Here is a 144179-nt window from a genome sequence, read left to right as displayed (position 1 = left end):
TACGTATTCTATAAATCGCGGGCATCGTTCTCCACATTTGTTATTTGTCGATTCAAAATTATTTCCCCAGCGATACTGTAAATTTTCTTTCGATTTTTTTTTTGTTTTTTTTTTTTTTTATTATTTACCTAGGAAAAGAGAAAAAAAGAAACTGACCTATTATCGTCACGCTCGACGTGGTTTTACGAGCGTTTTGCCGAGCATCGTTTATTTTTAACGACGTCACCGAAGACATTTACGCAAAAATTCAAAATAGGTGAGCGAGAATTTATAAATGTCTCAAAACTTCTTACATGTTCTGTGAGAAAACGCCACTTCAAAAACGGAACAAAGCTACGCGGATATTCGTCACCTTGATCTTTTATCGAAGAGAAAACAATGTGGATCAGTGTTTTAAAAGCCCTATCATATATATATATATATATATACATCGATACGACCGCGAAGAAACACTACTTCCTCATGTAATTAAAATAGAATGATGCCAGAATACATATTACATAATTTCCTGACGAAAGAATCATATATTTACGTTCGCAGTGAAATGAATTTCGAGAGAATGATAAATTCATAGGCGAACAAAGCTTATAAATTCATGGCAAAAATGACGAAGAATTGATGGAACACTTTCTTACTGTAATACAATTTCCAAATACTAATATTTGTTCCAAGGAAAACGTCGAACGTATTAACTCCAATGATTAATTTCATTACGTACTTCGCAAAATGATCTTAACTTGTATATACCTATATATATATATGTATATATAGATATATATATACGTTTATGTTCGTTCGTTTTACTATCACGATTTAGTCCTTTTAATGAAATTAAAATTAATAAATCAATATTGTACAAATTCATTTGCGAAATGCGATAATAATGGACGCGGTCTTTCTCATCGATCTTTTTTCTACATTACATTCTCTTTTTTCTATCTTTATTTCTAAAAACGTGTTACTATTAACGAGCGTCGACATTCACCTAATTAATATATGTCAAAGGTCACACGTGTGGTTCTTTCACTTATATATATACACATATATATATAATACACGTGAGAACCGTTGCACACACAAATGGAGAGAAAAAAACGTTTATAGCGACCGAGACAAATAAATAAGTCGCGATTAAAAAGTTGCCAAATTGTGTGTACGTATAATCCTAAAAGAGCGTGATCTATTTCATCGAAGGAAGCGCGAGGCTCTGCTGGATGGAAAGTTCGTTCGTTGGTACGAGACCTGTGGATTCGCCGGAAACTCCGATGAGCCTGGCTACGGATACCGAGTGTTGCGTCGGGTGCAACGCTACCGGTACAGAATCGTGCAGTTGCATGGACTCCGCGACTTCTGGTCTTTATCTAGACGTGACACCACCACTCGATGATGCACAACCACTAATGCACGGAAGTGTCCGCGGCAGTCTCTGTCCGTCGCCTTCTTCATCATCCGCCAATTATAATCATCCTCAGATATATCAACAACGGCAACAACACCAGCACCAACAACAACAGCAACAACGACATCACCGTGGTGAGTTGTTGCTCGCCTAGCGGAAAACCAAAACCAAAACCAAAACAAAAATAATTAAAAAACAAAAAACCAGAGCAGAAAAATGTCGCCAAAGCCGCCAAAAAAAAAACCTTTAACGAAATGGAAATGATCTTCTTCGATTATTATTAATCGCGATTTATATACCTCGATTTCGGAAACTAGAAATGCCAACTTCGTAACTTCTTCAATATTCATTCGTATCAAATTCATTTTTTTAGGCAAGCGATTTTCCTTTCTCTCTCCCTCTCTTTCTATTTGTCTCTTTCTCTCTCTCTCTCTCTTTCAATCTTAAAATATTTTCTAATTTTGAACGCGAAAATTCCTGCATATATATGTAGTATATATGTATATATATATATACACATATATATACATATACAATTACTCGCACACATACAATACATGCGCCCTATATATCGAACAATCGTTCGATCCTCGCATTTCGCACATTTTTTAAAATACGCCTTATATCGTAATAAGGTTACGCTAATGTTAGTAACCTATTAATGATTTCGACATCGGAGAACCCGTGGACGCTAACAATAAGTATTGATATTTTTGTTTTATGTATAATATGATGTTAGCTATTTTCTTTATTAAATTATTCTTTTTCTAATTTTTATTTTCCTTTATTATCTGTTTTCTTTTTTCTTTTCTCTCTATTTAGTATCATTATCTGATAGTAGAGATTAGAAGTAGCAGGTAAACAGAATGGAGGATAATGCCCCCCAATTATAGTGCAATTTTTTACACACTTTAAACAACAGATTAAACTTTTTTTGGATTCTTTGTTTTTTTAATTAATAGCTATCCATGTTTACGATCGGAATTCAATTGTAAAATTTGTTTTTGGTGGTATCACGACTTTCATAAATTTATATTTACAATTTAGATCGCTAAATTATCAAGCTACCCGGTATATCCTATGTCCAGTAAACGATCGCGATCATGCACGCAATTCGCGTGTGAACTACGTACCTGGATGTGCCTATTTTGCTCTCGTTTCTTCATGAACGCCAATCAATCTCTTTGTATGTACAGCGTTTGCAACTATTTTTGCTTTAGCAACGCTGATCGCTTCTCATTTATATTCGTTTATTAGAAGAATAATTATTGGAAATAATCAATACCATTTGGAAGATACAAGAAAGCGATAAGGCTATTTAAAAAAAAAAAAATTTAAAAAGAAAAAATTAAAAAATAATTCTATTCTTCTGCTTGAACGTACGTACAAAATATAATTATCATACGTGCCTATGAAGAAATCAATATAAATATATACAAATATAATACTATATTAATGCGCGAGGAATAATTTTTTATCTAGTTGTTATTATTATTATTATTATTATTATTATTATTATTATTATTATTATTATTATTATTCTTATTATTATTATTATTATTGTTATAAGCGTCGAAAGTAATGTGCATGCCTACAAATGTGTGAGAAAGCATCAATGCTTTTCCGAGTATGTACATAAATAGTTTTTTCATGAAATTAGGCTAACTTTGTTACATCTATATATGCTATTTTCGTTACATTAGATTATAGTATTATCGATTATAATAATTATGGAACGATCCATGACATATCGCCAATTTACGTCATTTTTTCACGAACTGAAACGAACAGCCAACTATTAGTAATAATAATATTAATATATCTTGTTTTAGATAAATTTATAGTTATTGAATGTATATACATACATAGATATGTATATGCATATATATATATATTATATGTGTGTATATCTGATTAGTACAATTACTATAGACAGACTATTAATGGTGCATTCACGCAGTGCTTTCATTGACAGTTTAAAATAAATTTCGTTTAATGGATCGACGAAATATTTTACATTATTAGATCGTCTAGTACAATCAGTTTACATATCGTCCTTCCAATTTTCATTTTAATTTTTTCTTCGCGTTATATAATCGACGGGTGCTTCACAATCCCTTTATGTCGCTCTGTAAAATATATATATATATATACATACATATCGTTTAAAATAGAGTCGCGAAAGGGATATAACTAAATTATTATAGTTCTTTATTTCTATAAATGATCACATTTGTATTTGTCGTCAATCGTTAAAGAATGATCTTTTTAAAAATCATGACAATACGTTCTCTCTTCAAACGAGCGAGAAATCTTCCGATCTCTACGTCCGAGCGATCGCAATTAAATTGTGCGATTAAAATTATGCAAATGCACTTATCCTAATATAAAATTTAATTCTTTGTTTATACTACGCGCCGATAAAAAAGGATTTTGGATTTTTTTTTTCTTTTTCTATTTTACACTTACTTTTTTTTCTACTTTTTTTTTATAATAATATTTACAGGCTATATAAATTTAACGAAAAGATTCGTCTTTTGTATATCGTACGAAGCCGTTTCATTTTGTAAATTAGATTTTTTCATGTGTTCACGCAAGATAATACAGTATTTGTTAGAGAAAAGGACTCCTCCTTCCTTTGTCGCACGAATTTTATGATATATTAATATAAAGCTACACGAAAGGTCTAGTTTTTCTTTATTAATTACCACATTCTGCTCTCTTTATAATTATAACTACGAACATATTAAGAAAAAAAAAGAGGAAAAAAGAAAAAAAGAAAAAAAACAACAAAACAGAAGAAAAAGAAGATTCTATTAAACCATAAAAGAACCTTATAGTACTCGTAGTTAAACTGCTTCTCTTAGGTGCATACGTATATCCACTATAAAGTTGATTACGTTTTTGTGCTGTATAAGTATCTCGCTGCATCAGTATTGCATATATACATACTGTAATTAAATTTTGTTTATGCGTACTTGATAAATTTACTGCGTGAATATGCATATATATATATATATATATATATACAGTATGCATACATGTAATGTATGCGTGAAAACGTACACATTAGTGGATAAAATGTGTGTACATATATCACATGTATTAATCATTATTTGTACGCTATAGCTGCAGCGACGTTATTGTTATATTGTTGTTGTGTTGTTATCTTTCTTCTTATTCTTAATTATTATTATCACTGATCATTGTATTATTGTTTAATATCGCTATTATTATTATGATTATTATTATGATTATTATCATTATTATTATTATTATTATTATCATTATTATTATTATTATTATTATTATCATTATTATTATTATTATCATATTATTATTATTATTATTATTATTATTACCATCGTCAGTCGTAGTTAAAAAAAGTAGTAATACTATTACCAGGATTGCTATTATCACCATTACTCTTGCAAACAAACAAAAATGCACATTCGCGACATACAATCAGTTCTCTCGGGTAACGATTTGCCTAAAATTTAGGAAGGTATACTTCCTATTATAGAGTAATGATCGCAATACTATGATCGCTCGCCGTAGAATGTATGTACATACATCGTGTTCAAAAGCACGTCGTGGGCCGCATTAATTTTGCTCTATAAGTATCGTACTCTACTCTCTTTGTGTTCGTTAATACATATATATATATTATATGTATACGTATATAACGAATATATATATATATATATAAAAACAAAAAACCGTTCACGTATGAGTGCTTCCAGCAGTTACTCTTCAAAGATAATTCTTGTACTTATATTTTTTGTTCTTATTTATCTGTAGAAAGTATATTTATCCTTTTTAACAATAAATTATTCTTTTCACCCTTTGCGTTAGGCCCCTTTTTTCCTTTTTTCATCCCTCTTCAATCAATCCGACCATTTTCTCAGCATTCTTCGGATGCTCTTGTATAATCTTTTATCCAATAATCTTCCAAATTCTTAAATTAGTTTAAAATTTTTTTTTCGGGGAGGGACTATTTTTTGCTTTTATTATTATTATTATTATTATTATTATTATTACTATTATTATTGTTGTTGTTGTTGTTGTTGTTATTATTATTTATAATCCGTCCATGTTATATTTCCACGGTAAGTGACGAATTTTGTGTTATAATTGGCTTGTTATCATTTTTCGCTATATGCTTTCGTTTCAGATATTCAGAAATCATGTTTGTTCTTTTTCTTAATAATTTCTCTTTCTTTCTTTCTCTCTTTCTCTCTTTCTCTGTCTTGCTTTCGTTTTTATTTTAACATCAAAAAAGATATAATGTGCTCGCTCGTTCTTATACGAATAAATTTTAAGTGTACGAGAAGAAAAAGAAAAATAATACGACACAAAAGTTAAGAAACAAAAAGAAAAATTATTGATTACGTGAAACGAAATAGAATTTTTCTCTCTCTCTCCCTCTTTTTGACGAGCAATCGTAGTACAACGATTCCTTTGCACATCGATCACATTTCGGTCTAGCTCTAGGTCAAGACTAGTAGACGACAGCGTGGCTCCCAAACGGAATCACGGTCAGAAGTATATTTACGTGTATATATCTATCACTGGCCTTAGTTCGCAATCTACGATAAAATACTTCAACAGTATTATAATAGCCAACCCATAAATGCTCAATGACACGAAGAAGACTGGTTGTCCCATATTCATTAACCGTAAGGTGATATAATTATTTTTTTCTTTTTTATATAACGTTCATCTAGTAAACCCGCATTGACGATAATTAAAGAACTTCAATAGTTTCCTTTCGTAACTTTACCAGCCACTAGAATTTTATATATATATAAAAAGAAGAAGAAAAGAAAATTGGCAGCAGCTACAGCTAAATTGCAGATGTCTGTAATTGCTTCTTTTACCGTATATCTTTCGTGTGATCTTCATAAAAGCGACCCATATCCGTAGCATGCCACACAACTGGCGCACTTCCCTATGTAAATTCCTATATTTACTACGTAAAACTTTTCTCTCGTGCAAATCGATTTCATATAAAAATTTCATTCGCACGCGTTGAGAACGCGTGTCCAACAGTTGCAACGATTCCATACCGACCTTGTCAATATCGATTTTTTTTTAAAACTCTACACTGTTGCAGGGGTCCATTAGGACCACTTATACATTGTGCAAGCAATAAGACCCAATACTCAACCGTTTTCAAGAAAACAAAGGAAGAAGTTTCGGTCTTTGTTAAGCTCAGGACTTTTCAGCCCACCGTCGCGTGTTAGGCTCAAAACTTTTCAATCCACCCTATTGCGTGTTGGATTCAAAACTTTTCAGCCCCTCTCGTATTAGGTTCAATACTTTTCAATCCACTCTCGGTGTTAAACTAAAAACTTTTCATCCCACCGTCGCGTGTTAGGCTGACAATTTTTTAATTCATCCTCCTTTATTATTATACTAGTATATAATAATGAACGTAAAACTTTTCCCTTAGTTTTCTTAGAAACGATTGAGTATTGAGTCTCATTGCTTGAACTATGTATGTATGGTTCTAATGGAGCTCTACAACAGTGTAGAGTTTTTAAGAAGTCAGTGTTTTGAAGGTCTAATGGAACCCTTGTTAATATCGCTTTTTTATAATTATTTAAATAATAAATCAAGTTTTTTCTAAATTCGTATTTATGCGCATGCCGCTTCTGATCGTGTTCTTCTTCTTCTTCTTCTTCTTGTTTCTTTACTTTTATATAATAATAATAATCGGTATTAATTATACAGCTCGCTTGGATTAATAAACGCGATAATTCCGTAATAACGATCTAGCATATCATTCATAGTATACAAAAATGATTAAATAACGAGTTAAATAGCATTATGGGAATAGAAAGTGAGATATAACAGATAAAAATATTCGCTTCTTCTAAGAGAGTGACCTTGTGCCTGTCTCTATTTTTTTTTTCTTTTCTTTCAATAAAATCGATTAGATTCGGGACAGGGTGACATGGTCGAGATGACGATGACATCGGCTGTACCGCGAAACAAACCAAGCCCCGGGTCAACGACTCTAGAGGATGTCCTTGATTCCCTTCTGGGTCTGCCACCTGCGTCGCGTACACCTAGTCCTGGACCAGGTCCTGTAGTTAGCTCTACGACTTCGGCGTCCATGCGTCATCGATCAAACATTGGTCAGACTAATGCTAAAGCCGGGAAAAGCTGCAGCGACCTACGTCAAGACCTCCAAGGTAGGAGGACTATGTAAGTTTACGTTTTGACGCACAACAAATTTCTCAACAAAATTTCTATTGAGATCTAATACCGTGTATGTATATCTGTACATACGCAGGTTGTATCACTTGACGTAATCATCAAAATATACATATGTAGAACTCCTTTATCAAAAAGATACACGATCAAACGATTACTTCTAAATGACGAATCTTTATAATACGAACCGAAGTAATGCTTAACGCTTTAATACGATAATGGTGCAAGATGGAGCCAACGCAATTTAATACGAAAGCGAATTTACAAGAGAATCAACACGAACGATCGAAACGGGCACTTTTTAAATGTCCGAAGATATAATAAAAAGAGAGGAGATGTTTCAAAAAAAAAATAATCAAAAAATAATAATAATTAAAGTACAATTATATAAATATCTTATTAACGATACAAAGTGCGCAGTGGCAATCACTACGAAGTTCGAAGTAGAAACCAATGTGTATAAATCTTCGATGAATATCAAAAGAGAAAAGATTTCTGGGATCGAGTATCAACGGGACAATCGTTTATCATCACGTCACGACGGACTGGAGTATCCTCTATCTGTAAAAGATTATTTTATTAAAGCATTATGGATTAAAATTGTATTTTTAAATGAAAGATGTGTGTGTGTGTTTCGATCGAACGGAAAACAAAGTGATATATATAGATATATTAAACGTTCAAATACCTGTATATGTATAATTGTTACAATTATAAGCTTGATTTAGTAATAGCGTAGGGAGTATTGATAATTTTACAAAATCGATTTACCTAATGAACATAATAATTTATGTAGTTAATTCAATTGATAGAATAAATAAATATTTATGAATGCACGAATTACATTGAGATAGCTATTAACGGTAAATAATTTATTATGCATGATTAAAACCAACGTTTTAATTTGAATTATTACACCATAACCTGTTAGAAAGAAGTATGTTTGCAACAGTATACAGTTCCTTGTAGAAGTAAAGTCTGTTGGAATCACAAGGACACCACCAATTACGCATCTTCCTTGTGTTAATTGTTCCTGTTTATTACCTATCTCATCCTAAAAATCAGTGAGAAATATGTTCTTAGGTAAAAATAATAGAATTTTATTAGAAAACAGACACAAATAAAGTGTCCTTCCTTCTCCGCAGCTTATTGTTATCCCATCTTGCCTTTTATCGCTTAAATTCAAAGTTATATCTTACTCTGACGATGTCGAAAATTAATGAAATGTCGCAGAGTCCGTTAGAAGCACGCTCGAGCTACAGGAATCGTACGAGGATCAACGTGGCTCGTGTGACGCAGTAAAGCTGACAAGACGAAAGAGCGATGGGAGCGACCTGATATCTTCAAAAACTGCATCAGCTTCCTTGCAGTCAAAATCTGCTGGTCAGCAGCGTCGACGACGGGTCTCCTTCGATAATGCTCAACAAGAGAGAAATGGTCTGACAACGAATGCCACAGACAAGATAGTGCACTGTCGAAATAACAAATGCACTAATTCTGCCACTTTACTCGAAGCAAGAAAATCCTACAAGAGCTGCCACAACTGCACCTGCTTGTACTGCTCAAGAGAATGTAGAAGGGCTCATTGGCAACGACATAGAAGAATCTGTTTGCATTCTCGTGCTGGTAGTCTCTGCAAAGAAGTATTATCATCAGCAAAGGAGGATCCAAGAACTTTAAGGCACATCTCCGCCTTGGCTAAACGCGGTTATGCTTCCCATGGACGTGGCGCAGTAAAATGTTTCTTTTCGAGTCCAGAAGCGGCAGAGAGATTCGTTGGAAATGGTTTTCCAGAGCTTGGCGAGCCTACTTACATCAGATGGTCAGATCTCTTGCCTGGTGAAATGGGTGCAGAGCTCTATGCCGAAGTAATGAGGCTTTGTAAATCCTACAACCCGGACACCAGATTGGTTCTTTATGTTGCCATTTGCGTTGTTAGCGAGGTACCAACAAGCGGTGCTGTTAAATGGGAACGGCAATTAGTATCACGGTGCGCCAAACTTCGTTTGGATTCAGCTTTTAGACAGCCAAATTTCTCTACATCACCACAAGGTAAGCAACAAACAACATCACCATGCAACATCACCAGGGAAATGGACTCGCCGGAAACGCTTGTTCTCACATCATTGCCAACTAGCACCAGCGTTGGTCAGAATGCATCTAGAAGAGCAAGAGAAATTGGCTTCACAAATATTCAGAGACAATTAAAACTTCGTGGCGTTTCCCTTAAGAGGCACTTCCCTCAAGTATATAGGAAACTTTGCTCATATGTCGATGGTTCTGTTGATAAATTCGCACCTGTAACAATTTATCCAAGAGATCAAACTTCGGGTAAAAGCTTTATGTGTATCATTATGCTTGATGCAGAGCCAGAACGACTTCGGCTACTTCCAACTGACTCTTCCAGAGTGAAAACTGTTGACATTAGCGTAGAACAAGAATAAAATCTAAAATATGAAAAAAATTAGATTGCAACCTTTCGAATCTCTTTAATTTTTCAAGATTTATCGTCCATGGGATAGAATAATGCTGTATACTCATAATGATGAGCGATTTTGCAGAAAAAATGATACATTTTGTTGGAGATAAAGAATATATTGGCTATCAGTATATAGCTAATCGAATATATACTTATCCGTGTTATTCGATGATTGCTGATATATACTAGATTGCTAAATTTCATATTACAAGTATGCAGTATATAGAAACTGTGATTTTACACGTTTGAAAGTTCTTACTATTTTGTCAATCACTATGAATGCATGTCGTCAAGAACATTAAGCATTAAAGGATAATTTTGTCTCATGAAAGTAGATGTGAGAAAGTAATTAAATATACTTGAGTGAAATATATAATTAAAAGTAATAGTTATACAAAATGTTTTATTTAATAAATAATATACACAATAGAGAATACATTTCTTTACAAATAATTATCTGTGATAGCTGACTGATTCCTGATTCCCTTCTTTATTTCTGTATGTTATTATTATTATTATTATTATTATTAATATTATTATTATTATTATTATTATTATTAATATTAATATTATTATTATTATTATTATTACTATTATTGAACAAGTCTTCCATAAACTTTATATTTTCAAATGCAGTAGAGTAGCAATTAATCTACTAACTACAAAAATACCACATATATAAATCTAACTGTTAAAATGCTATTACAGCTAATTCACACAAAGAAGTATTCTCTTAATCTAAAAATGATTTATATTATTGTGTGTATGTTAATATCTAAATCTTAATTTTTATTTATGTTTGTTATATTAACATATTAAGAACATGTTTTATATATCCCAATAGACTTACTGACGATATGTACTCAGATTGGCCAACAAACTGATAATAATTTTAACTAATAATGTTAATGAAAAAAGTAAAAAAACTTTATTTAAATTTATTACAAATGTTTTTTTATATAATATATAGTGAACCAAAGATATATGTTTAAATTATAATTAAGTTAACTCCTGTAATGAAAATTATCAGTAACTTACACATTCTTAACAACCACAGTCTTTATTAGAAAATATTTAATACTCCTTTTTAATATTAAAATTAACATTAATAATAAATAATAATAAATTTAATTTGAGATCATATTAGATCTCATATCTCCATATTAACTTACTGAAATATTTGATAAAGTATTAAATACAGTACAAAGGTACCAGTATTCTAAACATTACTACTCGTGTTTATTCCATAATATAATTTCATGGCGCAAAAATAAATTGTCATTTTACCTTTCTTTCAAAACAAATTTAAGAAAGAAGTAATATAAACTCGCATTTCTTTATTGAGAAAATATTATTAATAATTTTATCTGTATATTACATTAAATCATGCACGTCTAATATAAAATTTATCAAGTCACACTTCAAACGCATACTCATAATCAGCCGAATATTTAAAACTGCTAATAAATAGTAGTAAGAATATAAATTTTTATTCTAACCTCAAATTTTAAATCGACTTGTAATAATTCGTATTATAATAGCTATTAATTCGTCAACTTATATATTGCTGATACACGTATAAATATTTAGGAGCATAGAAACGTGTAATCGCAACCAAATGTGATGGAAGTAAAAAGTGGGCAAATAATAGTACGATGAGGTTAGTAAAGTAATGTCGACATATGGCCAAATTATAATTAATTAATAAATGACCAATCATAAATTAATGAACTTTTGTTTTCCCGAAATCGTCAATTTTTTGTATTTCTTTACATCGAAGTATGCTGTGACACTTTATTTGTTTGATTGAGATTGAGCGCATCAAGTGCTCAATACCGTAAAATTAGGGACCCAAAAGGGTACCATACTCTTCCCGAATCTAGGATTATAAAAACATATAAATATTGTAATATGGGAGTAGCTATCCATATTTGTTCATTATAATCAAACTACTTATATTTAGAAGAATATTGTAAGAGAATCAAATAATAAAATACAAGTTATTAATGTAAGATGATTTGTTAAAGTTTTAGAATTTTGTAATAAGTATATCCGGACAATTATTCCAATATAATCAAGAAAATTTAAATGAGAAATATAAGTAAATTTATAGAAACGAACATTCAGATTTATTCATTATTTATAATTAATTGCAGTTATTATTCTTAAATTAAGACCAATAAAATGCTCCTTAATAATTACTTATGTTAGATATTTCCTTAGATGCTAATACAATGAAAGACAAATCCAAACGCATCGATTAAAAAAATTTATGATAAATTTAACATACCATGAACCGAATTAGTGTTGCTATATTGCACTGCATATATTAGTAGAGACACATAAGCAATAAACATAAAATTAAGTATTAAAAAATGTTAATTTTGACTAATCTAATTTGAACTAATTCTAAATTTCGTCACATAAAAACAATTCCTTAAACTCTTTTTAAAAAATTTTAGATTTTATATATTGGTATTACATTTGAATTTTGACCAATCAATTTTGAATGTTTATTTCGTGTTTGGCCAATGATGTATCAGTAATAAGTACTCGTCGGGTTCTTCTTCTTCTATACACATTACTGTTCTGTGTAGTAAAACGCCGGGCAAATTAACTGTTGGTATAGGGAAATGAAAGAAACCGTTAAAAGACTTGAATATTTGTAATTCGTTGAATATACTTTAATTAAAGAATTACCAAGATAAATTTGTGATGGGTAATTATACGAGTAGATTTTTTTCACATGGTAGTGTAGAAGAACATAATGAAGAAATAACTGAAACTATAGAACAATCAAATTTGGGAAAAGAATGTAATAATTCAAGTACACATCAACAATTGTTGACAGATCCAAGATCACTTACTACTGAAATATGTAGAACGCCAATAAAGGTAAGATTCTATAAAATTCATACAATAAATTTTTATAATTATATATATAATTTATATAATTGAATTTATTTTAAAATATACAATAGAAATGAATTATCTTATATTTGCTCTCACCTATTAATAATGTTTCATTTTCGTATAAATATTTTGCTTTGTTTTAATATAAATGATAAGAAGAATAAATATGTAAGAAAAATAATAAAATAAAAATCAATAGATTAATCATGCATCATCTAATAATACAAGAATGGCAGTTGATGTATTGTCAAAAAATATCCTGAAGAAACCGTATTTAGAAACTAATTTTGATTCAACGATGTCACCTTCGACATTAAATAAATATCTCGATCCAAGATCACCAAATGTTGATCAGCCCAGAACACCAATTTCGGTAAGTTATTTAAATTTTAGCTACTATCATTATAATACATTTTAAACATTTATTGATCTGAATGAATATCTCATAATCATATATATAACAAAATATATTAAATTTATTATTATTTAGATTGATAACTTTACATCTTGCAAAAGACAAACTGTTGTGAAAGAAAATAATAAAGAAATATTACCATTTCTTAACTTTAAACATATTGAGAGTTTAAAATATGATCCAAGATCTCCATCTACAGATTTTGATAGAACACCAATTACTGTACAAAGAACAACTAAATATTTACAAACAGAATCTGAAGAAAATGCAGGCTCGTATAGTGAAACAAATGATCATCTAAGATACATGTATTGCGAAACAACATCGTCTGATACACCTGAAATATTAGCAGTAGTGGATGAAACATGCGAAGCAATTAAATCTTTGCAATTTAATAATTCTGATAGCATAAGTGAAACAAAATTACATGTAAGTGATAATACTAATCATATGAGTAACGAAAACGTCAATAATGATAGTACTTATAGTATGAAAAACTTACAAAATAGAGATCTTGCTAGTATAAATACGATTAAAATATGGAGAGACTCAGAGTTATCTGAAAATTTAGAGCAGTCTGAGATTAATGAATATAGTGATCAAGAAAATGATGAAGAAAAATTTTCATATCCATCTAATGAAGAAATTGAAGTTATATTTGATGATGATGATGTAATAAAAAGAAATAAATCAATACCTGAACAACTTACAATTAAAACTGAAGATGAAAATAAAGATGTACAAGATACATTGGATAATAAAAAACAAGTAAAAACAAATAAAAAAACTTCTATACTATATAATACAAATATAAATAAAATTTCAAAGGTATTATATTATATGCAAAAAATATAAATAATATACTTCGTATGGTAATAACATTCATTTAATTTTGTTCTTGTTTCTTTTGTTGTTTTTAGAAACGAACACCTCTTGGGAATAGGTGTAATAATGCTCAATTAGATACAGTATTGACTAATTCCTCTCAAAATATGTTACAAAAAAAAAATAGCAATAATTTGATACAATATGAAAATACACTAAATCATAAGAAATCTTATGATAAGTCAAAACATAATGGGATTAAATGGGATGTTAATTCTACAGTTATTATTTAAATACTTATTTATAAATATAAAATAAACTGTAATCAATATCGATCAATGAAATTGTCAAACCTTTTGTACTATTAGCAAATGAATATATTTATTTATCATATTATTGTTTTCTTTAAATTAGGACAAGTGATTCTTATCACTATGCTTTTGTAAAGCCGATCGTATTTGAAATTTAACTGTTTGTATTGAATTTTGAAGATCTTGACTTGGTTTTACTAACTGTTTAATACTGAAAAATTAATATTTATTAATATTACTAATATATTGTAAACAATATAAATTTGTAAATAAATTTCTATCTGTATTCGTATGAATATAAATTATGCTCAACAAATACACTACCTTGAATTTTTTAAAATAATTCTTTTTTTAATCGCATCATTATCCGGTACTTTTTTAATAACAATAGTATTTCTGTCAGTCTTATTTGTGTTATTAGATACGTTTTTATCTTTAATATTAGATTTTAAAATAGTGCTAGTATCTATAATTGATGGCCTAATTATTTTAACCTTGAAATTATCTCTAATAGATCGTCCTTTGTAATTTTTTATTTTTTTACGTTTATCATAATTTTTTATTCCTGTTAATGAATGTTCTGCACCACTTATATTTCCAGTATCTACTATTTCAGACTGAACTGGTAGTACAGTTGTTGAAGTTGACGCTTCAGTATTATGTATATTTCTCCTTTCTGTTACTGCATTAGATTCATAGTTTAATTGTTGATCATTATAATAAAACGGTTCATTGTAATTAGCTTGATAATTAGTTTGCTTAAAATCGTTCATAGGAAAAGACAGTGAAGTTACTGTTTGTTGTCTTTGTGATAATTCCCTAACATTATAAATAAAAGCATTTTTATAAAACATTGATTAATGATAAATAAGTTGACATTGGTAACTCTTTCACACATACCTATTATGTGTAAAATCTTGTTTATTACGTTTTAATCGTACGGACACATCTTTATAACGTTGCATAAGCTTTGCTCTTGTCTCTGTTATAGATTCCAATTCAGGAGCATAAAAAACATGTAGAATTCCACCGTAAAAATTCTTGCCATCGAGGAAGTGCTTTGCTATTCTGCGTAGTATATTGTAAATGATGTTGAAAATTTTGTTATTATGCTATGCATAGAAAACAATTAAATTATTTAAATTAAACATAATAAGAGATTTTTTAAATATAAACCTTGCACTTCGTATATCTTGGTAATGTATATGATATGCTTCTGTAAATTCTTCTGAAGGATAATTAGAAACTACATGAACTTTTTTTACAGCTCCATAAGGAAAGACAAGCTTTTTTATTTCTTGTCTTAACTGCAATTGTGGTACATCACAAATCATCAAATGTTGAGATTCATCATTAATTGTATATATCTGTTGAGTGGAGGTGATGTGTTAGAGAAAATATATGCAAAATGGAAAACAGTTATTATAATATACATATACATGGACTGTTTATGATGAAAGTGATCCATTTTTGAAAAAGATTGAGAAAACATAATTTTTATTAATTATAAATAAAACATTATGTTTTCGTACAAAATATACAGTTAACATAACCTAAAAAATCACACACAAAAATTATATTGTAAAAGGATACATATTGACGAAGCTACCTTAACAGCAGTCAACTTTTTCCCTTGTCGATAAGGTGGTCGTGTTTGACATAATTTTTCTTGTACATGATGAGAGAGTTGTGTTATAGCAGGTTCGTTTGACACAATTTTGTTTTTGTCGGCCATATTGTACTTCTAATAGTAAAACCAATATTATGCTTCGTACATATATGCATAAATAGTCAAATAATTAAAATGCTTCAAATATTATTTATGTACGCAATAATAAGTTATAATATATTATAATTATTTGTAAATATTGTTCATTTAAAATGTCTTTGTATTAATTGTTATTATTATTGAGTATTAACAACAAAGTAATAAAACTGTGATGTTTTTTATTAGCTTAATAAAAAAATTCCCTAGATTATACGCGGTAATAATAATCTAGGAATAATCTTGTCATGTGTACAATGATTTATACAGCTGGATAAGACTGAATATATATATGTATGATCAGTCCATGACGATCATGGTGTATACGAATGGTACCCACAAATCGTGTGATATTTGTTAAAATGAAAGTTTACCCGCGTCGAATATCGCGGTACGCGCAGTAGATTAATTTATAACATTTTCTTTATGATATTATCTTAACATTATATTAAAAACAAATCGTTACATGGCGAATTTGTTTTTTTAAATAGTATAAACGAAGACTATAACTGAAGAGCTCTTTAATGCCAGTGGGCTTGAGAACGAACTGAAAGTAAATACACACTCTCTTGACATGTCACTTTTATATTATAAATTTTCATTTTGTCAAACACATTTGTTTGTTTGCTATTCTCTTTAATTTTTGTAATCATTTTATATTGTATACAAAACAATACAATTACACTCAAAGAGGTGATGTACCAATTTGGTTTTTAATTGATGCAGATAACTAAAGTTAACATCTAATGATAATTTTATTACTTGTCTCTTATCTATAAAAATGATTTTGTATTTCTTCAAAATTTCACAGATTTGTACAACTGCATAACATTCAACCACTTAAGTTGTAGATGTTTTGCTCATAACTATTTTTTTATACAAACTTATATTTACCTGATAATCATAAATGTATTAAGTAAGTGTATAATATATTTTTTCGATATTATCTTAATTTACTCTACTAGTTTCAAAATTATTATATGCTTATTATTATTTATTTCTTAATTATATGTCTTGTACAAAAATAGTTATAGAATATCAAATAAATAAAATGTGATAAAATAGAATTAGGTAGTAATTTTTCTTTTCTAATATAATATTTACTTTTAGGGAAAAGTAGTACAGTAGAAGCAGAGCTGCTGCAGGTACTTTCGATACTTGTGGTGGTCGGTGAATGGTGTTGCAGATAGACTCGGTGTGGGGCTGGGCGTCACCCCCACTGCGCCTCCAGCTAGCTGGAGGGACCAGGGGTGCCTCAGGGAGACCAGGGGCAAGTGTCCCATCCTCACAAAGGATGGGTGACATGGTTGTAGAACGTGCTACCTCTCCAGCACGTTTAAGTCATACATCGGAAAAGCATCCTCGTGCTATGCTTACTGAACTCAATGTTCTTCGTCGTCATAGAGAATTATGTGACGTTGTTCTTAACATTGGTTCTAGAAAGATATTTGCACATAGAGTCATTCTTTCTGCTTGCAGTCCTTATTTCAGGTAATTATTCTTCTTATTCCAAATATTGAAAGCAAATAATACAAAATATACAACACATATGTTAAATTTGTTTGTATATTATTATAGAGCTATGTTTACCGGAGAGTTAGCAGAATCTCGTCAAACTGAAGTTACAATACGTGACATAGATGAATTGGCAATGGAATTACTCATTGAATTTTGCTACACTTCACACATCATTGTCGAGGAAGCAAATGTCCAAACTCTCCTTCCAGCAGCGTGCCTTCTTCAGCTAGCAGAAATTCAAGATATATGCTGTGAATTTTTAAAACGACAATTGGACCCATCGAATTGTTTGGGTATAAGAGCTTTCGCAGATACTCATTCATGTCGAGAACTTTTACGTATTGCTGATAAATTTACTCAACATAATTTTCAAGAGGTAATTTGTAACTAAGTTTAGCAAAGTAATAAATATTTCTTCATCTATTAATTTCAATTTGTTTAAATATTTCAATAGTATAATATTTTTCCTGTTCTTGTGTAGGTAATGGAAAGTGAAGAATTTCTGTTATTACCTGTTGGACAATTAGTAGATATTATATCATCGGATGAATTAAATGTACGAACGGAAGAACAAGTTTTCAGTGCTGTAATGAATTGGGTTAAATATAATGTAACAGAAAGAAGACAACACTTAGCACAAGTTTTACAACATGTGCGACTGCCACTTTTAAGTCCAAAATTTTTAGTAGGCACTGTAGGATCAGATTTATTAGTTCGTTCAGATGATGCATGTAGAGATTTAGTTGACGAAGCAAAAAATTACTTATTATTACCACAAGAAAGACCATTAATGCAAGGACCCAGAACACGTCCTAGAAAACCTACGAGAAGAGGTGAGGTATTATTTGCTGTTGGTGGTTGGTGTTCTGGTGATGCTATTGCAAGTGTAGAAAGATTTGACCCTAATACTGGAGATTGGAAAATGGTTGCACCAATGAGTAAACGAAGATGTGGTGTAGGAGTAGCAGTTTTAAATGAATTACTATATGCTGTTGGCGGACATGATGGACAAAGTTATTTAAATAGTATAGAGAGGTACGATCCCCAAACAAATCAATGGTCGTGTGATGTTGCACCTACAACATCTTGTAGAACGAGTGTAGGTGTTGCAGTTTTGGATGGTTATCTTTATGCAGTAGGTGGTCAAGATGGAGTACAATGTCTTAATCACGTTGAAAGGTAGATTACTTTTATATTTTATTTACAATATCACACAGTGCACAAATATACTGTTATTATTTATTATTTATAATTCATTAGATGATTTATTTAAATTTAAAAATTATTTTAGGTATGATCCTAAAGAAAACAAATGGTCAAAAGTATCACCAATGACTACAAGAAGATTAGGAGTAGCTGTTGCTGTACTTGGTGGTTATTTATATGCTATCGGCGGGTCCGATGGACAATCGCCTTTGAATACTGTAGAAAGATATGATCCTAGACACAATAAATGGTCTCAAGTATCTCCAATGTCCACTAGACGTAAACATTTAGGCTGTGCAGTATTTAATAATTTAATTTATGCTGTGGGAGGACGCGATGATTGTATGGAGTTATCTAGCGCAGAAAGATACAATCCTCACACAAATTCATGGAGCCCTATAGTAGCCATGACTTCGAGAAGAAGTGGAGTAAGTATATTTATCCATTTATTTTTGAAATGTATTTTATCTTAATGCTTTAAGATACCTTTACATTATTGTTTTAATTAATTTTATTTACTCACGTTTTGAAATAGGTTGGGTTAGCAGTAGTGAATGGTCAATTGTATGCAGTAGGTGGATTTGATGGAACAGCATATCTAAAAACGATTGAAGTATACGATCCAGAACAAAATCAGTGGAAACTATGTGGTTGTATGAATTATAGACGACTTGGTGGAGGTGTGGGAGTTATGCGAGCTCCACAAACTGAAAACTATATTTGGTAGCTCAGGCTACCCTCTTCAGCCCAAATGGCTGAAACGCCAGTGACTCCTCTTACGCCGGTAACTCCTGTTACACCTGTAACTCCCCCTGCTCCAATATCGGTTCCTATTGTTATAACTAATTCTAGAAAACGGTACCGTCGTTCAATGAGCATTATATGAAAAAAACATTTGCATTTTACAAAGAGATTTTGCCTTTCTGCCGATGAAGTCTATCTCTTAAAAAAATATTTTGTATAAATATTTTGAATCATAATTTATATCAGGGACCGAAACTGATATTGAAAATATTAGTATGGAATCAATCTATACGTCTATTTGCATCGAAAAATCATTTTGTATGATACTAAAGTGTATCATATTGTTATAATATTGAGTCCACTTATAGAAATTAAAGATGCCTCAATAATACCAACATTAACATATGATGTAGCAAGATTTGTAATTATATAATAGATTAATTGAGAATCGGTTCCTGATTGAGAAAATTATTTTATTACTTATTCTAATTTAATTAATAATATATATAATATTATTATATATGGATTTACTCTGAAAGGTTATCGAGATTTTTTGGGAAAAATATTTTTAAAATTTTAAATCAAACTATTTAGGAAGAAAAAATGCAAAATCATTGAAATATTGTTTTGTACTTCTAATTAATTGGTATTAATGTATTTCTTATATGAAGACTTATATTTGATTCTCTTATTTCTGCAATATAATCCAGTATTGCTGTCATGCCAGTCCTTTGTAATAGCAACAACTGTGTATATACTGGATAATGCCAATAATTTGTGCATATTATAACAAATTTGATTATTTGAAGAAATATTTAATAGATATTTTGCTTTTTAGTAGTTATTTTAAGAAACTACCAAAGTAAATGTATATTTTTATGTTCTTTTTTTTTGTATCTATGAGACTGATTGATCAATTTATGTAAATGTCAAGTTGTTAAATTGATTTTTTGTCATAGTTATATCACTCATCATTTTGTGATAAAAATGCTTAATCATTGGATGTTTACTTGAAATTTATTCACAACATGTAACTACATCATCATAAATAATATATACAATTATCTTTATATTTTATTATACAATTTTAATTTTATTTTTTGTGTAATTTTCAGTTATACGTAATGTGTATAGATTCATCATTTTTTATTTTTATGTTAAATTTAAAGTATCAGCTTTTAACACACAATGCCTAATACTGATTCTTTAATTTAATTAATTTAAGATATTAAGTGAAGAAAATATTTTTTATTTAAATATTAAAATTTGTATTATTTATAATCAATTACTGCCTTTTTCTTAATTGATTGAATGCTATATTATTTTATAAGTTTTCATATAAAATTTATTTGTATTTTGACATGTAATAAAACATAGATTCCAGTTTTAGAGATAAGCGCTAAATTATTGATGTGCATTAATTTCATTCTATAAAAAATACTCAAGTTTTTATTATGCATAAAAGAAGATATATTTAAACAATGGTAAAAACATGCACAATTTAATTGAATTATATAAAGCTTCAAGCATTTATTAATAGATTAGTAAATTAATCAAACACATTTATCTTTCTTTAGATGAATTCTATTTTTGTTAGAGTATAAATTTATTTATTAATTATTTTTTTGGTATCTATAGATATGTACGCAATGGAACTAAAATAATACATTTTATAATAAGCAATACATATTGAAGTGTGCATAACATCTTTTATGTTATTAAAGTTACAAAATGCAAATTAATAGTTATCAAACTATCAGTCTCATTACACAAAAATTATCAGAAGTAGAGGATTTTCTTAGGAGCATATTATTGTTTTATTTTAAGTAGATAATATATCACACTACACTTTAAAAACATGTATGAATTTCAGGTGTATATAATAACAAAAACACCAAAATATAAGATCATAGAGCAACACCATTTTCAAAATGTGAACATTTACATAGCTATATTGATGGAATTCTTTTATCAATTTTCATAAAATTACAGAAAAGGCACTATATAAAATTCTTTTATTCTAAATGCATAGAAAAGTACTATTGATGTACAAAATGGTGATAGGGATCATTAAGAAACAATTTCATATTGTAACTTATGTGATAATAATCTAATAAGAAACAGCAAATTTGGCTGAATATAAGCAATATTTTACTAATCATGACAAACGTTAATTGTTAATTTATTTATTTGAGTAAACAAATTTATAAAAAGAATTCGACTATTATATAAATAAATAATTAAATAAATAATCATATGAAGGTATCCCCAAATTTTCTCTTGTTCTGTTACATATATGAGATTGTTGTGAAAAGCAGAATGCATGTCTAATATAAAAGCATTAAAATAATATAATGTAGCATTTTCTGATAAACCTATTGATATACATATTATTACATTATTCTCCGTTAATTTCTTTTTATATAATATTCTCTATGAATACATGAAAATCTGCCAGTCATAGCATATTTTTTAATTAGTTTGTAAATCAAAAAAATAAATTAATTATATAGAATGTAAGTTGTATTCGCACAAGCATTGTTTGCTATCGTGCCAGATCAAGAACACACCAATACAATTCTGTTAACAGATTTATATATTTCAAATGGTACAAATTACTATAAAATAATAAAATTATAGCTATATATATATATAGCAAAATGCTGTGTTTCTCCAAATTATAAACTGAGAAATATATATATTGTATGATTATCTGCAAAAGGTATATCTAGTATAGTATACTTTTATTTGAAATGGAAAATGAATATAATTATAAATCAATATAATATTTCATGTTGATTTATATCCATTAATTATTATTAATCATTCATTAATTTGTAAAATTATTTTATGATACAAATTTATTTCTTCGATCATTCCATTAATATATATTTATGTTAAAAATTATATCTTACATATAGTTTGCAAAATAATGTTCACTAAGCAAGACTGGCCTAGGTTTAAGATTTTAAAAATATTAACGTACATAAAACAAACATATTTCCATTAGAAACTTTTATAGTAATTACATGCATCAATTTGTTTATAGAAAAATTTAGAATTAACATTTATTGAAAGATGGTTTCATGAATAAATATGAGAATATGAGAATGTTAAAGGAATGTCGACTCTTTATTTCGATCATTTGAATTTTTAATATCCTATTTTTTTCTATTACTATATATATTTATAAAAACAGTGTATTGTTAGTTTTAATTTATAATTAAATTAATATTTCATAAATATATATATATATGTCATTAAATTAATGCTATTACTAAAGTATTTTTTTTATATAAATAATTATATAAAATATCAATTTATTTTTTAATATTCAATATATACATATTATATTCAACGTTCTGAGATAGATTACTTTTTAAATCTTTCTTTAATATATATTTATAAATATATATCTTTTAAATTAAATGCATAAAGAAAATAAATGTTAATGGTTTTTATTTACACAATACAATTGCATATAATATAATATAATAAATTTGTACATTACTATTATAATCAACAATAGTAAAGAATTATAATACATATAAAAATTCTAATAACGATATAATAAAATACATATAAATATAAATCATTCCAATGAGAATGCAGGGAATGTCATCGAATCATTTAATCAAACTATATTAACAAAATACATTTCTTAGAAGTATAAAAAACTAAAGATGGAGAACTGCACAGTAAAATAAGTCTATAGTGTAAGCAGCGCCATTTATACAAAATTTTTTTCAAATATTTATTTTATTTTATTGGTTATTCTTATTGTTTTCACTTTATATTAGTGAATATAATTTTCAGAATTCACTCAAATGATTGAAAAAATTGTTAATATTTTGTTTTATGCAACTGTGACACAATATTTTTATTATGACAAAATAATCATATAAAACAGTAATATTATTTTAACACGTTTATAATTATATTTACTGCTGTTTGAAAACTTGTTTGCAATTCGGTTTCATTAACTAGATTATTTATTTACTCGTATTTTCCTCATTGGTAGAAAATTTTACATTTCTAAGCCAATAGGTACATTTTGAAAAGTACACTATGTCATAAAGAACTTACTTTGTGGACTTTGAAAACATCATAAACGAGGATAGGCTGAAGCGCCTTCTCAAACTACAAATAAATTTTTTGAAAATGAAAAGAGGTAAAAGTTATAACCAATTAAATTTCAATTTTTGTTGAAACTGAAATAATTTAAATTGTAAAATATAAGATTGACCAATAAATCCATATGGATTTTTATAAGTAAATAAATGGTAAAAACTGCATGGACTTATTGACCAACTAAATAATTATTTCCATGTTTTTATAACTTTTATTATAAACATAATAACTCAGACAATAAATAGAGATAAAAATTCTTGGACATATCTCAATTAATCTTGATTATGTAACTTTAATCAACGGTTAACTTAATCAGCAGTAGAGCCAATAGTAGAATTTATAACGTTGTGTCGTTCTTAACCTTTTTTGTGATATACCAGTAATACTTAACCTATTTTTGTGATATACCATTAATACTTAGATTACACATCTTTTACAATAATTACTATTAAAAGTGATCAAATAATTCGTACACAATCTTATTGTAGTTTCTGTTAATTTCTTAAAGTGTATTGCATATTTAAAAAGTTAAGTTTTGTTGGCTACATTGATGACAAGTTATTTGCCAATTAAAATTTATTAACATTTAATTGAAATTACTTATAAATATATTTGAAAACTGATTTAATATTTTTATTCAGTGTTTTTTGGATAGGTTATAAATATTGATTGATAATATCATTTTTAAATGTTTATTAATTGTAAAATAAAATATATAAACAATTAATATTCTTTTATTATATTCATTTATTTTCCATAAATTTATGACGCAAAAATTTAGTAATCTTAAATTGTATTTATGAATATAACGGACTACTATTAAAAGTACATTTATTATTGCTTCGTCCTTAGTTTCTACTATTGTATTGAATGTAGATGGCAAAGTTATGTCCCTCTAGAAGGTTTTCATATAATACGAATTCAAGTTAGGCATATGAGGTGCACGCAGCCATTATAGGAATCCTTTTTTCATTTTTAAACTAAGTGTCAAATATATTAATAATTTACCTAACTTGTAAACTTTTAGTTACAGTGACAGAAAACCTCGTATTATTTTAAATATAAAATAAGCTGTTGTGTGCTTTTTAAATAAAACAAAAAATTAAATTATTTCTAATTACTAGTGCAAGTTCTTTTTAATATTAAAAATAGTATAAAATAAAATAATTATGCGATTTGCATTATTTTAAACTAATACAAAATACGAGAAGATATTTTCTTTAGAAAGTTGACCAAAATCTAGATAAGACGGCTTCACCAAAAAAATCCTATAAGAAGATGGCGGAAACAGAGGAGTTAGAGGTACGTATAATATTGTTGTGAAAACTTAGTAAATAATATCTAGATGATTTATCTGCGGAAATTGAGGTTTAACAATACACTGAAATACGAGTCTGTGATTTGTATCGTTAGACTACACATGTTGCCCTCTTGTAGTTTCAATTATTACTTGATTGTATATTTTGTATACTGACACGAAATATTGTTGGCTAGAAAAAACTTCTATTTAGTCACGTGCTACATTCGTAAAAATGTTATTGCTGTGCAAACATATTTAATCAAACGTTAATGATGGAAGGTAATCAATTTTAAATAGTAAAAGTTAATATTATCGAATATATTTTTATTCATTACTGATAGCTAACCCAAAATTGTCACGTCTCAGAATGTCGTTTTATTTTGATCTATATTTAAATTTACCATAGAGACCTTACTAATCGTGTATTTACTATTTTATGGTACTTTATTTTAATACATATATATATATATATGTATATATAATATACGTATGTATATACGTATGCAAATATATATATGTATATACGTATATATATATATATATACATAGCATATATATATATACGCATACACACATCATACAATGTCCTTAGCACGTTTGATAAATATAAACTGTAATAAATGTAAATTTATTACAGTTTTTATAAAATCACAAAAATAATATATGAGATGTAATAATATATGAGTAAATATATAGATAAATAAAAGGTAAATATAAAGATGTATATTTAGTAAATATATTTATAAATATTAATTTAATGTTTTAAAAGTATGATATAATATTGTTAATAATAATCTTTTAATGTACATATTTGTTGCTTTTAAATTTCGAAGTTGTATAGTAATAGAAATAATTACCTTTTTTTGTCTAGCATTTACTTTTTTTTTCAATGAACATAATCTTATCATTTATTTTAAAATTAATAGAAATTATCCTATTAAATTGTGTAATACATCTAGCATGTTATTTTATATTCGGCATGGAAGTTTGAAGATGTAAACGCATGTACATGATTTGATTTTCATTACAGAATATGATATTAAGTTTCCGAGTATCTGAGCTTCAGATGCTTTTGGGTTTTGCTGGTAGAAATAAATCAGGAAGAAAAAACGAATTACAAGCAAGAGCATTAGAATTATTACGTCTCAGATCACATCCAATCCAGCTTAAAATACGAGAATTATACAAGACAATACAGTAAGTAAATGAAATGTTTTTCGATATTAATATTGATTTTATATTGTTTTGGTAACTTATTATTGTTATTATTATTATTATTAATATTTGAATTTATCATAATTTTTTATTTTTTTATTAATTTATCATATTTTTTATGAGAATACGTAAAACGAAACTCTCTAATTGAAAAATTAAAAATACTACTAGCATATAACCCAAATATTAAAATGTATCGTATGTTGAACTTTATTCTTTTTAATTAATTTAGCAATTCATTAATTCAGGATGTAAGATGTGTGAAATTTATTGACATTAAATTAATAATTATTTCTTTAAAATAAATCATTCAAATATAACAAATAGTGTACATGCGTTCATACATATTTAAAGTGTATAAATAATTGATAATTATTATATATTAATATATATATAGGCTGTTAAAAAAATATCTCATTGAATATTTATACACTATATAGAACATATACTGTGTAAAAAAAGTTCTACAATTAGTAAACATAGATCGTAATGTCAACCGTTTCTGAGATTTGAACATCTACATATATATATATGTGTTCATATACTTTAAAAAATATAATTATATTATTTTATATAGAGCTGATCAATTAGCAGCACATCAAATGTACGTTCAAACGGATGGAACTGGGGATACTCAAATCGATCAAAGTATGCATTCTAGAAGTTATTATACAAGGTAAATGCATTAATTGTTCTCTTCGGTAAAATATTTTCAATATTACCAATGTAATTTGCTTATATAAAATATTTGTAGACAAGCTATTGGACAACAGCAACAAGCACAAGGTGCAGTTGCTTCTGAAAAAGAACTTCCACCTGCCCATCAAGCGTCGTTACCTCAAAATCCAAGAACTAATGCAGTATATCAGTCTGCGGGTTATACAAGTGTAGCGCAACAAGTATAATATTGCTATCCATATTCCATATGGTCTATTATAATCCATATTAACAAATTTGAATTTATTATTTTAGAGAACAAATACACCATATAATCCTTACCCTCCATATACACCTAAAGTACTGCCAGTACCATTACAGATACCATCAGGACAGTACCCTGTTCATCCGGATGTGAAATTAAAAAGATTACCCTTTTTCGATTTAATGGCCGAATTATTAAAACCATCAAGTTTAATGCCACAAGGATCAGTAAGATTACAAGAAAATACATTTATGTTTCATTTAACACCTCAACAGTCGACTGACATAGCTAGTTCTCGGGATTGTCGTAATGGAAGCAAAATGGATTACATGGTACAGGTAAATTACATTATTTTAGAAATATTTATAAATTATTTATATGTCCTATTTAATTTCTTTTTATTTTATTTTGAAATATAAAATATAGGTACAGATGAGGTTTTGTTTGCAAGAAACATCATGTGAACAAGAAGATTATTTTCCACCAAATATATCTGTTAAAGTTAATGGAAAAATCTGTCAATTACCTGTAAGTAAAGCCCAAATACATGATATATTTTTATTAAACAATATAATTTATTAAAATAACAAAAGTCTTTATTAGTAAATTATAATGGTCCCTCTATTTACACGAACAATTGGTTCCATGGAAACAGCACGTTAATGGAAGCCATTTAATATAAGTATCCATTTCATATTCTCAAATATGTATTTAGCTTTTACTAAGGTAAAAAAAATAAGTTTACATAATAACGAAATAAGATACACTGAGAAATCCCTGAATTTGTTTTCTCATATAATGCATCATAATAACATTGGAGCTCTAGTAGCTCAAGTGCATTAAAGTGAATCTATGTAAATGGAGGGATTACTGTACAATGATTTTTAAAAACATATGATAACTACTAGATTCAACAGTTCATTATATTTATTTAGAATCCTATACCTACTAATAAACCTGGTGTAGAACCAAAACGACCTCCAAGGCCTGTAAATATCAGTCCTTTAGTTAAATTATCGCCTCTGGTAGGCAATCAGATTCATGTTTCTTGGTCATCAGATTATGGTAGACGATATGCAATTGCTGTATATCTTGTAAGGAAGCTTTCAAGTTCAGAGTTATTAATAAGATTAAAGAATAAAGGTGTTAGGCATTCGGATTATACTAGAGGATTAAGTAAGTAAATGTATTATGAATGTATAAATTAAAAATAAAATATTTAATCTTTTCTTTCTCATTTTAATATATTTTTTTATTATTATGTATTTTAACATTAATATTTTTTCTAATCTTTAGTAAAGGAGAAATTAAATGAAGATGCCGATAGTGAAATAGCTACTACATCACTCAGAGTATCTTTAGCATGTCCTCTGGGAAAAATGAGAATGAATACACCATGTCGTGCATTAACATGCTCACATTTACAATGTTTTGATGCTTCTTTATTTCTACAAATGAATGAAAGAAAGCCAACATGGAATTGTCCAGTATGCGATAAACCTGCATTATATGATAATCTTGTCATTGATGGATATTTTCAAGAAGTTTTACACTCTAAGAAGTTATTACCAGATGTCAATGAGATACAATTGCTTCAAGATGGTTCTTGGGAAAATTTAGTTTTAAAAAAGGAAAAAGATAGAGAGAAACCAGAAACAAAAGTAGCAGCCAATTTACAAGACCATAAAATTGATGTTGACACAGTTGATATAGGTAAGATATGATGATAAATTACATAATAAATTAGATATAAAATGTTAAATTGATATTTCGATGACATTGGGTTAGTACTTTTATACACAGCATAAAAAAAAAAATCAATTGGTTAAAAAAAAATAAGGTTGTAGGAAGTTAGAGTGTATTATGCGATATGATTTTTTCCTCTATCATTTTTTTTTATCTTTACTTAAAAAAGAGCAATAACCCGTCCCAGTTTCCAGAATCATCCTATATGAATATTTTATTTTAATTATTATCTTTATAATATATATATATATATATATTTTTTTTTTAGATGAAAGCAGTCCTGCTGTGCCGGTATTAAAGGAAAAGAAACGTACAGTTCTCATTGATTTAATATCAGATAGCGAGGATGATGACGAAGATTCTATACCAACTCAGAGTACAAAAAAGCATCATATTAGTTCGAGTCCTCAAAAAAAATCTCCAACAAATTCTATAAGCAGTACAAGTGGACCATTAAGCTATATGGTAATCGATTTAGAATGATTGTCTTTAGAAAAAAAGTAACGACAGAAAGTTAAGAAGGAATTTCTTTTTTCTGTGATCTGATTATTGTAAATTTCATACATAATGTGAAAACAAACATTCAAAAATATTATTTTGACATAATTCTAAATACAAGATGAATATTCATTTAATTTTATCATTTATTTAAGCATTCCTTTATTTTATTATCTGATGTATATTTTATTTTATAGAAGCTCATCGTCAAATAGCTTTATTATTGTGATTTCTGTATTCAATATACTTAAAAGTAAAGAATATCATTTTTCACACTGTAATAATGAAAAAAACGATATATTGTATGAAAAATAAAGTTACCTTTCTATAAGCAAAGATTTCCTTTAATGGGATGATCTCAAATCTTATTACAATAATATGTAACATGTAAACTATTTATTTACATCAAAAGCAAGAAGTGTATTAATTAATACATATACGCAAACTTGTTTTTTCATTAGTTACGTATGTAATTACACACACACACACACATACATATATATACATATGTATATATGTGTATATGTATATATATGTATGTGTATATGCGCATTCGCTTTGTATCTGTTTTTCAACTATTAATTACTAATAAAGATTTACAATTGTGTATATTTTAGTATTGCAAACCTTTTATAAATTGATTTGGTTTTATCAGAAGTAAAATTAAATTATTCAATTTAAAATATATATAAATTGATGTGTTTATCTTTAGAATAAAGATTGATTATGCAGTTAATATGTTTTCGTATTGACTCTTATGTTAATAATGAAATTGTCTCAGAATTTACTCATCGGGTGATGAACCATCTTCCTTGGGCGGATACATATAATTACGTAATGATATTCCAGAAAGTCGTTGGTCCACAGGTTCTCTTGTATCATATAAGCTAGGAGCTTGAAATATAATGCCAAGTGTACCTCCAATACATGCAAATGTAAATATCCATAAAAAGAATCTATCTAAAACCATAGCTACAAATTTCCAGTCTTCTATTACCTGTGAATATACATATGTACATTTAAAACATTTATATTATTTAGTATATAAAAAAAAATATTAGTATATAACTATACTTCATTATCTTTATCTGCATCTTTTATATGTTGTGCAATAAAACGAACTCCTTTTAATGCTGATATCACATCTGGAGACAAATGTCTGGGCATAGTATTTTCACTATCAGTAACTGTAACAATATTTCAATATTAATTATTATTAAATAGTTGATATACGATAAATAAATAAAGATTAAATAATAGAATAATCCCTGATATAAAATTAAGTCAAAAGTATACCAGATGCATGAGGTATATGTCGAGCATCGTCCTCTCTTATATTTTTGTATGTGGATGTAACATTTTCAAATCCATCTGTACCTTTCAGTTCTAAAGGATAATCACTCACGCTGTTGCAAAGTTAAATTGTATTTTACTATTTTAAAAATATTGTATTAAATATATTTTTTACATAAAAATAATATAATTTACTAATATAAACACATATACCTAGAATCAATTTCATTAGTGTATCCATTGTCGATGTATGTATCATCATATTCAGGTGTAGAATATGGTGTTCTACGCATCATTAAAATTCTTGGCATCCAATTTAAAAATACTTGTCTTACCCAAGGTGACATATTGTGTGTTGAAGGAGATCTAAAATAATTTATTCATTTATATATATATTCGACTTGTTTTAATATCATTTATTTTTCTTACCTAAAATGGACATTTAGAACACACACAGTGATCCAAATAGATAAAGTTACCAATATCATTGTAAATAATAAATATTTTCCAAGAAGTGGTATAGCCAATGATGTTGGTGGAATTATCTCAGCTAATAATAAAAAGAATACAGTCAAAGATAAAAGAATGGAAGAACATAATGAGACCTAGAAAAGTAAATATAGAACATTATAGTTTATAAGTACTATTTATATACATATATATATACTTAATAACTTTTTTATAAACTTACTTTTTCACCAGAATCACTTGGAAGATAAAAAACCAATACCGTAAGAAAAGTAATACCCACACATGGAATTATAAGATTTACAGTATAAAACAAAGTTTTCCTTCTCATTGTAATATTGAAAGTAATATCTGCGTTATTATATATATAAAATTAAAATAATAATTAAATTTATTTATATGTTATATAATATTAATTGTTTCTTTAATGAAATAGATTAAGTAGCGAAAAGACTCGTTTACCAGAATATGGTTCAGAGCAACAAGGGTAGTATTCTTCATTACGAGCTGCAGGAACTTCAAGAATATCCCATTCAACTGATAAATAAAAATCAGTCAGATCTATACCAATTTTTACCAAATTGCTACCAGATTCTTGTGCCATATGCTTTAGATCAACCTGTTTGTAAGGATCACTTTTAAGAAGAAAATAACATTTAATTCAAAGTTAATTTAAATATATTAATGTATGTAACAAGGATAAATAAAATATTTATTAAATTTTATGACCTGAATTCCATTATAAGTCCATGAACCAAATTTCATTATACAGGATTGTTCATCAAAGGGAAAATATTCAACATTAATTTCACAGGATGACTTGTAAATGGCTGGTGGTTTCCAAGACACTTCACCTGTATATTTTAGTGTAGCTTTTGTCATAAGTGTTACTTCATAATTTCCATCAGCACTGTCAAATAATAACAGTTTAAAAAATCATTTTCTTGTGTTCCATATTTTGTTCTCTATTATAAAAAAAAAATCAATATGATATTTAAACAAATATAACAATAAAAATGACAACATAGCTTAAAATTCTGAATTAATTAAATAAAAGATTATATCTTTGATATTATTTACTTATTATATAACACAATGTCTGGAAGCCATATATTTTCAGAAGGCACATATAACATTTCAACGCCACCATATTCTTCTGGATCCCACTGTAATTTGTAGTCAAACCATTTCTATTGAAAAGAAATAATATAATCAATCTCTCGTAGAATATTATAAATAATAAATTATAATTAAACTATTACTTTGAAAATATACCTTACCTGCTCTACCCAGACATTAGTTGTCATTACTTGATTTTTCAAGTTCTGTAAAATGTTAAAATAAATAGAAAATATCAGTATACTTATTTATCCTTAAATGCATTGTTTTTTTATTGCTCTCTTGTATAATTTGAATAGTAAGTTTGATATTATACCATCTCGATTAGCTGTGATAGTTTTAATCCCAGCCATACTGTCAGAGTTTCAGTATTATTAATGACTGGTCGAATAAGTCTATTATAATTAGATAATAAATCATCATAAAGTCGTTTTGTATCTGGATTTGCTTCATATGTTTTCAAAGCTGCTGCACCTATTACAAAAAACTTAATATTCTTCTGTTTCTATAAATTGTATTTAATAAATTACATTGTCGAAATGAATATAATAAAATTAATTTGCAATAAGATTCTTTTTTGAATCGAATAAATTTAGAAACTGACCATTCACAACACTGAAAATATTAAACACGATAAATGCATGTATTTGCATCTTACAAGCTTTTGGCACGTACGAGTATAAATGGGTGGGGTACTTTGTGTACACTGAATATAAAACTTATAATGTGACAGCAGTTTTAGAATATAACTTAATTTATATAAAATAGGAATAAAATTATAAAACGTGCAATATTAAAAAAAAATTAAACGTGATAAGCAGAACACGGGTATCCCGTAAACTACTGTAAATGCAGCCAAGTGCCTTTAGATCGATATCCGAAGTTAGCGCCATTACCCCTATGTGCAAAGAGAAGTCAATGATTGGCTATAACAATTTACACAACTAATTCAAATTTTGGCGCGATCATGAACTATGTATTTCTTTAGAGTAGAGGTGAAAAGTATTATACTTACAAAGTTTTGCCATATTTAACAGAACTTACATAGTAGTATATTGAAGTTTCGCTTCTATATAACTATCATATAACCTTTTTGAAACATAAACACGAAATAAAAATTTTAATGGATGTATAAACATAGTGATAGATCTTTATAAGTTAAAGTTATATAGTTTGTTAAAGTAGACATTAAAGAATATTTAGACATTGTTAACATTTAAGTATCAACTTTTCATATAATATTTAAATAAACAAAAAATAATTATTATATTTTTAATAATTTTATTTGTATAAATGGCAAACGTAACAGATTATTCTAAGAAAGAAATAGAAAATAAACATTTGGAAGCATTAGAAAGAAGAAAAAAAAATCAATTAAAACGCATTTCTGAATGTTCTGTTGCTTTTCCTGTACCTGAATCTCAACATACTCCATGTAATGCTACTAATTCTGTAGTCGCATTAAAACCAAATAATTCTCAGATTGGGCCTATACGGACATTTAAATCAATTAATAGATATGCACCTAAGATACCTGTAACACCTAAGACACCTCAAAATTTTTTTGGTACTGACTCTGTTAAAACAGCGAAATGCTATATGATTACTAATGATAGATTTGTAGTAGAAATATCATCTTATTTATCATCTGTAATTGATGTATTTAAGACAATGAATAGTAGATCATATGGTAAGTTGTATGAAATCTTTATATATACATTATATAGTATTTATATAAATTAACAATTAAAAAAAAAATAATAACAAAAAGCAATTATATTTTAGACACAAAGACAAAGACATGGAGTTTTCATCTGAAAGACTATGACAATTTAATAAGGAAGTTAATAGAATTAAAATCAAATCTTTCTATAATACAAATACCAGCATCTGTTATGCGGGTATTAATTTTATTATAAATTTATTTATTTAAAAAAAAAAATCAGATATGCGATATTAATTACTTTTATATTTATAGCTTTTCAAGAAAAATGACTGTTCATCCAATATAAAACCTTGCATTGATTTGTCATCAATAGATGAAACATTGAGAAGTACATTAATGCCTTTTCAAGAAGAAGGCATCTGGTAAATATTGTATAATATTTTTTTACAATTGTTGTTTATAACGCATTTGTATTATGATATTTCAAATATTTTTTATTTTTTAGTTATGGCATTTCAAAGAAAGGTCGTTGTATAATTGCTGATGATATGGGATTGGGAAAAACAATACAAGCATTGGGAATAGCATCTTATTTTCAAGAAAGTTGGCCTTTGTTAATTGTAGCACCATCCACTGTTAGGTAAGATTATAAAATTTAAGGTGTCTCAAAAGTCTATTTACCGAAGAGAAAAAAAAATCAAATATCAATGGTTTATTAATAGAATTACAACAAAGAGACATTCTGTATAATGATTTTAAAATAATCTTGCTAAATAAATATTATTTGTATTTACCTATAACTTTTGTAGATACCAGTGGTCTGAAGCTATTTATAATTATTTACCATCTATACCTGCACATTATATTCACCAATTTACCAATGTCAAAGATTTTAATAATGATGTCAAAATTGTTATAGTATCCTATGATTTATTGGCAAAATCAGAAGAATTATTTGAAAGGCTTGGTTTTGGATTTGTTATTTTGGTGTGTATTAGATTAAATATATTCAGTACATACAGCATCGCAAGTTATATTATGACATATTAATTGAAATACAAAAATAATATTGTAGGATGAATCACACATTATAAAAAACAATAAGACTTCTAGATTTAAGGCTGTACAAAAAGTTGTATCTATTTCACAACATATAATTTTACTTAGTGGAACGCCAGCTTTGTCTCGTCCTATAGAATTATATACTCAGATTAACCTTGTAGTACCTAACTTTATGGGGTAAGTATCAAATTCAGATGTAATATAATAATAATGATAATAAAAATAATACTTATAATAATAAACAAAAAATAATAATAATATAAAATCAGATAAGTCATATTAATACTTTTAATGTTAATATAATTTATATACAGTTATTACATAATGTTTCATTTAGATATCAAGAATATGGAATTCGATATTGTGCAGGAATTAAGAAAGTCTTTGGCTGGGATTTTACTGGATCATCTAATATGCAAGAGCTACAATTACTACTGAAGTCAACATGTATGATTAGACGATTAAAAGCTGATGTATTAAATCAATTACCATCAAAAATAAGGTGATTTGTATGCATAAGATGTATATTTATATCTATATTTATGGAAAAACTCAAAGAGATCAGTGATTTTTAGGCAGGTCATTATACTGGATCCGACCATGATAAAACAAGATACACAAAAAAAGAAAGAGTTAGACAAGTCAATTTCACGTGGCTTACAAGATCATAATGCACTTCTTCAATATTATAATCAATCAAGTTTTTTAAGACTTAGAGCTGTCCGGTAAAACATTATTTATATATATATATTATATTACTTTTGATATTTTTCATGTGTAATACCACATTATTTTTTAATATTTTTATTATAATATTTTTTCAGTGAATATATTACTCGAATATTCTCGACTAAACAAAAGTGTCTCATCTTTGCTCATCATAAACATGTCCTAGATGCAATATGTGAAGTGGCAGAATCAATGAAAATAGGGTAATTTTCAGTGATTTTAAATTATAATTATGTCTCTTTACATTTATTTATATAAATTAGGAATTATTTAATAGATTTATGAGGATCGATGGAAGTACAAATTCAAATAGAAGAACAGATGCGGTCAATAATTTTCAAAACGATAGCAATTGTTTGGCAGCTATTTTATCTATAACTGCTGCAAATGCTGGTATCACATTAACAGCTGCACGATTGGTAGTTTTTGCAGAATTATTTTGGAATCCTGGAGTATGTATTACATTTGTTATATGTATATACTTAAATCTATATGTATATATAGTTTTATCTTAACAATTTATTATTTTTATGTTTTAATAAAGAATTTAAAAAATTTAGATTTTATTTCAAGCAGAAGACAGGGTACACAGAATTGGACAAAGCGATAGTGTTATTATTCAATATTTAGTGGCGAAACAAACGGCCGATGATCATTTATGGTCATTATTAAAAAGCAAGATAAATACTCTGAACAAAGCTGGTCTTAATCAAAATAATTTAATGGACAATATGGAAGTAACAGACCAAAAAGTAGATTGTCATCAATTACAAATAGATAAATTTCTAGAAATAGATCAGAATAAATCATTAGAAATGAATAATCCTGAAAAGAAAGAAGAAACTTCTTCTATCGATGATATTAAAGAATTATTAAATTTTGATAATGAAGATCTACAGGACTGTGATTTTAACTTCTAAATAGAATATAAAATAATATTGACATTACACAATATTAGGATAGTATTTTGAATACAGTCAAAAAGTTACAATAGATAAAATCAACTTTTTATTTATGACAGATTGAAAACAGATTTATATTGGTTATTGTATTTTTATATTAACGATGCAGTATTATATTTAAATTTAATAAAGTGTGATTCAATGTTAATTTAATGTTAAGTTTTTTTGTAAGACTTATTTATATTTATATGAATTATAGTAAAATAGAAAAACAATTTACTGAGTTGATTTTTAAGTTTCTAATGGCAACAGTATGCTTATTGGTTTAATTCTATCGCATTTTTATTGTGTGCTGTTTGTCAGAATATCCGTTCGTATATGATACAAGAAAAAAGCAGATTTGTACTCTATATTATGTCCATTTGATACAAATTTTAAACAATAACATATTGGAAAAACTTGTAGATTTGTAAAAGGCGCAAGCATACTAAAATACTTAAAAATATTTAAAAAAATATTAAGTTGTAAAAACTTTTAATCATGGTACGACGAAAATCTCAGCCGAGGTTGGTCAATTTTTCTAGCAAACATAAGTAATAACATTTCTAAAGGTATTTTAACAGATAAATAAAAAGGAACATCTTTAAATGATAATTTTCTGATGAACTAGTCTCCAAGTTCGTTTTATTTTATCTTTTTCTTTTCATTTTTTTCGCTTGATTACTTTACAGTCTTAATTAGTTCTTTTTTCACTTATTAAAAAAGAAGAAACAAATAATAATGAACACATAAGAAGATGGGATTATATTTATGTAATATAAAATTGAAGTGATTAATAATAATGATAATTGATTAATTGATAAAATTTGATTCATTTATCATTGTAGATCAAATGGCCAAGTTGGTTCTTCTACACCCAGTGAAAAGTCAGCAGTAATAATACGCATCTCCTTTACCATGGTTATATTCAAATAATCTAAAAGTAAAAAAAGAATCTTAAATTGAAATTATTATTTTAATAGCGATCGAGAAGACGCGAAAATAGACCATCACGCAAGAGACGCGTATTAAGGGATATTATATATCTTAAAAAGACCACGCATCTTCTTATACCGAGAGCTTCGTTTCTTCGTTTAGTTAGAGAAGTCTTTATAGAATTATATTCCCATATATATAGGTACTTAATTTCATTCATATTTTAAATATTTTAATTTAAATTTACGAGAAACTGATCAATGATACAAGAAAAAAAAGAAAGTAACAGATAACGATGTTTTTCCTTAACATTTTCAAAGAATGCAAGTGATTGCATTAGAGGCACTACAAGAGGCGTTAGAAATGTATATGGTACAATTTTTCGAAGATTCATTGTTGCTAACCAGTCATGCGAAACGTGTTACACTTCAGTGGGAAGATATGATCATGAACCGACGATTAAGAGGTCGATCTGACATTATCAACAAATAAAAATAAAGTAAAACTTATAATTGCTTATGAATTTATGTCTAATTCATTATTTTTGCTTTACATTAATTAATATACGAGAAAAAATAATAGTCTATTTGCGGTTTAAATTTTATAAAAAAAAAAAAAAAAATAAGCGTTATATTTCTTTAATTGTTTGCTTTATCGCACAAGGGGATTAATTATTTACAATTTATTGATTATATTTACATTTACAATGTATCTTTTTTTTTTTTTTTAAATAATTCTAATCGTTAACTTTTCAAATACATGACACGAAGTGTTATCAATAAATTATAAAAACACAAAAAGATAAATTTAATGATAATAAATATTTAGGACACAATCTGCGCTAAAAATAAAAAAAAAAGTAATAATTCGAAATAAATATTTGCAATATACCCACGATTGTAATTCTACTGTACGTCAGAGATCAATTCTCACCAATAGACTTTTATAATAACGTACAAGAGGCAGAGTATATATCTTTCGTTCGTTCGCTTATCGTCGCGTATGTTGCTTTGCTAAGAAGACACTTCTTATACGTTCGAAAAATCTTTCGGTTAATCGTTCAAGGAGCTTTGATTGTGCACTCGCATGAGTTAAGTTGTCATACAAAATTATGGAGGATGAGAAGAATGTAAAATTGAATCATCGAAAAAATGCAACAATGAACGGTGGTTATTTGGAAGTTTCCGATTCTCGAGGTGAGTTTACACTTTTACACATTTTACCTTGTAGATATGAACTGTTAATTATACAATATTTATGTGAGTAAAACTATCGTATCATATATTGCTAAAGTACATCACTATAATTCTTTACATGTCGATCATTTTGAATTACCTGTAGAGTAATAAGTAAGATCTGTATTTTCTGTTTACATACTGTAGATTATTTAAATATTAAATAATAATTATTCAAGGTATCAAAATTTGACAGAAAGAATGTAATGAATATTTTACTTTAAAAATTAACGTTTTTATAGTTAACGAAGACAAAAAGAAAAAGATGATGAATGAAGCAATAGCTGCCGAAATACGAACACGAATGCAGGTAAGATATTATTAGTTGTTATTTCCTTAATGCGTGTGTAAGTTTTCAAATAAAATAATTTATTTGATTGTAATGTATTAGAGAAAATACGTGTGTATATATATTTATTAAAGTTGTTTACATTATTTTTTTTCTTTAGGAAATTTCGGAGAACATTGTTGATCATGTTAATGAACGCGTTAACGATATGGTATCAGAGGTATTCAATAAATTTGACGGATCACTACAAAATTCGAATGATTTGAATAATAAATACTACGATAAAAGGTTAGTTTGTATTGTTATTGCAAAATGTATTGTATTTTTGTATTATGTATTTAAGAATATCTAACGTATTATCACACTCGTTCAAATTCCAATTTTTATCTCGAAGTATATCGGGGAAAAAAAAATAATTGGTTCAAAATAAAAACTAAACAAACTTGAGTGCGCTTGCACTCGGATAAAATAGTCACAGTTCAATTCAGTTTACTAGTTTTATTACGTTAATACTTGATAAATTTTGAAACAAATATAGAAGATAATAGTTTATGCCATTTATATAGATATGAATGATTCCATAATCACATTATATAAATACGTTCACAGATTCAGCGTAATAAAATTAATAAATCTAATGATATGATTGAGTGTGACCCTTATCTCTCGTTTTATATCTTAAAAGGCCACTAATCTTATTCGTGCTATATGCATCTACCATTCATACGTTCGATTGTGCATACTACTACGCCATATAAAATTTTCTTACCTGTATATTATCATCATTATAGTATTATGTATATAATATAATCTTAAATTTTATATATATAATTATTTAATGATCTTTGCAACAGATGATCATTTATCAATCATTTTATTAAATTTTTATCATTCGATTTTTTATTATACTTGATGTAAAAATGAATATTTGTATTATTCCAAAGTTTCGAAAGTTCATCGATCTCATAGTCAATTTATTTCTGCGATATCTATAAATGAGCGTAAAAGAGTTCTTGATATCACATTTAATACATGTTCATGTTCTCCCCAACGATTATGTGTTTTATTAACATTATTGTATTTTATTAACCGTAACATTAGATGTAGTACCATCTGTTTCTCTTACTTCTTCTCAAAGACAGAGTTATTGTCTAGATTACGAGCCTTCTCGTCGGCTCGAAATTGATAATAGTAACACATGATCGTTGGCGTACATTAAGATTTGAGTACGGAATGATTATTCTCTTTTTCATTTTATTACGTAATTGAGACAAATGCGATGAAAATGATTCGAATTATTTTAATAGGAAACATTTTTCCACATCAAGCAGTTCAAATAAGGTCGATCTTATCACACTTTTATTTATTTATCTAAAACAACAATTGCATTTATCGTCATATACAATCTAATATGTTTACAGATTGCTCAATTTATTTATTCATAAAGTACTTTTGAAAATTATCATTTTTCATAAACGAACATATTATATTTTTGTCTAAATCAAATAAAATTTTGCTTAGTCGCACTTGTGTATTGTTAAAAAAAAAGTATAAATTCATGATGTCATCACTTCAAATATTTGGCCAACAAAATTTCGAATTTTTCAATTCAATAAAGCAATTTTTAAGATACCCTATATTCAACTTAATATATTTATATATTTTAATTTTATTTAAGCTATGTGTGTCATACTTGACGAGAAAAACATGTTCTTATTTGATCATAACAATCCTTTTTCTTGTTCGCAGAAAATTGTCTAAGGAAAGTATTTTACCGGAGAAACAATTTTTAGAAAGAAATTCATTACTTACTGATCTTTTTAATACCAATGAGCATATAAGGACATTATATAATATATTTCTAACGATTCTAATATTACTTTTTATAAATACTATTACATACGACATCGCGGATGGTGGATCGTAAGTATGATTATTTATAGATTTTATTTCATTGAATATCGAGGAAAAAATATGTGTGAGGGTTGATAAGTTTTGAGCCTAAAATAGGAACAATCATTTTTTTTGGTCACCTATTTTTTTTATTATTCGACGTAGTTTCAAAGCTATTAGAAAAGAATAGGGTCAAAATTTTTCAACTCACTCACCAGCATACAATGCGAATTTATATAAATACAAAAAAGTGACCAATATAATACGTCAATCGACTCATATATAAATTTTTTTTCTTTTTGGGGGTGGGGGTATTTTTAGAATAAATGGTGGAATTAATACCGTAATATATTCTTTTGGAAAATTATCAAGCGTCCTCTACATTTGGATTTTAATGAAATTAAGCACGTTTGGAATTTACATTCCAGTCTACATCTGGTCGCACAAACGTCTCGATTTTTTGCCTTCATGTAAAAAATATATGGTTCTTTTTTATTCTTAAAAAAAAAAAATATTTAAAAAATAAAAGCATTACTTTTCAAATGATATTTACAATTTACGATATTATTTAACGTAGCGTTTGCCTTGAAAGTATGGGACTACGGATGGCTTGCGGGATATGTGTTATATTTGATTATTTTCATCATCCTACCGACTAAAGCTGTTGTAGACGAATTGCTACCAGTCGCTTCAAGCGCTATAATACTTTTAGAACAGGTAAATTTGTTTTAGAAGTAAATATGTATATATGATCGTCTAGTTACTAAATATCTTTATGACTAGAATTACTTAAATGCAAATTTATTTAAATATATACAAGTTAAATACATATATACATGTATATGTATATAAAATTTTTAGTATGAATAAATTTAAGAGCATATATTTAAAAACGTGATTTGTGATCGATTATTTAAATATATTGATACACGACTTAAAAAAACATAGTTATTAGAATTAACTCTTTTTTTTTTTATTTTTTTTTTCGTTAAATAGGTTCGTATGCTAATGAAATCTTACGCTTTCATAAGAAGTACGGCGCCACAATTTCTTAAATACAAAGTCCATGCGGATGTTACAAAACCAAAACTACCGGATTTTTCCAAATATTTATACTTCTTATTCGCTCCAACGTTAATCTACAGAGATCATTATCCAAGGTAAGTTCAATGAATTAATCTGAGAGTTAGAATTTTTTAATTATATTTCTACATTATTCTAGGACAAGATGTATTAGATGGAAATTTGTTCTCTGGCATTATTTAGAAGTTTTATTGATTATATTTTACGTAGCCTTCATATACGAACGTTGTTTTATGCCAATGTATAAAAAACATGGAACGAAACCTATAAAAAAGGAAGAATTGTTAGCCAATATAATTAACACATCCTTGCCTGGGATTCTTTTCTTCCTTTGTGGATTTTATTGTCTTTTACATGCTTGGTTAAATGCTTGCGCTGAATTACTACGTTTTGCTGATCGAATGTTTTACAAAGTAAAGAAAAAAAGGATATTTTTGTATTGTTCCTTTTTCACCGCCTCCTTTTCTACTTTTCTTTTTTTGTATAAATATAATTCATAATCGTCAGCATTATCATATGATTTCTATGTATTTTCTTTTCAGGACTGGTGGAACTCATCTTCTTATAGCGTTTATTACAGGACCTGGAATGTGGTTGTACACGATTGGCTTTACGCTTATGTATACAAAGATGTGTTTGAGATTTTAACGAACCAAAATAGAATCATTGCAACTTCCTCCGTATTTGTTTTATCCGTATTAGTTCACGAATATATATTGTATTTTGTTTTTAAATTTTTCTGTCCAGCAATACTATTTATGTTTGGTCTTGTTGGCTTTCCTTTAACATTTATCACACGAAAAGTAGGCAATACATTTTTATGGTTTTCCCTCATCTTGGGTAATGGTATAATATGTAGTATGTATGCCGTAGAATTTTTTGGAAGAAAAAACTGTGTTTCGCATCCTGATAAATTCTTAGATTTCATTTTACCAAAAATTTTGTATTGCAATCCTAGATCTGAATGAATAATAAATAAGATAAACAATAAAAATATCGAACTTTAATAAATAGCTTGCAACAATCTGTTTTCTTGTAAAATATATGTTGTTACAGCATAGGTGTATTTTAATGGTGTTTGAAAGAACTACCAAAATTGTAAATGATGCATTTATATTGATTTATATATTTTACCAATGCCAATATAAATATAACATTAAAAACTGCCATTTTATGTAGAAACGTTTCTATCTTTTTTTTTTTTAACTCCAACATGCTTTGCTATTTGTTCACGGTGGACATTCGACGGAATGGCTTAACAGTGAGAGTGATTATAACATATTTTCTCAGCAGAAAACATTTTTAAAATAATCAAAACTTATGTTGCGAGGAGAAAAATGCGCTAAGAACCTTAGGTATGGTTTTTGTATGGTTTAAGGTCTTAGTAGCTAATAAGTAGCTAATGTAACATATCCGTCAGCAAAAGTTATGTACTAAGTTACGATTAAAAGTAAGATATTAATAAGTTGATTTTTTTTTAAATAATAATTAAAAGTGTACGACAACTGCGTGTCTGTGAGTGTGTGTGTCAAATGCGACGTGAAATCTACAATTCCATATAGAAAAGTAGAAGCTTTTTATACGTTTACAAGAAGATGATATAAAAATATTAATTATTTCCAAAATTGTTTATTCATTCATATAAATTATCGACTGAAGATCAAGAATTACCAAAGAATACAGAAGTACATAGAAGCTCACAAATCAACTTTTTGTCTAACCATATTCATCTTAGTTATTAACCTGACAACTAGTAGGCGATAGCAGGTACTTAACGCGATGACGGTACAATACTATAAAAGAATACAGTATTCTTTGATAGTATATATAGTATAGTTATATATATTATAATAGAATTTTAAATAATTATATTTAATTTTAAGTATAAAAACATGTGTGTGTGTGTGCGCCTTCAGAAATGCATTTATATATATATTTTAAAAAGTAGTCATTATTAAGAACTCAAGTAGAAGGAAATCAAAACGAGTAGACGATACATCCAACGATGATCACCTGAAACAAGAAGAAAACTATATTAATTATACAATCAAGTTAAAGAATAGCCTGACATGTAAATCGTCCCATTCGCAGATGCACTTTTCAATTGAATTCTCTATTTATTTTGATCAAATCTCTATTTACCGTTGTAATGAAATTAAATTTAAACGTGTGATTTTACGTTTACAAAAAATATATTTAAAAAAAGGAAAAGTACAAATATTAAATTACTAGAAAAAATAATATCTAATAATTATTATGATATACTTTTAAACTGCATTATATAGAAAAGAAAAATTGCAAATTTAATAAAATACGATTACAGTGAAAAATTTTAAAGACGAAACAAGAAAAGAGAAATTACTGTAATATTTATCAAACGTTATTTAGGCTTGAAAATTGAATAATACGAAAATTTTAATTTTGACTCTAACTAAACACATATGCATCTTTTCGACGATTTTGAGGGACACAAATTTGGTATCCCAAGGAGATGGAATGGTCCATCATCTCCGATTACAACTACAAATTAATGACGAGCAAGAAAATATATATATAATAAAATATAAAATATAAGACTAGAGAGAGCTATTTTCGAAGTGTTCGAACTTGCTGTTGAACCTTTGAAAATAACTCAACAGTCTCAATAGTAGTTGCCCTCTTCAGCCACATTTAAGTGGGGGCCTCTTCGGCATAATGCCTCTTCTTTCTTCATGCCCTAAACGCTTCTGTGAGGCTTTTTCTAAGTGCATTTTATAATGCATTTGCTGAACAATCGCAGCTTAAAGAAATCCACAAATCGTACAATTACATTTACTCGAATGCCTCAACAGATATTTGATCTAATCGATGAACCTATTATTAACACTTTGCATTTAAAAGATTAAATAATATCAAACAAAAGCAGAAACTTTGTCACACACCCTATGGTCTTACTTTTTTACTCGACCACTTTTATATTTATTCTACTTTGTATTTACTATACATATATAATAAATGAAATATTTCAGTAGGAATTACTAAAAAGAGCAAAACGTTAATATACTTAATATTAAGTAAGTATCCAACGTATTCAGCTATCTTCACTTTTCTTAAAAAATAAAATTTTAAGAAAACGCAAAGATTTTTGAATCGTTCGATACTGATTTATATCTCGTGGTACAGAGTATCAGCAATATATGGAAAAAATAAAAGAAATATTTAAATGATAAATGAATCTAAAGGTTGCTGAAACTTTGTATAATATCCGGAGAAAAATTTTCCACTCCTGAGTGAAAATTACAATAGCGCGACTTCTCCGGTCTCTACCTACTTACAAATTAAATAAACATTCACACCTAAGTATGCTACCTGCCTGTATATTGGCAAATATCTAAAAAGATCAAACATACGTACATACCCACCCACTCACTCCACGATTCTCTCACATACCACCAGGGTGCAAAAGCCTAAACTAGAGAGCATGCCCCGGGGCACCTCCGACACCCTAGTTCAAACGCGTGTTTTCTAAACTTATGGGAGTACGTACCAATGCTGTAATCGTCTGTCAAGGCTAATGATTATTGCAAAAATGACTAATGCAAAAATACAAGTATACACTAGTATATATTGCATACTAGTTATATACGAGTACATCATAGTTTCCACAAATAAATGCGGTAACTCTACTATTCAAAACGATTTTATTACAAGAAAAAAAGTAGAAAAATTTAATATAAATATAAAAATATAGAAACACTCGTATTTGTCACGTGATATGTAGAAGTAGTGTTCTCAGTATTGAATGATGTATTAATTAAAAAATATCGCGAAACGATGTACAAAACACTTTACCTAATACGCACACAAGTGTAAAGTACATCGTGCAATCACTAGCACAATGACAGCCGCCAATAGGGGAAAAACTTAAAACTAAACCTATACTAACCGTTTCTCACCCATACGAGTAACACCTGGGCACACGCATAGATGAGAACGCAGAAAGTACAGGGGGGAGAAACGGGAGATTAGTATATTAGAAGCTGAAAATCCTGATCTAAAAAACATGATTAACATATATATATATATGAACACATAAAAACATTTTATTTTATAACATATATCAAAACATTTTATTTCATTTAAGCGGGCTAAGACTTTACAAGTCATTTGGATTTGACTTTTTGATTATGCAAAAATTGTTAAATTTAATTTTTTAATATTTAAGAATTTTAAAAGAGAAAAATAAATATATATAAACAACCTCGGACGACTCCTTTCATTAAGTTGGCTGTTCTAATAAAAGAACTGGGCTTTGAGCCACCACTTAACTGCTAGAATCTATCCGTCGCGAATGAGTTTGTCTTCTTGCTCATTTATTTATAATATCAAAGTATCGATATATTAAAATTAATCGCGATTAGATAAACTAAGTACGAAGCAATGCATGTAAGACATTTATTACATGCTTTTCTGGACAAAAACGAGTAAATAAATGCTCGATTTCACCACAACTAACCACGAACAAAACACGTAATAAAAAAGAAAGTGCATTTATTAGATGCATTATTAATTAAATGAATTTAACCGGTGAGACAAGAAAACCTATCCTGAACTAATATAAAATATACAATACAATATACAATATAATATACAATTTTCATGATTAATTCCTAGAAAGGAATTACTCATGTGCTCGTCACTAATTTATTTAAATAATTACAACCAGTAACTCGTGCCGATTAGGACCTTTCATCCTCGACATGATTGAGCACCGGAGGGACTTTAAATTTTAACTCACGACATAAGAAGTTCTACGAAGGCTCCAAAACACTCCTACTTCGCAGCAAGTATTGTAGAATGCGAGTATCGAAGATCCATCGAAGATCCACCGAAGATCCATCGAAGATCCATCGAAGATCCATCGAAGAATTCATTCCACATCTTTGATAAGGTAGAAAGTCCGTCGTCATATCTGTAAAATAAAATAGAACAAAACGATAAGTTATCTGCAATATAATCTAAAATCATATAAAACAAAATCGAATAAAATGTAAATAAAAATAGATACTTACAATGCATTCCAATGGGATGAAATTCAATTGCACCATGGCGATGCACCTCGCGTGAATCTAAAAACGCGGTATAAACGAAAATAAGAAACTATAGATGAGTTTCTTATCGCGAAACCGAAATTTTATTATACGACGAACAACACTGATTCTAATTCGCGTTTGATTTTAATTTGTTTTACGCCCGATCACTGATTCTAAACAACTAATTCAAAGACTGCTTTGCACACAGTCAATGCAAGTAGAAAAATCTTCATTGATGCACTGATTCTAATACGCGAACAGTCTGTGCGACTGTTTTAGGATAAAAATACAACTTTACTCGAACAAACTCTAATGCAATTACTGCATTGGTCGCAGTTAATTTATTATATAAATTTCAAAAATAGTTCGCGAACGCGACGGAATTGAAAAGAAAACGAACGAACGTGCTTCTAATCCGTAATTTTAATTATATTTAACGATACAACACTCCCGTATATTGCTTCGCGCACGATAGCAATGTACGAGCACTTGCAACACTTCACAAACACAATTCACAAACACTTCCAAAACTGATATATTCCCATGATGATCTGAAACAGAAATAAAAACAAAATTATAAATATCATTGTTGTAAATAAAAAAATTATTATAATTATTGAGAAAGTGTTTAAAAACGATAACGTTATATATAATAGTTTAATACGTCACGTTCGTTAGATCTTAACTCGTTGAAGGACTGAATAGGAATGAGCACGTTACTCTTTGTCCTTGCGTCTGTCGTTCGACCGTTTTCGTTTGTTTTCGTTTTATTTCGGCTGTCTTTCTTCTCTTTTCACCTCGAGAAATTCCTGGAATATACGTACACATTCGTTATTGCCTGTAGATAGAATATTTTGTTTTCTTATTCTCTCTCTCTCTCTCTCTCTCTATCTCTCTCTCTCTCACTTTCGTTCTCACTCTTTGTATACATTTCTGTATGGTTTAAAAAAAAGAATAACGCTTACCTCGATGAATATGAAGATAAAAAAGAGTAAACACAATTGTTAGACTGAGTATATGTATTCCTGCTGGACTCTCCTAATGCTCGGTAACTAAAAAAGGAAAAAAAAAGATTACATTAGTATAATACAAAGAAAATCAAAATATGAGTGTATGTATACGAGCTACCTATACTTATGCATATATGCTTGTATGTGTGTGTTGTGACAGGAATCGAATTTAATACGAAATACGATCTTTGAATTCATAATTATGAAAAATAATTAATTAGAGCATCATTAGAGATGGTAGTAATTATCGATACCATGAAAAAAGCTGGAAATTAGAAGAAATATTGTTAAGTAACATTGGTGAGATTGGCGGGACGCCGAGATATATCGATGTTATATTCTCACATATATCTATCGAACTTTTCAATATTTCGTTTTGAAAACACTCACGTATGAAAATCTTGTATATAGCTATCGTTTGATATATAATAGGAAGGTGTAAAATACTTTTCAATTACCTGAGTTAAACGAGATGACAGGTATACAAAATGGTGGTCGTCGCTGTGACGTAGCCGCAAAGAAACGAAGCGACATCTGAGACGACATCATGGCTGCTTCAGAATTTTGCGTTTTTTCCATCTATCATAGAAAAATATCGAATAGTTAAAAATAGGATATAGGAACATAACAATTGTCGAAATATATCCTTTATTAATCCAAACAATGAAAATTGAACATTATAAGTCGATATCCATAGAAATGATGCTGTAAAACAAGATATATATATGATTGCGTAGAAAAATGCATACCAATGTATATGGAATTTTTTTCTACACAAATATTCTTTATCCTCGACATTATCGTAATCTTTCGATTATATCATTTGGAAGTCATTTGCTAGAAGAATCTATTAGTATATAGGAAGATTATTTACGTTAGAAAATACTTTTTAATTACCTGAGATTAACGGGACGACGTAGCATCCGTCCGATCTCCAGCACAGTATTAGAAGATTTGGAAAAGCACAGCATCGATTAGGCTTTCTCATCGTTTTATATATCGACTACGTACATAAAGGAAGAGTTTACAGGATTTTAAAATGAATCCTGGCAATTTTTAATGGTACTTAAACGAGCAAACACCTCAGCTTTCTTTTATCATAATGGTAAACTTTAATAATTCATATTTTCCCTTAGTTTATATTGTTTAATAATTGTTTTAATATATTGGTTGGATAATTGTTTAGAGAAACGTACTTTCTTTTTTCATTTCCATATACGTGTACGTAACGTATACATTAACAATTATTATAATGCACTAATGCACTCTCTTTATGTTACAGCAGAATTTTACCCTCGAAGTCCTCAGTGCGCAGGAGCATTAAAATAATTACATGAAATAGAAAAAAATACGAAAATCATAACGTTTTAATCTTAAATTTTATTGATTATATCGATTATTCACTTTATACACATGCGTAACGTTCGGAGAAAGTCAAATAAACAACGTTTAATAAAAGTACTTTCATAGAGGACAAGAGCTCATTTCAACGGTGGATTTCGAAGGGGACGGTACATAGATCGTATATTCCTAGCTTTTAGACAACAATAGACATTCCTATCGATTATTTAACAATTTTTTAAATATTCTGATACACTCTACTTATATTTCAGATTGTTTAAACGCATATGTACTGGTTTAAACATTACATACTTATTAATATACTTTGAATATAAAATAATTTTAATGTGATATTTTTCTGGATAAAAATTTTATTATCCAGAGTCATCATTGCACAGGGATGTTAAAACAAATGTATATTAGTTTAAACAATTACATAAAAATTGAAGGAATGTTTAAATCAGAACGTTGCCATGTGATAAAGTTTTTAGTGTATATTGTCTTTATTTTACTCGTTATTTTTTTAATATTACCAAGCAACGTATACACCTAATAGAAAAATAAATTAGATAACAATAATTATTAATTGGATTAGTAATTAGGTAATTATAATTATTAATAAAATTGATATTTAATTTATATAATAAATAAATTATGTATGTTTTTCTGTTTTGTGTGATAAGGTTTATAGTTCATATTGTCTTTATTCTTTTCGTTATTTTTTAAATATTAACAAGATACGTGTACATTAAATAGAAAAATAGAATAAATTTTTTATTTATTTAATAAATAAATTATCATATTAAGATTGACTAGAGTGGTCATGAAGAAAGGCGAGTTACGTACATGTGACAGGGCAAACTTGTGTGCGTGAAATACATCTCTATTTGTTACTCGGAATTTCTAATTGCTCATTTACAATGTTTATAATTATCAGCCAATCAGGGCTCTTTGCTGATCATTCCTCTTTCTTTTCGCGGCGTCGGTGCTGGAGATCGGACGGATGCTACGTCGTCCCGTTAATCTCAGGTAATTAAAAAGTATTTTCTAACGTAAATAATCTTCCTATATACTAATAGATTCTTCTAGCAAATGACTTCCAAATGATATAATCGAAAGATTACGATAATGTCGAGGATAAAGAATATTTGTGTAGAAAAAAATTCCATATACATTGGTATGCATTTTTCTACGCAATCATATATATATCTTGTTTTACAGCATCATTTCTATGGATATCGACTTATAATGTTCAATTTTCATTGTTTGGATTAATAAAGGATATATTTCGACAATTGTTATGTTCCTATATCCTATTTTTAACTATTCGATATTTTTCTATGATAGATGGAAAAAACGCAAAATTCTGAAGCAGCCATGATGTCGTCTCAGATGTCGCTTCGTTTCTTTGCGGTACGTCACAGCGACGACCACCATTTTGTATACCTGTCATCTCGTTTAACTCAGGTAATTGAAAAGTATTTTACACCTTCCTATTATATATCAAACGATAGCTATATACAAGATTTTCATACGTGAGTGTTTTCAAAACGAAATATTGAAAAGTTCGATAGATATATGTGAGAATATAACATCGATATATCTCGGCGTCCCGCCAATCTCACCAATGTTACTTAACAATATTTCTTCTAATTTCCAGCTTTTTTCATGGTATCGATAATTACTACCATCTCTAATGATGCTCTAATTAATTATTTTTCATAATTATGAATTCAAAGATCGTATTTCGTATTAAATTCGATTCCTGTCACAACACACACATACAAGCATATATGCATAAGTATAGGTAGCTCGTATACATACACTCATATTTTGATTTTCTTTGTATTATACTAATGTAATCTTTTTTTTTCCTTTTTTAGTTACCGAGCATTAGGAGAGTCCAGCAGGAATACATATACTCAGTCTAACAATTGTGTTTACTCTTTTTTATCTTCATATTCATCGAGGTAAGCGTTATTCTTTTTTTTAAACCATACAGAAATGTATACAAAGAGTGAGAACGAAAGTGAGAGAGAGAGAGATAGAGAGAGAGAGAGAGAGAGAGAATAAGAAAACAAAATATTCTATCTACAGGCAATAACGAATGTGTACGTATATTCCAGGAATTTCTCGAGGTGAAAAGAGAAGAAAGACAGCCGAAATAAAACGAAAACAAACGAAAACGGTCGAACGACAGACGCAAGGACAAAGAGTAACGTGCTCATTCCTATTCAGTCCTTCAACGAGTTAAGATCTAACGAACGTGACGTATTAAACTATTATATATATAACGTTATCGTTTTTAAACACTTTCTCAATAATTATAATAATTTTTTTATTTACAACAATGATATTTATAATTTTGTTTTTATTTCTGTTTCAGATCATCATGGGAATATATCAGTTTTGGAAGTGTTTGTGAATTGTGTTTGTGAAGTGTTGCAAGTGCTCGTACATTGCTATCGTGCGCGAAGCAATATACGGGAGTGTTGTATCGTTAAATATAATTAAAATTACGGATTAGAAGCACGTTCGTTCGTTTTCTTTTCAATTCCGTCGCGTTCGCGAACTATTTTTGAAATTTATAATAAATTAACTGCGACCAATGCAGTAATTGCATTAGAGTTTGTTCGAGTAAAGTTGTATTTTTATCCTAAAACAGTCGCACAGACTGTTCGCGTATTAGAATCAGTGCATCAATGAAGATTTTTCTACTTGCATTGACTGTGTGCAAAGCAGTCTTTGAATTAGTTGTTTAGAATCAGTGATCGGGCGTAAAACAAATTAAAATCAAACGCGAATTAGAATCAGTGTTGTTCGTCGTATAATAAAATTTCGGTTTCGCGATAAGAAACTCATCTATAGTTTCTTATTTTCGTTTATACCGCGTTTTTAGATTCACGCGAGGTGCATCGCCATGGTGCAATTGAATTTCATCCCATTGGAATGCATTGTAAGTATCTATTTTTATTTACATTTTATTCGATTTTTTTTATATGATTTTAGATTATATTGCAGATAACTTATCGTTTTGTTCTATTTTATTTTACAGATATGACGACGGACTTTCTACCTTATCAAAGATGTGGAATGAATTCTTCGATGGATCTTCGATGGATCTTCGATGGATCTTCGGTGGATCTTCGATGGATCTTCGATACTCGCATTCTACAATACTTGCTGCGAAGTAGGAGTGTTTTGGAGCCTTCGTAGAACTTCTTATGTCGTGAGTTAAAATTTAAAGTCCCTCCGGTGCTCAATCATGTCGAGGATGAAAGGTCCTAATCGGCACGAGTTACTGGTTGTAATTATTTAAATAAATTAGTGACGAGCACATGAGTAATTCCTTTCTAGGAATTATCATGAAAATTGTATATTATATTGTATATTGTATTGTATATTTTATATTAGTTCAGGATAGGTTTTCTTGTCTCACCGGTTAAATTCATTTAATTAATAATGCATCTAATAAATGCACTTTCTTTTTTATTACGTGTTTTGTTCGTGGTTAGTTGTGGTGAAATCGAGCATTTATTTACTCGTTTTTGTCCAGAAAAGCATGTAATAAATGTCTTACATGCATTGCTTCGTACTTAGTTTATCTAATCGCGATTAATTTTAATATATCGATACTTTGATATTATAAATAAATGAGCAAGAAGACAAACTCATTCGCGACGGATAGATTCTAGCAGTTAAGTGGTGGCTCAAAGCCCAGTTCTTTTATTAGAACAGCCAACTTAATGAAAGGAGTCGTCCGAGGTTGTTTATATATTTATTTTTCTCTTTTAAAATTCTTAAATATTAAAAAATTAAATTTAACAATTTTTGCATAATCAAAAAGTCAAATCCAAATGACTTGTAAAGTCTTAGCCCGCTTAAATGAAATAAAATGTTTTGATATATGTTATAAAATAAAATGTTTTTATGTGTTCATATATATATATATGTTAATCATGTTTTTTAGATCAGGATTTTCAGCTTCTAATATACTAATCTCCCGTTTCTCCCCCCTGTACTTTCTGCGTTCTCATCTATGCGTGTGCCCAGGTGTTACTCGTATGGGTGAGAAACGGTTAGTATAGGTTTAGTTTTAAGTTTTTCCCCTATTGGCGGCTGTCATTGTGCTAGTGATTGCACGATGTACTTTACACTTGTGTGTGCGTATTAGGTAAAGTGTTTTGTACATCGTTTCGCGATATTTTTTAATTAATACATCATTCAATACTGAGAACACTACTTCTACATATCACGTGACAAATACGAGTGTTTCTATATTTTTATATTTATATTAAATTTTTCTACTTTTTTTTTGTAATAAAATCGTTTTGAATAGTAGAGTTACCGCATTTATTTGTGGAAACTATGATATACTCGTATATAACTAGTATGCAATATATACTAGTGTATACTTGTATTTTTGCATTAGTCATTTTTGCAATAATCATTAGCCTTGACAGACGATTACAGCATTGGTACGTACTCCCATAAGTTTAGAAAACACGCGTTTGAACTAGGGTGTCGGAGGTGCCCCGGGGCATGCTCTCTAGTTTAGGCTTTTGCACCCTGGTAGTATGTGAGAGAATCGTGGAGTGAGTGGGTGGGTATGTACGTATGTTTGATCTTTTTAGATATTTGCCAATATACAGGCAGGTAGCATACTTAGGTGTGAATGTTTATTTAATTTGTAAGTAGGTAGAGACCGGAGAAGTCGCGCGATTGTAATTTCCGCTGAGGAGTGGAAAATTTCTTCTCTGAATATTATACAAAGTTTCAGCATCCTTTAGATTCTTTATCATTTAAATATTTCTTTTTATTTTCCATATATTGCTGATACTCTGTACCGCGAGATATAAATTAGTATCGAACGATTCCAAAGTCTTTGCGTTTTCTTAAAAATTAATTTTTTTAAGAAAAAGTGAAGATAGCTAAATACGTTGGATACTTACTTAATATTAAGTATATTAACGCTTTTCTCTTTTTAGTAATTCCTACTGAAAATACTTCATTTGTTATATATGTATAGTAAATACAAAGTAGAATAAATATAAAAGTGGTCGAGTAAAAAAGTAAGACCATAGGATGTGTGACAAAGTTTCTGCTTTTGTTTGATATTATTTAATCTTTTAAATGCAAAGTGTTAATTATAGGTTCATCGATTAGATGAAATATCTGTTGAGGCATTCGAGTAAATGTAATTGTACGATTTGTGGATTTCTTTAAGCTGCGATTGTTCAGCAAATGCATTATAAAATGCACTTAGAAAAAGCCTCACAGCAGCGTTTAGGGCATGAAGAAAGAAGAGGCATTATGCCGAAGAGGCCCCCACTTAAATGTGGCTGAAGAAGGCAACTACTATTGAGACTGTTGAGTTATTTTCAAAGGTTCAACAGCAAGTTCGAACACTTCGAAAATAGCTCTCTCTAGTCTTATATTTTATATTTTATTATATATATATTTTCTTGCTCGTCATTAATTTGTAGTTGTAATTGGAGATGATGGACCATTCCATCTCCTTGGGATACCAAATTTGTGTCCCTCAAAATCGTCGAAAAGATGCATATGTGTTTAGTTAGAGTCAAAAATATTAAAATTTTCGTATTATTCAATTTTCAAGCCTAAATAACGTTTGATAAATATTACAGTAATTTCTTGTTTCTTGTTTCGTCTTTAAAATTTTTCACTGTAATCGTATTTTATTAAATTTGCAATTTTTCTTTTCTATATAATGCAGTTTAAAAGTATTTCATAATAATTATTAGATATTATTTTTTCTAGTAATTTAATATTTGTACTTTTCCTTTTTTTAAATATATATTTTTTGTAAACGTAATATCACGCGTTTAAATTTAATTTCATTACAACGATAAATAGAGATTTGATCAAAATAAATAGAGAATTCAATTGAAAAGTGCATCTGAGAATGGGACGATTTATATTCTAGGCTATTCTATAACTTGATTGTATAATTAATATAGTTTTCTTCTTGTTACAGGTGATCATCGTTGGATGTATCGTCTACTCGTTTTGATTTCCTTCTACTTGAGCTCCTAAAAATTACTATTTTTTAAAATATATATATAAATGCATTTCTGAAGGCGCACACACACACATATGTTTATACACATAAAATTAAATATAGTTATTTAAAATTCTATTATAATATAACTATACTATATATATACTGTCAAAGAATATATCACATACTATCAAAGAATACTGTATTCTTTGATAGTATTGTATCATCATCGCGTTATGTACCTACTATCGCCCACCTGTGGTCAGGTTAGTAACCAAGATGAATCTGGTTAGGAAAAAAGTGGATTTGAGTACTTCTATGTACTTTTGTGGTATTACCAAAGAATACATTTTACTGACCAATAATATGTCTGATTGATAACTTTCTTTTATCAATCGGTAAGAACCTATTTTTCACTGCTGCTGACAGTTTAATGAACAATATTTAGTAGTGTGTAAATTATCATTCTTTTTTCCAAACAAAACTTTTTATAATTATAAGAATTTAATGAATGAAGAAAAAATCACTTATTATATCTCATTAGTTTGTTTTTAAAACGGAGATAAAAAAGTTTTGGCAAAAAGTAGTAGGTAGGAGGGTTAGTGGGGTAGAGTAATCTTTTTTCTTGAGAAAATGCAAGTCACTATATTGTGCGGGTAAACAAACCGGCGCCAAATTAAACGAAGGGCTACTCCCTTTGATTTTCTTTTTCCTTTCTTCAAATATTATCGAGTACTTGTTCTATTTTTTTCCCTCGTTCTATCTCTCTCTCTCTCTCTCTTTTTTTTCTATTTCTATCTTTATTTCTGTTTCACTTTCAACCACCATGATGAGGTGAAGGGTACAACCAAGAACTGAAAAGCGATGACTAAGGTTACTCTTGATTTTGGGCTCTTTGCCAAAATGAAAAGATACGCGTTAGTGTATACGTACATAGATGTCGAAAAGTAAAATTTTAAGTAAAGTAAAAAAAATGAAAAGGGTAAAAAAAAAGAAAAAATTAATAATAATTAGAGGAACGAAGGTATCAGTGATTAAAAGAGAAGAAACGAAAATTAGAACAGTTCTACCGACGAACACTAAACAGTGAATTAATCGAAGAGTTAGTTGTTTCGTTTATTAAATGCTTTATTGATTAAAAGATAAATAAAAAAAGAAGAAAAGTCGAGGAAAACGAACGATACAGTTTTTCACTTTTTCTTTAATATTTTTTTTTTTTTTTTCTATTTGTTTTCTCTTTCCTTTTGAAAAATTGTTTTGACGGTATTTTATTTTATTAATCATTTATATTCGCCAAAAAAATCGGTTAATTTATTATCCTGGAATAAGATGATAGATGTATATAAACGATAAGTGTGATGAGTATAAATGATTGCGAATAACAGATGCATATAAATTCCTAATGGAAAAGGTTTTGGCACACCACATTTCATCGACGTTCCTTCTACTTTAAGTTTCATATTTGAGTAGGCTTTTCTAAAAAGCTGTTTTCTAAAATATGAATTACGTTTTACAAATCTCTTTTCATATCCATTCGTAAGATATGAATTACATTTAACAAATTTCTTCGCTTACAGTTCTATATATATATATTTCTGCCATTTCCTCATGTAATATATATTTTCTTATTATTAGATCATTTAAAAACTTATGCACACATAAATATATAAACGTGATAGCATATTGCATACGTATGAATCATTTCTACCGAAGTTATAGTTTGATAATAAAAAAAAATTTATGTCTTCTCTTCTCGCTTTTCTGTCTTTCTCTTTTTAAAACTTCGTGAAAGTTCTTATCTTGCTGGCCAAGTCTTCTCAATTCACTATGTATGCGTGCATACATATGTTCGCGAGAGTGTACGTGTACAACAATAATACACGAGCCATACGTGACACACAAACGACAACGATCTATTCTCACGCGAAAAGGATAACGGCATAAGTTCTTTATGATTTTTAATATTTTTCACCCTAGCATAAGTCGTAGCTTTCTTAGAAACAATAAGCTTTCTCTATATTACGAGCATAACCGTATGACTTTCCTATTCATCACGATTTACTTTTTATCTCTTTTATTTTTTCTTTATTTTCTATTTTTTTCCTTTTTTACTCAATCCGATATATAAATCGTGACGTTTTTGATAAAAACGTAAAACTTTCTTTTTGTTCTTTTGCTTTCTGATCAATCTTTTTAAAATATATCTTTTAAGATTTATGTATATAAGATACACATAGATTATATTATATAATTATATGAAAAGATATATATATATATATATATATATTTTAAGATTTGTATCTTTTAATAAAGAAGATAGAAAACTACAAAGATAGAGTATAGTAGGGTAAACGGAGAAGAAAGTACGCGCAATACTATGTTTTAGAACGATAGGCATCTCCAGACTGTGTTCAATGAACTATCCTAACTCTGTTCAATCCATCGACCTTTCTAGGTAATAAACGACCGTCTAGAACGCATAAAGACTCGTTTCAACTGGTCGTAGATCTTTTTGGCACTTTACTGACAAACTATTTGACTCGTTCGAGTACTGATATTGGCCATGATCGAAACAAGATGATCGTGTTCGCTTTGAAATTTCATTTTTATTTTCTTCGATATTACTTTATCCATTATTTTTGCTCTTTTTTATTTATATATATAAGTATTATTACTTTCGTTTATTGTTAGCAATAAAAATTTACATAAATAGATCGATGAATGTAAAAAAAAAAAATATAAATAAATAATATTTATTCCAAAGATCGCTCGAAGGCTTATATCATCGTAATTCCTACTTTTTCTTTTTTTTCCCCTTTCGCTCCGATTTTTCACCAGCATCGTTTTCTACTTTACATTACTCTTCTTTATGTATCTCCTTTTTTCTGAAACGTTAAACTCGATGAAGCTCGTTTACATTCAAGGTAACTCCAGTGTGCCACTTTTTCGCGCACTTTCCGCCACTTATTCCACACTGACTTTCTTTCTTTCTTTCTTTCTTTCTTTCTTCGTATTACTCGTTTATACAATCTACTTACTTTTATTTTTCCCTTTTTCTTTCTTTCTCTTTTCTTTTTTTATATCATCGAGCGTGTCTCTTTCTCTCTTTCTCTCTCTCAAAATCTGTGATACATGTGGTTTCATTGTCTGCCGTGATTTCACAGTAGATTAAGCTTTTGTTAGATTAGAATTTAGCATACTGATCGACTCATTTTGCTTATCTTTCTCCTTTTATCTTGGAGAACATTGTATTGTCACGTCTTTATTTTTATTTCTTCTTTTTTCATTTCTGTTTCTTTTTTTTTTCTTTCGTTTTATTTAATTCCTCTCATTTAACACGCATCACTCGTTCTTATTAGTTTTCATGATTTTTTTTATTGTCATTATTTCTTCATTCAATTTTTCCTTCCATTTTTTCATACATTTTTTTTCTATTCTCTTTGGTTGACCTTTCCAAATTTTTATAATTAGTTATTGGAGTTGATAAATTTAAAATAGAATAATAGATTTTTATTTTCGCATCTTAAATGAGATACCTTAATTGACTAATTATTTTTTAATGAACTTTCATACTAGTTGGTAATAAAAATAAAGACAGTAAGAAGAACGAACGGCTAAGGGTTTAAACATTTGCTCATTTCGAAGTCTAACCTAAGTAAGGCTCCAAATATTTTTGTTTCTTTCATTTACCTTTGTTCACGGGCTTTTTTTACTTCCGTCATATTTCACGCACTAATTAAAAGATCCTGTTATCTTCTTTCTCGTTTACCTTTACGAGAATCGTATATATATAGGTAAATAGTAAGTAACCAACTTTAGTGCATTCCTTTTCGCAAGAGTGTTCAAGTTGTTTTCGTTCAAATTTTCGTCACTATCTTATTTTCTTCTCTTCCTCTCGTCGAGTTTTCTTACGTTATATCTTCTTCCGAATTGTTTACGCTTTTCTATTTTCTATACAAAGCTACTACCCCGTTTAAAACATGCACAATATAGAAATATTCTTCTTTTTACGTTTGTTTTCTTCTCTACCAGGCATTGTTCAGAAACACTCCCTCTCCTCTTTGTGAAAACATAACTCGTACGCTAATTAACGATCTCGTTATCTTTGCGGGTGATTGAGCACGCGGAAATCCTTACCATCAATTTCATATAACGCGATCTGTGCATGAGAAATATTATTTTTCCTTCCTCCCTTCCTTTCTTCCTTCCTTTCTTCCTTTCTTCCTTATTTCGTTCCTTCGTTTTCTTGGCCTTACGCATTTATAACTCTTATTGTTGTCCATCGCACGATCGGAGAAGAATAATTGCTTCGTATATATCGAAGCATCTCGAATATTTATTTCCAAGTAAACGAAATAATAAAAGGAAAAATGTTGTCATTCGAATTTCTGTAATTGACGAGAAATATAAAAAAAAAATAAAAAATAAAAAAGAAGAGAAAATAAAAGAAGAAATTAAACGAAAAAACTCGTTAATTAATTTCTGCGCTAATATATTTTATAATCACCGTTTTTTTCCAAGATTTACGTTAAATCAATCCGATAAAATTGTTCGTCTAAGGGAGTGTCGAGAAAGTTTCAAGATTTCATTTTGTTTAATTCTCTTTTTTTTTCTTCTTTCTTTTTTTTTATCTTATAAAATATTAAATATAATGCATAATAAATGATATAAACTAAAGCGACATTGTTTTGAAGGATAGCAGCACGAACGTTACTGCAGCTTTGGATCTGCAACGTTGAAGATGCGGTGCGGCCCGTTTAAATCGTGCATGCGCAATATTTTAGTGCACATGCGCAAGCTATCTGTCTTATATCTATAAGGGTAGCTACCCTTGTCGAGGTCGGACAGTTCTTGCCCGTCCAGGGTCGGCTCGTGATCGGGAACTAGTCACTGTTTTAGTTATTTGCATCAAGAGGCTGCGCACACCATAGTTTCCTTCTCTCTCTCATGTTTCCTTCGATGACGCGTCATAACACAAAGGCACGACTACCTGTCGTGATGGCGAATACGCGGGAATAATAGTTTCAAGAAATAATATCTTTTAGGAATTTATAACATTTCTTAAAAAAAAATTACAAAAAAGCATTATTTATCTATGAACGAAAGTGTCTGAAATATATAAAACTAGAAGAGAGTAATAATATCTTAACGAGTAAGAAGAATATTAAAAATACATTTCTATTTCGCTCTGCGTTCATTCGAAAAGCCTCTTTCTCGATAAAAAAATAATGATATGTATATATATATATATATGTATATGTATATATCATTATTTTTTAGTTTTCAAAGTGATCGATTAATATAACCCGCGCGTTTGTTAATAACAGATTTGAAAATTAATTTATCGTGAACATTGTGAAAGGAACATTGTTAATTAATTAGATCTACATTTGCCGATAATGAGACATGATGTGTAATTAATATATGTTTATCGATGGTACCCTCCAAGTCAAATTTAATTTTAAACTCAATCGCATCGTTTTTAGCCATTGTCAATAACGATTGTTAACATTTGAATTTATTAACTTTAATAAAACCAATAATTATTTAATATGCCGTATAGGGACACGTGTATTTGTATACTATTCGGTCGAAGACTCAATATCGATTTATATCAATCATAACATATAGATATTTATATTAAAATTGTTTGATATGTGTGTTTGTACGTATATGATGAAAAATATATACATATATACATATATATATAGTAAAGTCAGGCAGTTTCTGTTAGAGGCACATTATATTATTCTTTATAGGATTGGCTGGGTTTTTTGCACAGTAGCTATACGAAATGATCCCTTTTAAAATTAGTCTTTGGAAAAGGGAATACTAACGAATTAGCAAACCTCTCTTTCGAACGAGGATCGAGGAGATTCGTCGGAGTAAAACTTTTCTCAAGACTTCGAATATCGTAACGATCGTGTATTTACTTTAATTAACGAGCTCTAATTTATTCGCGTGTTGATTTGTAAAAATTAATGAGAATCGGTAAATTTTCCAGCTTCGATACTTGCTACTAGGTGGTACTTTCCTATGTATATATATATACGTATACTATATTTCAAGAAAACTCGTCGAGCTTAAGAAACTTAGTTTTAATGGAAAATATATATTCGAACATATCCAACGAAGCTCCTTCGCTACGCTTTCACAGTTAGCTCGTTCTTTGATCGTCGAGATATTTTCTTCGTGCATGAGAGTTAAGTTCTTTTAGAGTATAAACCGTGCTTTCTACTTTTTTCTTTACCCGAACTTCCAAAGGAAAAACTTTTTCTCAAGATTCGACGAAGATTTTTTCACGCCATCTAACGAAAGCTTGAAAGAATAAGGAGAAATAAAAAAAAAAAAAAAAAAAAAAGAAGAAGAAGAATAAAAATAAAAAATCTTAAAATCGTCACACTAGGTGACACATATCCGATATACGTATACACACACGCAATGCCGGTAATTATGACGATTGGTGAAAAAAAAAACAAATTGTAAAAATCACTTATACGATTTATTATCTACATAAAATTATATATATTATATAAAATAAAATTATGAAACGACAAAGTTGTTGAATTTTTGTTTTTTTTGTTTGTTTTTCTTTTTTTGTTCAATTCAAACCGCTATCATAATTACCGTCACAATTATTATATACCTAACACATATTATTTTCTATAAAATATATATAAATATTGATCGAAAGAGTCGGAAAAAAGGGGATATGGATTTTTCACTTTAAAAAGTGTTTCCCGAAAAATAATAATTCGACGTAGCACGAATTGGAAAATGATTAAACGCAATAACCACCCGTCGCGATTCGTTGACGCGTCCATCGCGCGAGAATGAACCTTTAATCCTGGTTACGAGTAAAGTGGGTCGAATCTTCGTTAGGGTGGAAATTAGAATGGGTTTCCGTATGCATTATCTTCGCAGATAGATCGATATCAGAATTGTTAGGTAATTACTGTAGTGCGTCCTGAGTATAATTCCAAAATCGATTACAGACGAAGATCGAGAAATGGATTTTCCGTGTTATGATTAGATCAAAGATCAATTGCTGCTGTATGTCAGAGAGATCTTTTGGATAAACTCAAATATTTCTTTGATAGTTCATTTGATTTGTATTCTCTTTTTTATCTTTCTTTCTTGAAATCCTTTTCATTATTATTGTTTTTCTTCTTCTTTTTTATTCCTTTTACTTTCTTTTTTTTTTTAATCCAATAACGAAAAGCAGAAAGAATCTCCATTCCATTTATGTATTACTTTCATTGAGATTTTTGAAAGGAATAAAACGAGAGGAGAGAGAGAGAGAGAGAGAGAGGCTTTCAGGCGAAGAGTCGAAATAGAAAATTTAATAAAATCCTGACAACTAGACAGAGAAAGAAAGAGAAAGAGAGAGAGAGGTAGATAGATAGACAGTTAGAGGGAGGGAGGGAGGGAGAGAGAGAGAGAGAGAATAATATGTGATAAAAAATAGAAAGAAAATAAATTGATTTTTCAGAATAGAATAATATGAATTGCGATAAATTTAGGATTTCTTTAAGTTTCTTCTATCGTTGAAACATATTACTTGTAGTAACAAGAGGACGATTAAAGGGTATCAAGATTTAATAGGGAGAAAGAAAAAAGGGTAATCGAGAGGCGATAAAATAAAGGAAATGGGGGTACGTGATGTGGAGCAAGCGAAGCGTCGGCTGCAAGATATTTTAAGGAAAGCTCAAAAGCTAGAAATACCAGCACAAGAGGTTATATCTACAAGGACTGCTCAGAAACTACTAGCCAGAACGAAGAATGTTGTTGCGTGGACGATCTGGATCGGTGTTTTCATTATCCTACTCAGTTTCGTCGTTTACACACGTTGGCCGACAAGACAAGAAGTTGAGACGGTCAGGACAGTACTTAGGCGAACAGTAAGTGATTAATAACAATAATAATAATAATAATGATAATGTATAAAGTATATTCAATTAACCAAGTAGTATAATATCATTAAATGTGTAACATAATCCTTTAGTAAAAAGTTTCTCCTAATTATATAAAAGTTGAAAAAGATAAGTGGTCTCTGTTGTGTCATAGATAAGGTTCCGAGTGAATAGAAGAGCTGTAAATGAGATCCAACGTAACATTTTGTTTCATTTCTATTTATTTAATTTAATTGGTGTCAATAAAATTGAGGTCATTTTATTATTTTTTTGTTTTTTTTTTATATTAAAATCGATCATCATTTTAAGTTTATTTTTATCAATGGTGATCCATAGTCATATAATATATCATTGTAAAGGGATACAATTGGAAATTAATAATTGTTTCCATTGTTTGGTATTGTTAAATGTGTTTTTTTATTCTTTTTTATTTTTGTTTTTATTTTTTCAATTAATTAAACGTAACAAAAGTAAATTCGAGCGAGATTGTATTAAAAATACGAATTAAAAAGTGTTGTGACAAAAACGAAAGCTTTTAACAATGAGGAAAGTTGCGGACGTATCTTAACTAATGAGGATAGTAATTTAAGTGCCATTATAGTAGCATTATTCCACGTAATACAACTCGAGAGGTCTGCAGAAAGAACTCGATGCTGAGATCATTTAACGATTATTCGATATTTTAACTATATATATATATATAATAAATTATTTAATTCGATACTTGCGAAAAAGTTGTAATTATTTTTCCACCGATCTAATAATATTTATAATATAATATATATATATATATCAAATACGTAAAATATACATAAATTAGAACTTCTAAGTTGTACCAAAATCATTATTATTTCAATGTTTTATTTGCATATTATTCGAAACAGGAAGAAAGAGGAATACATTAAACAGACGAGAGAATGTTTTGGTGTTGTTGGTTGTAGAATAAGCTTTTCGTATGAACTATAAAGCAACGAAATGGAGCGTCAAATCGGCCTGCTTGGCTTTCAAAACTGTTCAACCTAGACTACCGCATGCTTTGGTCAAAATGATTCGACACAGGATACTCGTAAGGATAACTTTATCGAAGCAATAAGATTTTTTTTCTAAAGCGTTTCACATATCTCGATGGGTAACGTTAGAGTAGGATTCGATATCGATCCCCAACACCCCGTGTGCTGTTCTTCCATTAAATTTTTATTTTTTATCTTTCTCTCTCTCTCTCTCTCTCTCTCTCTCCTAGTACAGTTTCCCCAAAGAAATTTTCATTCGAAAATAAAACGAACGAATTTTTTTGTCTTCTTTTGTTCACGTACATATATGCACGCATACATACATATATACGCATAAATATATATATATCTCCATACACAAAGACAATAAAGTTACCAACTGACGTCGAGTTTTTCCTTTAAATTTTTTTCCTACTCGTATCATTTTTTTAATTTTTTATTTTTAATTCTTTTTTCTCAATTTTTCTCTTAGAAATTGGTGTTTAGATATTTTCATAGAATCGCGCGCAATAACTCCTACGTACGAGTAAAAAATACTTTCTAATCTTATCGTCGTGTGATATAAAAAGAAATATTGCAAAACGTAATTATTCGTTTTGTGCGTTTATTGTTTTTATTGTTATTTTTATAAAAAAGAAATTTAGTGACAGTTTAGCTTTGTTCCCGAAGTTTGCGATAGTTAATTACAATCATTCAACCATGACAATTTACTTTCTATTCAAAAATTGCTATTTTATTTATTCAATTAATAGATAACAAAAAAGACTCTTGCTTTCGTATTATAATGAGTTAAACAGTTAAACTCTGTTACGAACTTGGAAATTTTTCCTTCCTTTATGTGTATGTATTTTTTTTTTGTTCTTCTTTTCATAATGTCGATACAAAGAAACGATAGCGAATAAAATCGAGTTCATGATATTTATTATACTATGTTGGCAACTGTAATGGCCGGCATACGAATAGAAGGAGGAATAGCGCGGCATGGAAAATTCAGATCGTAAATGGAAGTGTGCAAACAATTGTTATCGAGTAACCGTTTCCACCGACGCGACGAGTACAGTTGTTGAAGAATAAAAGCCGATCGATCTCGATGTAAACGTCGTTGCAATTCACGATTTTCCGTGGCATTGTGCGATCGTTTCTCTATAAAACGTGTCTATCGAAGAAACCGAAAGGAAAAGTGTTAAATCGATAATAAACATCTTATAATATTAATTAAAATCTATCGGGGTGGAAACAAACTCGTATAAATAGATATTCTGTTAAACATTCATAACATTAAAAAATTACCTTAACCAAAAAACGCCATACGAGATACTTCGATCGTCATATATCACAAAAATAAACATTGCTAAAACATGATTTTCGTAGAGAAAATATTCGAAATCAGGTTAATTTTTCTCTTAAGCCGCGTTATTCTATATCATATTCAACGATATAGGACAAATGATACATTTGTTTTATAATCTAATAAAAATTTGTATAAAAACGTAAATCAAATGATTAAAGTTATTTCAGTTTTCGTCGTTTAATGTAAACGCGATGATAAATATTTCAATGTTTTATTGAAAAATATTGGAATAAAATATTTTTGTAATATGTTGACGATCTCATTTTGAATAAGTTTTCTTTTACCGGAAGTTATTGAAAAATCGTTTTAATCATTATGTTAAAAATTCATGACTATATCACATTTTAAAAAGAGCAAGGATCGTATTCAAGTACTTAAGTAAGTACTTAAGTACATATTTATCTGACGTTCTCAAAGTACTCTGTCGTAGTTACGCGGAAATGGGTTCTGGCATCTTCATTTCCTGTAGCTTAGAGTTGTAACCTCAAGTTCGGCCGCGTCACCATTATGGTGTAACGGGATATAATTCCAGTATGACGTGACATGCATGTCAATGTCGTTGACAGCCAACAACGTGGTTTCTGAATTATCACCAAATCGCATAGCTCCTCGTGCATCACGTCTGTCTGTGTCGTTAAGTGTTCCATCCAGCAAGCAGATGGATAAGATTTTTCAATAAAATTTTCTTCGATCGTTTTTTTCGTTTGTGTTTACTTTGTTAAGTTACACATATATCTCGAAGAAACATTTTTCCAAACAACAATTGATTTTCATGTTATTCGAGTAGACGTATTCGCGAATTTAACTTTTGTTGGTTGGAATTCGGGTGTTTTTACGTATATATTTCTTTTGATCTTTTATAGTATCTACACGTACTCGTGATTTTAAAGGTCCATAGTTCAAACAAGAATAAATCCATCTATCTGTCGATGCGTGTCAACTTGGTATCAACGCGAACGAATCGATTTTTTTTTTCATACAAGATTTACTTTCGACGCTCCAAATAAAGAATAATCTCGACGTAAAAGTAATATCCCATCTTTTTTTTTTCTTCTCCCATACGATAGAAGTATTATGTGATTTTAATGTGCGAAACAAAATTTTGTCTTTACTTTTTCTTCATCGTTTATCTGTAACAATTTTTTATTTTCCGTTTGGTCATTTTATATTATTTTTTTTTTATTTTGTCCCCCCCCCTATTTAATTTCGCTTTTATATTGTTACGTTTACTAAATTTTTCTTTGAAAATTATTGTTTTAACAATTTAGATGTTAATGTATTAGTATACATTTATTACATGTTTAATGAGCTTAACTTGAAAGCATTTTTTATAACAAGTGAATTAAGTATGTACGAAAAAATGTACAAAAAATGTTAGTCAATGAAAATCGTATGTGTTAGTACAAAATAAAAGAAATATCCGGGTTTTTATGTTTAACAGTTAATCATTCTTTGTTTCAATTTTTAGTCAAATGTTTTTTAATATAAGGATCACTGTAATACGCGTTTAAATAAAAAATAATACGAAATACGCGTTTATATAAAAATGAAATAACTTGTAACACGAGTTAATTATAATATTATTTTAATTCGATATCTGATTACAGGTAAACTTTACATTTGAAGTTGTCGAGCGCCGTTATTAAGATCGAAAATTTTATATACTTGCGGTTATCGAAATATGTATATTAAAACGTTATTATTTTGTATTTTCGACGAGTGAAGAACATCGAAATTCTCGTGTGAGCATTAAATAATTATTATTCAATTGTTTAAATAAGATATAATATATGCCAGATATAATTAAGTAATAATTAAACAAAATGTATACCATTGTTTAAACATTACATATTTATTGATATATACTTCGAATATTAAACAATTTCGATGTTATATTTTATGGAAATATTTCAACTCAGGTCACCATTGGACAGAAACGTTAAAACCATATATTGCAGTTTAAACATTTTTAAATAAAAGTAGAGTGCATAAGAGTATTAAACGTACTTTAAAAAATTGTTAATTAATAGCACAGAATATAAGTTCGATGTACCGTCATCTTCGAAATCAAACAGTGAACTGAGTTATCGTCTTCTATGAAAATCAGTTAACATTTCTTTTAATGAATGTTGTTTATGTGACTTTCCAAATAAGGAAATTTTATTTATTACGAATATTATTATCGTTGAAGTCTTAAGAATATCATATAAACAACATTCAATAAAAGAACTTTCATAAAAGACAACGAGACAGTCTAATGGTGAATTTCGAAGAAGACAACACGTCGAACTTATATTCCGTGTTCTTTTAAACCACAATATATATTTCTTTCGATTAATTAACAATTTTTTAAGGAATGTCTAATACTTTTGTACACATTCTATTTATATTTAGGATTATTTAAACTGCAATAGATAGATTTTAACGTTCTTGTCCAGTAATTATCGGTTCAAAATTATTTATTATTCAAAGTATATTATAATAGATATGTAATGTTTAAACAAATGTATTATAAATATAACACTAAATGCAAATAATGTTTATATTCGTTTATTAATGAATAATACGGTTATGTTTATTAACTTTATAAATTTTCTCTACTTTTCGTTAATTGTTGGAATTAATTCATTTGTTACATGATTGACAATCAAACATACGCGTTCACTTTATTTTAATATTTTTTATCACAATAGAATTATTTCAAAGGATCGTTCTCTTATGCGACACTTTTGATGAAATTGTATGTTCTTTTGCAAAACTTGTCTGTTTTATGTTTGCGCGTGTTAGGAGGGCATTATTTCTACTACGACGGTACTTTAATCTACGTTCTTCAAAAGCGACTAATGAACTAGCTTTCAGCTTGCAAATACCACAAAAGGTTATGAGATAATCGCGTTAATCTCTTCAATTACTATGTCAGTTTGGTTATCAGCCTTGTATACGGTTTTAAAGAGCTATTAAATATACTTCTTATTACAATTATTTTCATTTATACAAAATCATTTTAATTTATACGATGAATTTTGTCTTCTTTCTTTGCTTTTTTGATTTATTTTTTATTTTTCAAGAATTTACTCTTATGAATTACAAAGAAAAATAAAGCCAACAAATGTACATTAGTTTTGTAAAATTGTAAAGTATAAGAAAAGACGATGTACGCTATTAATATCTGAAAATGAACATTTTTTAGTTAAACAAAAAATTCCATTTATAAAGAAGCGTGTACACATGCTTATATATATATATGTACACATGCTTATATATATATATATGTATGTGTTGGACGCTTTTAATATTTAGGTAAACCTGTGTTAAGGTACACGCGTGAAATACATGTGCTTTGCTTACATAATGAGGAATGCTTTTGACGCGAAGTTTGCATAATCAAATTTCATCAGGCTCGTATGAGAGAACATTTTTTGCATTATACGTACGCGAACGTTTTTTTGTTGTTGTTATTATTGTTGTTTTTTTTTTTCTCTCGTAGAAGTGTCTACGACACGTTATCTATTATACAAAACTAATATCTACGATTAATAGTTTGGGTCCGTTCAATTAATCATTATCGAAAATCAGAGTCTAGATACATTCGATAATTATTTTCTTCCGTCGATACGATATGGTGTACTAAAGTTTAACTGATTGTGAGTTTAGATTAATCGCTATCAGTTCATTTCTCGCGAGCAATCGAAATATAATGATTTCGGCTTGATAGAACAAATCGTTAACACGATTTCTTCCTTTGTAGTATGTACTGAAATGTATGTCGTGTGTGTTTGTGTGTGTATGTGTGGGGACAGTTTGTCGAGTGTCTGCTTCACATCTACTTCTAATAATTTTTTCCTTTTATTATTGTTCCTTTCTTTCTTTCTTTCTTCTTTTTTTCGTGTGTTATTTTTTTACTTTAATGCACTGCAGTATAGGATAAAACGCGAATTGAACGTATTGTCGAAAACGAATTACGAATAACGAATTGTCGAAAAGCCTGAAGCTAACTCGAGTGGTAGGTAACATTGGAAAGGGCTAGATTTTCATTAAAATTCGTCTGGAACTGAGTTTTTCTCCTTTTCACTATCTATCTATCTATCTATCTATTTATCTATCTATCTATCTCTTTCTCTCTCTCTTTCTCTTTTTCTCTTTAATTCTTTTCTACTCTCTCTCTTTTTTTTTTATTTACCTTCTGTTCACTTTATTTTTTTTCCCCATTCCCTTCTATTTCTGGTTAATACAAACACACGTGGTGTATACGTGGATACACCCTTGAATGATCTTTTCCCGTCCTCTTTCCGAGCCCTTTTCCTTCTTCATTATTCACTCGACGGCTTTCATTCGGCCAGTTACCACCTGTTTCACTATCAAAACGAAAAAGATAAGACTTGTTCGTTAGAATAAAAGGAGATCTATTTATATATATATATATACATATATATTGCGTATTTGCGTTTACGAAACTTTAAACATTTTTAGCAACGTCTGTTTAAGCGAGTTTAACGCAAGTTCCGAAAAGCCGAAAACGGAATTTCATTAGCACGTTCCTCGCTAGTTCGCTAAATTTTCATTGCATTTTTCAACATATTTTTTACTAACGTTTATTTTAAGATTATTATAGAAACAAAAATTCAATTAATCGCGTTTATTCTTATTACGCTGGAAAGAAAATGAATTATTGTCGTTAAATTTATTTAAAAAAAGAAAATGCACATTATTATTTAACAGTGTGATTATGATTCGTTAATAGGAACGATGAATAAAGTCTAGATAATTCGTAAGGCAAGACGGTATTGTGTTAAAATTACATAAGATACTCATAGTACGATATTAAGGGAATATAATGGTGGTGGTGGTAATGGTGGGGGGAAATATAACAAAGAAACGTGACCGTGAATTTGATTTCTTTTTATTTCTTGTTTTTCTTTTCTCTCTCTCTCTCTCTCTCTCTCCTTCCAAGCGTCAATTTAAACGGAAAATATCGTGAAAGCCGGAAAGCCTCGAGAGAATTTAAACGGGAAGATGAGTGTCTGGAGATTTTAATTAGGATAACCACTAGCTACACTTCTGAATATTACATAAACGTAGGACCGGCACGGTTACCGTGTTGCTGCTGCTGCTTTTCCATGGGCCCCCTCTGAACAAACATCTTCGCACTCAAAAATCTCTGCCAACTGATAGGACTGGAAGATAAGCGAACGAGAAAAAGAAATAAAGAGAAAGAGAAATAGGAATAGAAGGGAAAGAAGGCCGGCAATAACAAAGCGGAAATACAAATAAGTTCTTTACTTGTTACTACTTCATTCCCATTACTTCTACCTATGTATATTCGTTTGTGAAACTTTTAGCGATGGATGATCGTTTGATAAAACATTTGCCGTTTACCAACTTGACTAGTTTCTCGAGCATTTGTTTGATTTTGCGGTCAAATCTCAAATAACTCCCGTTTAACCACAAATGTCCGTCCTACTCATCGTTCTGGCTTATTTCCAACTTGAAATATACCATAAGAACCTCGCGTGAAAAAGACAGAAAAAATACAAAAGATACAAAGGCCGATTCGTCATCGGTAAAAATCTCATTTCGATTACATCAGCGTAAGTATTATCAACCCTTTGAGTGCTGAATATTTTTAGCTGTAGTGTTAGTAATTAGGGACGGAATAGTTTATTATTAGTACGATTGTTTCTATCGTAGATTGATATTATTTGAACACTAGATTTAATTATAAATTATATTTAATAATTAAAGTTTTTATTTCTTAATATAATTTTCATGTGATAAGACTTAAAAGAATAATCAATAAGCAAACACACATTACATTATTTTACATTAATATTGACAAACACGTATATGCGTCTATAGACCACGCTGGCAACTTTTACCAAACGCATATATGCGTTCATAGCAGTCAAAAGGTTAAAACTCGATCACTTTTTTGTTTTCGTCATTGTCGTTGTGTTGAACGTTCATGAACGTTCTTAACTTCTTTATAAGTTATAACGTTATGTAACTTCTTTATATAACAAGCGTCATACGAAAGATTTTTCTAAAGGAACCCTTATATGGATAACTTGGAAACTTTTTTCATATTTTTCTATGTCAAATTTCTTTTTATTTATGATATATACATATATATATATTTTAAAGTTGTAAACGTGTTATATCGTGCATTATTTTTGACGTTAAATGAATTCTACGAGTTTGTTAGAGTTATATATCCTCTTCTACGAGTAGGATAAGATTCATGTAACCGCGTATCTTGACGATGTATACGTTAATTGTCATTGATTATGACGAATTCTCTGTCTGATTAGCAAGCACGTAGCACGCATTTACGAATGTGTTCTCCGTCTTCGAAATTACGTGTCATATGTCGCTCAAAATTTCGCTAAAGTCATATACATAGAGTTTCTTATGCACGACCACGATATGTGCCTGCAGCATGCACATGTTTCTATTTTATGTCATTGAATTTTTTCTTCCTATCCGACAACGTGATTTTTACATTTTACTGACATAAACTATAAAAGTAGTTGGAAGAGTGTTAAGAGAAGGAGACCTTTTTTTTGTTTTCTCTATCATTCTCTATTCTTCGTAACGATTCAAAAATCGATGATAAATAAATAAAGAAAGAAAGATAGAAAAAAAGAAAGACGTTAAACAAATCGATCAACCCTTGTTCGTTACTTTCTCTTAGGTGAGGCAAGTCTGCACCTGTCATTAATTACCATGCAGCATGTGCGAGATATTGGACCGCTTAAATATGCGTGACTGCGTTCGAATGTGCGCGCTGTTATCAGTCATCCTGGTGCATAACTCGCTCGCGTATACATGTACCTACTACCTGCTTATATGCACGAACGTTCATTCCGTAGCTTGAACACTGCATAACTCTGTAGCAACCTTAATTACACGAAAATTCTCTATGCTTTACAGACAGAGTGAGAGAGAGGGAGAGAGAGAGAGAGAGAGAGAGAAAGAACAAGAAAGAGAAATGTAGAGAGTTTTTAGGATAAAACGGGAAAAAGATGAGACAACCACGAGAATAGATGCGCTTATGCGTATTAAATTATTATCATCATTATTATTATTACTAATTTTTATTTTTTCGATGTTTCATGGAACGGACGGACTGAAACCTGTATACATTTTATTCTGCGTCTATTGATGATATATATAAAATTTTTTTTTTGTTCGTGTATAAGGCAGATTGTAAGATTTTCTAAGCTTTTATCTATGCTACGTGGGATATTTTTTCTTGTTGTTTTTGTGACAAATATTATGATAGATATTATTATTATTATTTCGTCTTACCTTTTTAAATATGTGCATGAATTACTATTATTATTAGTATTATTATTATATGAAGATAAACACCCTTAACATTTTTATTTAATTGTGCAATTGCTCGATTATGCTTCACACGTGAAAAACATATCATCGCATAGCCGGCATTCTTCTTTTCTAGTACTTACAATGGAATAAGAGGGAAAGAAAGAAAACGAGAAAGAGAGAAAGAGAGAGAAAGAGAGAGAGAGAGAGCATATAATCGTGAGTCGTAATTGAACGATAATATCTGACGCGTGCGAACGACGGCTCCTATATGATTCTTTCGCGGCTCTTTGAAACTACGATCGATCTCGAAGAAAACTTGGGGGTTCCCATGCAAGGGTGACATATACTTATATACACATACACATACGCGTTTCTTTCATTATTTTGTATGTATTGAAAAGGAAGGAACGAACGAACGAACGAACGTGCGCGCACGCACATTCACTCACTCGAGAGAGAGAGAGAGAAAGAAGGAGAATGGAGAATGAAGGATCTCAGGATATAAAAAAGGGTGGTATATATATATTTTTTAAAGCCCTCTTGTCGGTTCGTGTATACATCGAGTCCATCATCGTATCCCTTGGGAGACAATAGGAGACGATGAAAAACGAAAGGATAGGACGTTTACGGATATGTTGGTACGATTTATGATTGTACCCACTCATTCCATAAGAGTCAGGACGACGGATTTTTTTTTTGTTTTATTCTTACAAGAATTTTGATTTCATCTTTTTCTTTTTTTGTTCGTTTTTGTTTTTTTTTCTTTTTTGTTTGTTTTTTCTTTTTGTTTTGTCCATCCACGAACTTTTATCGCATTGCCTCCGGTTATGACTTTTTGGTAGAAAAAAAATAACAATATCGAATCGAATTTTAGAAAGATTTTTATAACGTTGTGCACTACTTCGGGGATTTCCTAATCATTTAAAATTTATCTCTTATGTTAAATTCCTCGTGTGGGGGCTTTATTACCCGTGCACCGTTATTTTAACTTAACAAAATTTCAGCCCATAATGTTGGGATAAAAATAAATTGTAATAAACTTACGTATATTGTTTCTTTTTTTCTTTTTTCTTCTTTTTTTTTTGAGAGAGAGAAAAATTGCTTATTTAATTTTTTTCTCATAAAAGTTATTACATGAGTTTAACTATGAAATAATGTTGTTAAATGATAAATTCTTCGAATCAAAATTTTTCTCTGAATATATATGTATAAAATAGAATTCTCATTGCAATAGTATTTCTTTATTAATAGTTGTTAATCATATTACTTGAATAATATATATTTTTTTATAATATTTTGTTATTTTTAAATATTGTATATATCTACTTTAACAATAGGTAAACAAAATCATTGACTTGAAGCGTAACTTAACCCTTCTTTCCATAGTGTACTAATGACGATTATTATTAAAAGATGTTCTTAAATTTGATTAACATAAATCCCGTATAATTATCATTAATTTCTATCAATACTTTAGATAATACAACTAAAATTTAATTACCATACTGTTTCTTTGACAAAGTGATTTTCGTGTAATAATTATTCAATACGTTGATAACGTATTCGTAGCTTGATTGTTTGTGAATGCATAGTTATGATAAACAAAGGATTAATACTTCAAATAGAATATTTATATTTGTTCAAAATCGTATTAAATGGAATTAATAAAAATATGTACGAATGAGAATGCTATATTATTTAGCCATATAAATTAAGCGATAAATGTTTGTTAATTAAAAAAAATGTTGATTGTTAAAAAACAGGGTTAAATAAATAAAAGTACAAAGAGTAGGATGAAATGTTGTGAGTATTATACAACTCGTCAGTTCAAAGTTACGTCAGAATAGATCATCACGTTCGCGGTTCATAGTTACATACATATATAGGTTTGTTCGTGTAGTATCATCTCGGAGAGACAGGCAAAGGAGATGAAAAATGAAGTGGCCGGCGTTTACGGATGTTCTTACGATTTATGATGCCCACCTTTAGATACATACACATAACGCATTTTCTGCCAAGAGAGTGAAGTAATATGCTACGTGACAATGTTCCTTTTTTAAGCTACTATTACATTTTTTTCTTTCTTTCTTTCTTTTTTTCTTTTTTGCATCATCTTCACTTTAACCATTTTTATCTAAGACTCGATTAGTCCGATCAGATAATAAATCTCGCGTAGGTTATTAAAATTTTGATTCGATAATGTTTTCCTATCATTTCACGACTATAATGTGTAATATACGATACATTTGTTATTTTAAAATAACAAGGCAATTTATATTTCAATAATATCCGTGATTTAAATGTAATCATTGACGAGCGTAAGCTTTCCAAACGAGATTATACGATAACTTTGATGTTACTGGAGAGAGAGAGGAGGAGAGGAATTGTTGAAAGGAAATAAGGGAACGATTAAACGTGAATATTTTTATTTTATCGAATATCTTTTTGAAAAGCAATACCGATGTACTACTTGGTATCATATATTTCTCACATGGTGGATGCCGTGTCGGAGACATGGTGGGCAAGAAAGCGTATGATAAACGAGGAGCTAGTCCTTTATGGGTGCGAAGCAATTTATGAGACTGTCCAAGTGGGGGTGGCGGTAGGGGTGAAGGGTTGGGTGGCGTGGGGTTGTGGGGGTGGAAGGGTGTAACTGCGTCTGTCTAATTCACTGTAACGCGCCATTCTTCGGTCGAACGTTTTAACGCTGGTTCAGCGTTTAACCGTGCAATTAATTAGCCACGCTTCTTGCAAGTCCAAGTAACCCCGCGAGCGTGATAACCCCAAGCCACTTCGCGGTATTCGATAATGAATATCTCCCATTAATCCGTACTTGACGGGATCGTTGTGATAATAATTAATTGCGCCATACCTTTAACAAGAAGATTAATTTCTAGTGTGATTTTTTACATTAGATAACGCGTTATCGTAGCGACGATGTTCGAAAGCAGATAACCGCTCTCTATGGTTATATGTATATGTGTATATATATATATATATATATGTATAGGCGTAGGTGTTGGTCAACGATTAATTCGCCGTCAGCAACAAATAATCCGTAATCGTTGCAGTAACATCGGTAACGGCATGCAATAGTCCAACCGATAAGCCTGCATGAACGTTGACTGGTTGGATGCGCTTTGTATCGAGCAGACCATAGCAATATGCTTGCAACTGCAATTTAGGCCTACCTTCGCTGTATACAAGCAATTATACATGTGTTAAATACCGCCTATTACCAGCTACAGAAATTCATCAGAACGGTTTAAACACATTTCCGAAGATTTCCTCGTGATTTTTATGTTAAACTAAATGAAAAAAACATTCGTACGGGGTTATTAATAAATTGGTTTTTTCGTGATGCACAAAATTAAAAAAAAAAGAAAAAGAAAGAAAAAGAAAAAAAAACAAAAAGTAGACAAAAATTCATACAATGCAATAATAATATAACTGTCGAATTATTTATCATTTAATCGTCATTCAAATTGTGCTTATTTAATAATTTTATAAATATTAAATTTAAATAATTAAGTATTGGCCACAGAAGTGGATTCGATAACGAAAATTTGTATTAATTCTAAATGTGCAGTTAATAGTTTTTTTTTTGTGAAACTGTCAACACAACCGTTCTCGCTCATTATATTCTTTTCGCGACGCGTTTTATTTTTCGATTACAATAAAAAAAATGTTTTACTCGTTATTTCTATCCTATAATGTGTTAAATCGCGAATAAACATTTGTGTTGTTTTGATACTTTCTTTTTTCCTCAGTAATTTTCGTTTTATTTCGAAATATACATGCTGCATGCACCGTGTATACACACTCGTGTATCTTTTTCGCACGCAATGCGAAATAAAAAAAATGTACATAGTAGGTCTCCTGTCACGATTGCGGCTGTACCGGATGTTGATTTGATTTCTCCGTGCTAAATAGGAAAACGATTGTATCATGCTATCCTCCCCCCCTCTCTCTCTCTCTCTTTCTCTTTCTCTCGTTGTCTTTCATCTCGTCGAATACAAAATAGTAATAGAAAGAATGTAATTATCGTGGGAGAGTTATTTTGTTGTTCTTGTTGTTGTTGTTGAAGGTTGGATTTTTTCCTTTTTTTATGAAATTCTTTTCGTTTAATTTTTCGTATACTGGTGAAATCAAAAAATTCATCGTAGCTCGATCGAACATAGTGATTTAAAAATGTATTAGAAAATTAATTTCTCTCCTTTCTCTTTCTTTATATATATATATATATTAAATAAATTCTTGGACGCACAAAACGGTATAAATCGTAATACATATTGTCTACGTAGCAATATATTTTTTAGTGACTTCAAAGCGATCGCTTAAAGGTATAAAAAAACGTAAGAGAGAGAGAGAGTGAGAGGGAGAGAGTGAGAGAGGGAAAGAGAGAAATAATAGCTTTGTGTGCTAACGTTTCACGTAAAGCCATTTCACGTTGACTGCGTACGTTCAACAACGAATTAGATTCCAAGGGGAAATCCGAAGAAAATCTTTGTACTTTTAGTTTTCGTTGCTATCGCGTCAGCCATTCGGTCGACATACGACAAAAAGTCTATGAAGAAAATATAAGAAGAGTACAAGAGAAAGGGTCACCGTACGCTTCAATCGTTTTTGTAATTTCTATGTAGTGCTTTCTAAGTATATAAGTACGTTCTCATATATACACATGTGTGTGTATATATATTTATATATATATGTGCATACATGAATATATATAATAATCGGTATGCCAATGAAAGCATATTAAAGAACCTTTATCAAAGTAGCCAGAATCACGCAAGCTTCTAGTGCGAATTTGCGCGCCTTTTCACGAATGTAAATCAATTTCATTTATACAATGACATCTTCGTTGAAAAGAGAAACCGTTATACATTGTCATGAATTGTAAGATTATTTTATGAAATTATTATAATATTTAATGGTATATAATCAAGATAAAAGATGGCACCTATTGTCAACGTTGCAATTTTGTATAAATTAATATACTAATATATAACTTTGTGCAGATAAATATGATAATAATTTGTATTATTAAAAAGTTTATTTTTAGTTCTGTTATTATTATTATTATTATTATTATTTATAAGATAATCTAAAAATGGTTTTATTTAACGTCACGAACAGCGGTGACTCGTTATTGTAAATACAGCGTATACGTGTTTGGATAAAATATCAAAATTATGGGTAACATTTAAAAGACAAATTAATCATGAGAAAATATTGCTTATTATCGATTAAATTATATACAATTTAATATTATTCCAAATTATAATATTGAATAAGTAAAATCTATTCTTTTTTTTATTTTCTTTTTCTCGAGCTGAAAAATCAATAAATTTATCTTAATTTGTGTGTAATTGTTAAAAAATAAAACTGCACGTTGAAATATGGTCACATTATATTAATAATTCGCGTTTTGTTATAAAGTACCTATGCTTGCTCGCGTGTCATTCGTTCTCATAAATATTACAAAAAGATAGATTTAAATTATTTCATTATTTTATATACAGTATGAAAGAATTTCATATAATAAATATAAATACTTTAATAAATATTGTTTTTTATTTTAAGAACAATAAATTAGAGACTCCACATTGCCCATATATACAAGTCTTTCCTAGTCACGAAATCAAGATAAAAAAATTGATTTAACACCTTAACTGACCTACCACTTTTATAAAAATCAATACATAAATCTAATAACATTGGCAATGTTTTCTATATAAAAATAATAAGATTTTTTTTACTATTATATTATCAGGAAATATATTTTTAATCTTGCAAATGTTACGAAACAAATGTTTAAAATGTTTTATAATAAAATTGACAAAATAAAGTAAGTAACGGTTAACGATGATTCTTCATAGTATTAAAACGTATTCATTATAAGTATCTTAAAAAAGGTTCGTAGTTTCGTAAAGTATAGATAAAATATAGATCGTAATATCGTAATTTTCAATGTACGCTTATCTGTTTTCGTTAAAAGTTATAAAGCACTCTCATTTGCCGGATAAGATATTTCAATCTATTTTAGTAAAGTATTCGATCTAAATCTCAGTTAAAAGCAATTGCTTTTAGTATCATTTCTTAGGTAAAGTAAGCTAAGTTCTAGGACAGTTTGAGCGTTCGGGTGTTCCGAACGCAATCGGTGTTTACTGTGGTTAGAAAAAGTTACTTTAACTTTTCGAAGGGTGCGAAACTAAAGTAGAACAGCGATAAACGGTGATTCGTTCTCGTTCCTTAGGAATAGTAGTAGTGGTGGTGGTAGTGGTGATGGTGGTGGTGGTGAGAGAATTGGTGGAATATCGTCTTCATTTATTACAAACGTTTATTACGACTCGAATCTCACGAATTTCCAACATTATTATCATAACAGACGTTAGTCTTAGAAATCCACCGATTCTTCGTAGATTTTCCCTCTTTTGCGACTTACATGAAACCCTTCGTACCATCTGTTCGTATTTGTTCGTTACCCCCTTTTCCTTCCCCTTATTCTATCTTATTCGTTTCATTTCTAAAATTGTGGTTGAAAAATTCTTGGTCAAGTTTTATAAGCATCATTACATCGAAGACAAGAATATAATAATATTATTGTTAACGGTTAAAGTGTTAATTACGTTGTATGTAAGAAAAGAATTTTTTAAGGGTTTATTCTGGTAAACAATTTTAGATACATTATTTGTACTTTTAAAAATGTAATACATAAATGTAGACATTAAAATCGATTAAGTATCGTATTCGACAAAGGGTGCCTATTAATTTAATTTTTTAAGAATATAATTGACAAATAGAAAAAATGAGATTTAAAATATTATTATAATTTTTCGAAAAATAAGAAGGAATAATGTTTTTCTCTAAATTTTCAAGATTCTTTGTATGTATAAAGCTTTGGGTACGTTTCGTATAGTTTACATGGTGAAAACTACGTTGGATGAATGTCGTCAGCTTAGATAACATTTTTTTATATATATATACCTACATGTATATATATATATATATAAAAAGGGTCAGTGTGTTTTTCCTAAGGATAAAGAAAGCGAGAGCCACGTTTCAGAGATAACAGGAGTGAGAACCGCGCAAGATATATTCGCGATTTATGCACCTGTATGCACAATCTTATGTGCGGTTGCACATATGCATCTGTCGCCGCATATGCATGGTTGCGCGTTATAATATCCACGTGCTGTTGATACGTGTGCCGTGACGTCAACACGAGATATGTATTTTCTACGAATGACACAACTAATAAGAGAGAAAGTAAAAATAAAATAAATTCTAGGCGTCATATAAAATTACAAGTATTATCTTGAATTCTACAATTACGTTATCCTACCGATTGTTCTCAATTTTCAGCTAATAGATAATAAGAGTAATTTATATAAAAAGGTTTCAATAATCTGAAATTGAATAAATTTTATTTTGAGAATTATCAATGAAAATATTTGTAAATATTATATTTCTTATTGTTGTGTGTTTTTCTAATAGTAATATTATTAATATTATTTATATATAATAGTAAATAATATATATAATAATAATATATAAATTTATACAGTAATATTATTAATATTATTTATATAATTGTTAATATACACAAACACCTAAAATAGGATTATAACTTGGTTGTATCAATATTTTATTAGGTTTTTAATTTTAGGTTTCATATACTTTATATTATATCGTATAATATAAAGCTCATATGAAACGTAAAATTTATTCTACAAAAAAAATCGGTAACTTTTTACACAGTTAAAGATCACCAAATTTTTTTCAATTTAAAAAATTCCCTTAATCATTTTTCTCTCGAATATATTTCATTGAAATTTTTTTACGACTTACTTCATACAAACGTATCGATTTATAAGTTAGCAGGAAATCTAAATTTGTCAAGTATTCTTTTAGAAATAAATAAAGTTTCCTTTTGTAAAAGAATGATACATTTGATCTTTCCATCCGAGTCATCGACGTTGATGGACGAGACGATGATTGGTATTCAGGAATCGTATCGAAAAAGGTGTAGTATACCACAGCTGGTAGAATTTCGTTTCTATGTCACCCTCCTTTATACATACATACATACATGCATACATACATGCATACATACATAGATACGTACTTACATATATAGATACATTATTACATATATACGTACATACTACAGAATACTTTATGTTATTGGGATTTCACGTTGAGAATTCGGAATATCACGAAACGTTGTAGAAACGAATCGATTTTATCTCTTCGATCGTTACAAAACTTTTTCCTGTCCGTCCACCCTTTCGCAATTAATTTTTCATTCGTTCTTATTCTTCTCTTTTTATTTTTTTTTTCTATTCTGTCTTACTTCGCGCGTTCTCCTTTTTTTTCTTTCTTTCTTTTCTTTTTTTTATTATATATAAAATTACATTTTCATAACCACCCACGGAATATAACGAAACAAGCGAAGGAAGTTAAGATCGACTCGGGAGGAAGTTTGAAAACCAGGGTGTTCTTCCAACCCCCAATTCATCCCCTCCCATCTCTCTCTCTCTCTCTCTCTCTCACTCTCACTCCTCTTACTTTACTTTTTCCCCTCCTATCTTCGTTCGTTCGTTCGTTTTTCTTCTTCTCCTTCTTCTTCTTCTTACTCTACTTTTTTTGTCGTTTTGTTTTTACGTAAGCACGAAACTTCGTGGTCGAGTGTTTCCTTTTTTGCTTTACATACGTGCATACATACTTACATATATACATATATGGATGGGAATGATGCTGTATATCGGTCTCTCTATGTATATCCCAGTGAATTTGAGAAAAAAGGTGGATCCCTTTTTTTTCTTCTTCTTCTTCTTCTTTTTTGTTTTTTATCGAGCGATGTTCTCCGTTCCGTTATTCATAGCGTAATGTTATCTCGTTCTTAACTCTCGCATATAAACCTCTCTACATGATATTTGCACAATTTTGTTTTTTTTTCTCCTTTTTTTTCTGTCTGTCTCTCTCTCTCTCTCTCTTTCTCGTTCTCGTTCTCTTTCTCTCCATTTCCTTTCTTTCTTACTTCTTTTTCTTTTTTTCTACTTTCTCCCCCAGTTCGGTTAAAATTTTTCCCACGGCTTTAATAAGAATTTCAGCATGGACAAAGCGTGTTTCATTCTTTTCAAACGAGTCGAGGTACGGGACTTAAGTTCGAATAATTTATCGAGCTGCAAAAGAACGACACGGAACATCGCCGCAAATAGGAATGCTTGATGAGAATTATTCGTTTCCTCCTACTACACGTCCACCGAACTCGACAGTAGGAAGATATTATGAGACACACCGAAGCTTAAATAGTTACACGTTCGTGTATATATATATATGTATATGTACGAATGAAAAGAAGAAAGAAAAATTGTTTTAAGATAGGAACTTATTTTCTATCTTCTTCTCTTTTATAATTAAACGAATTAGCAATTAAGATTAAAAAAAAAGAAAGAGAAAAAGAAGGATACATAAACGAACTACCGTTCGTATTTTATCGACCTATTTACTTGTACGTTTGCATACATCTCATATATTCGATTTAATAGAAAAAATAGAGCAAGAGAGAAAAGAAGAAAAGAGAGTAAAAGAAAAAATAGAAAATAAGAGAAAAAGATGTAATGACGGGAGAAAGAGGAAAAGTTTTCCGACGGTATTGAATACAAAAAAAAGGAGAAAAGAAACGAGGAAACAAAGTTAATAACAGTTTACTTAAAACTCGCGATATGTCTATTTAAAGATGTAAACGATTCGAACACGAGGAGATTTATTTATATTGGTAGTTTTTTCCCAAAGATACGAAATATCGAACTGTTATTACTTGTAATTTTTTCCCGATAATTTCAATAATACTCGAGTCAAAAAACGTCAAAGTATTCTTTTCAATCGTTTTCATCTCTAACTTATTTTTTCTCCGGAATATATAATAATAATAATAATAATAATAATAATAATAATTCATTATTTATTTAAAACGTGTTAATAGCGTAAACGATATTTTTATGTGACGCGTTACGTATGAAAATATTTATTTAAATATTTTCACCATATACGCATATATTATGTAAATAAATATTTATGTATATGCAATACAATATATATATATCTATCTCGTTTTTTGTCTTTTAGAAAGAAAGAGAAGGGACAGAAGGGGAAAAAGAAAGAAAGAAAGATAGAAAGAGTACATGGTCGAGATCGTATAAGTGATATGCGAGTACAACAAAAGGCAGAAGTAAAGCTTGTATTGTCTGAAGTAATAGTGAAGAAGTTCTGAGTCCGGGATAGGACAACGCTCATAAAATTTCTATGTATCTCCGAGTATCTGGCATAGAATGAGAAAGGAAAGAACGACGAGACCAGACGAAACGAAACGAAACGAAACGAAACGAAACGGGAAAAGAACGAAGATACGAAGGGAGAAAAATAAAGAAAGATGGAAAGGGAAGAAGAAAAGAAATGCATGAGAAGCAACAAGAGGAAGAGAGAAAGAGACAACAAGAGAGAGAGAAAGAGAATACAGTCTAAGGCGCGTTTTCCTATCTCGAGACAAAGTATTGTAAGTTGCAAGCTCGAAAGCTTTACTGGAGGTGACCCTCTTTTCTTCACTCCGGTCCATGTAGCTCGCATTGCAAAGCTCGTGTCCTGCATCCGGGTCAATCCTTTATCCTCCAAAACTTTCCACAATTCTAAGCTATATTGTGTGTCTATTGTAACCTCAATATTCACACCGTTACCTCTTACGTGAATACCATTTTCTTAACTTTCCAGTTCCTCAACTTTGTTCCCGTGTCTTTTACCAATAACCCGGAATGGATATTATTTCCTTTTTTATATATTTCCTTGTATATACTTATTTATTCGTTTGTCCCTTTTTCTTTGTTTCTTTCTTTCTCATTCCCCACCTCCACCCACTTCCACCCCTTCGTTAACTCAAATACAATAATTATCGATTTTGTTAACGAGATAAATTATTACAAAGGATATAAAAAAAATGTCTCTTTTGAGGTTTCTTCGGTTATGCTCTACTGGTACAATTTATGACGGGAGGAAAAATATGCGGTAGGATAAAAAAAGAAAAAGATAAAGAAAATAGGGGGAAAAAAAAAAAAATTAAATTGACGAGATCGCAAGGGAAATCTCGTTTCATTAAAAGCATTCCTGACAGATAGAATTTTTAAAGTCACAGAACGGGAAGTATGAACTTAATTCGTGTCATACATTCGAGAGAGAAAGAGAAAGATTGTAATATACTTTACAAAGAATCTTCTCATGCCAAGTGGAATAAGTTCAATAATAAATATAGTTCGTGCGGAGAGTTGAACACTCTGGCAATTAACGTCTTATTTCTTTTTCAAGATACGCAGTAACATGATATTTTTAATTTAAATAATCCATTTTAATTAATAATAATAACTTTGTTCTATAAGGAGAATCATGTTTGAACTTTTTCATTAATTTAACAGAAAGCTCATTGTAATTTATTTAATTGGAGCAAATCTTTATCTGCAAAAATTTAAACGTTTCTCTCGAATAAATGTATAATTATTATTGTTATTATTATTATTATTCTTGAAGTTCTTATTTTAAAAAGGATAAAAAAAAAATGTTTCCGCCCGGGATCGAACCGGGGACCTTCCGCGTGTTAGGCGGATGTGATAACCACTACACCACGGAAACGACTTGTTTGATGCAGAACAGTACAAAAATCCACCCTCAACGATTGTTAACAATTTTTTTTTTTCTTTTATATTTCTATATTTATTTATATATGTATTATCTAAAGATTGATTATAATTTTAATAACGTTGAAAATATGTAATTTTTCGTATAAGTTTTAAACATAGTTTCGCGTAGCTTGAGAAATTAGGGGCTGCAATTTGTCTTTTTATTTTTTTTTTAATCGTTAATAAATAAATCCGATATCACGAACATATGCGCGCATTTCGTTTCGACGAAAATATTTCGTCAAATAAATGCACTTTGACTAACATAAGCTAAAAAAAATTAATTTTCAAATCGAATTAAAAGAAATGTAAGGAGAAAAAAAAGCAGGTTTTGTTTCCTTTATTGTGTTATTTAAAAATCGAGTCAGAAAATAGTTGAGTTTAATCTATACTCGTAATATTTTTAATATAACAATCGCATTACTCTTTGATAATGATAGAAAAATATCTAACCGTTTATAAATTTTGCACGTAGCACAGGTAATTGGGGTGCGTGTAAGTGTACAATCATTTATGTTAGGTAGCGAAAAAACTACGAGTATAAAAACAAAAAAGAAAAAAAAAAATGTTTCCGCCCGGGATCGAACCGGGGACCTTCCGCGTGTTAGGCGGATGTGATAACCACTACACCACGGAAACTTGGTGGCTGAGTTTTGGTTCAGGATCAATCCACCCGAGTTCGAAATTGAATCGTATTGCATTCACCCCATTGTCTTTAATTTCAATTAATTATATTCTTTTTCATTTTTATATTTATTTATAAAGGCTGATTTAGTTAATAAAAAAAAATACTTTTATTAGATTTTTATTAAAAATAGAAATGTTTAATAAAAATGATACGTGCGCGCTTTGAAATGGCCTAATAAGTAAACACTAATTGTAATACTTTTCGTTACAACATCGTATATTAATTAATTGTACGTGTCACTGTTATTCAAAGTTTTTTTTTCCAGTGACTCGCGTAATTGGTAAACTTTATTTGATTGTTATAATTTATTTCGTTATAAGTACCTTTTTCACAGGTGCTTGTTTTACGAGATTTCATCCTCAACCAACATATTTAAACTAACAAGATTAATTGGGTCAAGTTATGCAGAAAATCTACCGACTCTCAAAAGTGACAAAAAAAAAACAAAAAGAAATTAGTTAAATGCGATACGAATCTATAATTTTGTGATTTTTATTATGAAAAAAAGTTGTCAACTCATTGAACAACTTATAAATTATACAATTATTAAAACTAACAAGCCGTAGTTTCATTTAAGGCTTATAAAGCGAAGAAAAATTTTAAATTTAAATAAGCCATTACAATAACATTGCATAACAAAATGAAATAAAATATTACCAAATACTCGATAGAACTTAAGCTATTCTTTTGCAATGTAAAAAATCAAAAATTAAAACAAAAATCTACACAATTCCAGATCATTGATGTTTGATAGTTTGTTTTATTATTGCAGAAAACCTAGCAAAATCGTAAACGGGTTTGTTAATCATAATCGAGTGTCTTTATTTTGTAAAATAGTAAAATAAAAAATGAAACGTTAAATGACGACAATGTTATCGCGTTTGTTTTTAACTTTTCGAACGCTATAGTCAGGAAAATTGAAATTACAAAATTATATCATTGTCTTAATCGTTATCGTTCGTCTCGTCTTTGTTAATGTATCTGTTACAGTTTTTATTACCTACAAAAATAGGTAAAATATCGATGAGTTCGAAGTAAGAACTGAATAACGCGGTCACCTGAATTCCATCGATTTGAAAAGTTTATCTTAGGACGTATTTGACCTTATATCGAAATCTCATTCGTTCGTGAAATAACGACAAAGAACGATCACTTATTCGCCGATTATCTTATTGTTGATTTGCTATATTTTTAACTTCCATTATATATGATTATTTTCAGTCGATAATTATTAATGATATCCTTAGGATAACTTTTTATAAGTATATAAGGTATCTATATTTTTTCTTTTCTAGACAGTTCCAAAAGAAATGTAATTTTTTGCCATATGACCTAAAATAAGTGATCTTTATCGCTTTAACAAACTATATCGATGGTAGGGTATATACCGTAATTCAGTACGAATTGAAAACTTCCTTTCGTGTGGTCAGCTATTTTATATTACAATCGGAAATATAACCGTTCAATATTTCTATTTTTGATAAAACAACTCTAGAAAATAAAGTTTACTATTTACTTTGGTCTTCTTTTTTTTCCTTTCTCTCTTCGTAGAAAATTTTAACAAAAGTTAAACTATTGCTTTTTAATAGAAAATTCTTTAACGAAAGTATATTTTTCGTTTGGTTATAAATATACTCGTGGGTGGATTGAAAAGTTTTTAGCCTTACATAGAAACAATTACTATTTCGGTCAAACTTACTTTTATTTTTCGACATATGTATACATAGTCTCAAAACTTTGAAAAAAAAAATAAAAAAAGAATAGGCTTAACATTTTTTACCCTCGTATTCGTCCGCGATTCAAACTTCTTCTTCTCCTTCTTTTTTTTTACTATTTTAGTTGCATTATGTTTTCGTTTATGTATATATATATATAAATTTTATTTATGCAATATAAAATATATTTATATATATATATAAAATAAAATATATTCAAATGTATACGTATAAAAATATATATTAGACCGATTCATAGAAAATATTAGAAAGTTTCTAGAGTTATTACAAATGCAGTTGCAGTTTTGATATAATTGAGTTATTCCCTTTCGCCGTATGTTACACAAACATGTCATTAATAATCCGTAAAACAAACTTGCATAATCTCTTTTGGTGTTGCGTCACAAGAACGTGCCCACTCCTCTAATCATTTCTGAACGCGCACGAGCGTAGTTATATGTAGTAGTACGTGTACTCTCCTTGAGGCCTGGCTCGGCTTGACTTGGCTTTGAATATTCACGGTTTAATCCAAACTTTCATCTTATCGATGCAAGCCATATTCCTGGATCTACTGTCGTACGTAGAGAAAGCTACGCGAATTGCCATGCTTTAAAGTTATACATATTACATATTCTACGTTTCAAATGATTTCTACAATTTTCTGATTAAGTTAAGCGTTCGTTTGTCCTCGTCGTCAATGTTCTTTATTCATTTGAAAAGTGATCAAACATATTTTTATACTTTTCCTATTCTTTTTCTCGAAGTTTTTAATCATTTGCCTGATTGAATTGCAATATTTTTCTGTACAAAATAATGTCAGTTTATTTTATTTGTTCATTTCAGACGAACGATCGAATAAAAATATATATTTTAAGCTTTTTTTTTTAATTAGAAAATATTATTCGTTTGATTTATAAATTTTCTTATTTGACATTCCCGTGTCAGAAGCGAAAATACCTATAGAATTCTAATTGTGTTCGGTCAACCGAAAGGATTGACTGACTGATAGTTTCATGAAGCCTTTCTTCATGAAATTCATCGATATATATTCAATGCAGCTTTACTAATGTAATGTTGCGGTGTTTATGCAATTACGCATAATATACCGTAAATGCCACTGTGGAATTAATTAATATCGTACTTGATACATTCGCTAATAAATTTATTATGCGGATTGATTCTAAATAACTATGTATGTACCCATGTGTTATATGTATTTATATATACTATATATATATGTAGGATGATTTGTGAGCTCTACTTTTACACTTTCTTACTCTGATACTCTTTACTCTCTTCTTTGATACTCTTCACTCTTCACTCTTATACTCTGATACTCTCATACTCTTTATTCCTCTTACTTTGCGATTTCTCCGCTACCGCTAATTCTGATCTCTTTTAACTCTTCTCTGCAACTCTTCTTCTACGATTAACTTTTTATTTTTTATTCTTTACTCTTTACACTGATGCTCTGATCCTCTGATGATCCTCCTACATGTGTGTGTGTGACTCTCTCCTCTTATATTCTTCTCTTCTCGTATCCCCCCGCATCCACGTACTCACACTCTCTCGTTTCTTTCACACCATAACAACAAAGGACAACATTTCTTATAACTCTACCTAACCAAAAAAAAAACTTTACTTATACTCGAAATACTAATGTATATATTTAACAACGATCGTTCTCGAAAATTCATATATTAACGTTTCTCGCCTTTATATTTATTCCAATCCCACATATATACATGACAGCTTTATATTATATAATTTAATTAATTCGTGGAAACTTTAGATTTTATCCGAAATATTGTAATTAGATATTTTTTTAGAAAGTATATATATATACAGAATTTGATCATTTAATATTAAACTTATCGACATTTTATGTATATCTATTTCAACCGTATATTATATTATTACAGAATGAGATTTTAGCCAATTGTATAGTGAATAATATATTTTCTTTCATTTAGAAATGAATAAAATGTACATTTTGTGCAATTTCACTGCACAAACTACAGAACTTTTATAAATTACCATATTTTTATAAGTTTAATCGAACGTTATAAGTTTAATGTTAATGATCTTACTGTGGGATGCGAGCACCTCCAAGCCAAACACTTAAGTAGGCGTTCGTGAGGAGATTGGACGGTGGGCCCTGGATAGCTCAATTGGTTAAAGAGCAGTCGCCCGGAAAGCGGAAAATCCGGGTTCGAGTCCCGGTCCAGTCTGTTCAACGGCCCAATTTTTTCACGAATCCTACATTACTATATATGTATTTCGTTATTTCATTGATCAAATTGAATATTACATATACACGTACACATACATATATTTAAAATAATCAAATTTTATTCACCTACGAAATATGCACTCCGATAATACGGTAAACATCGATCGCCTGTGTTCTTACTAAAAGTATACAAACAGTTTGAACTTTCTAAGAAAATATTCTTACCATCGACAATTCAAAGAGATAACTTATAAAAAGAAAAATGTTTACAAAACGATTTAGTAATGTTCGAACGATGATCAAGATGAACACCCGTCGCGATTCTCTGGCAATTAGACAAACAATTTTCTAGAATTTTTTATAGTAATCTTATAAAAGTAAAAGTGCATACGTTATATCCTAATTAAATATACTACACATATACGTAATTATCTCGTTAATAATACAGTTTATGCATATGCTAATGCATGGAATATTTGAAATATTGTTATGAATTTTATAATTATCCAGCTATTTTACCACAACTTTAGATAATTCCATTTATATAGATATAATGGGATATAACGTAACGTATATGTTATCTTTGTAGTGTATAATATACAAAAGAATCTTTGTATTAATTTGATCTATCATTATATATATATATATATAATAATATATAATAATATATAAATAATAGATATATATAAATATATCTATATTATATAATAATTATATTATATAATAATATAATATAAATATATAAATTAATATATACATATATATCTATTAATATATTTTTCTTTGATAATTTGCTTCGATTAGTTGATTTAGTTATTTGAATATTAATCATTAATCAGATTATTTTTCTTTTGTTAATCCTTTACAGAAAATTGTTTTCTCTTACAGAAACGTTCTGCAATATGTATGCATGTTGCATCTATGTATGCTAATACGCGTTAACGTACACGAATAATACACATCTATATTTTAGGGTAACACGTGTATATAGGTATATACCATACATATATGCAAAAGGAAGATTATTTGCTTTAGAAATTCCTCTCTCTCTCTATCTATCTATCTATCTATTTTGAAACTATGTATACCATAAGATATATACTTCAGTACATCTATGTGACTTCTATCAAAGGGATTTCAACTGTCTTCGTTAAATAATTTTCCTGTAATACAGATCGTCATTAAAGCATCGTCGATTCAACTAATATATGTCAAACTAATGAAAGATGATATATACTTCCTTCTCTTTGTTTTTTCGTTTTTACTATTAACCGAAGAAAAAAAAAATTAATCAAATGAACACTTTCCGACGCGTTAAAAATAATATTTCTCCATGTTTCTCTTTCTTCTTTTTGTTTTTTTTTTTGTTTTTAATTCTCTTTTTTTTCTTCCCTTTTTTTCACATAAAAATATCGTATGAGATACGTTTCAACGGTACTGCATTGAAAACACGTGATCAATGAAATCGGGTTAGTATCAATTTAAACGTTCATATCGGAAGTTAAGTGTTATTACTATTGTTGGGAATTTTATTTATTGTCCGAAGTATTTTCATATATACTTGAGTAAGATTTATCGAGTTTGTTACTTTTTTTTTTTTGTTATATTTTTATTTTTAAAATATTTTTATTTTTAAAATATTTTTTTTTTACTTTTTTTTTTTTTTTATCATCAATACGTACAAACGTATCGCGACCACACGACTAATTGATATTTCATCGACTTTTACAGCATCCTATAAAACAAAAGGGAACTGAATTTTTTACTTTTTTTTTGTTTCTATTTCTATTTTTTTTCTTTTTTTTTTTTTCATTTTGTATCATTTGATATAGGAAAAATATTGTCGTAAATCTTTCCCCATAGAGCCAATGTTTTTCACGAGTGTATAGCAGGACGAGGTAACAAATTTATATATGCACATGTATATACATTATTTGTTTAAATATAATACGAGGTAATATAATTTGTTAAAAATAGTATAACGAACCCATAACGAAGTCTCTCGTTAACCGTATTATAAAAATATATTAGATTTTCTGTAAATAATTACTCTCCCTCATCGTAATGTAAGTTATACTTTTGTTATATATATGTACGTGTGTGTGTATATAATATATATATATATATTATATTATGTGTTTCATGTTAAAATATATAATTCTTGCGTGCGTTATCATCATTTGCCCATTATAAGTTGGTCCTCGTGTGTTTTAGACGATAACGTTTATTGACAATTAACAAGCTCTGTGTTTTAAAAAAAAATATAAAAAAAAAAGAAAAAAATGAAAAATGAAAAAACGAGAGAAGAAAGAGTGGAAAAAGAAAGAAAAAAAGTAATCCACGTGTTCGTATTATTATCGCTTACGAATCGTAGTGGGCGTGTTAACTTACGCGACATTATCGTGTTTACATCTTTTTCAACATGGGTAATGTTCTTATTTTCTAATATAGTATTTTCGCTTTAAAGCAAAGGTATTGTTGTTGTGTCCTCGATTTTACAAATGGACGAAGTTAAGATTAAAAACAAAAAAGAAATAAAATGAAAGAGAAAAAAATATCGAGAATAAATGGCATCGGGATGGAGGGCAAAAGTTTCTAAGGGGAATTTAAAAATCAGTTACTTCCTTTCCTTTCATAAGTTAATCTCTTTTTTTTTCCACAATCAGATTGCAAAACTGCAATATTTCTTTTTCGTTAAAAAAAAAAAAAGAAATATTCAAATTGGAAAACTACGAAATTTCATTTTCTCCCGAGAAAATTGATTTAACTCGTAAAACCACAAAACTTGCCAGTTTTGTTAATAATTAATTAACAAATTAAAATTTCCTTATTTCGTACAAAGTTATCAGATCGTTTAACAACGAAGTTTTCTATTATATTTTCCAAAAACAAAAAAAATGTTTATATCGTAAAAATAAGAATTCAATTATCCTAGAAACAATTATAAAAAAAGAAAAGAAAAACAGAAAAAGTGCAAGTAAGAAAATGTTCATATATTACGAAAGAATAATTAATGAAAAATGATGATGATTATTATTATTATTATTATTACTATTATTATCGTAAGCTTATGAATTGATCAAGCAAGCTTCTAGTTTGAAAACATTTTGTCGTTGGGGGTAGGAATTGTTGCGGGTTAACTACTTCCTCCTGTTTCACGACAAATGCATGTACACCGAGAAACATAGTGGGAAAGAAGTAAAAGTTTCAGACCTCTGCTCTCTCCAGTTTTTCTTCCTCGTTGGTCTCCTTGGACTTGGGGAGGGTCCGGTAAATAAATGAATACGCCTGCTGGTCGTTCCCGTCGTGTCGTCCGTAGAAAAGAACGAGTTCAACTCTCCTCCTCCTCCTCCTCCTCCACCTCCTCCTGCTCCTCTTCCTCGTCGTCTCTATTTTCCTTTACGTTTCTTCTTTTCTATTCTGTTTTCTTCATTTTCTTTTTGTTTTGTTTCTTTCTCTTTTTTTTCTCCTCCTTCTTCTTCTTCTTCTTCTTCTTCTATTTCTTCTTCTTCTTTTTTCTTCCATCCCTTTAGCACTTGCTACTCTTTATTCTTTTCTTACTCGTTCTCGTTTCCTTCGGCACTTTGTGTTGCAACAGGATTGATTCATACACACGAGAGAAAAGGTGAATTTAATCCGTAAGATCTCTCACTTTATACCATAGAACGCAGCAAACCTAGATCAACGTAACCAAAGTAAATATATATATGTATATATATTGTTGGATTTCATGTAAAGTTACTTTATCTTCAAAAGATTAATTTCCCTCTTTTGAAGGATTTTTCAAACGTTATCTGAAAGAATAGAACGTTAACGTGATATCGCGTATACAACGAGTCAAACATTTTTCAAACGATATCAATTTATTTTTTACCTATTTGAAAAGATTTCCTTTTGTTTTTGGGTTCAACATAAGATTTCTAAATTATTGATAATATTATTTACCGGCTTGCAAATGAGTTTATCTATACTACTTTAGAAAACAACAAAGATTAAACAACATTTAAACATTAACATCACGTATCGAAATTTATTTTTTTGAGAATATTATATCGAATATTGATTTTGTTATTAACAATATGAAAAGAAATCATTCGCGTTTATATCGAATGTAATATTAATTTATTTTCTTTTTTTCTAAAATTAGACTCATACTACTATTCAAAAAACGGTTCATATTATACGTGTCATCTGAAGGGTGACGAAAATGAAAGAAATAAAAAAAAAAAAAAGAAAAGAATAGAAATGAAAAAAGTGATCGACTCTTATTCATTGAAAGAGCCATAGAAAAACAAGACCACCATTCGTGTTGGCTCATTCGCGCAATTCACGATTCCGCACCTCTTTGGTGCTTTCACTTTATTGCTCACGGGTCATTATTCCGGAATTAAGTGGCTAGAGGTTCCGCCATGTAAACCTACGGCTTTAATTCTACCACGAGAGAGAAAGAGAAAGAGAGGAATAGAGGAAGAGAGAGAGAGAGAGGAATAGAAAGGTGCTTTATATACGCCCCCATATTTCTATTACCAAAGTGCAAGGTCTCGTTATTGACATGGCTAAAATTATGCTACATCGAATTGTTATATAATACGTTGCAAAAGTTTCTTCATTATTTGATAGTAACGTTATCACATTTTACAATATACATTGATATTTATATCTTGTACAAAGAAAAATAACGAAAAGCTTAAAAACGTATATATATGGTTATATTTATTACATGGAACAGGAACAATATGCATATATGTATATATGTATATTATATACGCGTTTGGTGGAAAATCGGAGTGTAAGTAATTTATTTGCTTTTTGTTGCTAGAGTAATGCAAGCTGTTTTTTCTATTTTTTTTTTCTTTTTTTTCTTTTTTTTACATTTGCAATATTAGTTTCGCAATTTTGCCATTGCCCGCGCATTTGAATATTATTTTTTCTTTTTTTTTTTTCAAACTCATTAGGTAGCACGTATTGTGATTACGTTTCTTCCTGTTTTTTTTTTTTTTCCAATATTACCGGGGAGGAAGAAAAAAACCATGAACGAAATTTTTTTTCTTTTACGATTAATAATTTGTAAAAGGTTTATATTTAGCTCGGTAGAAGAAAATTTTCTTTCGTCGACTGGCGCGAAAAATCGATACGGTAATTTTGGTATTTAACGATTGAAGAATCCTTCTTTCATTTCTATAAGTGTAAGAAAGTAGACATTATAATCGCTTCAATTCGTCATAATTGGATAGAACTATGGCGCTGTCCCTAATTAACGATTTAATGAGGGACAGAGATGGAGCTAATTGCTATCCAATTTCTCAAGAAATCCGTTTTGTGTTCATCACAAAGCAGCTGCATCAAGATATTCTCCGTGGAGAGTCTCAAAGAAGCTCTTTTTAATCATTTTAATAATTAACGCTTGATAAAACGTCAAAAGGGATGCGATAAAAAATAAGACGCGAATTAATAAATAAGAAATATGACTGGTATCAATATTATCGTGTTAATTGATAAATAATTCTCTTATATCCGTATATATATATGTAATTGAAGACGAAAAAAGAAATGATTTGAAAGTTAGTAAACGTATTCGTGGGTTTTATCTTTAAACCATTTTGAAGGACAGGTTAATTATGAAACTTTAATAAACTTGACGTATTTCAATCTGGGGACAATGGGAAAATAATGAAAAAATAAAAAGAACAAAAAAAAAGGGAAAGACGATAAATTAGGGCGATTAGTTTGATCGTGAAATTATTTTAAGAGAAAGAAAAAAGATAAAACGTTTGATCGTAGGAAATACGTTTAGGAATATTTAGAGAGGGTTAACTTAGAATGGTATGAAAATGTAACCATCTAAGAAAGTCACATTATTTAATAGGAAGCTTTTGAAATAGGGAAAGAAAGAAGAAGAAGAGGTAATCGAAAGTTACGTGCTGGAAATTCTTGACTAGGTGAGACCGTTTAATTTCAAAGGCCAATGATATTAGGAAGCTATGGTGTATAACTTAGTAAGCCGTCTACTTTCTAATGGTTCACTGTTAAAACCGGTACTAACTTTAAGTAATGAGCCCATGGACTTTCTTCATGGAAAGATAAATCTTCACAGAGAAAGAGACATAAACTTGCGGGGCTTCGTACCCACGCAGAAAAAGACTGACGTTTATTTTGCGAGCTTGAAACTCTTCTCACGTTGTAAATTTTCTACCAACAAAAATTTCCTATTTTAATAACGTGAAAGAATTGTTGTCGTTTACCATAAAAAAAAAAAAACATCCTCAGATCTATTATCCTGATATACATAAACTAATTGTAAATACTACATTTTAACTGGAAACGCGTGAAATATAAACGTTGTACGGGATAACAATAAAAAAATTTCAAATGAAATAACTTATTGAAAATTTAATAAGATGAATTACAAATTTTCCTATTATCATATGTCTTAAAACTATTACGTATAATAAATCTTCAATATTCATTCAGTTCAATAAGCTTTACTTTCATATTCTTTGCAATATCCGTTCTTTATTCCGATGTAGAAATGGCATAAATGCATTTTATTTGTAATCTTGTCAACGGGAAGACGTATGCGATGCATCATCGCTTATACGCTCAAAAATATCATAATCCTGTCGTATTTTATCTTTTAAACTATTTAAAAATAAAATGATGCGATCGCGAATAGAAACATTACTATGATATTAAAGTTTTATATTACATAAAAAACTGGTGTGTGTACTTATGTACGCACGTAAGAAGTTATACTTCTTTGCCGTACCAAAACGAACATAACCTCAATAACCTCAAAAATAACTTCAAAAAAAAACTTCAAAGAAAAAAATAACTTAAAAAAGAAAAATAATTATTATTATATATATATAAGAAAGAATAAAAAAAAGAAAAAGAAAATATCAAAATATAGATATCAGTCCACACTAAATATAAGAGAGATATATCGAATAACTTCACGCGTCAACAGCCATGGCGCGGTTACAGCATTAGTTCTCGCTTCGATCATTTAAGTAAAGCAGCGCTGAGTTCGATTAGTATTTGGATGGGTGACCCGATTGAGAAAAAAGGGGGGAAGAAGAAAAGAAGACAACTTCATGCCGTATACTTGAAATCGCTTTGCCGCGCGTCGTTAAATACCGACAAACTTCATGGTGTCGATTTTTCGTGTCGCTCGGAACAAAATCACTCCCCATTACATTTTCCCCAACGCGCCAAAAGAAGTATAACTTCAAAAAGGGTTTATTTTAGGACTAATGTTAACGAGATATTCTTTGAAAAGTTCTCTTTCAGTGTATATTATAAGTTCAATAAGTTTCTGTTTAATCCACCCTTACATATTCGATACATAATATCCAACAACGTTATACGTTTTCGCAATACTCTCGTATTTACATTTTAAAGCACACAATTTCTATAGCTTGCTCTTACGTTAGACGCGTGTAATCTTCAACTTCTTTAAAATTCCATTTATCGATAGTAGAAAAAGAAAAAAAGCTTTGATATCGTTTCCTTATATACAAGCTCGTTTCATTGTCGTATCTCGGAAAGGCTTTTTCAGTAAGCAACGTTTACTTTCTTTCAGTACGAAGGATCGCAAGCGGCAATGCACGAGAAAACGATGACTTTGTCAGTAACATCGTAAATTATGTATGGCAGAAAATATCGACAAAATCTTTTGCTATATGGGTATACTTTAAGTATATGTGAAAGAGGTTTGAGAGAAAAAGAAAATGAATAGAATGATGAGAGAGAGAGAGAGAGAGAGAGAAAGAAAAGTTACTCGCTGTGCTTGTGTCCGTCGAAGCAGATCCTTCTAGGATGCTAAAGGAGAGGAGAGGAGAGGAGAGGAGAGTGAAGAGGATGGTGGGTGGGTGAGTGGGTGGTAAAAGTACCCTTTAAAATTCAGGAGAACATCGTCCAGAGAGGATTTCACGGGCTGGAAGTGTCGAGCTACAAAGTGGCCCCTTGAAGTACGTAATTTAAAAACACGTGGCCGATGGAGGAGGAGGAGTTTTTCTCAGAAAGGACCATCGACTTCTTGGCAGTGAAAGAGAAAAGCAGAAGAAGAGAAAAAAAGGAAAGGTATATAAAAGAAAAGTAAAGGGATAAAAGAAAGAAAGAAAGAAAGAAAGGAAGAAAGGAAAAAAGAAAGGAAGGAAGGAAGAAAGAAAGCAAAAGAAGGAAGGGAAGAAGGTACAGAAACTGGATCCTTCGAGGCACCCCATTAATGGACTCGTGACTTGTGGACGAAGCGCAAGAGATGAATGGTCCCTGATAACGGTACTTGTACATTGCGATGTTCAAAGACACGGATAAAATGGATAAAAGATAAGAAACATGGTACTTCGAAGGTATTGAGATAGGAATTGAATTTTCCGAATTTATAAGTAAATAATATTAATATGTACGAAAGGAATATATATATGTGTATAACAGTGAATTTAAACGTTTATTTTAAAAGTCACTTAAATCCATGGTTTTTTTTTTTTTATAACAACTAACTCTAAGTGATTGATGTTAATGATAGCTAACAATAAGAAACTGTCGAATGGATTTAGGTCATTTTCAAAATAAACGGCTCATTTTATACACGTACGTATGTTTTCTAATTATAACTCGATCGGATTAAATCATTCCTTCGGATAAAGTATTCTCAAACTCGATAGCAAAGAACCAGTCAATCAGACGTAGATCAAACGTGAACCATAGTCAATATTATTTAGCGAATCTAAGTAAATACGAACTAAAAGTTCCAATAAAAGGTTCTATATTTGCCGAACCTTTGTCAAATACGTAAACAATTCTATTCAATGTGTTACCCAAATTTGACAATAAACAATTTTTAATCCCGACAAAAGAATTTAGAACTATATTCATTTAAAAAATTACAACGAGAGTCATTCAAAATTGCGAACATTCACAATTTGAAATAATAATACCAATTTTAATCTCTTCAATCCATTACGACGTTTACTTAAGTAAAAACTATTAACAAAAAGTTTTCATTTTATTCGAATAATCGTTTATACGCTTCATATTGTGGTATTTCGTTAATGCCATATTCTTTTCATCATATTTACGTGCTAGAATAATAATAATAATAATAATAAATTTCAAGATGGATCGTTTAAATGCGCAAGTCCCGTGACTGTTCTCTCTAGGAACAGTTGAGCTGGTGAGGTTCGTTCGCAAATGCACGTATGACATTGAAATTTAGGTGTCAACGTAGGTATATACTTACCGAAAATGCGAGAGAAAACGAGAAAGAGAAAGAGAGGGAGAGGGAGAGTAAGAAGGAGAGAAATATACGTACATACGTTAACGTGTGTATGTGTGTATGTGTGTAGAGAAGAGATGCAAAGGCATATCTAGTCGAAGAGGCACGCGCACATAATAGCCGTCAGTTTCAGACGTTCCAACCAAACGTACTTACTTACCTATATTCTCGTACTTCGGCATTTGTGTGGAAGTGTCACTCATGTTCACAGACGTGCACGTCGGTGTGCTCTCGCGTTATTGCAGTACACACAAATCGTTTTCCTCCTTTCGACGTGAAACGTATTTTGTCTACCCATCGGTAGCCCCGTTCAATGCATTTTCTTCTACTTTCAATATTTTCGATCCAAACGAAATGCATAATATATCAAAATCGTTTTTCTACAGGAAAAGCTAGCTAGCTAGCTAGCTATTCGGAAATCTATTCACGATGCGACATTTAGGTAGGTATATCGTTCGTTTCTATTTTACCGAAATCGCTTTTACCGAAGCCCCGATACGTAATCGATGACCCTTCCTTCACTTTTGTCCTCTTCTCTTTCTCTCTCTCTCTCTCTTCTTTTTCTTTCATTCTCATTCTCTCCGGTGCCTGAAATTCGATATTTCCGTATCTGTTTCCTACTCGCTTGATTTTTCATTTCCAATTCGGAAAATCCACGAATGTCGTTTACGTTTAAAATGAACTGTTTGAAAATAAATATCTCGTAGGGGGTGTGCGCGATACCCATAACTATTTATAATAAATATTTTATTAACAAATTTTCCGTACGATTTCATTTTACGCGAAATGCATCTTTATACCTTACGATGATTGATTTAGAGAAAATGTACTGTGTCAATATGTACGCAAATCAAACGAGCTTTGTAATGTTCAATACTCCCCGTTACTCGGTCATTTGCATTTATATGCGATAGCTTATGACGTGTAAGTTCGTCCCAGGGATTTATAAACTTCGAGGGGTCATTTTAAAAGCACGCGTGCGTACCTACCTATAAAAGCTCCGCGTTGCGGACAGTTTTCTGTTAAATTTATCGGCGAATAATTCAGCCGTTCTATAAAATGTTTCGGCCCGATATTTTCGTTGAAAATCGCCTAACCACGCGTTGCTTTCATTCGCATTTTCAACGTTTACGTGGTCGTGTAATTTTTCACTTTCTCTCTTTCTTCCTATTTTTCTTTCTTTCTTTTTTTCTTTTTTTTTACATTCTACGCTTTTTTTCCTAATGCTGCTAATGTTTGAAATTGAAAATCATCGGCATGAAATTGAGATGCGAACGTTTAACAGTGTCCCCCTTCCCGTCCCCCTCCCCCCATTGCTTCTCTAGTTTCTCTATTTCTTTTTTTTCTTTTTTTCTTTTACGTAGCTACCAGCAGCTCGTGGAACGTGTCAACAACGTTTATTTTTTCGACGCGAATCGGACGGTATATATAAACGCAATCGGGGGAAATATCGGTTCGTTAACTCGCGAAGACCTCGAGATAAATGCTTGAGAAGAAAGAAAGAAAGAGAGAGAGAGAGAGAGAGAGTTTTCTCTTTTCCTTAAGTGCCCTTCAACGCTTAATTCCGCTAGATTTAGCAGAATCCAGCCTATATCTTTCTGATATATATTTTCCACCGGTGGAAGCAAACCCTATCTCTCCCCTTTTCACGGTTTCCATTCAGAGAACCGAGGAAAGATTTTCCTGGTTGGCCCGAAGCCTGCGAAAATAAATACGTGATTCGAGCTCTCTCTCTCTCTCTCTTTTTCTATTTTTCTTTGACTCTCTTTTACTCTAACGCCCTTTTCTCTCTTCTTTCGGCTTTTACTTCTTTCACCATCGGAGGACGACCGGTCGGGTCGTATATCAGTTGACTACTCGCTTGTCTAGCTCAGATACCGCTCGGCTACCCCCACCCCTCCTGCCAGCCCCGCCCCACCTAGGGGAGTTCCGCGAAAAATTCTCTCAAACTCGGGGATTCCATTAAAAGAAGCCGTGTACGCGTTACCCGTCGAAAGCAGCGTCTTTGGAGATGCGGGATTAAAAACTTAGCTTCCTCTTCTGTTCTCTTTCTCCCTTCTCTCTCTCTCTCACTCTTTCTGTATTTTTTTCCTTTCTTTTCTATACCCTCCAACCTTGTACTTTTAGTCTTTGTCCTTTAGTTCAAAGAAGACGTAGAGGATATTACAGTGGAAGGTCTTTGAAAATCGCGTTTAGCGAAGCGAAGCGAAACGAAGCGAAACGAAAGGTTCCCCTAGCATAAACAACGACTCTTATCACCAGCTATTCGTAATTAAATTTTAATGAACGATGAGTCGTCCCTACCGGACGTGTACGAGCGTCCAGACTTTATGGTATATCGGCAATGCACTAATTCATAGTGCATTAACGTGGCTGCACCTCCGGTGGCTTTAATGGAGCCTGCCCCGGCAGTTCCTGAAGGGAAGGGTTGTTCCACCCCTCCTCATATCGCGCATCCTCGAAAGGTCTCACATAGAACAATCTCCGTTCTGAAGCTTCTATACCAGATTCTCTGTACTCGTTGGTGCATCGAGTGGAAGTGGCCGCAATCGAGTACTATGTCGCGTAACATTACGTTGCTCACCAAGTATTAATGGTTCACCGAGCGTGTCCCGAATGAAACACGTTCATCCGACCACGAATTAATAAACTTGCTTATTCTCTATCTATATCTCTATCTCTATCTCTATCTCTATCTTTATCTATCTTTCTCTATTTATATCAAAAATGTTAAACGATAAGAAAAATATCTTTTCTTTTCTTTATATTATTTATATCTTTGTATTATTATTTTGTTTTTCTTTTCATTTTTCTTTTCTTTTCTTTTTTCTTTTTTCTTTTTTTGTATACTTACCTTCTTTATATCACAGTACTACGGTCCGGTAACTACCGTTGTAATATATCGCTTAAGGATTTCGAGGATATTTTTCTCAAACAAGGATGAATTTATCTACGCGAAATTACAACGTTAGTATTATTTCTTTTTACCGTAAAAATAAGAGAACTTAGAAGAGAGAGAGAGAAAGGGTGGGAATGGGAAGGGGTGAGGTGGGGTAGCTAGGGGGAAAGAAAAGAAAATATCCTTTAGGACATATAAACGATACGAGGATACTAAACCCTAAGTACTCTCACGAATCTTGTCGGGATATATCTACCTGATAATAAAGGTTCAAAGAAAACGGAAGGCTAAACTTAATGACCAGGCTTGAGAAATATATAACTTTGCGAGATCGATTAAAACAATATATATAAAACAAGAAAAGGCTGAGCAAGCAAGTAACTCTTTTTCTTTTCCTTTTTTTTTCTTTTTTGTTATTTTATTTCTTTAACCGAAATAACACTGAAAGCATTAAATGTTAATACTCTCTATAATACCGTGTTGCATTACTTTGAAATTGCATACAGATATGAAAATTTTTGTTTTCAAACGTAACGTAGGTACACTTTGTTTTGTTTCCTCCCTCCACAAACCAATAACAAGGTTAATTAATTAATCAAGGTTAATATCGAACAGAATTCTAACCGTATAAATAATTAATAGAGAATACAGGTCTTCGTGGCTCAAGTGGTAGAGCGTTCTTTCGGTATGCGAAAGATCCTGGGTTCGAATCCCGGGCCTCTCGATTTGTTAAACAATTGAAGCTCGAATTTTATTGGGAGAGTTCTTCGAACGAACAAATGCGTCAGGGTTGCGTCACTAAAATAATAAAAAAATAATTAATAGAGAATAGAAAATTGCATAGACAGTATGCTGCAATTAGACGGTGTTGTTAAGCTTTACAATTTTATTACGCTACTAGTGTTCGAAAATATTTCGTGAAATCGGCGTGCCAAAATGCAGATAGGTATTTCTCGTATCGTTTAACCTTCTCCCCATCCTCCCCCCCAACCAAAAAAAAATCATATCCTCGCAAACTCAAAGGGTACACCTTTGAAGGTAGATACTTGAAAACGAGGAAGATAAAAAACGAGAGAGGTGAAAAAAAAAAACCAAATTTTAGGGGTAAAAGTATTACGAGTACAATCGTTTCGGTGACATTACGACTGCTTTTTCTTTGACTCGGTGAGAAGTTAAAGAGCAAAAGCATATACTACATATGTTTCCATAATATACTTTTAACGTCGTTTAAACCGACGTACTCGAAAACCGCAAGAGTTTTATGAACCGACGACAAGAAAATGCGAGAAGCCGTTACGCTTGGATTAAAGTTATATCGTGTAAGGTGAAGCTATTGTTAGAGACGTATGATTGTTCTTTCCTTTCGTTTTTTTTTCCTTTTCTTTTTATTCTCCTTCTATTTCTCTCTTTCTCTCTCTCTCTCTCTCTGTCTCTGAGCACCTGTTTTTTCTGATTCAAGGATAAATTCGCAAAACACTTCTGGCTTAATGTCTCACGACACACGTAATCCGATAAATGCAAAGTTAGGAAGAGAGAGACAGAAATATATATAGAGGATGAAATTCGTTAATCCTTATTTTCACGTATTCCTATGTAACGTCCCCTGTCACTTATCAGCTTCTATTTATTTTGTCAAAGGATTAGAAGATTTAGATCTTGAATTCTTCTTGTACTAATAATCCCTCCCACTACGATATACTTTAAAAACAAAATGAACAAAATTATAACGAACAACATTTTTTCCTATAATTTTAATTAATATATTATTTTAACCAAATTACTAAACACACACACACACACACACATATATATATATTAATTTACTAAACAACTACTTTGTACATCTGTATTATCAAAAGAAAAAAAAAACAATGTTATCGTTCATGATCGTAGGTTCGGCGGGGATGATAGTCGTAAAATTTTTCCAAGAGAATTGAAATGGGGATATTCGAAGTGACGATAACCGTAACGATGAAAATTCGCTCTCACGCATCGAATGCGTAATGCTTGATTTGCAATTCTCTCTTTCTTTCTCTCTTACTCGCTCACTCGCTCGCTCGTTCACTTACTCACTCTTTCTTTCCTTCCTTCCATCTCACTTTCTTTTTTTCTATTTTATACCACTACTACGTCCGGAAAATCCTGGAGAGTTATAGTGACTTTGCGCAACCGGTATTCCGTTTTCTCACTCACTCACTCACTCACTCACTCACTCACTCACTCACTCTTTCTCTCTCTCTCTCATTCACTTTTTCTCTTTCTCTTTTCCTCTTTTCTCTCCTCTGTAAATCCGTCCTTTTGCCACACTGGAAAGGAAGCACTTTATTGCAATCCTTCGCCGTAAGAGAGAAACTCGAAGGGCTCGCATTTTCGAGATATCGCCATCGTCTACTCGCGGATACTTTACGTACGTACCTAACTTCTATATATATATATATATACAGGGTGTCCCGAAAGTCGCTTTACCGAGAAAATTAAAACAATAAATTAATATAAGTTTATAAATGTATAAATTGTCGTCGCAAATTTTGTATGACTCTATGAAAAAGTTAAAATGAAAAATACAGTTGCGATACGACGTATCTCATATTTTTGCACATTTTTTGTTTTGTTTTTTATCTTTTTAATACAATATATAACGTTTTAATAAAATATAATATTTAATTCGTCCGTATATTGATTTAATTTTAAATATTTATTTTTATGCGATATTTCGGTCACCGTTAATAACCACCGTGAACGGATTGGACTGGTGATCGACGTGACAATCAACGTGTCAATAGAATTACAATATTATTGTTTCTTTTCATTTGAAAATACGTATCATCGTTTACGATGTTGTTGATAAAAAAGTATAGGCCAACAAAACGTTGCCCAATTCAAATGCCTAACAAACAAAAATTCAATAATTGCTATTTTTCGATTGAATAAAGCGACCTTTGGAATACCCTATATACATTTTGTGTGTATGTGTATATATATATATATATCATGTATGCACTTTCTCAACCTCTTTCTTCGGATAATAATACGAACATCAAGCGGCGGGCTTGCACGCTAAATACTCACAGGAGTCGACTGTATAATTGCTTTTCATTCATCCATTTTCTCCGGGCTCTTCCTTGTTTTCCGTTGAACGCATTCAGGGAAGCCGCCCACGATCGCGTTACTTCGTTCGTCGAAACTTTACGAATCCCTAAATACGGTGGAAACTTCTTCAACTTGGTGGCAGAACGTGCTGTTAGTGCGACGCGTTATCAACGAGATTTCAAACACTTTCAAATCCATTGTGCATCTATCTGTCTATTTGTTTCTCCTTCTCTCTCTCTCTCTCTCTTTCTCATTCTCTTTATCTTTATCTTTCTTCTCTTTAAATGTGAGAATATATTGATTTAAATTTATAACAACGAATCGTTATTCGTTTTAATCGTATCATTTCGTTTCATTTCATTTCGTTTCGTTTCATTTCGTTTCGTTTCGTTTCGTTTCGTTTCGTTTCGTTTCGTTTCGTAAAAAGGCACCGATTTTACTTTTTTACAAATAAAAAGAAAAATAAACAGAATAATAACAACGAAAGAGAGACGTTAGAGATCGGAAAGATTTCCGACCGAAAAAAAAAAACAAAAAAGAAAAGAAAGGTACAAATCCCTTGGTCCTCTTTTATAAGTTAACGATACAGTGCTACCACTAAAAGCGATCTTAAAGTTTTCACGGAAAATCAACAAGTACGTGGAATTGAAGAAGTTTCTTCTTAGAATGAAAGAAAGAAAAGAATAAAGTACAAAGAAGGGTGCAGATACTGCTTCGAGATTTCAAAGAAAAGACGTGGTTCGAACTATAAAACATGGGATCACCGATATAAAGTTTTATTAGCGAATTCTCTCTCTATCTCTCTCTCTCTCTCTCTCCCTGATCTTTCCACACGTTTTTCCTTCTTATTCCTTCCCTCCTTTCCTCATAGCTATCCTCCACCGTATTTTTTTGATCCTATCCTTTAGAGAAAACTTTCATTGGCCTTCCACTCCTCGTAAGACAATGTATCGTCAATTTATTGTCGCAAACCTCTACGCACCCACCATTCGGGGTTGAAGGTTCACATCTTGGATTTTATGAATTCTTTTTTTTTTTTTAGATTATTGATAAAAAAAAAATATAAATATCGCAATATACATACAATTTATATTTATATATATATATATTATTTATACTTTGAATTTTTGTAAATTATGATCGGAAGAATATTATAAAAAATAATTATGATCATTATTTGAAACAATATTACTATTGTTATTAGTATTTTTAATACTTATTCACATGAAAAAAGATTTATATAGTTAATATAATATTAATAAATATAATGATATTTAATAAATATAATAATTTAATATTATAATAATAAATAAATATATATATATAAATATATATTATAATGGTGTGTATGGAATGATGACACTAGTTCGATTTATGAAAATCAAGAAAATGTTTAGTAACAAAATAAAGGTTTGCACGTAGAAACTCGTGATATTTATTTTGCATCTTGTGTAGTAGAATCAAGGCGAATGGAAAATCATAGAAGTAATTCGGAAAGAAAAATATTGTATTACTCTTTTACTCTCTCTCTCTCTCTCTCTCTCTCTCTCTTATTTCGAAAATATTTAGAGATAGCGTAGGTGATAGTGAATGAAACAAAACGGCCAACATTTTACGTTATAATTTAGTATCACGGGAGTGAATCTTTGACGTCAACGTAACTGGGCAAATTATACGAACTACCTCTGTAATTTGTAGACTAGGAAAAGTCCTACGAATATGAAGCAAGGAAAAAAAAATAAATCCAAGGGTAAGAAAAACGAGGAGGAGGAGGAGAATCTCACGTCGTTAGATAAAAGAACTTCCGCCTTGTCTTATTAGAGTCAACTAATAATTTATTCGCTAAACGTACTTACTTATTTACTTACTTATTTACTTACTTACTTACTTACTTACTATACGTTACGGAACAACGTTGAAATACAAGAACAAATATTGTATCCTACTGTGATATTTTTCAAACTTTCATCAGACAGAATATTTTTACTCTTGATAGGTAGATATCGTGAAACATAGGATAAAATATCCTGAAACTTTTTTATTAAATAACTTTACTCACAGACAAATAACAGTATTTTATATCTCTACGGGAAATTACAAATATTTATATGAATGTAACGTTGAGATACTGCATGTATTTACGATCAAAAGAAAAATTTACATTTTGATCCATGAAAATATGATATTATTAGATATGGTCGTTTAATTTGAAAATATTTCATATGAGCGAGATTTACGTTTACAAATATTTATTGTCCTTTTCTTCCTTTTTTTTTCTTTTTTTTTTTCTTTTTTACGTATTATCAGAATACAAGCAAAAGTGCGTATTGTTTTTGAAATTCTCTTTTTATAAATTTTGATTAAATTAGATATGTAGATTTTTTGATAATAATAAAAAATTATTATCGTTTACCTGTCTTTATATATTTCTAGATTACGAATAACATTATATCGAGCATCTTTGATCATAGATATTTAATTGAGCATAATTCTAAATATATTCATATTTTAACACCTACATTTTATTCTTTATACAATTTATTTCTTTATAAATATTATTACTGTAAATAACTTTTTTAATCATCGTTATGATTTATATCTATTTATTTCTTTATACAAATTTACGTATTCCTTTTTTATTTATTTCTTTATACAATATTACGTATTCCTATCAGAATATTAATTAACGAAAAATAATAATTTCTAATATTAATGACCACAAACAATTAGTATTAGCAGTAACTGTAATCTACAATTATTACAACTCAATTATCTACACGCGTGTAGGTATATTAATTGTTTCCAGTTACAATCTTAAACACTTCAAAATAAACCCATTCTGTCATAATGAAACAGAACATACAAAATTAATTATTAATACAAATTAAAATTACATTCTGTGTTAATCATAAAACTATTGTAATACATTCTTGTTACGTTAGTTTGAAAATCAATTGACATTGAGAGATATCGGGAAAAAAAAATATATATATATATATTGTTAACGAATAAAATGAATATCTTTTTTATATATAGTTTTTATTTTTATAGAATTTTTCAATTTATTCTATAAACTAGTTATATACCCTCCAGACCGATTTTTCTACAACACATCACATGTTTTTCTATTTTCGTTCGCAGATATGCATGCTTCGATCTTACCCCGAGGCTTTTTTCTCTTTACTTTTCACGAAGAGAAATAGTAGGTAAAAGTGACGTAAATGCTTTAGTTCATTTCGCTATTTTATTATTCTTTTTTTTTTTTTTCTTTTTCTTTTATAACCCATCGATTTTATCGAATATCATATTGAAAACATAAAACAAGTAGAAAAATAAAAAAATAAAGAAAGACATAAAATTAATATTCGAACAAATCTATAATAAATAGATATAAATCACGTAACGATGAGATCAAAATTACTTTATCGTGTAGAAAAATGTAATAACTTTACGTATAAATGAATGATATTAAATCGCCAGTAGTCACGGTCGTTCATTTTCTCGACAACGTTACAAAAACATTTCAAACGAGTCTTATCAGAAAATATCACGATAAAATGTTGAAAATTTGCAAAAATTCTTTATAAATCTAACCAATAATTTGTTTTTCAATATTAACTTTTATGTTCTTAGCATCCTAAGTAACAACTTCCCCTATCTCGTGGAAAATAATTGATCTTAAAATGTAATTAGGATTGAATTATAAACACGATTAATAAAAAAACAAACAATTACGTTATCAATACGTACACGTGTAATGAAATTTTGTTCATGCTTTATCATTGGTAAATCAAGGTACATCTTCTCGTTCGATTCTGTAAACTACTCTCTGGTGTTATCGACGTTACTATTCGTCCAAAAGAGAAAAAATAAACGAAAGAAAGGTACTAACCGAATCCTACATTTCTCTAGGAAGAAAGAAAGTGGAACAGTTGGAGATCTCTACTGCGTGTCATACATTATTCAGAAGGGTTCATCATAATCGTGGAGCAAGCAAGCAAGCAAGCAAGAAGAAGAAGAAGAACAGAGAGAGAGAGAGAGAGAGTGAGAGAGAGAGGGAAATAGAGAGGTTAAAGGGATACCATAGTTTCTCGCGAATTTCAAAAGAACCCAGATAACTTAGTTACGTGTTTGATTGAAGAAATATTAAGAACAATTTAACTATCATTAACGTCACACACAATTGATATATATATATATATATAATTAATCGTTAATTTAATTATTTTTACGGACGAATAATTTTGTTCAATGGTATAATTAATTACCATTTATTTTATTTTTCAAATAAATAATAATCATTTTTTCTCTTGTTCGATTATAAAATACACATTTATTAATGCGCATAAAATTATTTTTTCATGTTAACTCGTAATTCCAAGACTCGTCAAATTTAAAAACAATATTATTAATTATTCCATCCTTTCTTAGTTAAAACCAAGATATAAAAAACACCGTAAAGAATAATGTTTTTTTTTATACACAAAGAAAAAAATTATTCCAATTTTTAATAACCTTTTTTATTTAGAAATATCTCAATGATATTATATATTGGATTTATTTTTAATTTTAAAAGAAAATAATATATTGTCGATGTATTTGATTTATCTCAATTGAATCCTCCATTTTGGTTTTAACGATAATTATATTTTTTCAATTTAATCGTATATATGTGTATTAATATTACATTTGAAAATATATTTTAACGGTATGGTAAAACCGTGTAATCTTAATGATTCGTTATACTCGTAACCAGTTAATTCCGTTCGTTTCATCAACACGGAGACTCAATTCGTCGAGAAGATACTCTTCGGGTGAGAAGAAACGGTGGAACGCCATTTATCGTCTGAGTCGTGGCTGGAACCGTTTTGTCTCAGTATTTCTTCCAGAGTTAGTGGTTGGGGTCCAGCCAGTAGAATAAGGAAGAACAGCTGTGGCAAGGGTGTGGTATCTCCAAGCTCTTCCTTCAGTTAAGGAATTTCAATGGACGATAATATAACAATAAAGGAGAATGTTAACTAATTTTTCAATTTATAAATACCTATAATGTACTACCTACTATAAAAGAGAAAAACAAAACCGATACTAATAACGTCTGTATAATAATGAAGGAAAAATAAACGAAAAAGAAAATAAGAGAAAAATTATAATAAAATAAAATGAAATAATAAATCAATAATATTTGGATTTAAACGAAACGAAGACAAATAATAATACGTAATTTTAATAATAAACGTACCGTGACCGCGGTCAAATTACCACGTTCTGTAAATTGTTACAAAATTTACATTATTAAACGCATAAAATGTACATTATTCATTTCTAAATAAAACAAAGATATATTATTTACTATATCCAATTGGCTAAAATCTTATTATATATGAAAATATATCTTTTTATTAAAAGCAGTCATTTGAACAGTAAAAAGCTCACGGCAGGAATAGGTATATATTAAATTTCGATACGCGTTTAGTGTTAATTAATTTATACCAATAAGATATCTACGAAAAATATAATAATAATAATAATAATAATAACGAAAGAAAAACGAATAAATATAAATAAATATCTTGCTCGTAGGGGAGGTGGGGTGGGGGGAGATGAAAGAAATATAGAAAGAAAGAAAGATGTGATTTTGATAAGAGACACACAAGTTAGGAATTTAAAGAGTAAGCAAGAAGGAATGAGATGTGGTTTAGCATAATTATTAAACGCATAAAATGTACATTATTCATTTCTAAATAAAACAAAGATATATTGTTTACTATATCCAATGGGCTAAAATCTTATTATATATAAAAGTATATCTTTTTATTAAAAGCAGTCATTTGAACAGTAAAAAGCTCACAGCAGGAATAGCTATATATTAAATTTCGATACGCGTTTAGTGTTAATTAATTTATACCAATAAGATATCTACGAAAAATATAATAATAATAATAATAACGATAGAAAAACAAATAAATATAAATAAATATTTTGCTCGTAGGGGAGGTGGGGTGGGGGGGAGATGAAAGAAATATAGAAAGAAAGAAATATAGAAAGAAAATAAGATGTGATTTTGATAAGACACACAAGTTAGGAATTTAAAGAGTAAGCAAGAAGGAGTGAGATGTGGTTTAGCCCATGCAATATGTATTGGCCGTACGTGCACGATATTCTATTGGTCTTTTATTGTTATATGCCATTCTCCTTCTGGTGGTTCTCCTCTATCCCCCACGGTAATCCCATGGGAACGTTTCTCCGTTGTCCTTGAAGCGCGCTTCCATTTTTATGGGCCATAAGGGAAAATAAGTGCGACGAGGAAGGTCTTGGATAGGTAAAGAGCCATGGTTAGACTCGTAGACTCGTAGACCCGTAGTTTTAGTAGAACTTTCCAGGGACATTTTAGATCACCTTCCATTGCCTTTCTTTCCCATTTCTTCTTCTTTTCTTTTTTTTTTTTCTTTTTCTTCTACTTCTTCTACTTCTTCTTATTCTTATTCTTATTCTTCTTCTTCCTTTTCCATCCTTTTCCATTTTATTTTCTTACTCTTTCTACCTTTTCTTCTTCCTACCTCCACTTTCCTTACGCACTTAACTCAACTTCTCCTTTTTTTTTCTTTCTTTCTTTCTTTCTTTTATCGTCGCTTGAAGTAGATCATCCCTGACAATAAAAATTCTATGGTATTCGTTCAGAAACTTGTTTTATAAAAATCAACAACGTAAATAGTATCGAAACATTATCCCCTTTTTTTCAATTTGTCGAATACCTTTGTCAAGTTTTTGCATCTCATCGAACTTTACTACGTTTCTCGTTAATCGTAAATTAAAATTGAGAGGAAATGTTAAGTTTCTTCATTTACGAATGGTATCGTGACGTTTTCATTGAAGAAAATCGTCGTCTTCTTTCGTGAAATGTTAAATAATTCTAATCAAAGTCGTTCTCTCAAATGGTGATTTAATTTCTTCGCTTCAACTGTTAAGTATTCGCACAGATGTCCAGGATTTCTCTCAAACCCCATTTCCTTCTCTCAAACCCCTTTTTAGTAGTACAAACGTAGGTAAATTTACGTCATAGCTTTAGTCAGCTTGCCGTAATACAAATCTACATGTAAATTTTGTATTTAACGCTTTAAGTAATATTAACGTTAACTAAAACGTCCCGTATGCTCTTTCCCTATTTCAATATAATATATTTATATAATATTACATGCTATATTTATTTATTTACTTTTCCATTAAAAATAAATATTATTCTTCATTTTCCCCCAACCACCTTCCCCACCATTCCCCTCGCGATATCTTGAAATTCATTTTGGTAATCCTAAAATTAAACATTCAAACGTGTCTAATTCGTATGCTTACATTTAACACGGCAATTAAATTTATAAAGAAAATTTGAATAGTAATAATCATTAGCGAGCTAACGAAGAAACCTTCCTGTTACCGAAATTAATTCGATTGCACTGTTTCTGGACGTAGTATATACGGTTTTCCGGTTGATTAGAACAACAGGCCCTATCAACATATCACGCTTGTAAACCCTTCGACAAGTAGATACCTATATAACATATATACATATATATATACACATACCCATACGATTTCCCTTACTGACTCACTGATATTACGTAACTAGATAACTCTGATATTACGTAATATAGTAACATCGTGTTAAGATTTCCATAAGAAGATAGTAACTATATCCTGTTTTCCCTAGTGATTTTATATAACGTTTTAGTTTAAAGAGTTCGATGTTTCGAAGTGAATGAGAGAGGGGATGGGAATGGGGGGTGGGAGGTTAAATAAGGGAAGGAAAAAAGGTCAAGCTAAAAAGATCAAAAGATTTTAACTTGTACGTACGTACATTTGCGAACGGTCACGAAAGTTTTTTCTTATTTTTTTTTCTTCTTCTTCTTCTTCTTCCTCTTCTTCTCTGCGAAGTTCCATGCAGTTTCTTAGAAACATTAATTAAAATCACTATCCGATGGGAATCCGTGATATCGGTATGGATAAATTTGAAAATCAGTTTTCTCGGTGTTCCCAATTAAATGTGGCGAACGTGGTTATACTATTTTTTTTTCTTTGGGGATCAATATGAATGAACTCGAAACGTATTCGACCGACTCACCTTTCCACGCTAATTAATACAACTGCCTGCGGTTTGCCGCGTGACAATTTTCATATTTATACGCCGATGCGAAATATCGTTGTGAAAAAATTGCGCGAAATTTCTAACAAACGATAAAACATAACTTTAAAGAAAAAATGTTATAAAAGAAAAAAAGAAAGAGAGAGAAAGAGAGAGAGAGAGAGAGAGAGGAAGCGAAAGATTATTTCAAGATTAACGTGTTATCGCAGTATATTCAGAATCTTTATGTGTTATTCATTAAAACTTGACTTTCCCCATATATATATATATATATATATAATCCTCATGATCCTCTCAATTTTCTATTCGAATGAATAATTTTATTCGCAAATTTGGGATACAACGTGAAATTTGGTCAGAGAACAATTTATCTTTTTTATTTTTTATTATTAAGTTTAAGTTAAAAGGCTAACGTAAAATTTATGAAAAGAGAGGAAAGAAGTAGAAGAAGAAGAAAAAAAGAAAAAAAGAAAAAAAGAAAAGAAAAAAAAGAGAAAATAAGTGACGTGAAAGGAAGGGAGAGAGAAACGAGGAATAGCAGGGGAAGAATCGTAACTGTTTGCACGTCAAAGGTCGTTACGAACTGTAAGATCCCCAACGTTTTAGTTGGCTCAACTCTTGCTGCAGAGAAGGACCAGACTGTGAGACGCTCCAAATCGGATGTATACACTGTTGATTGAGGCTTGCCTACCACCTTCTCCAACATCCAACCCCCAACCCCCAACCCCATCCACCCACTCTCTATCTTTCTCTATATCCTTCCTCTTCCCTTCATTTCGCCACGTCCTTCAACATTTCAAGATTTCTACCTATGCAGCAACTTTGATTAAATAGATTATTTGATTGGATTTATACAAGAGAGAGAGAGAGAGAAAGATATATATAAGAGTTAAATATTATTCTATGTGAATAAAACGTGTATCGAAATTAGTAGAAAATATTGTAATTACAATATAATAATTAATAAAAATAATATAATAATATTATTTTTTATATATAAATAAATATATAAAAAAACTGGTGTGTGTACTTATGTACGCACGTAAGAAGTTATACTTCTTTGCCGTACCAAAACGAATATAACCTCAATAACCTCAAAAATAACTTCAAAAAAAAACTTCAAAGAAAAAAATAACTTAAAAAAAAATAATTATTATTATATATATATATAAGAAAGAATAAAAAAAAGAAAAAACTGGTGTGTGTACTTATGTACGCACGTAAGAAGTTATACTTCTTTGCCGTACCAAAACGAATATAACCTCAATAACCTCAAAAATAACTTCAAAAAAAAACTTCAAAGAAAAAAAGTAACTTAAAAAAAAGAAATAATTATTATATATATATATATATAAGAAAGAATAAAAAAAAAGAAAAAGAAAATATCAAAATATAGATATCAGTCCACACTAAATATGAGATATATCGAATAACTTCACGCGTCAACAGCCATGGCGCGATTACAGCATTAGTTCTCGCTTCGATCATTTAAGTAAAGCAGCGCTGAGTACGATTAGTATTTGGATGGGTGACCCGCTTGAGAAAAAAAGGGGGGAAGAAGAAAAGAAGACAACCTCATGCCGTATACTTGAAATCGCTTTGCCGCGCGTTGTAAATACTGACAAACTTCATGGTGTCGTTTTTCCAGACGCTCGGAACAAAATCACTCCCCATTATATTTTCCCCAACGCGCCGAAAGAAGTATAACTTCAATAATATATATAATATAATTAATAATAAAAATAAATGCAAAATAAAAATTTGTCCAAAGAGAAAATACGTGTGATAGTTATTAAAAATAAATAATTAATATCGAAAGAATTGTTTTTTATTTTTTTTGTAGGTAAAATGTGGTGGTAATAGTTAGATATCGGGTTATATAAAATTTGTAATTACCCAAGCATAGGGTTTTTTCTCGTAGTGTAATTTTCTTCGTGTTAATTAACCCAGGATTTCTAAGATGTTCGGGATAACCGGTGGTACGGACAGGAGGCAGGTTCGTTACTCCCTTCGTTTTACCTTTTGCAACGTTGCGAAAAAGCGAAGCCCCACGGTGACGGAGTAAAAGAAAGTAACGTTAAAGTCGTTCTCGTCGATCCTACGGATTCATTATTCACCGGAACGAAGTAGAGGTCAGATGAGAAAGGCAAGCTAGGGGGTGTACGAAAGAAAATGGAAGGTGGAAGAACGGAAAGAAAAAACAAGAGAGGAAGAAAGTGAGTGAATGAGAGAGAGAGAGAGAGAGAGTGAGAGAGAAGAAAAGACTGTTGGTATAGAAACCTACGCTTGACTGGCAAATAATTACTACCCTATGGCCAAACGATGACGTCAGTATTCGTTAAAAGTTTAAATCAATCAACATCACGTTTTACTCTTTTCGAACTGAAAAGAATTGACTTGATTTTTCATCTCAATCTAATAAATACTTCCTTGTTCAAATATACGGATTAATAATTTAATTAATTGCCAATTGTTAACCATGATTTATACTTCCTTTGTATAATAATTATAAATAATTAACATTCGATCAGATCGTTTTGTTAGTCCGTGTATTAGAACAAGAAGTCTTTGATTAAAATGACAAATCAATGAAGTTATTATTATAATAATTATAATAATAATAATAGCAAAATATATATATATATATGTATATATGTATGTATGTATGTATGTGTGTATGCTCTTTAATTTAGTAAAAGCATATTTAGAGCATCCCATGATTTGACATTTTCTTTTTTACCGTCGTTATTACACGAATGTCCTAAAAGAGTCCATGTAAATCGTCCTTGAAGATTTCTCAAGGGGTGAAATGTTAATTTCCGAAATACATCCTCTCCACGTCGACATTGTTCTTTGAAGATAGCTTTCAAGCCGATTGCTCGTCGCGAGTTGGGGGATGCCACGAAGAGAGGAGAAAAATATTATGGGGAGAAATGTGAAAAAAAAAAAAAAAAAAGAAAAAAAACAAGAGACCATAAAAAACCAACGATTGACTCCGTAACTTATTCGGAAAAAAAAACTAAAGAGAAAATAAAAGAAAATAAAAGAAAAGTAGAAAGAAAGAAAGAAAGAAAGAAAATGTTCTTCTCGCATAATAATCGAGGGAAGGTTTTGAAAACGAACAATTTCTAATCTTGTCACGTAGATACTTTGCAACTCCCATATATCTCTTAATCTTTGAAAGGACAATTTAGAGGAGACTAAGAAGGAAAACTGTAACTTGTTGGTTACACACACGATGCGCATCGTTGTGTCTTGACTGCATATTAATTAAATTTCACAATGCTTGGCATAAATGCGCGCGCATTCTAGTTACATCGCTACATTGTATATGCTCGTATCTTGATGTATATGTTTATACGTACTACACTGTAACCATATAGTGTGTATTTAGTTCGTAATAGGACCTCGGTGCAGTTTGCATATCAATTCTCTTGGTATAAACTATACCGATAACAGGACTATCGCTTGCTTTGCCTACGATCTAATTTGTCACAGTTAATCATTATCTAACGAATTTGTATATTACTAATTACGAAACGTGCACACGTTCTACAGAATTTCGCATTTTAAAATGGGATTTCAAATGCGTACAGAAAAATATATATTATCTTTCGTTCGTTTGATTACGAATTATTCATATTCTTTTTTGCTTTTTAATGTTGTTTTATTTGTTCGTTCGTTTGTTTCGTGTTTTTTCCTATTTTTTTTCTTTCTTTCTTTCTTTTTTTTTCTTTTTTTCTCTCTTGCTTCTTTTAATTCTTTTATCGCAATTTCAAAAGCAATCCGAATAATTTCTGCGACCGACAATATCTACAAAAGACAAAAAAAGAAATAGAAAAAGAAAAAAAATTATAAATTCAGAATTTAATTTTTCGGTCTCCTGTAGACCGATGACCCACCCCCATGAAGTTTCAATTAATATACAAAAAGCTTACGGTACCTTTAAAGTTCTAACAGTACAATCAGACGGTAAATGAAAAACGTGTGCACGGGACAGTTCGATTTGGGAATGAAGCTTAAGAAACTGGAACCTCATTTTTCTTACAATCTTATTATAGTCGACTTTGGTTTGTTTATTTGTTGGATTTTTGTTTTCTTCTTCTTTTTTTTTCTTAACATTATTAAAACATATCCTCATTTCGTATAATAATACCGAGTCGAAATTTTTCATTCCTTCATATATTTCGTTCGTTAATATTATATATTATATTTCTAACGGGATAAACTTTTAAATAGAAATTGTCGAAGTTTTGTTGGAAAAATAACTAGTATTAGTATCGTTCGTAAGTATAAAAACACCGATATTTATTGGATAAACAAAACCATAACTATAAATTCTCAGATGAGTGGTATCCCTTGGGAAATTATTCTCCGTATTGTCAGCGATACTACGCGTTTCTAAAACAGAAATAACATGAAATTTAAAGATTTATATCAATTAAAGTAGATTTCAAGTGGATACCAGGTAGCACACAATCAATTTTACATCATTTCATTACTTTGTTTTGTTTGTAATAGATACACATATATATATGTATTTAAGTATTTACTTACATACGTCCGAATAACATCGAATATTTTGTGAAGATTATCATTTTAATATTCTAAAAGTTTCGTTATGAATTCTACGAATCAATATACAGTCCTATATTTATGAATTTATCTGACAACAATATATTTACTTACATACGTTCGAATAACGTCCAATATTTTTGATCATTTTAACATTTTAAAAGCTTCGTTAAGTATTCTACGAATCAATACGATCCTACGTTTGTATGAATTTTTTTCATACAAATATATATCTTCTTCTTCTTTCTATTTTTATTAGAACTTTGTCCTGTTATAATAGTTTTTTTTTATTACTATTTCTAGAAGCGATTTATTGTTTTTACCGAGGATAGGTTGCTAGCCTCATCCTCATAAAAATATATATGAATAAAATTTTGAACAAAAATATTGCTAGTTAATGTAATATTTGGGAGACTAAGGAGACAAGTTGAAAACAATGTTCGTAATTATTTGTTCTTATCCCTTCCAATACTTTAAATCTAATCTATAAATCAATTTCATACTTTAACTATTCCCTTCTGATGTGTGAATTCACATATATTACCTATTTAAAATATATATTAATATTTTAATTGGTTGATATTATTATTTTCATTTTACATGTTACCGTGAAAGACCGAAATTGGAGAATGTCAAGATTCGCATGGTGATATGTCAACAAATACGTCGGTGAAAGACCGATTATTTAGGTTTATTCTTACACATTAATATTTCGAGCATACACCAAACGACCATGTAAATCTTGACATTCTCTAATTTCGGTCTTTCACGGGAACATATACAACATATAAACAGTATAGAACAGAGAAACAAATAATATTATAGTAATTAAACTAATCGCAAAATCATTTATCTTCTTTTGTTTTCCAGTGTTCGCATTCCGTTTCGGGGGACTTTTCGGAACGTGTGGCGGCTCTATTACAGACATCTTCGACGCAAGACGACTGCTAGTTTTCAAAGGGAAGTATCCGAGTCATCATACTCCATCTTCCAAATACAAAACCCTTCGGAACGGTGGCAGAAGTTATCGAAACAAACTCAAGAACAAGAAAAACAACAACAACACACATCGTATAAACATAAGACGTATTAATCATTCTTGTCAAATTAATTCGTAAAAAATAATATTAAAGCGTTTAATAATAATAAGATATCGTATGTCCGTAATAATAAAAAGCAACGAAAGTGAAGTAAAAAAGAAAAGAAGAAAAAAAAAAGAAAATAAGAAAAAAAAAGAAAAAAAGAAAAAATAATTAACGAGGAAAATCATGAAAGCTTTCGGTTTTTTTCTTGGGATTATCTCGTTTCGTGTAAGATAATATATAAGATGATATATTAGATAAGGAACAAATCGTCCGATTATTTTCGCACGTTGACTCACGTATCATCGAATATCCATATAATGAAATTGACTATAAAAATCGTAGAAAATAGCAAACCCGTTTTGCTTGAGTCGACGTCGAAGTTTCTAAACATTGCCTAACGCATATGAGCCATAAACGATAGCACGAAGGATCGTTATTATTAGAATTCGATATAAATGATGGGTTTTACATTGAATCGATAGAAAAAAATCATAAAATATATCCATCGAAAGCCAATATTGTGTGAAATTTTAAAGTAAGACAGGGAACAAATTCTTGTGTAAGAGATTGGATTGCGCTAACTGAATACAACAAATTGAATTCTGAAAAGATTGAAAAGGTACGATATTGTATCTATCGAAGATATTATTCTATAAAAAGGGAGAGAGAAAGAAAGAAAGAAAGAGAGAGAGAGAGAAAGAATATGATAACGGTATCGATCATTTATTCAAGACTGATAGAAAGTTATATAAACTGCGTCAGTCAATTTATTATATAATAAAATATTCCGTTACTCTCTATTTGTGATATCATTCAATTTCAACACGCATTTAAAATATTAAACACAAATACGATAGAAAATAACGATCTTTAAGAAAATGTAATTAAATCTTACGTATGCTCTGTGTGTGTGTATGTGTGTGTGTGTATGTATGTGTTATCTAATAAAACAAATCGTTATTGTTAAAACAATATCTTTTTAAACGTTAAGTTATTAAAATAGAAAGAGAGAGAGAGAGAGAAGTAAAAAACAGTTTGACACGTAGTACTCGTCGTGGTGAAAATAAGCGAAGCGATCAAAGCAATTCGGGTTACTCATTTGTCATAATTAATCACAGGACTAGTCAGCCGGTGTCACTTTATTGGCTAAACTTACATGCCGCGCTTACATGATATATAACGGCATCTTAGAATCTTCGTAAAATTGCTTTCACTTTGGTTGTGAACGTAGGGCAAGCCAAGAACTTAGGCTTATATTTTCTCATCATTTTAACATTAACATTTATAAAAAGAAAATATATATGTGTATATATATATAAAGTGATCGATTTTTCCCGTGTGTAAAAAGGGGGATTAATAATAAAAAAATGATTGACTGACGCGCGTATATACGTACCGATACAATATATACATTAATAAATACTTAACGCTCTTGAGTAAAGTTATTTAAAATTAAATGAATATCATCGTTAAAAAATCAATTCTGAATAACATTTAATCCACAAATTAAAAAGAAAGAATAAAGAGAAAAACAATTTCAAAGAATTTTCGTTTGTCAAAAAAATTCAATTATCAAAAAAAGATATCGATGAATGAACGAACAAATTATCAATAAAAGAGATAAACAAAAATTTATATATATATATATATATGAATAATATAACGAATACAAAAATGAAATTACATATAATGGTTGTACACCATCTTTTTACTAACATAGGAAAGAATAGTTAGGTATATATATATATATACCGTGGTAAAATCCTTGGGGAATAGAACTCGACTAGACAATGATCGTTCCGCTCGTGATCAATGGATGACACTTGAGTCTGAAGGAGGCGCGAGAATGGTAGGGGTGGTAGCCCGAAAAGAGAAATTGCGAAATTCTCTTGTCATTTGGGGGGCCGCCATTGTGCAGGCCACAACTCCGGAAGACTGGTGTATTGTTTCACGATGGAAAGTAGCGAGCAAGCGAACCACCCACCCACCATCTTGGTATGAAACGAAACACACGGTGTACTCTCCCCCTTGGAAGACAAATGAACGTTCTTCCATAGCATGAAGAACCTCCTTACCCTCCGTCCACCCCCTCGAACGCGTGCACGCGCGCACGCGCGCCCAAACTCGACTCTAAAACTCTTCTTGGTTGTTCTCTGATATCACTGCTTTCTATACTATTACTATTACTACTACAACCATAATCGCCATCACCATCGCCATCACCATTACTATCAACATTAACCCTACCGTATAATACCCCACTACCAACAAACTTATTCGGCCGTTTTATCCGTCGATCAGAAAGTTTCGTGGAATTAATTAGAAGCACGTTAAACAAAAAAGAAAAAGAAGAATAAAAAGAAAAAGAAATCTTCTTCTCGAATGCTTGCGAAGAATCGCTTCGTTTATTTCGTTTCCTATTTTTTTTCTTTTTTTTTTTTTGCTTTTTCTTGTTCTCTCTTTCGTTTCCTTTCTCTTACTCTCTCTCTCTTTCTCTTTCTTTTTCTCTCTCTTATTCTTTTCTTTCCTTTTACATTGTTTTTTCATCCTCTCTTTTTGTTTTTTTCACTTAGATACCCCTTTCTCTCATTTTCATTTTCTTTTTACTTTCCCACGAAAGATCGCGGATGCAAAAAGAAAAAAAAAAACAAAATAAAACGAACACTTCGTGCTATCATCGAAATTACGGTTAAGATAGTTTTTAACAATTACTCGAGTAAAGAAAGTCTTAGAAATATCGTTTTTAATTAATAAATAATTTTTTAACGTTATTTTAACTTTAAACAAAATCACGAGGACTTATTATAACGATTCTAAATTATTATCGATAACTCGGATTCGCTATTATTTTAGTTTAACGTCCACGAGAATAATTGTAAGAATTTTTCAAGAACTTTAATACCTAAGGTTTCAATTAAATTGAACGATTTATTTATAAGACTAGCTTGTAGTTTAGCTCGTAAAACCCAGCTGTCCTTGGCTTGTTAATATTCTTTCTTATATACATAAATACATAATATGTATATATACATATATATAGTGCCGTAAAAGACCGAAATTGAAGAATGTCAAGATTCACGTGGTTGCTTGATGTATACCTAAAATACCTAAAATACCTAAAATAGTAATAATAAAAATAATAAAATAATAATGTCTAAAAATAAACCCAAATATTCGATCTTCCACCGACATATTTGGTATATGTTGACATTCAACCATGTGCATCTTGACTTTTTCCAATTTCGGTCTTTCACGGTAACCTATACATATGTATGAATTACTTCAAAAAATTAACGGTCGTGTTAAACAATAATGGTCGCGTATTTAAATTGACTAAAGAATCATTTTTAATATATCGTCAATATATTTTCATTTTACAATGAATACTTTCAAAACAAATATCTTTTATTTTTTTCTTTTTTAACGTGAGATTACGTTCCATAAAAGAAACTAAACACGACCATGCTCATACTCGTATGCTTATTCCAGGCATGTGTTTCCTCCAGATACGGGTTTCGTTAGGGTACACTTGATTTCTACTGGGCATAATCAACATACTCGGGCCCAGAGAAACACTTGAACCTGGTGGGCCTCTGTAATTACCCGTCGATGGTGACGAGTAATTCATTGACGTTGATATATTTGATTGCCATTGTAATCTTCCAGCAGGGCCTCCTGGATCAGCTGATTCTAAACTACTGTCAAGAAGTGGCTCTTGCATTCCGGGATTCATTGGGTTCATGAACTGTGTGTGGATATCATTTACGAGTGTGCGAGTTCGTGGTCGTGGGCCAGCGAGATATATTGGGCCCATAAACTGAGTGGACATCATCTACGAGTGTAGGGGAGGGGGTGACTAGGGGTGTTGAGGGGATGGTTGTAATGAGTGTGTGGACGGAAATCATTGCTAGGGAAAAATACTGGGGGCAAAATACATGGGACTACTAGGCATACACAATATATATATATAGATATATATAATGAATTAATAAATAAATAAACAATATTTATTTTTTATTATATATTTTATTAATTATTATATACTTATTAATTATATATTTTACTTTTTATATATTTTATTATTTATTATTATTTATTTATTTATTTTTTACTCCGTCCCTTTCGGGTTTGAAGGGCTATATATTGTATATGAATATATGTATTGTATATGAATATATATATATATTCATATACAAAATATATATACATTCGCTTGAGAAATCTTATCTTCCTTTTCTTTTCTCTCTTTTCTTGAAAAGCAACTTGCTTAGAAAGGCAACCTGAGCACAGCTGGGTTAAGGATCAAAAGGATCTGATTAAATTGCTTCTGCAAGATGCGTTCACAGGTGTGACATTGACGGTAACCGGTGTGTCGCGAAAACGCATATCGCTGAGAGTTGAACTTTTGTTTGAAGAGTTTGGATTAAACCCAAGAGAGATGGGGATTATTCCAAGCGAAATGGGAATTTATCGATAGATAACGAACTAAGAGTACGGATAAGGATTAATAGATACAAGAGTTAGAATAACGATATGTAGAAAGTTTCTCAATCGTTTAATTAGTAAATACGCAAATTGATCGCATATATATATATATATATATTATATATTATATATTATATATTATATATTATACATTTTTGGCTTTATTTGTGAATCAGATTAAATATTAATGTCGAATATCGAAAATTTTTTAAAAAGGGGGTCATTGTGATTACAAATTTTCTTTGTATATATAATTTTGTACATATTGTTAAAAATGCAATACAAAAATCTTGACATATATAAAATTTCGATTATTTTAATTTTTATAATATAGCTTCGACGGTCAGATCGTTAAATACATTTTTATTTTCATAATATAATTTTTTAAGATTATATAAGAAAAAGAAAAGAACTATATTATACGAATACCAATTGCGCTTAAATACGTATACGTTATTTTGTACATCATTAGCTTTCGAATAGTCTTATAGTTAATAAAATTTTAACTACAATTACATAATTACGAATTTAAACGAAATGAAAAATATCGAAAAAAGGCAACAAATTTTGCTAAAGCAAACCACTTTGTCAATTTCTGATGTAATTTTGTTGTTGTATATAAATCTATTCAGTATAGTGGTAATCATACATAGTAAGAACTTTCTTAAATATCTCGTTTTAGATCAATAGAATCGAATAAATAAATCATTGACGCGAGTTACTTACAATTTTTCCAGAAAATATCGTATTTAAAAGTAGGTTATATTTTTGTATAGAAAAAAAATCTTTTTCCTTTCTCTTTGAGTACAATTATTTTCTATTAATTAAAAGTCTAATCACAATATATATATATAAGGCAGACAAAAAAATTTGAAAACTATTATTAGTTATTTTTATTGGAAACGAAAAAAAAATATATTCCAGAAAAAGCAGTTTTATTATTGTACCGTTTGACCGTAACGACCCAATTAATTAAATTGTAAGATAATATTGAAATGGGAGAGATTTCTTTTTTATTTTTAATACCTTTTTTCTTTTTTTTTTTTCTTTTTTTTTAATTTTGTCAAATTACGAACGAGTCAAGCTCGGCAACAGGAAACTCTTATCGACTAACAATTTTTGATATTTCTATTGAATATACGTGTTTCTGAAGCGTATCGGAACGTACTAACGAAATTTTTGCCCGAATATGTGTCTATGTAATTGGTCATCGATATGAAAGTGAATACGGAGTTATATATAGGTATATATAATATATATATATATACACATACGTACACACATAAATACATACATACATATATAGTATAAATTATTATCTAGACGATAAGAGGTAACTCGCGCAAAACGTGAATTTACATAGAGAGAGTTTGATGCGTTTGATAAGCGTATAAAGTATATTTCTATCTATGTAAATGCACGCTGATTTGCTGGTAGTTAAAATGAACTAACTCAGATGGAAAAGTATTTAAAAAAATGATCAAATATAATTATATATTATATACATTCTACGAGTATAAGATGTGTAATAATCCGTTGGAACATATCGCACTTGTAATCTGGACAAAAAAAAAAGGAGAAAAAAAGAAATGAAACAAATAATCAAATAAGTTATATGATTAGAGGAAAATCGTTTCGATGAAAAGAAAAAAAAAAAGAAATAAAAATAAAAAAACGTGAGATTTGTGAGAATAATTCGAAGATAATATGTACACGCAATGCGTCAAATAAGAAAAACATTCAATTTTATGTGTTATTATTATTATTATTATTATTATTATTATTAATAATATACTATTCGAAGTACTGCCATTATCGTTAAAATCGAAATCCACGAATACGATATTCGAAAATATCTCTTAATGCGTTTAAATGAATCTTTAGAATGAACGTTTTTGACTTAAATATTCTTAAATTTTTCTATTTTTACCCAACGTAGATCGCAATACTTTGATCGTAAATAAAATATTGTTAGATTTGTCGTTTTAACGCAAACACCGTTAGAAATTCTCGTTGGATTAAGATGAAAAATTTGTAAAAAAATGCGTGATACGTTATTTATAGATAATACACGACATATTATTATTAGAATGACGAATACAATTGGTCACGTTTGAAAATAATACAATTAATGCGGAACAATGATTCTGAATGGTCCCACGGCACAACGAAAAAAATAATAATAATAATAAAATGAAAAAAAAATAATAAAAAAAAAGCGAAGTTTTTCGTGTTTTTTACAAATCGTTTCTTTCTTTTTCTTTTTCTTTCTTTTTTTTTATTCGTTCATTTAGTGACATTTATATCCCGCACGCAAAAAAGATTTGAAGAGGAAACACAAGAAGAAATGTTTTCTCGTTTAAAGTCGAGACACATTCCTGCATAGAAACGAAGAATGGAAGATTCGAGTTGTCGTATTAGGTAATTCATACATACATACATACATACATACATACATACATACGTACGTACGTACGTAGTCTTCAAACTTATAGGCGGAAGTTGCGATTCTTTAAAAACAGCATTTACAAAACTTGTTACTCCCGCGAGAAATTCCACTCCGTCGCTCGTATTTTATCTGAGCTTCTCGGCTGTATGCGAACAGATCGAATAATAACGAGCGGAAAGTTCCAAGTTATGTGTATTTGTGCGTGTATGTGTATGTGTGTGTTTGTATGCGTGGTGGTGGGGAGGTGGACGCGTAGATGTGTTTGCCCCTTTCGAACGTTTCGAATTTTACCAGGTGATTGATTACGCTATAACTTTTGTTGATCTAAGCAAAACTCATTTAAATTAACGAAGTCTCTCGAAACGAGTGTATATATTATATATATATTATATATATTATATATACATATATATGAACTAAATTTATCTCTTACGATTCTCTACTTAATATAATAATAAATTGTACCCTCCGACATTTATCTCTTTCGCTAGTAGAGAGAAAATTTGTAACGGCACGTATGAATTAAGCGAGGATTTTCACTGAATTTTCATTCGAACACGTATATATTATTATCAATCTACGTGTGCAGATATACACGCGAAAAGTAAATGAGTTGTGTCTGGTGGTATAGATGGGGGTTGGAGGTAGGTGGGGGGGGGGGTGGTTGTATTAAAAAAAAAAAAAAAATAATACAAATTAATACCGAGTTACTTGCGTGTAGATTTATTATGCAATATCACGATTTAGCAAAATGTTCAGATTATATGTTTATTGATTTAATTCGGCTCCTTAGCATATCTCTTTTTTTTAATTCACGATATTATTATTGATTTTGTAATTTTTGTATATATATATATTTTACTACACGTAGCTACAACATGCGCATTTACGTTCGATGGATTAGCAATGTTTATATTTACACAGAATGATGATGAATCTTCGCAATCCGACAAACGAACGGAGCGTCGACAAAATGAAATAGAAACATCTGGGGTATCGTTCGTGTTTCATTCAACGATTAAATAAAGAAAAAGGAGAAACGTAAAAGAAAATTCAGAAGAAAAATCCTATTAAAAGATCTAAAGGAACGTAATTAGAGAAATTCATAGCCAATGAAAATTGTTAAACTCGTTTAATTAGATCGTGTACTATGTCTAAAGTTCTACCAGAGAAATAATAGCGAAGTTTATCGTTCGTAGAAAGTTTCATATGTATTGTTTGACGAGTACACAATACCAACGAGAAAATTTTCTCTCTTTCTATCTTTTTCTACTTTTTTCCTTTACTTTTTATTTAACTTTACTCTCTCTCTCTTTCTTTCTCTTTCTCTTTCTCTTTCTCTTTATTTATTTCCCTTATTCTCTCTTTCCTTTCTTTCTTGCATTCTTTTAACATTTTCGTTTATTAACGCACTCCCCTCCCCGGCCCCTGACCCCGCCCCTGACCCCGCCCCCACTCCCGTTCCTCCAACCTTTTTATTTACACTTCCAAATAATTCAATTCTCAATCTAAATTACATCCCTGTCGATAAATATTTTCAGCTCCGTTAAACGAAAGACCGATCGTTTTACTCTCAAGTTCCAACGCATCAATACGAAAATTACAGTTTGTTAATAATTATAATTCTATCTTCCGGGTTGTTGGATAAACTGCAAACTCGATTTCTCAATTAGGCCTTCGAGCAGGAATAGTAAAACTGGTGAAAATTCGTTTACGAGATTTATCGATAATCGTTAATATATTACAAATATTATTATTTATACTTACCTATAAATATACTAATAAAATATGTATACAAGGTGTCTCAATTGAAAGAGGATACCTTAAATATTTTCTTCCTTTTTTTTTTTAATGATATAAAAAATATTTAAAAGATACTTCGATCAGTGTTTCGAGAATAAGTACAACCTATGAAGAATAAGTACAACCCTGAAGTACAACCTATGGGTTTGCGATATATGTCCAATTACGTAATATACTAACACACATTAGATATTAAGAGAGAGAGAGAGAGAGAGAAAACTCATATATTTTCTTTATTACTTTTATTTCTTTTTATTTTTAATTGTTTCTTTTTTTTATTTCTTTTTTTTTGCAACTTTTAGATTAAAATTGGTACGATAATTGCTTCGTTTTCATACTAAAAGCTTCGTATCGTTGTATCTCACAGTTTTCACAAAGCTTTTAAAACAAAAATGATGAAAAAAAAACAAGTATGAGAGAGAGAGAGAGAGAGAGAGAGAGAGAGGGAGGGAGAATTGCAGAAAACTTGACGCTACTCATTACGGATAGAAAAAAAAAAAAAGGAAAACAGCAGGTTTTGCATATGCACGGGAGTCCTGTAGGAAGGGGAAGGGTTTGGGGGAGGAGAGAAGTGGTGGTAAAAAAAGGAAACTCTGGATAGTCGGAAACAAGAAAATTTGTGTATGAGCTTGCGAGGAAAAATGGTTGGTGGACAAGAAGAAAAATCGAGCGTACTTCGAGAAAAGTGTTATATTCCCGTGTTACAACCACGGAAAAGGGGAACGTTTGCGTGACTCAACACGTGATATCCGGAAGGCGTGAGATGTCAACGAAAGCGCCTAAAACCGTCAGGAAAAGAAAACCTTTTTTCTTTTTTTTTTTCTTTTTCCATTCTTTTTCTTCTCGAACGCGTTGTGTTTTCTTTATCTTACAAGGAAAACAGTAAGTAATATACTTTCCTCTTCCACTCCTAGCATATTATGCTAGAGTATGCAATTATTTGAATTTTTTTGCTTTATTTTATTTTATTTATTTTATTTTTATTATTAATCACACCTTGTTTTTTTCACCGGACATTATCAAACGTTGTTTGTTATCGCGGTTTGTATATTACAAGGGAAAAAAAATTAAGTAACAATACACTTTTCCTCTTTTCTTTTGTATATATTTACTTATTTATTATACTTACGCAATCTCATTTAAAAATCATTTTTGTAGGCGTATTTAAAATTATTTCTAATTTTTCTTTTTTTTTTCTTTTAATTCACTGATATGAGAATATCAAATCTATGATCGTCCATTATTCATGGACGATAGGAGAAAAATGGAATATCGATTGATCGATGTTAAAACTAAAATGCGAAAGGAACCTACACGATTATATTATTATTATTATTATTATTATAATAGATATCTATACATTTATCTAGAAAATCTAAAAAAGGACAAATATTTTTCTGTTGGGTTCAAACAAGAGATTATCCGAATTTAAATCTTACTATTAGAATTGCATAATACAGAAAAATGAGGTGTGGGGCGGGGAGGGTAAGGATGGGGAAAGAAAAAACAGTAAAAAGTAAAATAAATAATAGAAAGATGTTTAGTGCGATTACTTTTTGAATGGTCTCTACCTTTTGTGAGATTGTGAAAAAGGGATGTCTTTCCCTAGCACACCTTTCTTTACCTTCGTCATTTTTTCAACCTCGTTTCCCCTCTTTCTAACATCTTTCTTTCTTTCTCTCTCTCTCTCTCTCTCCCTTTTATTCTGTAATTTCCCTTTAAAATGTTTCTCTTCTTTCACTTTTAATCTCCTTTTTAATTTTTTTCTTTTCTTTTCTTTTTGTTTTTTGTCCTTTTATTTTAACATTCTTTTATATATTTTTTTTTCTTTTAAATTCGTTTTGCTTTTATTTTCTAATTCTTTTTCTTCTCTCTCTCTCTCTCTCTCTCTTTCTCTTGCTTTTTTTTTATTTTTATTCTTTTATTTTGTTCTTTTTATTTTTCTAAATATCCTTTTTTCTTCTATTATATCATTCGGCATTTCCAAAGCTTTTTCGGAATTAATCCCCGAGCACCTACTACCTATTCCTAATTGCTTCCTACCGGTAATACTTCCATTTCCGTACTTCAACGTCTACCTAACGGTATTTCCCATTTCTAACAAAATACTCTCTCCTTTAACTTATTTGTATTTTTTCTTCTTCTTCTTCTTCTTCTTCTTCCATCGGTTCGTACCTTCTTATCATTAAGGTTTTCAGTTTTGTTTCTCAGTATGTTTCTCAATATTATTATGATTTATTTTAAACGTAATCTTCGTCAATAGAATCAATTCGAGTTAATGTTCGTGAAAATGAGGAGATTCTTATCTCCCAATTATTTATCATTAACGTGAACAAGATGGGATAAAGAAATAAACAAGAGTAATATTATAGTAAAAAGCAGCATGGAAGAGTAAAATAGAGAGAGAGAAAGAGAAAGAGAGAAAGAGAGAGAAAGAATAAATAAATATTCATAATATCCGTTGTAAATAGAACGTTCGTTATGTTCGTTCGCACAGAGAAACTTTGTAATCTCCCAAAAGCCTGGTCGTTCGCTCGATTATACATGCATTTATAATATTATTGAATATAGATGAAATAAAACGCGTTCGTGCTAGTAACGCATTTGAAAGTTTTTACGTAATACTAATCCACGAATAATCCGTACTTTCACGTACCGTGAAATATTGTATTTCTTTTGATTTTTCGGTTAGTTTTCCTTTTCCCTTTCCTCGTTTTCCATCTTCTTTTACTTTGACTTTTTTCTATATTTCTATATTTCTATTTTTCTTTGTTATTTTTGATACCCCTCTGTACTTTTTTCTTTTTCTTTTTTTTCTTTTCTTTTTTTTTCCTTTTTTTATTATTTTTCGTTTGATTTTTTTTTTTCGATGTATGACACATGTAAATATAATACGTCGACGCTAAATATATATATATATATATACAAAGAAAAAAGATAGGTATGCGTGTCGGAAAAATATAATTCCAAAAAAAGGATGCATTTGTTACAGTTGAATAATACTAGTTTTTCAAACGTACAAATAAACGTTGATAATAAAGGAAAATACGTGAAAATTGTAAGATTATATAATTTTTATCTTCGAATAATTATTATTTGTTATGGCAGTATGATTTAAAGATGAGTTTATCGAATTGTTGTAAATAATTTATGAATTTATTTATTCGTCCAATTTTCGAATTCGAAGAAAAAATATTCAAAATGTCGAAGATAATTTTTCGATCGTGTCTCACGGATGTTAATTAATTGTTAATACAAAAATTTCAACCAAAAATTCACTTCATATATTTCATATTACAATTTTATTTCTATTACGAAATATAAATCGTGAAATAATATATTATTTCAATTGTTTTTCTTTTTTATATTTACTTATGTTAGATTTACTATTATAATTACTTGCACAATTATCAGTCAATTTTAATTTGATCCAATTAAGAGGAATAACTGTTAATAACTAATCATACCAAAAAAAAAGAAAAAAGAAAAAAAAGAAAATTAAAAATGGATTAACCGAATAATGAAAAATTTTCAAGATAGCTCGAGCATATTTTTCGTAGCAACACTCTCGCGAATGAATTTCGTACTAATTTGAATTTTCGTATAAACGTAGATATCTTCTTGAACGATCATAATTAATTACACTTCGGTAGCCTCAATTTCACGTAGCCTGAAATGATTTAGAAAGTAAGTAATTAAATCTGGTCTCGTCAACTTTCGAAAAAGTACTTTCGATTCATTCTCGATAAAACGAGAATGAAATTATTTTAACGATGTTAGTAGAATCGAGTTTTCACTTTGAACGGGCAATCTCGTGATTCCGTTCAAAAAGGCCAAAACCCGAATCGAAAAAACTTTCTTCCCTGTTTCGATGATAAATATATATTAATGTATATCTGTACCTATACTAATTTATATATATATATGAGCCGTTTATTTTGAAAGTGGCCTAACTTCATATAACCTTAAATTGAGATATTTAAAGGTTTGCGTTTCAATGCAATTAAAAATATACGTAAAGAATAACAATGAGTTATGTTGCTTAAGTGTATCTAAAGGTGTTCAATTTACAGTTCCTATTAAAATAATGGCAATTATTAAGTGAATAATATGTGTTTTCTTACCAAGAATGGAGTTAGGCCACTTTCAAAATTAACAACCAGATTCGTTATAAAATTTGAAGGAACCGAAGTCCATTCAACATAATTTAAGATGCTTCAAATTGCGAAAAAACAATACTTATTTTATTTTACATATCTTTATAACACTTTAAAAACATAAATTATGCGATTCAAAATATTTTTTACAAACATAAATTACAAAACTATTTTCTACTGATCTACATTTTGTGTATGTGAAAGGGATTTAAAGAAATCATGATGTTCCGGTGGTATATATCGTAATAAGTCAATTATGTCCTTGAATTTTGCGGTTGTAATTTGTCTTATATTTTTATACAGTGGTGTCAATACAATATTTTCGAACTTTCTTGGTCTACCCCGACGTGGTATTAAATTCAGGACTTTCAAATTTTCGTTCTCATTCATTGATGTCTTATAGAAAATCTTATTCATTTTTGACAAAACGCATCCAACATATTTTTAACCAGTTTATTGATTCTCCGTTAGAATTTTTGACCCTTTTAAAAATTGCGTCTTCTAATAATTTTGTTGATACAAAATCTTCTTGTCTCATTACATGTACAATAAAGTTATTACCTTTCCTACACTTTTTGATAATATTGTAATACTCTCGGGGAACAAACAGTAAATTATTTGTTTTTAATGCCATTTCTACCACACCAAAATCTCTACTCCTAATGGAGTTAGGCCACTTTCAAAATAAACGGTTCAGTGATTCAACTAACTCTGAAAACTTATGTGTCCAGAATTACCGTATTTACTCGGAATATAAAAATCTTAAATGCTTTATTGATAGATCATTTGAAGCTGTAGATGTTACCGTGGGTAACCGGAAAAAACTGAAAAATGGAGTTAGGCCACTTTCAAAATAAACGGCTCATATATATATATATATTTGTCAGGTGAATGTTAAACGTCATCATACAGTTGACAATGAATCGATGGAACATTGAAAATCTACGATAAGATTTATCGTAATAATTGTTCCCCTGTTCCATTTTGATCAAAGAAATGAAAGAAGACCAAAAGAAAGATTAAAAGGGAGCGATCGCATTGCAGCATCTTTTACGTTAGAAGCGAAGAATGCCTTTCTACCTTGAATGGAACGTGCAATTTAGTTTAATTAAATTCAAGTTTACGAACAGTTTTCAAGAGAACCTTTTCAAACCTACTATTTCCTTTTTATCTTTATCTTCATAAACAGCACTTGTTTTTTTTTCTTTTTTTTTTTTTTTTTATCATAAAAAAGGAAACTCATTTATATTTGATCATACTCATTGGCAAAATCAATTAACTTCGTGAAATAAATTAAAAAAAAAAAAAAAAGAGAAAATTCGATACTAATTATAAACATTCGTTGTCATTTAATTGCATTGACTAAATAATATTTCTAAATATATATATATATAAAGTAACATATCAATTGGATATTTTGATAGGAAAATTGACAAAAATTTAAAGAGTCGTTTACACCTGTAAACACAGGTCGTGTAAATAATATGTAATATGTATAAAGTGGGTTGAACGAGACGAGAAAGATTAATCTTGGCATTTTCATAAAAAAACAAAAAAACAAACAAAAATAAAATACAAACAGATAACAATAGAAAGAGTAGAGGAATGATAAAAAGGAAAAAAGAAATAGACACACATACGTATATATATATATACATATATACATGTGTACATAACATATGCACGTGCATATGTATATGTATTTGGGTTCTCAGCTGTTCTAGGCAAGTTGTTTGGTCCAAGAGCTATGTTTAGCCAACTAGTTAATATTTATTAGCTACAGACAGAGATATATGCTCAACAAAGTACACCTGCTTCAAGCTTTCGGTGTATGAGTATATAGAGAAGGTGCTGCTGGGGTCTCATCCCCTTAGGAAAAGCTATAAGTACGTTTGTGGCATCTTTCTATGAGAAGTTTCTACCGGTTCCTACTCATTCAAGAAATACGAGTTCGCATAGAAGATGGGAAAAATATTCGTGTACAAGAGAGAGAAACATTTTAGGTTTCCATTTAAAAAAGACTTTCGTTAAATTTCGATAACAAATAAGAGGAAACGTAACTTTAACATTTCGTTATATTATTATTATATATATTGCATCTATTCTTTATTCTTTTTTTAAGAATTTTTTTTATTTACTTATCCACGACAACGATGATTATGACAGAGGGATCTAAGTGAAACGAACAAAAAAAGAAAGACAAAATAAACTCGAACGACAATTAATTATGCGATTTATATATTTAACATAATATTATTTTATATAATATATATAAAAAAGAAAAAAAATCGTAAAGTATTAACGTTATTAATATTGTTTCTTATTGAACGCAATAACATCTACGACTGATAATTAACTGTCGTAAAAAAATGTTTCGCGGAAATAATTAAAAAAAAAATAAAAAATGAACTTAGGTATCGCTACCGAAATAAACGACTTTAGTTTTCCTTTTTCTTTTTTTTTTACATATCCCATCGTCGTATAATATTTCTATTAACTTTTATATATTATATAAAAATATATTATTAATTAATTGTAATAAAAAATGTATCTATTATAAATATTATAATACATATTATTTAAAAATTATAACACATATTTAAAATTTAAAAATATTAACACATATTTATTTTTCTGGCCTATATATATATATCTATATGTTTATTATGATTTAGATTAATTTCGGAGATATTAAAACGATCGTTCGGTTTTAAAACATTATTCGTGAGCGACGGGTGACAGGAAATTTATAGAGGAAGCTGAAACGTGTACCGGGTGCCCACGGAGAACGTTACTATTCCTAAAGGGGTCGTAAGAGGATGATGGCATTCGCCACGGACTATTGTTCGTGGGTGGACGAGAGGAACTATTAGACGCCTAGTTTAATGGTTACTACACCCTGGTTGCTTGCAGTATCTCGCGCAAGAGTCGACCTCTTCATTTACTCCTCTCCTACCCCTCTCTACCTTCATCTCTCTGTGTCCTCATCCTCTGGGAGAGAGTATGGCACGAGTTGGCTTAGGGAATTGGAAGAGTCGAGACTACTGGTGGGGGGGCCGGGGGGAGGATGAGAAGGGGGTAGTTTGTGGTTAGTGGTCGCTCATGGTCACGTTCTAACCAAAAGACAAGAGGGACCCAAGAAAATCGTGAATAAAATCTGTCTTATAGTTGCTTATTCTTCCCACGAGGTATATATTTCTGGTTTAACATTTAATGGATAACTATGCTCATCTCATTCTCTTTCTCTCTATCTTTCTGTATCTGTTTAATTATCTCTCTCTCTCTCTTTCTTTCTTTTTTTTTTGTCAGTTCCCGTCGATATAATCTCTATTAAAGATCATAAAAAGAAAACGAATGATAGAATGAGACGACGCAAACTGTGCTGCCTGCAATTTTCCCACCCTCTAACTCTTTCTCTTTCTCTTCTTCTTCTTCTTCTTCTTCTACTACTGCCTCCCTCCCTCCCTCCCCCTCTTTATGAATAATGCGAGAAAAGAATAGCAGCTTGATGAATGTACTTTTTTATCGCGAAAGAAGAGAGACGAGATGGTATCGTTTCCATCCACGAGGGACCAGAACCTAGTTAGAACAATTGAGAATGAACGAAAGCAGAGTGAACAGTTGGGCTCGTAGGTCGTTAGCCGCGTAATTAATTCTAAGAGCGAGTATTAGCAGAAGCTCACGGACTTTATGGGTTGCCATTGAAAAAAAAGACGGAAAAGAAAGAAAGAGAGAGAGAAAGAAAAGACAAAAGGAAAAAAAAAAGAGGAAGAAACGTTGAATAAAAGGGAAGCTATAGGAAATTTCTTTTTTTTTTATCTTTTTTCTTCTCTACTCTGTCTAGACTACGTTACTATAATCCTACGAGTCGACTTTTACCGGCATCATCGATGTGGGTGACGATAGTTGTCTATTATTCGAGAGTGAGCTAAAATTTGTCGTCATTTTACGAGGATTTTTTTACTTCACGGCGTGCCAGATTTTATCTTCCGTCATTTTCCCCACTTGAGAAACTGTACTTCCCGGCTAGCTAGACGAGGTTAAGAAGAAACAAGAAGATGAAGAAGGAGAAAAGAACTGAAAGAGAAAGAGAGAGAGGGGGGGGACGAGAAAATCGGAGACAAGTAGTGGTGTTAAGTACATCAGTATGTCGTTCCTTTGTACTAGTGTGTGCAACATAAAGAGGACGAAGAAAGAAAGAAAGAAAGAAAGAAAGAAAAAATGAAAGAATGAATGAAAAAAAGAAAAGAATGGAAAAAAAGAGAGAAAAATATGAAGAGAAAAAGGCAATAGCCTACGGGAAAGCAAATGGTAGAAAGTAGGAAAGAGTTAAGCCGGGGTACGAAGACAGAGAAGCACCAGCAGCAGCACCACCACCACCACCACCACCACCACCAGTACCACCACCACCACTACCACCACGTTATTAACCGATCGATGAAGGGTTTTGGTACTCTACTGGCACACTGCCCGTTCTATCCTCCCGTTACCGTGCTAACTCTCAGCTTGTTTCCTCCCTCGTTCATTCGTTCATTCGTTCACGAATGTCTTACTTTCTTTCTTTCTTTATTTTCCCCCTTTCCCCGTTGCATTTAAATTCCCGTTAGATACCCTACGCTTAGAAATAATTCATATGCTCTCGGCATCGTTCACGAGATAAGGTAAACGGTAGAATTGAAATCGTTTCTCTTCTCGGATTCGCGTTCGCCTTTCCATTTTCCAGTTCAATGTTACCAAGAGAGAGAGAGAGAAAGAATGAGTGAATATATATATATACACATATCTATATTTGTATGCGTGTATATCTATGCGTGTATGTATGTGTGTGTGTGTGTGTGTGGAATAAAGAGAGAGAGAGAGAGAGAATGAGTGAATATATACATATATCTATGTTTGTATGCGTGTATATCTATGCGTGTATGTGTGTGTGTTTGTGTGTGGAATAGAGAGAGAGAGAGAGAGGGAAGTCGACGACCATTGAAAACGTCATCGAGCACGTACATCCGTCGTCCTCTTTTATTCCTCTTTCGTCGTCTCGCAGGTAAACATGGAAATGAAAATTGCCAAAGGCGCGTAGCAAATAGAGTCCCTTTCTCACGATCTTTCCTGCGAATTCCCGTTCGCTTTCATTCGGACGTGTCTTTCTTTGATGCCCTTTCTTGTTATCTCTTTTCTCTCTTTCTCTCTTTCTTTCGTGACCTAGGAAAAAATCTAAAGGAAAAATCAGGGAAGAAAATCGAACAACCTTTGAAATCCTTAAAGAGCCGACACATTTATGATAATGATGATGATGATGATGATGATGTGATCACAAATCATAATAAGAGAATATATTTGATAAATTAGAACGTCTCGAAATAATGTTCTTTTCTTTTTCATGTTGTTCTTTTTGTTCATTTTATTAACAAGTTATATTTATGTTAGATAAACAGTATAATAATGGTTAAATACCATTATGAAAGCGTAAAGTTAATCCTGATTTTTTGAGAAAAATCTGTGTACGTTTGTATATAGAAAATATACATCGAGCATAAACTTTTAGGTTAATCCAACGGAGATGCATATAATTTTGTTCTTTTATTTATTATTTCGTGAAATAACATATATACGATCCATTTTGTTCTACATTACATTTCTCATATATCGTATATAACTCTCGGTAAAATAAGACAGACAGATAAAATAAACAATATTTTATATGTAAAAGTTACTAAAAGGTGAAATCAATAAACTTTTGGAACGGTCTGTACGTATATCGTATAACGTTAACAAAGTAGATATACTCGTAATATCTTAAAGGGTTTAAAACAAAAACAAAAAAAACAGCGAGAGATTAGAGTATGAAAATTATTGATTTTATTCAACTATAATAATAATCTCGTAAATCGACCTCTAATAATTATTTCATAACAAAAGTCGATATCGAAGGATCGGCAAAAGCTTTGAAATAAACAACCTTTCCAATAGAAATCGATATTATCAATTTAACTTAAGTCATCGTGATTCTAATTGCTAGTATAAGATATCCCGAGATGATAATCATCGTAATCGCATTTACTTATTCTCGTTCGCAACAATATTATATAATTCAAATGGATTAAATAAGAATTACGATGGCGCTTAGATTTGAATGAAATTTGTATTTAGAAGCGCGAAGTGCCAGGTAAAATCCAGAAATAAAATAGCTTTGGGGAAAGATGAAACGATTCTCGAGTATGGTTGAGGAACTTAGGTACTTGGTTGAAGCCTACACGAAGCGAAACGGATCCCATTTTCGAGAAACATAAAAGCGGATCCTTCCGATTCGTTTACATTATAAGGGCGGTTCTTGGGTTTCCTCGAAAGCGTCACGATGATAGGAGAAAATAGATCCGTTGGAAGAAAAGATCTTTCAACGAGAAAGGGAGAAGTGAATGAAGAAAGATGTGAGAGATCCCGAAATGATATAGCTGATTCTAAAGAGAAAGAGAAAGAGAGAGAGAGAGAGAGAGAGAGGAATAGAGAAAGAGGGACCCTTCATCCCAAGGATAAGAATAATTTACTGTTTCCTGATTCGAAATGATTTATTTCACCGGGCAAATACGTTTTTAATGAAATCCTATATAGACAAAGTAGTAACGAACAACATTGGGTCAGCCATTGGATGAGTTTGCAATATAATATATCTAGTAATATTTATATTATTTGATATCATCCAACCTCATATGTACATTATACACGGTGTACCATTAACAAAAATAAATGTCTACCTAACGTGAAAACTATCCTATTTACGTTCGCGATCACATTAAATAAACATCGTATTTTGTAGAAAACTTTGTCTTGTAAAAGCTAGCTTCTTCGTATGAAACTGTTAACGTTCTTCTCTCTTAACTTTCTCATACGTAGTTTACTTAAACGACTTAAACAAGCACTTGCTTATTTACTTACTTACACACTTACTTACTTACTTACTTACTTACTTACTTACTTACTTACTTACTTAGTCACTTAGTTACTTACTTATATAAAACCGTCTAGACGCGAGATAGTCGAAACAAAAATAATACTATTGACCGAATAACATACAAACTCTTAATCGACATTTCGTCTAAGATCTACTCTAACTTCCGTTTAATCTCCAATCGATCGTTTACGTATCAACTTTAACTTGTCAATTAAATGACAACTTCTCTCTCTCTCTCTCTCTCTCTCATGGGTTCTCGTTCGGTCTCACGATCGTGTTTAATCCGCTTAGGTGAATTATTGCCATTAACAAATTGCTCGGACGAAGTTGTAGCCAATGTTGCGGCTCCTTTCTAACTCCCCCCCCCCTCAACCCCACCCATACACCCCTCTTTCTCCACCCCATATTCTCTCCTTCCTTCCTTCCTTCCTTCCCTCCTTCCCTTCTTCCCTTCTACCGACGTAGAGGCTTGTTTTACGAAGAAGTTTCTGTCCACAACAACGCTATCTGCGGAAAGTGCAAACCTGTATACTCGACGAAAGGACCGGCTTTGCCGTCGACTTGGCAAAATCCGAGACAAGATCAAACAGACGATGCCCGCACGGGGATTATGCGAGCTTCTGTCGAGCATTACCGTGCTGCTTCCTAGACATCGTTACCCGCTTCTCTACTTTGTTCCGTTCTACTTAACGTAACTTAACTTAAATACGAAGCGATATCTACGTTCAACAAATAATACCTACCACTACTCGCGACGGTTTATTCGTTAAATTCACTCGAAGATAGATATTCATCGAATATTAGCTATTCCTTTGCTACAATCATTTACTATTAATAATTACGAATATATTAGAATATTATAATACAATTAGAATGTATAATACAATTTTTTTGTTTTTGTTATATCGTGTAGTTTTATTTACGATTAGAAATAATACTGGTAATTCCTGCTTGAACACGGAATCATAAATTCATAACGATTTCATAACATTAGATTACTTACCATTAGATATTTTTTAATGATTAATAATAGATATTCATCGAATATTAGCTATTCCTTTGCTACAATCATTTACTATTAATAATTACGAATATATTAGAATATTATAATACAATTAGAATGTATAATACAATTTTTTTGTTCTCGTTATATCGTGTAGTTTTATTTACGATTAGAAATAATACTGGTAATTCCTGCTTGAACGCGGAATCATAAATTCATAACGATTTCATAACATTAGATTACTTAACATTAGATATTTTTTAATGATTAATAATAGATATTCATCGAATATTAGGTATTCCAATCATTTACTATTAATAATTACGAATATATTTAGAATATTATTGTATAATACAATTTGTTTGTTCTCGTTATATCGTGTAGTTTTATTTACGATTAGAAATAATACTGGTAATTCCTGCTTGAACACGGAATCATAAATTCATAACGATTTCATAACATTAGATTACTTAACATTAGATATTTTTTAATGATTAATAATAGATATTCATCGAATATTAGGTATTCCAATCATTTACTATTAATAATTACGAATATATTTAGAATATTATTGTATAATACAATTTTTTTGTTCTTGTTATATCGTGTAGTTTCATTTACGATTGGAAATAATACTGGTAATTCCTGCTTGAACACGGAATCATAAATTCATAACGATGTTATAAAATTATTATGATAAAATCATAATATGATTTATAAATTACGAGAACCCTCCTACAACACGGTATCCTGTAACACGGTTTTACTCTAACATGATACAAAAATTCTTGGTACAGTAATGTATTTTTACAGCACTGGATAATACAATGGTTGCTTGACATATTTAAAAATGAAATTACTTTAAAACAATGACGCGAAAGAATAATGAACTTTGGGGCTCATTTATATAACATGGTTTCATTCAATAAGGCATTTTATAGAAACCTATCTACCGTTTTATAGGAGGATTATCTTTATATTTAATTTTATATTAAATTATCATCTGGTCTTACCAACGCGAAACAATATTTTTCTTAATTAATTAAATACGAAGTGAAATCTACGTTCAACAAATAATATCTGGTTTCGATATTAACTCTTTAAATTAAGATAAATGTTTCATCGAATAATATCATTTTTCAACATTTACAGAAAATAATTTCAAAATATTCGGATATTATTTTATATATATATATATTAATTATATTATTATTATTAACTTTCCAGAGAGAATCAAATATATACTTTTAATCTTTCATCTGGTTTAAGATATATATAAACGATAGAATATATTTTTTAATTAATTAAATACGAAAAACAATATATTAACGATGTTTACTCGTTAAATTCATTTGAAGATATTTATTAAAATGGTATACGCGTTGAAAAATAATTTATGACGAGTAACTTTTGAATATTCGGCCGCTGTAGAATTTCTTTTCGTTAAATCGTTATTATATTAACGATAAGAGAATACAAATATTTGTTTGTACATTAAGCTTTATCTATATAAATATATACTTAAAATTAATCATCCGGAGGGTAATCTTTTTTCCAAATTAAATAAATACTAAGTGATATTTACGTTAAAAAAATAAAAACAACAACAACAACAATCTACTAGAGTAAGTAAAAATTGTAATATTTGAATAATTCCCATTCCCCCGTTAAATTTTCATATTATTTACAACAAAAAGAAGAACAAATTGTAATATTTGAATAATTTCCATTCCTCCGTTAAATTTTCATATTATTTACAACAAAAAAAGGAAGAACAAATATATTATTGTAGATTACTTTATGTACGTTGGTATAATAAATATCATAGTTAATTTATCATCTTGGGGTATCACAAACGGAACACAATCTTTTTCTTCGTGTTGGAATATGCAGAAGAAGAAGAAGAAAAAGAAGAAGAAGAAGAATAAGAAGAAGATTCGTCAAGATTCGCGGATACGCGTCTAGCAAAGTTTTCTAATGTAAATTCTTCCCGTCAAATTCTTTAAAATGTATTACTTTTGCTAGAGAGTATGCTAGGGAATACGTGTCACTTATCGTACGAGCCGAGCGAAAAGTTTTAATGGAATCCGTTACCGCGTTCCTCGGCTGCCTGCCTGTTTAAATTACGCGTTTCAAACCACTCCGAATATTCGGCAATTAACTCGAAAATTCGCTATTATTATCGCATCAAAGGATTTAATTACCATTTCCTATAGATTCAAGGTCTCCCACTCTTTCTCTTCCTCTTTCACTTCCTCTTTCTTTCTCTTTCTTTCTCTATCTCTCTTTCTTTTATCATAAAATATAAACGAACGCAATGATACGCGTAAAATAATTCATCCCATTGATAATAATAAAAAATGATCATTTAATATTAATCAAAAGGTGTGCCTCATCTCGTTCTATTTATAAAATTAAATCTCATTGAATATAAATATATTCATTCGGTTAAATAAATACGCTTATAATTTTGGATATATCCGTTAATCCAAGCATAGTCAAATTTGTCTAAAAATATCTAATCATGTAATTAATACTCGTTAATGATCAATAACATATATATATATATATTAATAAATATCGTAACACGTTTGTATTTGAATTTATTAGCGTTCATTAACACGCATTATATAAACACGTTAAACGATCCTATTGGAAAGTTCGAAAATTCGTGAGAAGTATATTAAAGTAATAAAAATAAATTCAATTAAATAGGATCAAAGGAGAGGGATGGATCGAGAAAGTATAAAAATAAATAGAGAAGAAAAAAAAATTAGCAGAAAAGAGAAAAAGGTAAGAAGAGTCAAGAAACATTCGAGAAGAAGTAGAGTGCCGAGTTAGAAGACAAAGAGGCACAAGCGTAGCAGAGTGATTGAGTAAATCAAGGAGGCACTTAGCGTGCCTGAAATTCCAACCTCCGTCCACTCGGTCTGTTCTGGCAGTACTCCAGCATCCGGTAGTCTCACCATTTCTCCAACATCTCTGCCCGTGTGTAAGATTTCCGGAAGGAAAGATCACTAAATTTGAAGTAAGCGTGACCCTTACGGGTAAAATTGAAGAAACAAAAAATGTTAAAAAAGAAAGGAAATATAAAAGAAATTATAAGAAGCTTTCCAATGATTCATATACTTCACGTTTAAAGTTTTTCTAAAGAAAACAAAAAAAAAAATAGAATAAAGGGAAAGGTAACGATACAAACAATTAATATCCTTCGTATTATTGTTTCTTAAAGACTTTTTAAGAAGCAACATTTTTTATTTTCCTTTCTCTTTTAAAAGTAGTATTACAAATTGAACTTCAAATGTAGGTCAAATTAAACTTATACAGTCTTACTTATACAGTAAGACACGTTTTTCGTACATTGGCGATTACAATTTCAAACCAATTACGTGATTTATATATATTTTTCATATTTATAAAAGAAGACACGATTTTAATAATGGAAATGAGAATGAAAATTCGTTTTTTAAAGGTAAACCTTAATACCTACTGGGTTATCAATGTAAAAATGTTTAAGTTAACGAAAGAAAACAAACTTTTTGTTTTACATATATTTCACATTGAAATATTGAATAAATATAAACAAAATCTCATCTGTACAATTTTATGAATAATTTCGAATTAAAAAGTCGACGATTACATCGAAAAGAATGAAAAAGATTTGAATATTATTTTGTAAAGAAAGAAAGAGAGAAATTTTTCATTTTTTTTTTTATTTCTTTCAAAAATATATATACACACACACACACATATCTCGAATTGAATTTCAAATGTAGGTCAAAGCAAATAATATATCTTACAATGTAATTTATAATAGAGACACGTCGTACAGTTTACAATGGCCGTTTAATTTCGAATCACCCTTACGATCGATACTTTCTTTCATTTTCGAAACAAAGACGCGATCTCAATGAGAAGAAAAAAGAAAAGAAAAAAAAAATGCGAGAAACCATTTAATAAATCTTTCTTTCTTGAAAGCCAAACTAGTATAACCACTGGACCACCAACGTACTCTAACTTAATGTCCATTGTTTTGCCACATTCTACCCTCACTTATTGTTCTTCAGGAAGTCGCACGAATGCATCTCAAGTGAAAGAGAAACGGTCCCGTTCCGATGCGCAAAAGGTTTCTTCAAAAAGACGTTTCACTTTATTCAAAATATTACACCGTAACATTTTCCCATGCTTATAGGTAAAAACTGTATTTTATTCTTACATTAGATCATCCTACTTTCGCAAATAAATAAAACAAAAAAGTAAAACACAATTTATAACTTACGTTGGTATTTTTTTTGTACATATTTACATTTAAATTTAAATTAATATTAACTTGTATCTATTTTTGTTCGTTTGTTTCTTTTTTTTTGTTTATTTACATACGTGTAAATGTATAATACGTAAAATAGGAGAATATCAAGCAAGAAAAAGCATAAAATGAAAAAGTAACTAATTGTATTAAGGTTGATGAAGAGGGTTACTCGAAAGTAATCGAACAGGTTTCGTTACGGTAGAAAAAGTGGAAAAACAGTCACCGAGC

General features: G+C 29.9%; 10 protein-coding genes, 1 long non-coding RNA gene and 2 other non-coding genes across 28 annotated transcripts in view; 9 read left to right on the top strand and 4 right to left on the bottom strand.

The window, feature by feature from the left end:
- Positions 1–10074, top strand: part of LOC122523464 — a 24054-nt gene extending 13980 nt beyond the window's left edge. The window contains exons 9-11 of one of the 7 annotated variants that reach the window (XM_043645222.1): positions 1195–1533; positions 7342–7599; positions 8855–10074. In XM_043645222.1, the coding sequence (XP_043501157.1) occupies positions 1195–1533; positions 7342–7599; positions 8855–10065 (1808 nt within the window). In that variant the 3' untranslated portion in view covers positions 10066–10074. Of the gene's footprint in view, positions 1–1194; positions 1534–7341; positions 7613–7700; positions 7974–8854 lie in introns of those variants that run through there. The other 6 variants (XM_043645227.1, XM_043645228.1, XM_043645226.1 and 3 more) reach the window with 6 other exon arrangements.
- Positions 10075–10661: 587 nt separating this feature from the next.
- On the top strand, positions 10662–14546 carry LOC122523468 (suppressor of Mek1-like). Its single transcript, XM_043645232.1, has 4 exons — positions 10662–12995; positions 13213–13386; positions 13504–14256; positions 14349–14546. The coding sequence occupies exons 1-4, from the start codon at positions 12816–12818 to the stop codon at positions 14544–14546; spliced, it is 1305 nt and encodes a 434-aa protein (XP_043501167.1). The 5' UTR covers positions 10662–12815.
- Positions 14299–16344, bottom strand: LOC122523467 (RNA-binding protein 48). Its single transcript, XM_043645230.1, has 5 exons — positions 16174–16344; positions 15741–15931; positions 15465–15632; positions 14889–15383; positions 14299–14775 (listed from the first exon to the last, which is right to left on the bottom strand). The coding sequence occupies exons 1-5, from the start codon at positions 16297–16299 to the stop codon at positions 14664–14666; spliced, it is 1092 nt and encodes a 363-aa protein (XP_043501165.1). The 5' UTR covers positions 16300–16344; the 3' UTR covers positions 14299–14663.
- Positions 16345–16614: 270 nt separating this feature from the next.
- LOC122523463 (kelch-like protein diablo) lies at positions 16615–20800 on the top strand. 3 transcript variants are annotated; one of them, XM_043645220.1, is made up of 7 exons: positions 16615–16882; positions 17141–17245; positions 17440–17820; positions 17908–18223; positions 18329–19026; positions 19139–19481; positions 19589–20800. In XM_043645220.1, the coding sequence occupies exons 3-7, from the start codon at positions 17504–17506 to the stop codon at positions 19778–19780; spliced, it is 1866 nt and encodes a 621-aa protein (XP_043501155.1). In that variant the 5' UTR covers positions 16615–16882; positions 17141–17245; positions 17440–17503; the 3' UTR covers positions 19781–20800. The 3 variants fall into 3 exon arrangements, with proteins under 3 accessions (XP_043501155.1, XP_043501154.1, XP_043501156.1); XM_043645221.1 differs by lacking the exon at positions 17141–17245 and having other exon boundaries at positions 16656–16720; positions 16821–16882; XM_043645219.1 differs by lacking the exon at positions 17141–17245.
- A 4281-nt stretch (positions 20801–25081) lies between these two features.
- LOC122523459 (E3 SUMO-protein ligase PIAS2) lies at positions 25082–30218 on the top strand. 4 transcript variants are annotated; one of them, XM_043645212.1, is made up of 9 exons: positions 25082–25230; positions 26259–26425; positions 27021–27119; positions 27198–27342; positions 27416–27697; positions 27792–27893; positions 28301–28541; positions 28662–29078; positions 29380–30218. In XM_043645212.1, the coding sequence occupies exons 1-9, from the start codon at positions 25207–25209 to the stop codon at positions 29592–29594; spliced, it is 1692 nt and encodes a 563-aa protein (XP_043501147.1). In that variant the 5' UTR covers positions 25082–25206; the 3' UTR covers positions 29595–30218. The 4 variants fall into 4 exon arrangements, with proteins under 4 accessions (XP_043501147.1, XP_043501146.1, XP_043501149.1 ...); XM_043645211.1 differs by having other exon boundaries at positions 27416–27703; XM_043645213.1 differs by lacking the exon at positions 25082–25230 and adding an exon at positions 25244–25507 and having other exon boundaries at positions 27416–27703.
- Positions 29936–33375, bottom strand: LOC122523462 (acetylcholine receptor subunit beta-like 2). 2 transcript variants are annotated; one of them, XM_043645216.1, is made up of 12 exons: positions 33094–33375; positions 32806–32963; positions 32651–32695; positions 32451–32560; positions 32100–32280; positions 31833–31989; positions 31594–31721; positions 31332–31507; positions 31116–31268; positions 30906–31015; positions 30684–30796; positions 29936–30606 (listed from the first exon to the last, which is right to left on the bottom strand). In XM_043645216.1, the coding sequence occupies exons 1-12, from the start codon at positions 33140–33142 to the stop codon at positions 30394–30396; spliced, it is 1593 nt and encodes a 530-aa protein (XP_043501151.1). In that variant the 5' UTR covers positions 33143–33375; the 3' UTR covers positions 29936–30393. The 2 variants fall into 2 exon arrangements, with proteins under 2 accessions (XP_043501151.1, XP_043501153.1); XM_043645218.1 differs by lacking the exons at positions 29936–30606; positions 30684–30796 and having other exon boundaries at positions 30947–31041.
- A 192-nt stretch (positions 33376–33567) lies between these two features.
- LOC122523458 (SWI/SNF-related matrix-associated actin-dependent regulator of chromatin subfamily A-like protein 1) lies at positions 33568–37044 on the top strand. Of its 2 annotated transcripts, none has more exons than XM_043645209.1 (11): positions 33568–34179; positions 34275–34390; positions 34468–34577; positions 34661–34795; positions 34965–35142; positions 35231–35394; positions 35555–35719; positions 35793–35942; positions 36042–36149; positions 36224–36398; positions 36507–37044. In XM_043645209.1, the coding sequence occupies exons 1-11, from the start codon at positions 33783–33785 to the stop codon at positions 36864–36866; spliced, it is 2058 nt and encodes a 685-aa protein (XP_043501144.1). In that variant the 5' UTR covers positions 33568–33782; the 3' UTR covers positions 36867–37044. The 2 variants fall into 2 exon arrangements, with proteins under 2 accessions (XP_043501144.1, XP_043501145.1); XM_043645210.1 differs by having other exon boundaries at positions 36491–36661.
- Positions 37045–37388: 344 nt separating this feature from the next.
- LOC122523222 (histone H3.3-like) lies at positions 37389–38346 on the top strand. Its single transcript, XM_043644879.1, has 4 exons — positions 37389–37414; positions 37736–37781; positions 37871–38025; positions 38144–38346. Exons 1-4 carry the CDS (start codon positions 37389–37391, stop codon positions 38313–38315), a joined length of 399 nt encoding a protein of 132 aa, XP_043500814.1. The 3' UTR covers positions 38316–38346.
- A 367-nt stretch (positions 38347–38713) lies between these two features.
- Positions 38714–43492, top strand: LOC122523461 (sterol O-acyltransferase 1). Its single transcript, XM_043645215.1, has 9 exons — positions 38714–39019; positions 39301–39368; positions 39508–39635; positions 41097–41270; positions 41562–41710; positions 41818–41957; positions 42237–42400; positions 42463–42736; positions 42866–43492. The coding sequence occupies exons 1-9, from the start codon at positions 38935–38937 to the stop codon at positions 43289–43291; spliced, it is 1608 nt and encodes a 535-aa protein (XP_043501150.1). The 5' UTR covers positions 38714–38934; the 3' UTR covers positions 43292–43492.
- A 17120-nt stretch (positions 43493–60612) lies between these two features.
- Positions 60613–118779, top strand: LOC122522892. 3 transcript variants are annotated; one of them, XM_043644257.1, is made up of 3 exons: positions 60613–60920; positions 63292–63669; positions 118585–118779. In XM_043644257.1, the coding sequence occupies exons 2-3, from the start codon at positions 63418–63420 to the stop codon at positions 118663–118665; spliced, it is 333 nt and encodes a 110-aa protein (XP_043500192.1). In that variant the 5' UTR covers positions 60613–60920; positions 63292–63417; the 3' UTR covers positions 118666–118779. The 3 variants fall into 3 exon arrangements, with proteins under 3 accessions (XP_043500192.1, XP_043500191.1, XP_043500190.1); XM_043644256.1 differs by having other exon boundaries at positions 63261–63669; XM_043644255.1 differs by lacking the exon at positions 60613–60920 and having other exon boundaries at positions 63207–63669.
- On the top strand, positions 83890–97836 carry LOC122522893. The gene is made up of 2 exons (XR_006305198.1): positions 83890–83935; positions 97322–97836. It is a non-coding gene; the product is annotated as an uncharacterized LOC122522893 (long non-coding RNA).
- Positions 84984–85056, bottom strand: Trnav-aac. The gene has a single exon. It is a non-coding gene; the product is annotated as a tRNA-Val (tRNA).
- On the bottom strand, positions 85670–85742 carry Trnav-aac. The gene has a single exon. It is a non-coding gene; the product is annotated as a tRNA-Val (tRNA).
- Positions 118780–144179: the final 25400 nt, after the last annotated feature.

The sequence above is a fragment of the Polistes fuscatus genome, unplaced genomic scaffold (assembly GCF_010416935.1).
Source record: "Polistes fuscatus isolate 324 unplaced genomic scaffold, CU_Pfus_HIC Scaffold6, whole genome shotgun sequence".
NCBI lineage: Eukaryota > Metazoa > Arthropoda > Insecta > Hymenoptera > Vespidae > Polistes > Polistes fuscatus.
This window is presented reverse-complemented; position numbering and strand designations above follow the sequence as displayed.

Excerpts from the sequence above, each read along its gene's own strand:
- LOC122523462 (XM_043645216.1), bottom strand. The coding sequence starts at position 33,142 with ATGCAAATACATGCATTTATCGTGTTTAATATTTTCAGTGTTGTGAAT. Across the intron at positions 32,964-33,093 it reads TATTTTCAGTGTTGTGAATG|GTGCAGCAGCTTTGAAAACA; the intron begins GTCAGTTTCTAA and ends TTTTTGTAATAG. Across the intron at positions 31,990-32,099 it reads GGACTTATAATGGAATTCAG|GTTGATCTAAAGCATATGGC; the intron begins GTCATAAAATTT and ends CCTTACAAACAG.
- LOC122523468 (XM_043645232.1), top strand. The coding sequence starts at position 12,816 with ATGGGTAATTATACGAGTAGATTTTTTTCACATGGTAGTGTAGAAGAA. Across the intron at positions 12,996-13,212 it reads TATGTAGAACGCCAATAAAG|ATTAATCATGCATCATCTAA; the intron begins GTAAGATTCTAT and ends AAAAATCAATAG. Across the intron at positions 13,387-13,503 it reads AGCCCAGAACACCAATTTCG|ATTGATAACTTTACATCTTG; the intron begins GTAAGTTATTTA and ends ATTATTATTTAG.
- LOC122523222 (XM_043644879.1), top strand. The coding sequence starts at position 37,389 with ATGGTACGACGAAAATCTCAGCCGAG. Across the intron at positions 37,415-37,735 it reads CGACGAAAATCTCAGCCGAG|ATCAAATGGCCAAGTTGGTT; the intron begins GTTGGTCAATTT and ends TTATCATTGTAG. Across the intron at positions 38,026-38,143 it reads TTATATTCCCATATATATAG|AATGCAAGTGATTGCATTAG; the intron begins GTACTTAATTTC and ends ACATTTTCAAAG.
- LOC122523461 (XM_043645215.1), top strand. The coding sequence starts at position 38,935 with ATGGAGGATGAGAAGAATGTAAAATTGAATCATCGAAAAAATGCAACA. Across the intron at positions 41,711-41,817 it reads TCTCGATTTTTTGCCTTCAT|CGTTTGCCTTGAAAGTATGG; the intron begins GTAAAAAATATA and ends TATTTAACGTAG. Across the intron at positions 42,737-42,865 it reads CTGATCGAATGTTTTACAAA|GACTGGTGGAACTCATCTTC; the intron begins GTAAAGAAAAAA and ends TTTTCTTTTCAG.
- LOC122523458 (XM_043645209.1), top strand. The coding sequence starts at position 33,783 with ATGGCAAACGTAACAGATTATTCTAAGAAAGAAATAGAAAATAAACAT. Across the intron at positions 34,180-34,274 it reads AATGAATAGTAGATCATATG|ACACAAAGACAAAGACATGG; the intron begins GTAAGTTGTATG and ends ATTATATTTTAG. Across the intron at positions 34,796-34,964 it reads GTAGCACCATCCACTGTTAG|ATACCAGTGGTCTGAAGCTA; the intron begins GTAAGATTATAA and ends TAACTTTTGTAG.
- LOC122523463 (XM_043645219.1), top strand. The coding sequence starts at position 17,504 with ATGGTGTTGCAGATAGACTCGGTGTGGGGCTGGGCGTCACCCCCACTG. Across the intron at positions 17,821-17,907 it reads GCTTGCAGTCCTTATTTCAG|AGCTATGTTTACCGGAGAGT; the intron begins GTAATTATTCTT and ends ATATTATTATAG. Across the intron at positions 19,482-19,588 it reads TGACTTCGAGAAGAAGTGGA|GTTGGGTTAGCAGTAGTGAA; the intron begins GTAAGTATATTT and ends GTTTTGAAATAG.
- LOC122523467 (XM_043645230.1), bottom strand. The coding sequence starts at position 16,299 with ATGGCCGACAAAAACAAAATTGTGTCAAACGAACCTGCTATAACACAA. Across the intron at positions 15,932-16,173 it reads AAAAGTTGACTGCTGTTAAG|ATATATACAATTAATGATGA; the intron begins GTAGCTTCGTCA and ends TCCACTCAACAG. Across the intron at positions 14,776-14,888 it reads ATTATTTTAAAAAATTCAAG|TATTAAACAGTTAGTAAAAC; the intron begins GTAGTGTATTTG and ends TTAATTTTTCAG.
- LOC122522892 (XM_043644257.1), top strand. The coding sequence starts at position 63,418 with ATGGGGGTACGTGATGTGGAGCAAGCGAAGCGTCGGCTGCAAGATATT. Across the intron at positions 63,670-118,584 it reads GGACAGTACTTAGGCGAACA|TGTTCGCATTCCGTTTCGGG; the intron begins GTAAGTGATTAA and ends TTTGTTTTCCAG.
- LOC122523459 (XM_043645211.1), top strand. The coding sequence starts at position 25,207 with ATGGCGGAAACAGAGGAGTTAGAG. Across the intron at positions 27,120-27,197 it reads TCTAGAAGTTATTATACAAG|ACAAGCTATTGGACAACAGC; the intron begins GTAAATGCATTA and ends AAATATTTGTAG. Across the intron at positions 27,704-27,791 it reads AAATGGATTACATGGTACAG|GTACAGATGAGGTTTTGTTT; the intron begins GTAAATTACATT and ends TATAAAATATAG.